Source organism: Lynx canadensis, chromosome D2, assembly GCF_007474595.2.
Source record: "Lynx canadensis isolate LIC74 chromosome D2, mLynCan4.pri.v2, whole genome shotgun sequence".
Classification (NCBI taxonomy): domain Eukaryota; kingdom Metazoa; phylum Chordata; class Mammalia; order Carnivora; family Felidae; genus Lynx; species Lynx canadensis.
This window is the reverse complement of record NC_044313.2, coordinates 78825916-78928478: the sequence shown is the minus strand read 5'-3', so window position 1 is coordinate 78928478 and position 102563 is coordinate 78825916. Positions and strand designations below refer to the sequence as shown.

General features: G+C 44.8%; 3 protein-coding genes and 1 non-coding gene across 6 annotated transcripts; 3 read left to right on the top strand and 1 right to left on the bottom strand.

The window, feature by feature from the left end:
• The first annotated feature begins 2686 nt into the window (after positions 1 to 2686).
• Positions 2687 to 20082, top strand: LIPN (lipase family member N). Of its 2 annotated transcripts, XM_030334449.1 has the most exons (11): positions 2687 to 2842; positions 3164 to 3241; positions 4096 to 4211; positions 4925 to 5042; positions 7068 to 7266; positions 8572 to 8681; positions 10972 to 11108; positions 11906 to 12052; positions 13684 to 13755; positions 14509 to 14580; positions 18773 to 20082. In XM_030334449.1, exons 3-11 carry the CDS (start codon positions 4107 to 4109, stop codon positions 19004 to 19006), a joined length of 1194 nt encoding a protein of 397 aa, XP_030190309.1. In that variant the 5' UTR covers positions 2687 to 2842; positions 3164 to 3241; positions 4096 to 4106; the 3' UTR covers positions 19007 to 20082. The 2 variants fall into 2 exon arrangements, with proteins under 2 accessions (XP_030190309.1, XP_030190310.1); XM_030334450.1 differs by lacking the exons at positions 2687 to 2842; positions 13684 to 13755 and having other exon boundaries at positions 2856 to 3241.
• Positions 20083 to 29630: 9548 nt separating this feature from the next.
• Positions 29631 to 29733, top strand: LOC115527844. The gene has a single exon (XR_003973076.1). It is a non-coding gene; the product is annotated as a U6 spliceosomal RNA (small nuclear RNA).
• A 16654-nt stretch (positions 29734 to 46387) lies between these two features.
• On the top strand, positions 46388 to 66403 carry LIPM (lipase family member M). The gene is made up of 9 exons (XM_030334985.1): positions 46388 to 46534; positions 49451 to 49568; positions 54249 to 54447; positions 55528 to 55637; positions 57902 to 58038; positions 58893 to 59039; positions 60304 to 60375; positions 61867 to 61938; positions 65575 to 66403. Exons 1-9 carry the CDS (start codon positions 46388 to 46390, stop codon positions 65842 to 65844), a joined length of 1272 nt encoding a protein of 423 aa, XP_030190845.1. The 3' UTR covers positions 65845 to 66403.
• Positions 66404 to 66753: 350 nt separating this feature from the next.
• Positions 66754 to 90115, bottom strand: ANKRD22 (ankyrin repeat domain 22). Of its 2 annotated transcripts, XM_030334151.2 has the most exons (6): positions 89766 to 90112; positions 76222 to 76413; positions 73824 to 73931; positions 71466 to 71543; positions 68824 to 68922; positions 66754 to 68546 (listed from the first exon to the last, which is right to left on the bottom strand). In XM_030334151.2, the coding sequence occupies exons 1-6, from the start codon at positions 89784 to 89786 to the stop codon at positions 68469 to 68471; spliced, it is 576 nt and encodes a 191-aa protein (XP_030190011.1). In that variant the 5' UTR covers positions 89787 to 90112; the 3' UTR covers positions 66754 to 68468. The 2 variants fall into 2 exon arrangements, with proteins under 2 accessions (XP_030190011.1, XP_030190012.1); XM_030334152.1 differs by lacking the exon at positions 71466 to 71543 and having other exon boundaries at positions 67773 to 68546; positions 89766 to 90115.
• Positions 90116 to 102563: the final 12448 nt, after the last annotated feature.

Sequence of the window (102563 nt, the reverse complement as noted above, 5' to 3'; positions counted from 1 at the left end):
GACATACCTCCTACAGGAATTCAAGTACAAAATGACCTGTAGAGAATACCATACATAAGTTCTGCACATTAAGTAAGCAGCTAGCTGGGCAGGTAAACCTACTTGGAGGATCAGATGCTATAAATCTCCTCCTATTAGATGGCATGGCCCCTCCTCTCCATTCTCACAAAGCTTTGACCTTTGCCACGAACACAGTCCTGATCCTGCCTCTCTGGGGACGGGGATGTCATCCCAGACCTGCGCTTTTGGTAATAATGTCTCTTTAAATGGAAGCGGTCTTTCCTTTGCGCATTTTAGATTTTATTTGCCTTTTCTCTCTTCTGTATCTTTACTGTCACCATGCGGTGTGTGAAGGTGGGTGTAGTCTAGTGGAGGTGACATGGAGATTCACGGACAGCAGCATTTACGACAACCTGCTTTAGTCTCACAGACGATCTCAGAAACAGCATTGTATCTTACAGATGTTTATGAGCATGGCCAACTTTGCTTTCTGGGTGAAGAAATAAAATTGCTACACGTAATTTAAAGTGCCTTTCCTAAAGCCAAAGTGTACTAATCAATCACACTGTGTGTGTGTGCAGCTTTATTGAGCCCTATTTGAATTTTAACATGTATAACGAGTTAGATAAATTATCCAGTGAGCAAGCAACAAATTCTGTGTTCCTGTTCATGAAAAGTCTTTTGGAAAAAAATTTTAAGTTTTTTTTGTTTTGTTTTGTTTTGTTTGAGAGAGAGAGAGAGAGAGAGAGCAATCGGGGTAGGGGCAGAGAGAGGGGAGAAAGAGAATCCCAAGCAGGTTCCACACCGTCAGTGCAGAGCCCTACGTGGGGCTCAGATTCACAAACCATGAGATCATGACCTGAGCTGAAACCAAAATTCAGAGGCTTAATCAACTGAGCCACCCAGGTGCCCCATGCAAAGTCTTTTATTCCAGGGCAAAAGTTTCAAATCATTTATTTTTCCAAAATTCTCATTAGCTTCTATTTTGTATCTTGTTAGTTACAACCTAATATTTTTGACCTCCAGTTGTTTTCAGGGGAAAGCTATCCCCCTTTGATACAAATTTATATATTATGAAAAACCAGTCTTGGGGGAGAAAGAAGCAAACAAACAAACAAAAAGATGTGATGTAATAGCAAATGTATTTTGAATGAGAACATTGGATGGAAAATAAGAATTATTTTCACAGATAGACACCAAGATTCCAGGACCTATGTTCTATGCTCAACCGCATATTTTTAGCTACCTGGATATTTGAACCGGCAGCCATCATTTAAAAAATTGCTCATGGGGCACCTGGATGTCTCAGTTGGTTAAGCGTCCGACTTTGGCTCAGGTCATGATCTCGTGGTTCGTGGATTCGAGCCCCGTGCTGGGCTCTGTGCCGACAGCTCAGAGCTTGGAGCCTGCTTTGGATTCTGGGCTCCCTCTCTCTCTGCCCCTCCTCCACTTGTGCTCTTTTTCTGTCTCTCTCTCTATATATCTCTCTCAAAAAATAAACATTAATTTTTTAATATATAAATAAACATTAAAAGAATTTTTTTTTAATTTGCTCAGACTGCGATGTGATCTTTGGATCAAGATATCAGAAATACCACAGAGCTTCAGAAAGTTGCCCCTCAATCTACATTTTGCCCAAGATCACGTTCTAGTTCTAATAGCATCTAAAATTATGGGCAAAAAAAAAAAAAGGCAGGGAAAATTTGAGCTTCTAGAGAGTAGGCACTATTATTTTGTATTTGTGCTGGGCTACAACCTGTAAAGGCCTGAGACGTTTCACTCCATCCATGCTATTTCCACATGGAGCCATGACCATGAATCAACACTAACAGTATGAACATTGTGCTTCCTAGAACTCTCCCGAGTCCACTAAAGTTCTGTTAGAAGCGCTTTTTCAAGTCAGAAGCCCTGAGCGTTTCCCAGCAAGCCCGCATGACTCTGCCATTGGGCCATCAAGAACCGGGAGGCGGGGGGGGGGGGTGTCCTTCCTCAAAGGCAGAAGGAGGTTGGAGGGTCCATAATCCTTCCACCTCTTCCAATAAACTGAGTGCTATCTTTGAATTTACACTCGTGTGATTGGCATGAAATTTCCCATTCCCGGGGAGCAGATCTTAGGGTTTGGATACACACAAATAATATCTTTGTTTCTGAGATAATTGGAGAATGAGTCCAAACTAAGAACTGAAATTACTGGATTGTGCCAGGGAGGAGGTAGCTTTCTTCCTGCTTCTTGTCCCCGAGAGATGCGGTGGCTGCTAGGGTCCTACAGGCGTACAGAAGACAGAGTGGGACAGAAAATTGATGCACATGGCCTCCACTGTTGTTCCAGGTGGGGTGTAGAGCTAAATTCCCCTCCTTCTCCTCTGGCCTCTGCTTCTACTTTTTTTATTTATAATTTTATAAAATTTTATTTGTGTATTTAGAGAGAGAGAGTGAACGGGGGAGGGGCAGAGAGAGAGAGGGAGAGAGAGAGAGAATCCCAAGCAGGCTCTGCAATGTCAGTGCGAGCCCAGTGTGGGGCTCGAACTCATGAACCAGAAGATCACGACCTCAGCGGAAGTCAAGAGTCAGACGCTCAACAGACTCAGCCACCGAGGTGCGCTTCCCCTTTGTTTTAAGTAAAGGGGCGTGGTCTATGGTTCAGCACCCACGATGGTCAGTTTCCTCTGGCACAATGCTAGTACTGGGTTCCGCCCGGGGTCCAGGGCCTGGAGTCTGGATGGTCTCACTGCCACAACTTAGCCACAATCAATCGCATCCCTCCACACTGCATGGTTGACATCAGTGCTCTTACATACATGGCTTCCCGTGACCCCGACAGAAACGCTACGGCATTTGAAAGGTAGGCCTTGTCATGCCTGGTTTTGGCCATTAGGATGATCAGTACATCCTACTTCCCCATCTCATGCAAGACTTTGAAACTGTTGCCGAACCCTCCCTACCGTGGCAGACACTCAGTGGAAACATGAAGGATTCAGTCAAACTGGTTATTTGGCATCGTGCAGACCACTATTTCCCAATCTACAAGCGAATCATGACATTTGGGGCGTGAGGAAGACGCCCTGGGTGGTGCCTTAGTGCAGGGTTTCCTCATTTCCATGGGCTTCCGGTCTCTCCTCTCTCCAGCTTCTAACTGTCACTGCAACTACATCTCATTCTTCAGCCTGATGTCACATGCAGAAGTCCGGAGGTTCCTAATCGGCACGGAGTCTTCGGGAGCAGGGGAAGCTTCCTTAAGTAGGTAAGATCAAGACGGATCACAACCGGGAGGTGGGTCGGGAATGGTTCTCAGATGTAAGGGTGCTACTGGGAGTTGGCCGGCCTTCCTGGTCCCCCTCTGTCACCTGTTGGCTCTGTGACCTTAGACAGATCTAAAATCTCTCTCTAAGCCTTGGTTTCCTTCATTGTTAAGGTGAGGATGATTGAACCTACTTCATGGAGTTTCTTTGAGATTTAAATGACATACACGAGGCATGTAGAGCTATTCTCCACACGAGCTCAGCGCTGAGTAGACATTAGCTACCACTAGGTTTAAAAACCTTTAAAATTACATAACGTTTGCAGGTAGAAGATTGTCTTCAACCGGACAGCAAATGTATGGAAAGCTATTAACTTCAGAAGGAAGCTCTCAATTTCTAGAAGTCAGTCATTAATTTGTTCCAGTAAAAGCTCTCTGATATTCCTTTCTGGCTCATGCTCAGATTAGGAAAAATAGTGAAAGGGCTTACACACACTCACTGCACGGTAAGTCACTTAATCCTTCCTGTAACCCTGTGAGGGACGTTACGTCGTTATCCTCATTTTGCCCACATGGAAACCAAGAGAGAAAGCTGTGAAATCAGTTGCCCAAAGGTCAGAAATCTTGTCCTCCATACTAAATTAAATTTCCTTCAAGAACTGGACGGGGTCATAGCAGTGTCCATGTGAGCAATGGATTCACATGCTCAGAGGTAGCTTACTGTGTTGGCTCCCTCCCACGCTTTCTCGGTGTTTCTAGGACGCTCGTCTTTTGGTTTTCACCAGGGCATTATTTTCATCCCTTCATCAACGTTGATGTATAAGATTAATCTGTGATTATTAAATGTCTTATGTCAGGCATTCGCACGATGTGGCTGTTTTTCACAACAACCTGTTTGCTCTGTGGAACTTTAAATGCTGGTAGCTTCTTTAATTTGGAAAATGAAGCGAATCCTGAAGTGTGGATGAATATTGTAAGTCATGCGAGGTTCCGAAAGACATCACATAAGGCTGATGCGTGGGTTGTGAGATTAGCAAAGGTCTTGTGATAGCAGAAAAATCTTAGAGAAGGAAACAGATGAAAAAAAGACGTAGGTGATTTTAACATTTCTCTGAGTCAAGCTAGGCTGATGTTTTCTTCTGACTGAATAAATAATACTCTCTAGTCACGTCAGGCGAACTCATGTTTGTAGGCGACCTCCTCTTTTGAAATTATATTTTTAAAACATTAGGAATTTATATTTTAAGCCATTTGGATGATAGATATGACAGCCTTCTAGTGGACTGTGGTTTTATTATCTTTAAACCAAGAGGTGTCTGGAGAATCGGCTTGAGAACATGGTTTTGTCGGAAGAATGAGGAGGGCACCTGTTGGGATGAGCACTGGTGTTATAAGGAAACCAATTTGACAATACATTTTATATTAAAAAAAAGAATTAGAATGGGTCGATACTAAATAATATCTCCACCCAACCACTAACCCCCAGATTTGCCAATAGTAGACCTTTTCTAATAGTCTGCTTATTCGTTATCAAGACTTTACATAGTAAATTAACCTTACAGTTACCTGGGGCTACAGATTTCAGATCACTCACTCCAATAAACACACACCAGATTCTTTGTTCTAGTTTCTTCTGATGACCTCTGGAGAAGATGTTGAGCTAATACCTGTATTTTCACTGGACAGAGCGAGATCATCACCTATAATGGCTACCCCAGTGAAGAGTATGAAGTCACCACTCAAGACGGGTACATCCTCAGCATCAATAGAATCCCCCACGGGCGAAGAGATGATAGAAGCACAGGTATGAGATGTGTCTCTCCCGCGAAGGAGGACAGCAAATGACTAACATTGAGTGCTGGCTTTCCTTTAAGGGAATGACTGGTTTGTCAAAACTGGATGAGTCTTGAAATAGTCAACAGGGAGCCTCATTCTTTTTCCCATTCTCTGAAGCCAGGCAAGAAGCTAAAAATACAAAGGGCAAGACTGATCTTGTTGGAGGCGGGTGGCTTGGCTTGCGGGTAGGGGTGTAAATGCAAAGGCAAAGCGTGCATTTCGCTGGTTCATTACTGATCTCTCATGCGGAAAATTGTTACATCCCAGGAAAGCAGATTTCCTGGCTGCTGGAAAGACGTTTGCTGGACTGTGTGAGGTTGACTGGGTTGTGTGCAGTCTCTCCTGCCCCTGCAAAGATCAACAGGCCTTTCTCTGTAGGCTACAGGGGGGGGAAAATCAAGTTAAATGATCGTGACATATCTGCAACTTTTTTTCCAGGAAGGAAAACTGGAACATTCACCTATGTTTTGATTTGAGGGACAGAAGTTTTGTGGAGTGAAAGAACATGGTGTTAGGAAGGTCTGAATTCTGGAATAAAGAGCCAGCCGTGCAAAAGCAGAGGAATTATTCTTTAAATAGGGACACATAACTGCAGATCTCGGGATGAGAAAGAGGGAAGACTGAGCAAAGTATCTGGGGAGGCTCCAGGGCAAAGTGGTTTACTCAGATTGCTGCACGGGCTCTCCTGCCAGTCACATTCAGGGGCAACTAACATCACGCTGTTTAACTTCCTCTGCCTCTAACAAAGAAATGTGTAATTCTAGGGTTTTGGAATGAAAACTGGGAGTGGGGCTAGGGTTACCAGATAAAATAGGACACACCCTGTGAAAGGTGAGTTTCAGATCAATGACAGATCGGTTTCTCATACAAGTTCCACTTTAGGATGTACTTATACAAAACGTTTTTTTATTGTTCATCTGAAATTCACATTAACACGGCATCCTGGGTCTTCTGTCCGATACCTGCCCAAGTTGGGTGGGGGGAGGCGAGGGGGGAGATGGCCAGGAAGCATAAAAGGAGAGGATTTCTCCAGGAAAGGTTTTACTTAAGGAGGGAGGATTTGGGGAAGATTTGGAATTAAGAACCATCTATTAAGTGTATTATTCTAAAAGCTTTACATTAATTTATATCAGATAAAGCTCTCAGCATCCGTATGAGGTCAGTACTATTCATGGTTATCATTTTACAGATGATAAGGCAAAGCAGGTTCTCGAGGTCACACAAATAGCAAGTGATGGAATCAGAATTCAAATCCAGCCTGGCTCCAGAGAGCATGTGCTCTTACCCATTGAATGATGGTGACTTTTTGGAACCTTCCACCCTGAAGACCCTCTCCCTCAGGAATTCGGTTGTTGTCAGAGGGGTGTTGAGCTGGTTGTATTGTATTTGGGTTTTCAAATGCTCTCCAGTGAGCAGAGGCGGGGGGGGTTTGGCTAGAAGCTTGGCAAGGAGCCAGATGCTGTCCATTTACCGTCACATCCCCCTCGTCCCTGGAAGAGGCACGGAACACCATCAAGCATGATCATTTTCACGTCTCTGCCAGCCAGACCCAGGAGATACGCAAAAGTGAGTTCATGGAGCAGTGAGCACCGTTACAAGCACCCACTTGGTTGTGAAACAGAACCGGGCTTGAGTCCTGGCTCTGCACCCCGTTAATTGGGTGGCCCCTTGAGAAAGTCACCTAACTACCTTCTAAAGCTGCGTCTCCTCTTCTGGGAAATGAGGATCCTTAAAATAGTAGCTACTTTATGGAGTTGTTATGAGAATTTAATAAGCTCATCCGTGGCCTTCTGTCAACATATCACTAGGTGCAATGCATGTGCTCAAGAAACTTACACCATGTTAACCAAATGCTCTATATGAAAGGGAAAGGTGAATGCTGATTAGGTTTTTGCTTTTTCTGGGCATGTGTGTGTTTCTATCATGTTCCTGAGATGGTCTACTTATCAGAAGTTATTCTCTCTCTCCTCTCTCTCTTCCTGCCTCCTTCCAGGTCCCCGGCCAGTTGTGTACCTGCAACACGCTTTGTTTGCAGACAATGCCTCTTGGCTTGAGAATTATGCCAATGGCAGCCTTGGATTCCTCCTAGCAGATGCAGGTTACGATGTCTGGATGGGAAACAGTCGGGGAAACACTTGGTCAAGAAGACACAAGACGCTCTCAGTGACTGAAGAAAAATTCTGGGCCTTTAGGTAAACGGTATCTAAGAAAAATCATGAAGAGACTTTGGGACCATTGCTTTGAATATAATAGTGTGGATGATATTAATAATAATCTATAACATTGGGAGTCACGTGGTTCCGTGTAGCTTCTACTAACATCTCAAAGCAGAGAAATAGCAAGGTGTTTGATTTCCACTGATTCTCCCACAAGCAAGTTACATCATTTTCCCAGGATCATTTTAACATCCAGTTCTGTCCAATACTGTACATTATAAACATGTCTCGAGGGGCAGCTCAGGACATTTCTAGGACCGGTGCACACACTCATTCAACCAATGTTTGCGGAGTGTCTCTGCATAGTTTGGGGCCCTGAGCGCTCAACGGTAAGCAAAGTACCGGCCCTCGAGAAGCTTATGTGCATTCCGACACTACGAATACAGGTCTTTCCCCTCGGACGGTCACTCAGTTTTGCAGAGACGATATGTACCAGTACCCGATTTTATTTACAGAAACTCTGGTTGAGACGGTATTCAATACCATTTTCAGGACAGACCCAATAGGAGGTCTTTAAAACCTTGCTAATGGACAATGGAGAACAATGGTCTAATACGCTGCCTGCTTGTTTTAGGGAAAGTGTTCTCTGTGGGCATCAGAGGACAGGCTGATGCCTGCAAGAGACTTCCCAGGCTGACCTCCCTGCTGGTTTGCCAGAACAGAAGGTGCATTCCTAGCACACGAATGAAATGGTCAGCACCCACTGTCAGGGGAAGAACAAAGGAAGGATAGAGTAAATTTGGGGCAGGGGCAAACATCAGGATAATATTTTGTGTCCGTGGCCCTTGGTCGGGAAGGTGGAGCTTGTTTACTACAAGACGACCTTTAGCAGCCTCGCTACATCCCTGGCATTATGTTGCTTTCCCAGACGAGGAACCTGAAGCTCAGAGCATTTAAGTAATTCACCAAAAGTTACTCAGCCAGAGTCGTGATTTGCAACCACTTCTGTTTCCAAAGCTGGGCATGAATCTTGCAAGCGCCCTGGGGATGTTTGAAGTAGAGGCAGAAAAACCAGATGGAAAAGGGAAGGGGATGAAGGGGAGAAAGGGTAGGACTGACCGTCAGACAGCACACACAAGTCTTGAAATCAGCCCCGTTAAAAGTAACGCATAGAAATGCAGCCAACAAGGCTCCAATAGCCTGCACGTGACCGGATAAATAATGAAATGCAAGGCAAATGAGTGAACAGCACAGAATTCTGAGTATAAAAACTAAGTGAGCAGGTGCTCTGCGTCTTAAACTTAGGAGCGAGTGTTTATAAGCCCCTGTTTTATTTTGCAGTTTTGATGAAATGGCCAAATACGATCTTCCAGGAATAATAGACTTCATTGTAAATAAAACTGGTCAGGAGAAGCTGTATTTCATTGGACACTCCCTTGGCACGACAATAGGTATGTTTACAAATGTCCGTGTTTTACAAGGTCGGAGCCTTGCGAGAGTTCGCCTTTAAACTGGAACAGAGGAACTGTCATTTATCATGCCCTTAATTCTCTGTCCTGTGCTGGACGTGTTAACCTAGTGCCCTAAGTGGTTGTGAATTTGCCCTTAATTCTCTGTCCTGTGCCGGACATGAAATCCTAGTGCCCTGTGTGGTTGTGAACTTGAATTTCAGAGACTGTGTGTAGGACAAATCTTTCCTCCATGTCTGGTCCCAACAGCACATTTGTAACCGCGATATAATTTCTATGTGCCCCAAATCTAAAGAAGTATTTCCGAAGAGTTAAGCGTCTAGGTCCCCTCTCAGCTGAAAAAGTAAAGCCTGATGCCTTGAAATAACCCTGAAGAATGATAAATATGTATCAATCATACCTGCCTCACAACCCATATGGGATTTTTAAAAAATAGTAAAAGGGTGAGGTTCTATCTCTATATGAATAAACTGAAAACATACAATCACTTTTTTTTTAGTTGAAACACAAAAGCATACGTCAACTGGGCCCATTTAGCATGTGACTTAATGTTTATGGCATCGCAATTAAATGTAAGCACTATGTAGAAAAATTTTGAAAAGCCCAAGATCCTACTCTCTGAAAATGTACTTCTTAATGATTTACTACATCTTTTAGAAAGAAATAAAAAATCCAGTTCCAAGTAAAAATTTAGAGGAAGCCATACTATTAATAATGCCAAGTTGTTAACGATCTTCCATTAATGTTTTCCATTTTAAGAGATTACGTGGAATGCAATATTTTAGCTGGGGTGAAACTATGCAAAAAAAAAATAAATAATCTTACAGTCTCCTTATCACCATTACCATCAACAGCAGATGTATATTTATTGGTGCTTTATATTGATGCGTTTGGAACAGCCAGTGAGCATCCCAGGACGTATTCTAAAAGGATATAAAAAATTTTAATGAGACAAAAACAAAACAAAACAAACAAACAAACAAAAAACCTGCCAAATAATTGCACTATCCTAGCGCACACTTAGCGAGCATTGACTATGTTTAGGGTCTTGTGCTGAGGACCCTTGGTCAGGGTGTCTTAGCAGAAAGAGCACAGATTCAAAGCAGGTCAGTCTGACAGCCCCCAGTGGGGTGTGGGACATGTGGAAGGACCGGAAGGAGAAGGAATGACTCGAGTGGGGTCTAGAAAACTGGGCAGGACGTAGGGATGCCCTTCCGTCTGACCTGCAAAGAAAACAAATGATCCCATCAGCAGGGCTCTGCATTGCATTTAGGGCGTGCTCTTTTCCAGGGAGCACTTGCAGCAGAGCAATTTTTGGCCTGTGAGAAGGGCCCGTCCCTGGCAAGGTGTTTAGCAAGCCAGGCTCCAGCTCAAGACTAGTGAGTGTGAGCGTGGAAAAACTCCTCTCCGCACATCTCCAAAGATCTGGGGAGAAGTATCCCCCTACCCGCATTCCCGTTTCAGTCTTTGTAGCAGCTGCTCAGCCCATCAATACGAAGTCAGTTCTTTTTTTGGCCAAGATGGTTTCAGTGTTTCAAGAAGAATTTCAGGGGAAAAAATTCTCTGCTACGGCTGTGTCCCCATGCGTTTGCGACACGCGTGCGCGCGCGCGTACACACACACACACACACACACACACACACACTGACAGGGTCCCGGGAGGACTAGAAACAGGTGCTATAGTGTTGCAGGAAAATCAGAGCAGGTGGAGACTGCTGGTCTCCCAGGACCACAGTGGACCGAGGGAAAGCAGGGAAGATTCTGGAGAGGCTGGTAAGCATCTAGTTAAGCACTGGGAGTAGTGAAATCTGGTTGCACTGTGAGAAAGACAAATTGTGGAATGACTGGATGATACAACATAAAGAACTGATTGTTCCACCTCCCATGAACCAATTATTTGCTCCTGGAAGCTCTGTGACTCATCCTGGCATCTCAGAGCTGGTGGTAAATTGACAGCATTGCCCGCACTTAGCCCATGCCTGTGAGCGAAGACGCCCCCGGCCCCTCGGCAGGGGCGGCTCCAACAGCTTATCCCCTCGCTCTCCCCGACCAATAGGTACATTGTTCAGAATCCGAGAAAAATGGACACTTGACAGCAGAGGGACTGAAGGCAGATTATCTTTGCAGAACATCTCAGAAGTTTCCCAATTCATCCGCAAGATTGTTGCAATAGAAAGACAACCCGTCAAAGCAGAGTCCTACTTTTGTTAGTACAGACGTTGCCTCGGTATTTCTAATTTTTACAAGATTGTCTTGTCTCCTGTTCTCTTAGGGTTTGTAGCCTTTTGCACCATGCCTGAACTGGCACAAAGAATCAAAATGAATTTTGCCTTGGGTCCTGTGGTCTCATTCAAATATCCCACGGGCATTTTTACCAGTTTTTTTCTACTTCCAAATTCCGTAATCAAGGTAGGCTCGTTTTCACCGAAATGTATCTGAGGATCCCATCTCGGATCGTGTGTTACATAAGCCTGAATAATACACCCTTTCTCATAGGGGAGGTTTGTTAAGATGCCCAAACCCAAATGTCCTACAGCCCGATTATTCATTCAGACATTTACTGGTTATTTTCCAAGGGCTGAAAAAACAGTTTGGTGCCCAATGTGGATTTGGGACTTTATCCATCCAAAGATTTTTTTTTTTCTGTTTGCTTTTTGATTCTCTAAAAAGTTCACGCCACAAAAAGCATCGCGTTTTGCCAAAATTGGGGTGTCGGCTAAAATGGATTTGGGCCAAAATGAAGTCAAGGAGACCAATTCAGGTTTCATAGTAATTTTTATATAAAATCAAGCCCTGGTTTAGGGCGAAGTGGTGGGAATGGAAAAAAACAATTGTGAACTAATACAAGGAAGAATCTCCATAGTCCCTAATGGCTGGTTTCATAGTGGTTTTATTGTGTTGTTTACTGTAAGCTCAAGTGATGTAAGTTCCCTTTTGTGTGGTTGACAGGTCTGTTGCAAAGGGTGTTGACCTCAGTTCAGTTGGGGACGTTTTCTACATTTGGGCAGAGTTGAGCAGACAGTCTTCCCTCGAGGGAGATGGATTCATGAGTCGTTTCTTTTCCCGGATGACTTGGTCTCCTTGGCGAAAACAGCAAATACAGACACAAACAGATCTCCCGAGAATCCTCATTCCTGGGGATGGAGGGGAACATCAAGGAGTCTGCAAATGGTTCTTGAAAGGATACTTCTTTTTTCTTTTCACAGCGTTTTTTTGGTACCAAAGGTTTCTTTTTAGAAGATAAGATGGGCAAGGCACCGTCTACCAAAATCTGCAACAATAAGATATTATGGGTGATATGTAGTGAAATTATGTCCTTATGGGCTGGAGCCAACAAGAAAAATATGAACGTGGTATGTATGATGATCAGGGGACCATTGGATGCTCTAAGAAATTCCAGCTTTTCTTTGGCTCTCATTGATGTATCTGTTAAACGGCCAAGGTTGATACGATATTTTAAAGCATAAGGGCAAAGTTTGGCTAAGCATAGACGAGGTATTCAATGGACCACGACTGTGAAGACCAGGGAAAAGAATAGGCAGTGTCATCCTTCCGTCCCTGGTCACATACAGGAAAATGATGATGTCCCACCATGAGTAGACGGTTCACCTGTTTACTCTCAACCGCCATTACTACCGTCCATTTCATTTTACAACCACTCCTGTGCCCTAAATAATAATAATAATAATAATAATAATCCCAGAAGAGAAAAGAAGTACATCCAAGCATTGAATTTATCTCTTGTGTGCCTTCATTTGCTGAGTGCCGTTGGCCTCAGATAAAACTCCTCACTTCGCTTGGAAAGCACAAGACACAATGGGATGGAGGTCGAATCCCTTTCCCAAAGAAAAGGAACAGTCCTGTTTCATCAACTCTTTGTTTCCTGGTCGGAGAATTCAAGGAGGAGGAGAAGGAGGAGTTTACATTTGCGGACTGATGTGGTTGAATTCCATACGGCGGCCAGTGAGGCTGTGACAGTGAGGCTAGTTCTCAAATAGCTGGTCTCTGCCAGCCCGCTCTACCCCTATTCAAGAGGCTAAGTTGTGCCCAACGGAAATACAATGGGAACCGTTGTTCAAAGCCTGCTTATTCAAAAGTAAATGTATTTTTTAACTTTTTTAAGTGTTTATTTTTGAGAGAGAGAGCGCGAGTGGGGGAGGGACAGAGAGAGAGAGAGGGAGACAGAGCATCCAAAGCAGGCTCCAGACTCCAAGGGGTCAGCACAGGGTCCGAGGTGGGGCTCCAACTCGGGAACTGTGAGATCATGACCTGAGCCAAAGTCGGGCGCTTAACCGACTGAGCCACCCAGGCGCCCCAAAAGTAAATATTTCTGATAGTTCCCTTGATCGCTTTCATTATACGGTATTCTAGGACATAGGATTACTATTACTATTATAGCTCTATAATTTTCATCTCTCTGTTGTTTTGCAAAGGCCAAAGTACAGCACCTAGGGAAGCGATTGTTTTTTGCTTTTCTTTTGCGATACTTTATTTTTATCCTCACAAAAGGCTGGCATGGTAGGATTGTTTAGTATGTTCACTTACTAGGTGAAAATACAGAAACTCGGAAATGTGAAATGACTTGCCCGAAGTCACAAAGCGCCTAATGAACAAAGTTACTTCCTGAAATCCAGGTTTTTTCGGCCTTGTGATCTGTGACCCCTGCACACGCACGCCACATCCCTACACTCGCACACAGCACCTTCCTAAAGCACACTGCCCCGTGATGACCATTGTTGCTTCTCCTACTTCAAAACCAGCCAGTTAACCCACGGCTTCCAAGCTGATGGCAGTTTGCTCCCAAGCAACGCGGGGTTTACTCACATTCAAGCGCCTGGCATGATTTATTTATCTTACCCGCTTGGTCATTTCCAAAACCCCAGCTTTCATTTGCTAATTCTTAGCACCATTGCTCTCGGCTTCTGGAAGGGGTAGTTTATTTCATTGGGTGAGTTTTGCTGTACCGTGTTTTATTTCCCTTCAGAGTCGAATGGACGTGTATATGTCACACGCTCCCACTGGATCATCAATACAGAACATCTTGCATATAAAACAGGTAGCGTCTTTTTCGTGGAAAACTATTCCAAGCTTATTTCACTACATCCGAAAGGACAAGGTTAGCCGGTCCACCCTAAGAAGCTTCAAAGCCGGTGTCTGCTTTGTCCTTGACACTGTCTTTGCTTTGATTTCCCCAGATTTTAAAAAAAAATTTTTTCGATGTTTATTTTTGAGAGGGAGCGAGAGACAAAGTGTGAGCGGGGGAGGGGCAGAGAGAGAGGGAGACGCAGAATCCGAAGCAGGCTCCAGGCTCCGAGTTGTCATCACAGAGCCTGACGCGGGGCCCAAACCCACAAACCGTGAGATCATGACCTGAGCCGAAGTCGGATGCTTAACCGACTGAGCCACCCACGTGCCCCTGAGTCCCCCGATTTTAAAGGACAGGGCAAGGTATGGTGGAGAGCAAGTAGGTGACATAAGTGAACTCTATCTTAGATCGGAGTTTGTAAAATAGACCCTGAGCTGAAGCGAGAGGTAACCAGGGAAAGCTTGAGGAGACTGAACCTTCCCCCAGAGATTTGACTGCCCCCCTGGGGGGTGTAGATTTTCCATGAGCTCTTCCTTCAAACCAAGGGAGATCCTTGCTTCCCTTTCTGTTGACCTTGTGCTTCTAGTAGTGAAAATGTATTTATATCCTTCTGGTGCTCCAGGAGCCTTTTTTTTCTAACCAGTGCCTAGTGGTTTCCCAAGACTTGCTGTTAACAGTTGTGGCTCTTACTCTAATTACTTTTCCAAAACACATTTATTTCAGCTTTACCGATCAGATGAATTCAGGGCGTATGACTGGGGAAGCGAAGCTGAGAACATGCATCACTACAATCAGGTGAGCTGCTCGGAACTGCCCCAGAAGCCAGCTTTTGAGAAATTATAATAAATTATCAGAGGGGCGCCCGGGGGGCTCAGTCGGTTAAACCTCCGACTTCAGCTCAGGTCATGATCTTGCGGTTGGTGAGTTGGAGCCCCGCGTTGGGCTCGCTGCTGTCAGCACGGAGCCACTTGGGATCCTCTGCCCCCTCTCTCTCTACCCCTCCTCCGCTCACGCTCTGTCTCTCCCTCTCTCTGCCCCTCCCCTGCTCATGCGCACAGGTACACTCACACATTCTCTCTCTCTCTCTCTCTCTCTCTCTCTCAAAAAGAAATAAACACTAAAAAAAAGAAAGAAATTATCAGAGAGTGAAAAGAATCTTCCCTGGCCATTGGTGGCATTCTCATCGATAGAGCTTTTTAAGAAACGTCTCATTTAAATATGCATTCATTGCAGAAAGTCTAGAAATAAAAAAAGCATATCTTAAGGAATTCAAATAATTTGTAATCCCTCCACCCAGAGAACACTAGACGTGTCAATATTTTACTGCATTTTTTCCAATCTTCTCACTACCGCTGCTTCTAGACATATTTTTTAAAGTTTTATTTATTTAAGTCATCTCTGCAGCGCACGTGGGGCTCGAATTCATGACCCCAAGATCAAAAGTCGGATGCTATTCCAACTGAGCCACCCAGGCACTCCCCCTGACACAATTTTTAACCTTACTTTTTCATTTACAGTAACGGCAAGATCTAGTCAATGTTACTGAGGTGTTTTCTTTAACATGATTTTGTTGACTGTATATTAATGGCAATTGTTTTATAAAAATCTATGAAAATGGACAGAGTAGATGAATACCCAGTTCCTGATACCAACAGGAAAAAAATAGGATCCCACAAGAACATTGAAGGAATGGGGCGCCTGGGTGGCGCAGTCGGTTAAGCGTCCGACTTCAGCCAGGTCACGATCTCGCGGTCCGTGAGTTCGAGCCCCGCGTCGGGCTCTGGGCTGATGGCTCGGAGCCTGGAGCCTGTTTCCGATTCTGTGTCTCCCTCTCTCTCTGCCCCTCCCCCGTTCATGCTCTGTCTCTCTCTGTCCCAAAAATAAATAAACGTTGAAAAAAAAAAATTAAAAAAAAAAAAAAAAAAAAGAACATTGAAGGAATATTATCTACCCATGAAGACTTGAGCCTTTGGTATCTTTTTTCCCTCTGACTTTTCACACTACGATTTGTAGACCCCCTTAACCCTCCGTACTTGGGATTAATCCTCTTGGCATCATTTCTTTCGCTAAATTAAATGTTTCCAATGTTTTCCCAGACTGATATATAGTTAAGGCTATTTATTAGACCAGTCAGTTTCTCACTAATGGATTGAACTGTTAGAGAAATTATTCTACCAGACCTTAAGACGACTAAGAGAGGTATGTATGTTTTTACTGTTTTTTAAGCTTGATTAAGGCGTGATTTACATTCAATAAGATTCGCTGATTTTCCAATTCAGTGAGTTTTGACAAATACATTCATTCATGTAACCATGCCACAATCAAGATACCAAACATTTCTGCTACCCCGGAAGTTTTCCCCTGCCCCTCAGAGCATGTATAGTCATAGATGCATATATTTGCAAATTCTTAGAATCGGGCCAGGAAAAAAAAAAAAAAAAAAACACCAACAAATGTTAAAGAGATTACCTTCACAGAGGAGAAGAAAGGTAGAATGAAGGGGAAGAATGTGAAGGAATAAAGGAGGCTCTCATTTGGGATTTTACATATTTCCACTTCCATTATTTTTAATGAGCATGTTATATTTATATATTGTTTCTGTTTATAAGAGAATGAAACAAAAATCTCACACACTCCCTTAAGACCATTGTTAGTCACAGTCCTTTCTTTTTCAGCTTTATTGAGGCAAAATTAACAAATAAAATTGTAAGATTGAAGGGTGCAGCGTGCTGACTTAAGTATGGGAGAGCGTCAACATACTTAGAATTTCTCAGCGGTTCGATAAATGGTCCTACCTTAGTTCAGGCCAATCCTGTTTTATGTGTGTCTGATTTTAGGCCATTTGAAATCAATTTTTATTATATTCTGGTCTCAACACTTTGCCCTCTTAAATTCCCAGCGCAGTCTCTGTGTGCACTGTGTTTGATAGAGAACAAGAGAATTAGCCCGTGTGAGCTCCGTGAGGGCAGAGATTCCCTTCTGTTTTGTTCACCAGTGTTTTCTCACCTGGCAAGATATTGGGCATGTCCTGGGCCCTTAAAACTTATTGGCTGCATACATGAAATTTCTTTTTTTTTTTTAATTTTTTTTTAAAATTAAAAAAAAATTTTAATGTTTATTTTTGAGAGGTGGGGGAGGGACAGAGAGAGAGAGAGAGAGAGAGAGAGAGAGAGACTCAGAAGCAGACTCCAGGTTCTGAGTTGTCATCACAGAACCCGATGTGGGGCTCAAACCCACGAACCGTGAGATCATGACCTGAGCCAAAGTCGGACGCTTAACCTACTGAGCCACCCAGGCGCCCCATAAATGAAATTTCTTAATGCCCCTCTTATCCACCTTAAAATGTCTCTGTCCCCTTGATTCTCTTCTTCCCTCCTCTCTCCCAAAATGGAGGCCCTCTTCTTTCCCGAGTCTGAGGGCTTGTGCCTTGACCCCATCTCTTCCCACCTCCTCTTCCTCCTGGCTCCTTCTATCGTCTTCAGTAAACTGCTATTCCTTTTGGAAAATAAACAAACAACCTTCTGTCAACCTACCAATTCTATCGCTCACTAATCCATCCCTCTGTTTGCAACCAACATTTTTTAATATTTAAAAAGGCTGAGTTTTTCCACTTCCTCCCCTCTTCCACTCGCTCCTGAACCCCGGGATATGTAGTTTGGGCCTTCATCTTTCTATACAGCTACTTTATGTAAAGTGGCCTGTGGCTTTTCAACGTTTATTTATTTTTGGGACAGAGAGAGACAGAGCATGAACGGGGGAGGGGCAGAGAGAGAGGGAGACACAGAATCGGAAACAGGCTCCAGGCTCTGAGCCATCAGCCCAGAGCCTGACGCGGGGCTCGAACTCACGGACCGCGAGATCGTGACCTGGCTGAAGTCGGACGCTTAACCGACTGCGCCACCCAGGCGCCCCGCCTGTGGCTTTTCATTACCAAATCCAATGGCCCGTTCTTGCCTTCAGGTAACATGGTCTGTCAGTCACCATGGCCTCCTTGCCATTCACTGCCCCAATGTAGACTTCAATGACGTAATGCTCTTGCGTTTTTCCTTCCCTTTTTAAAAATAAATTTATTTTGACAGACAGACTCCACACTATCAGCAAAGGGCCTGATGCGGGGCTCGAACCCACAAACCACGAGATCATGACCTGAGCCGAAGTCGGCTTCTTAACCGACTGAGCCACCCAGGCGCCCCTTCCTTCCTTTTTTGATTGTTGTCCTCCATCTACACTGGCTACTTGCCATTCCCCGCACTCGCAAACTGTCAACCTCTTCCAAGATTCTTCATACCCCTCTTCCTTTCTCCCTTGGAGAATCAAATCATCCCTGTGGCTTCCATTATCCCTTTCTCTGGACCATCCCTACTGCCTGTCTAGATGGCTTCAGGACCTACCTCCAGCCTATTCCTTCTTCAAGGTCATCCCATACGATGCCCATGCAGTCATCTTAAGACAGAGCTCTGAGAAGTGACGCTGCCTCACTTCCCCCGACTTCTGAAAGATGTCAAGATACCTTAGCCTGGAGTCTGGACCTTGACTGTCTGTCTCCTACCTCATCCACTCACGTATTTTCTTCCCGGGGTTCCCGGGACAGTTTACCATCCTTACCGTGGGGTACGCACTCTTGCCACTTGCTAGAAAGCCCTCCCGCCTTCAACCCTATCTGTCAAAATCCAACGCTCCCTCAAAAGTCATTTCAAATGACTCGTTTTTCTGTGAAACTCCCAGTCGGAAGTCATTTCTTCTTTACCTTCCCTGCCATTTTTTGGCTTTTGACATACCCTACTTTGTAGGCAAATGCTTATGTACCTATCTTGCCTTGTTCCTTCCCACTCCTTGAAGACAGGGATCACTGCAGGTGATCTTTCTACTTCCCAGAGCCTGAGAGAACTATGATCGTGGCAAATGCTCACTGAGCAGCCTGTCTGCTTATCTGAACCCAGTGGTGGCCATGAGGAGCTTTCTGTCACGAATGCTCTTTCTCTTCCAGAGCCGCCCCCCACTCTATGACTTGACCACCATGAGAGTGCCTACCGCTATTTGGGTTGGGGGCAATGACGTCCTTGTAACGCCCCAGGATGTGGCCAGGATACTCCCCCAGATCAGGAATCTCCGTTACTTCGACCTGTTGCCTGATTGGAACCACTTTGATTTCATCTGGGGCCTCGACGCTCCTCAGCGTGTGTATAGGAAAATCATAGACTTGATGAAGTCATACTCCTGACGCATGCATTTCTGGGCTCAAAGTTGCATGCAAGCCCGTGAGAGGCTCTGGAAAAGAGACTAATCATCAGGAAAGTCTTCTCTAGGCTCGTTCGCCTCGTTGCTGTTGCCGAGATGCTCCCCTTAGCTGACATCCAAGCAAGAATTATTTCAACTGTCCTGTTCTTTCTGTAAGAAATGTGCACACCCTCCAAATCCCTTCCCCTCCGTCAAGGGTAGGCCCGATTTTCCCTCTCTGCTAACTGTACACTTGGGAGAGTGGTTCAAAGAGGACTTTTTCTTTCCTAGTTAAAGTAAAATTTCCCGAAAGGAAAAGCTCTGTAAAGGCAGCCACTTGGGAATGTACTTGGGGTGACATAGGGCCATACGTTAGGGCCATAGTCATTATGGCTATCTGTAAACAAGCCACGAGATAAGGCCCAGCCCACATCAAGCATGAAAGAAAACAGCAGACTAAGAAAACTAACAAAATTTAAGTATTCTGGGAGCGCATTTTACCATTCCAAGCAAAGAATGAAAAGAGAGGGAGACAAAACTGGGAATGAGCAGGTGAGATAAGCTGAATTACTGATTACTCTTAAGTTAGAACCCATGAGAAAAATTCTCTCTTCTTTTGCTCTAAAGAGAAGCTAAACCGATCACTACTGGTGACTTCATTGTCGATGTGGACTTTACACTAATGCCTGCTAACAAGAGACATTTAAAGCATCTTCCGGAAAACCTATTTGAGAAGCCCCAAGGGAGGCACAGGAATATTCTAAGTCTTGCTCTCCTTCACTCTCTAAATGATGCCAGACATTGATTCTAGGATTAAGTACAGAGTTCCAACAGTAGCGTGAAGTTCAGTTGCAAAAGTTCTGGACCTTCTATGATAATGTCGTTAACGTAAAACTGTTTACGATCCTCAAGGAATCATAAATAAATGATACACATGCATACCTCCCACAGTTTATTTAAACTTAAAACAGGTAAATGTAGATTAGGTCACTGATATTTGCACGTAGGATCGGGGTTTTGGGGATGTCAAATGCCACATCATCATTCTTCAATAAATAATCCATAATTCATGATTTTTAACCTCAGTTTTAGTGTCTTTAAAAGGAATGACAATTTTAAAACACTTGGGAAGCAATATTATTTTATTTTATTTTATTTTATTTTAGAGTTTTTTAATGTTTGTTTATTTTTGAGAGAGAGAGAGAGAGACAGAGTGCGAGTGGGGGAGGAGAAGAGAGAGGGAGACACAGAATCCGAAGCAGGCTGTAGGCTCTGAGCTATCAGCACAGAGCCCCACGTGGGGCTTGAACTCGTGATCCATGCGATCATGACCTGAGCTGAAGTCAGACACTTAACTCACTGAGCCACCCAGGCACCCCACTTGGGAACCCCAAGGTTAAATGCAAATCCTTCCATATTTGTATGATTTTTATTTACCAAGAGTAGACTATTGAATTTTTATCAGTTTATAGTGACTTTTATTGAGGTCTTCCAAAGAGTAAAATGTAATCTTCATGCAAACAATACAGTCTTTTGAAGTCACACTTAACCAAATTAATCAAAATGCATTAAACAATTAAACTGTTATAACAAACAGAACAGGCATAAGTAAGTCTGAGAACAAATCTCCAACTCTCAGCAAGCATACAGTTCAACTGGAAAGAGTGGAAAGATGCTATAACAAATCAGCCTACTAGTTATGAGCATTTAGGAGTCATTGGATGTCAGTTCAGGTGTCTACGGGAGAAAAGAAGGCATCAGTTGATATAGTAATCTAGTTAAGCAGAGGTTAATTAAGTGAATTCCTATATGGGATTTATCTTATTTGGTTGTTGCTCTAATGGTGTGTAACGAATAATCGTGAATAGCTGTGGACATTTTTTTTTTTTTTTGAGACAGAGAGAGACAGAGCATGAGCAGGGGAGGGGCAGAGAGGGAGACACACAATCCGAAGCAGGCTCCAGGCTCTGAGCTGTCAGCACACAGCCCGACGCGGGGCTTGAACCATGAGCCGTGAGATCATGACCTCAGCCGAAGTCGGACGCTTAACCGACTGAGCCACCCAGGCGCCCCAACAGTGAACATTTATTTTCCGTGCTCACAGTCGTGCGGCCTGGCTGGGCTTTGAGCTGGGATCACTTGAGCTTGGCTCAACTCTGTGGGTTGGATCCTGGTGTGCTCCACAGGCCAGTTCATTCTGGAACTAGCAGCTAAGAACACGGGATCGTGTTCTTCACCTGATAGGTCCCAAGAGCACAAGGGGACCACCACCATCACACCGGCACGGTTCAACCTCCGCCTGCTGCCCGTCTGCTAACATACCTTTGGCAGCTGCAGATCACACGGCCAAGGCCGACCCCAGCAGGAGGGGTGGTCTGCTTCACCTACAAGGAGAGGCTGCAGATCACCTGACAAAGAAAGTGCACACATAATGCAATTAGGCGGGGGTGCAGAATTGGGACAGAATCCGTTGTATCACATGCAGGCACAAAACTCAAAAGGTGAAAATAGGGAATGCGATACAAAGTAAGTCTCTCCCCTCGCCCCAGCTCCTGGTCGCACGGTCTCGCCTTCAAAGACAACCGTCTCTCAGCGGTGGTTTTGACTACCTTCTATGGATCATACATGCCTATCCAAGTAGATCCGTAGATACTCATTTGTTTTTTTCACCTAAATGTACCACATGCTTCCCCATTTTGCTTTGATCGCTTAATATATGTTGGCACGTTATTACAGACAACTTGAAAATCCATTACCAACAGACATGAAGACGGAGTAGGATCTTTTGCAATTACCCACATTGCTCCAAAAAATATTGTACAGAAATCATTTCGAGTGTTGATACAAATACCCCTTTATACCTACAGGAAATGTCTTTGAACCATAGTTGCTCGTTCAAAGACCACGTAGAATTTTAATGTTGTATGAAAATATTTTTAACTTTGCTGAGTGATCTAAATGGTTTTATTTACTTATTTATTTATTTAAGAGAGAGAGAGTAAGGATGCAAGCTGGGAAGGGGCAGAGAGAGAGAATCCCAAGCAGGCTCGATGTTCAGCTTGGAGCCCGCTTTGGGGCTCAATCCCACAACCTGGAATCATGACTCGAGCCCAAGTCAAGAATTGGACACTCAACCAATTGGACACCCCCCAGGTGCTCCCTGCCGAGTGGTGGACAAACCCCGCCGCCCGGCAGTCTTCCGTCGGAAACACACAACCATCTTAGAAACTGAGCAGATTGATAAACACACTAATAACATGTCTGTTGATGTTCAAACCATACTAGTGACCAACGACAATAACAACTTTTGTGTAACATTAATCATTAGGTGTCCTAGCAGAAGGGGTCAAACAGAGTTTGCTGCTCTTTTTAAATCAGGCCACATGTCCACGAGGCCATGTGTCCTGTAGGAGTTGAAGAATGGAATGTTCCTGCTGTGTCCTTCCCCAAATGACAGAGAAGTGATCATTACTCTAGAGAATGCCAGGCAAATGCCTGGTAGTCCTTTATGACAGTCACCCTCCGGCCTTGGCCATGTGTAGTCAACAAGGAAGAACCTTCGGCTTCAGTGTATGTTGCAACCTGTTTTGGGTTTCTATCTGAAGGTCGTAAATATGTCTTTATCGATGTAACACCACCAGAAAGAGAACTCCCTTCATTCACGCTTGGAATCGTTAGACATGTATTACTCCTAGATTAAACTCTCAATAATTTTGCACTCTGATTTTCCAAGAAATCCCCCAATGCCATCATTTCTCATATTCCTCCTATCCCTCTTCCTCCAGTAGAGAAGCTCCCGGACCACGGCTATTATGTCTTAATATATTCTCAGCTCGCACAGAGCTCGTGCCCAGACATAATTTGTTAGAGTATAAAATTGTTGAGGAACAAAATTAGCTATTAAATACACGCCTCGTGGTAAAAAGTGTCTTGGCGTAGCAGTAAGAATGACTTGAGCGGCAGAAAAGCTACTATGTTCAACAACTGTTCCAAACACAGTGTCTCAAAGCAGACAGACTATGAAAGTTCGGAGAGAGGATAGTGGATTTTCTTTTCCAAGCTGATTGCTTTAGTCTTTTATTTATGTGGAGAGGCACCTATGCATGGGGCCATCTGCCCGTCTTTGTGCACAATGAGACAGACTGGGCAAAAAGTAAAGAAAGTTGTTACCCTACTTGATATTTCAGTCAAATTCAATGACAGCTTTTAGCGTATGGCAAGGTCTGAACCTTCAAAGCCCAGTTGAGATTCCTCTAAAGTCTGGACATTTCTCTTATCTTTTTAGTCACGTGGGTTTTCAGGGCGATGGAAAGGGTAGGGATTTGGGAGACAGACTTGCAATTTCTCCGTCAAAGTGTCTTGCCTTTGCTGGGCTTGTGCTAGACATTCCTACGCCTCTATTGCATCAGAGATCCAGGAAGTTCTCTGGGGCAACCTCTTCCTGTAATCCCACCCACGGCTACAGGTTAAGTGAGTCCTTGGACCCATAATAGAATACATGGATAAAACCACCCTCGCTGCAACATAAACGAGTTGTATGCCTCTACCAATCAGTTCCCTTTTATAATCAGAGGGAGGCTGCGTTGTTCAGCAAGCAGTGCCCCCTTTACAGGATTGGGGCTTGGTTTTTTGGGGTTTTTTTTTTTTAGTGTTTTAATAGTTCATAAACAACTGACAAACGGAAGCACAGTCAGAGATTGAACTGGGGATGGAAACAGAGGCTAGGCGAGGTAGCGTCTAAATGTTAAAGACTTTCATCCTAAGAGCCATGGCAAGCCACCTAAAGGTTCTACCTGAAGGACACTCAGTCCCTGTATTCTGAAAAGATCACTTGAGCTTCTGCATAAAGAATGGGTTAGAAGGGACCAACAAAAGATTCCGGGCAAATCCATACATCTGACCAAGTCTCCTGATGCAGGCTGCGCTTGGGTACGGTGTTCTCCAAAGCGGTGATTCCTGGATAATCTGGAGCCATTCTGCCCCCAAACTAACATTCATCAATCTGATGTATATGTCTCGATGGGGGACAGTGATCACCACGAAAGCCATGCAGTAGTGGGGAAAATATCTACCGTATAATGCTATGTGAAGAGAAGCAAAGTAAAAATGGTACAATTCTATGATGTTAAGTGTATACACATATTAATAAATATATATATAAATATATATATATTTATTAAACATAAAACTGAGGCAATACAATGTCAGGGTAGAAACTTGATGAGTGACTTATTCTTTTTAATTTTTTGTTGTAATGATATAATCGTTACAACTGAAAATCTGCTAAGAGGGTATATCTTGTGTTAAGTGCTCTCACCGCAATCAAAATTATCTAGCTCTATATTCGCAATGTGTGCACATTTTCTGTTATGTGTGTTATATTTCAATAAAAAGGTTTTTTTACTTTTTTAGTATTTTTTTTAATGTGAAATTTATTGTCACATTGGCTTCCATACAACAGCCAGTGCTCATCCCAACAGGTGCCCTCCTTAATGCCCGTCACCCACCCTCCCCTCCTTTCAACCCCCCATCAACTCTCAGTTTGTTTTCAGCCTTTAAGTGTCTCATATGGTTTGCCTTCCTCCCTCTCTAACCATTTTTTTTCCTTCCCCTCCCCCCTGGTCTTCTGTTAAATTTCTCAGGCTCCACATAAGAGTGAAACCATATGGTATCTGTCTTTCTCTGTATGGCTTATTTCACTTAGCATCACACTCTCCAGTTCCATCCACGTTGCTACAAAGGGCCATATTTCATTCTTTCTCATTGCCACGTAGTATTCCATTGTGTATATAAACCACAATTTCTTTATCCATTCATCAGTTGATGGACATTTAAGCTCTTTCCATAATTTGGCTATTGTTGAAAGTGCTGTTATAAACATAGGGGTCCATGTGCCCCTATGCATCAGCACTGCTGTATCCCTTGGGTAAATTCCTAGCAGTGCTATTGCTGGGTCATAGGGTAGATCTATTTTTAATTTTTTGAGGAACCTCCATACTGTTTTCCAGAGTGGCTGCACCAATTTGCATTCCCACCAACAGTATAAGAGGGTTCTCGTTTCTCCACATCCTCTCCAGCATCTATAGTCTCCTGATTTGTTTATTTTAGCCACTCCAACCAGCATGAGGTGGTATCTCAGTGTGTTTTTGATTTGTATTTTCCTAATGAGGAGCGACGTTGAGCATCTTTTCATGTGCCTGTTGGCCATCCAGATGTCTTCTTTAGAGAAGTGTCTATTCATGTTTGCTGACCATTTCTTCACTGGATTATTTGTTTTTCGGGTGTGGAGTTTGGTGAGTTCTTTATAGATTTTGGATACTAGCCCTTTGTTTAATATGTCATTTGCAAATATCTTTTCCCATTCCGCAGGTTGCCTAAAACGTATTTTTTAAAAACCCTAAGCTTTTCGGCTTTAAATCGACAAGCTAAAAAGTACAGAAGTATGCCTCACGCTTTTAATATTTTTATATAAATACTTTTTATAACTTAGCACTGCATATGGTAGCAAATATATTGACTATTGTAGTTCTGAGTAACAGTTTATTTTTTGCTAAGAGTTTTACATCAACTATCTCATTTAAAACTTATAAGCTTGTGGGAGAGTACCATGGTCATAATTGTTTTATAGGTGAGAAAATTGAGGCACAGAGCCATAAAAGCCAAATTTTCCTCAGATTGCATAAGTGAAAGAGTCATGATTTTAATCCAGGGAGTCTGACAGCACATATCTGTATAAATATGTTCAAATCATATATAAAAAATTTTAATGCTTATTATTCTTTTGAGAGAGAGAGAGTAGGGGGGAGGAAGGGGCAGAGAGAGACAGGGACAGAACCCGAAGCAGGCTCCAGGCTCTGAGCCATCAACACAGAGCCCCATGTGGGGCTCAAACTCATGAACCTTGAGATCACGACCTGAGCCGAAGTCACATGCTTAACCGACTGAGCCACCCAGGTGCCCCCGAAGTGGTATATAAATGACAATGGGACCCCATGGAGAAAACCACGTTTGTATTGCCCTAGACCAAAAAAACTTGAAAAATTAAGGCAGAAGAGGAGAAAATGTTTTGGGTTTCTTGTTTGTTTGTTTGTTTGTTTGTTTGTTTTGGCGGGGGGTGGATTGCTGTGTTTTTTGCGAACCCTAGCCACCAAATTGAGATGAAAAGATAGAACTACCATATGATCCAGCAAACCTACTTTGGAGTCTATATTCAAGGGAATGGAAATTACTCTCTAAAAAAGATATTCACCTGCGTGTTTGTGGTCTCATTATTCACAGGAGCCGAGACACAAACAACCCAAGTGTCCATTCACAGATGAAGGGATTAACAAAATGTGGTGCGCGCGCACACACACACACACACACACACACACCGGAGTAATATTCAGCCATAAAGAAAGAAGGAAATCCTGCCATTTGCAACAACATGGATGGACCTTGAGAGCATCATGCTAAGTGAAATAAGTCACACAGAGAAAGACAAATATTTCATGATCCCAATTATTTGTGGGACCTACGAACATCAAGCTCATAGAAACAGAGTAGAGTGGTGGTTTCTGGGGAGGGGATTGAGGTGGGGGGCAGGAGATGTCGTCAAAGGGTACGCACTTGTAACTAAGATGAGTAGGTTCTGGGGATTATGACAGCATGGTGACCATAGGTCACGATACTGTATTGTGTACTTAAAAGTTGTTGTGAGAGCTTTAATGTTCTCACCGTAACAACAAAATAGTCATTATGTGAGATTAAGGATGTATTAACCAACCTTATTTGCGGTAAGCATTTCACAATATACAAGTGTATCAAATCATCACGTTATATATCTTAAACTTACACAATGTTATATGTCAGTTATATCTCCATAAAGCTGGATGAAAAATTCAGATCAGTGGGAGATTGCCAATCAGGTCAATCATAACACATATGTCATTCCTTTGTCTGAAATACCAGGATCACTTCCAAGTAAGTGCAGAATCTAGCAATCCAGTAGAGTATAGACCTTGTAATGTAAAGTTATCGAAAATCTGACAATGTTTCTCCTTTTCTTTGTCTTACCCTTACATTTACACAAAGGAAGAAACTCATAACCCCCTAACAGGCTCACTAGGGTGCCACAGTTTCTCAAGCCTAAATATCGCATTAATGTTTTGTGTAGAACAAGGTAAATAATAACATTAATTTCTAATACGAATCCATGTCAAATGTAAAGCCTTTGGTGAATTTCTTTCAGGAAGTACAATTAGTTTCGGAGAGGTGAAACCAGACTAAAATAATGGCTTTCTGAGACTCATTAATCCAAGAGCAAGGAAGTTATCTGACCACCCAGGCCTTATTCAGCTCTGACCACTTCCCCATTCTCCTCCTGTGAAACTCACCCACTCCTTTCAGGGTCTGGCCCAAACACCACCATTTTTGACAAGATTTCCCTGAACCTCAGGCCCCCAAATTAATACTTCTTCCAAATCACTTTTTAAAATATCTTTTAATTTTATTTATTTGAGGGGGGGGGGGCAGAGGATCTGAAGTGGCTCTGCACTGACAGCAGAGAGCCCAAGGTGGGGCTCCAGCTCACAAACCATGAGATCATGAACTGAGCCAAAGTCGGACGCTTAACCGACGGAGCCACCCAGGTGCCCCAAATCACTTTTTATTATGCTTCTGAGTTATCTCTTTAGTCTATCTCCCTAATGCACTTTAAGTGGCTTGAGAATAGATTCTGTGCCTTTCTAACCTTTTAATCTTCTAAAATCTTTATTTTGCAATAATATAGACTGATGTGAAATTGCAAAAACAGTACAGAAAGTTCCCACGTACTCTTCAGTCAGCTTCCCCCAAAGGTAGTATCTTACATAACTCTACTGCACTCTCAAGACCATGAAATTGACCTTGGTACAGTCCACAGAGCTTATTCAGATCTCACAAGGTTTCCATGCACTCCTGTGTGCGTGTGCGTGCGTGCGTGCATTGCACGCAATGAAATGTTATCACCTGTGTAGATTGTGTAACCAGCACTACAATCAGCATCTAAAACTGTCCATCGTCACGGAAATTTCCTTCATACTTTCCCTGTATACATAAATACCACTGTTAGTGCTCCCCAACCTTCCTTGAACCTAACCAGTGACGACCAGGAATCAGTTCCTTCATCTCTGTGACTTTGTGTGAATGGAATCTGCAGTACGTGACCTTTTAGTCCTGGCTTATTTCACTCACTTGAGATCCATCCATACTGTTAACTGTTAACATGTATGAAATTTGTTCCCTTTTGTTGCCAAGTAGCACCCATGATATGGGCCCACCAGTTTATTTAACCATTTACCCACCGAAGGACGTCTGGGTTGTTTCCAAGTTCAGGCTTTTACCTGTTTTTTTTTTTTTTTTTCAACGTTTATTTATTTTTGAGACAGAGAGAGACAGAGCATGAACGGGGGAGGAGCAGAGAGAGAGGGAGACACAGAATCTGAAACAGGCTCCAGGCTCTGAGCCATCAGCCCAGAGCCCGACGCGGGGCTCGAACTCACGGACCGCGAGATCATGACCTGAGCCGACGTTGGACGCCCAACAGACCAAGCCACCCAGGCGCCCCGGGCTTTTACCTTTTAACTTGTCAGGGCTTAGCAAGGTGACTTGAAGGAAGAAAACGCTCAAGTTGGAGTCACTAATTTGAATTAATTGCTAGTCCTACCCAAAGCAGGATTCCATGCTGACACCTGCTGTATACGTTGCCCTAAGGAGAAGTGTCAGTTTCTCTGCGTTTCCATTGACTTGACTGCAGAGTCCTTCACGCCTGTCTTAATCTGATATTTAGAGATCGCAAAACATTGATGTGGTTCTCATTGCATTTTAGAGTTTGGATGGGATGTCAGGAATGCTCTGGGGGTGTAGTGAAAACAGATCGCTGGTGTTCACACCTTGACGGTTACGAAACACTCCCCCAGCCAGCGTCGGGGTGCGAGGGGACTTCGGTCTCCTCAAAATCTCCATCAGCATCATCCCGTCTCCCACAGAGCCAAGCCAAATGAAAAGAAGAATGGCAATACTACCTAGCAGTCATTAAAAATCTGTGCGAAGCATAAATAAAATACAAACACCGGTGGTTTTTTTTTTTTTTTTCAGCAACTTGCACCTTTGCCATTTCAAAAGAAGTGTTTTATTCAAGCATAGGTGGCACAGCGATCCATTCGTGTCAGCTGCACAACACAATGGTGGGACAACCCTTAGACAAGGGTCTAGACAACCCTAGACAACCCGTGCTCACAAGCATAGCCCCCATCTGTCTCCTCGCGACGCTATCGCAATACTGTTGACCCGATTCCCTGTGCCGCGTCTTTTGTTCTCGTGACTCATTCATCCTACTCCTGGAAGCCTGTGTCTCCTGCTCCCCGTCACCCATTTTCCCAACTTTCCACCCCCCTCCCCACGGCAAACTGTCAGCTTGTTCTCTGTATTCGTGGGCCCGTGGCTGGGTCCGTTGGTTCGTTTTTGGTTGGTTTGCTTTGGTTTTTCTTTGTCATTTTAATCTGTGCAGATGGCTTTCCTAACCAAACCTCAGTCCACTGGGCTGAGAAAGCTAACTTATTTGGGATTCGATGGGTCTTCATAAGCTTCATCAAAGTAAGCACTTTTAAGTGCTCGCGTGAACAGCCCATAAACTAAAGTTGGAATCAGAGAAGATTCGCGTCACTTCTGCACAAGGGTGACTTACAAATTCATGAAGCGTTCCATATTTGTTCGATGTTCCCATTGCTAATTTGTATTCTCCCTGAATGAAAGAAGATGTCTCTCCCGATTTCCTGGCCCACCCTCTGTCCATGTAGAGAACACACCGTGAATGAAGCAGAAAGTAAATTGTTTTGTTTTGTTTTTTAAAGATTTTTATTTCTTTTATTTGAAAAAAAAAATTTAATATTCTTACCTTTTTTTTTTAAAGTTTATTTATTTATTTTGAGTGGGAGAAGGGAGGGAAGGGAGAGGGAGACAGAGCGTTACTCCCCGTGTGGAGCCTGATGCAGGGCTCGAACTCACGAACCGTGAGATCATGACCTGAGCCGAAACCAAGAGCCGGCCACTTAACTGACTGAGTCACCCAGGCGCTCCCTGAAGATTTTTATTTTTAAGTAATTTCTACACCCAGTGTGGGGCTTGAATTTATAATCTTGAGAGCAAGAGTGATGTGCTCTACCAACCGAGGCAGCCAGATGCCCAGAAAGTGGAAAGAAATTCACTAGGGAGACCGTAGTAGGATGAATCATGGTCCCCAAACATGTCCTTGGCCTAATCCCAGAAACCTGTGAATGTGTTTGTTACCTTCTAAGGCAGAAGAGACTTGGTCCATGTCATTATGTTAGGACACTGGGTTACCTGGGTGGGCCCGATGTAATCACAAAGGTTCCTATAAGAAGGAAGCAAGTGGGGCGCCTGGATGGGTCAGTCAGTTAAGCCTCTCACTCTTGATTTCAGCTCAGGTCCTGATCCCACGGTGGTGGGATTGAGCCCCACATTGGGCTCCCAGCTGAGCATGAAGCCCGCTTGGGATTCTCTCTCTCCCTCTCTCTGCCCCTCTCTCCACTCTCTCTCTCTCTCTCAAAAAGAAGGAGGAGGAGGAGGGGAAGGAGAGGAAGAAGGAGAGAAGAAAAGGCAGCAGCAAGAAGGTCAAAGTCAGACAGAGTACCTTGGAACGACCAGAAGCGGTGCGAGGTTCTCAGAGTCAGGAAATGCAAGGGAAGCAGATTGTCCCCTGAAGTCTTCAGAAAGAGTGCAGCGATCAACACCTTGATCCTAGCTTTAGCTTTCTGACCCTCAGAACTGCAAGAGAATCAACTTATGTAATTTTATTTCCTTTTTTAATGGTCATTTGTTTTTGAGAGAGAGAGACAGAGCACAAGCAGGGGAGGGCACAGAGAGGGAGAGGGAGACACAGAATCCGAAGCAGGCTCCAGGCTCCGAGCTCTGGCACAGAGCCAGACGTGGGCCTCGAACCCACGAACTGTGAGATCATGAACTGGGCCAGAGTCGGACGCTTAACCCACCGAGCCACCCAGGTGCCCCTAAACTTACGTAATTTTAAACCACGAAATTTGTGGTTCTCGGTTACAGTGGCGATAGGAAACTAACATAGAGACGGACTCTCCCATCCTGTGGTTCAACACGACTTAACACCATTATTTATTTAGTAGCCTGTGCAGCAGCTAAAATCATCCATAGTCCCAGCGGAGGATGGCCTACCTTTGGGGAAACAGGGACCTCCACTGGGTCATCAGGGAGAAGGGTAGCCTTAGATTAAAGCAACTGCGGAAGAATTTACGCCTGAGGCAGCGAAGCTGGTCGCCGAGATGATGGCTGATTATAGGGGAGGCGCATGTGGTCAGTGCCCTGCTTCCTCCCCTCCTTCAGTATCTGAGCTGAGGCGACAGCATTCCTGAATTAGCCCTCCTTCAGCAAATGCATCCTGCCCTGAGGTAGGTCATCCTATGATTCTTTCTGTTCCTAAATTGCCCTGCCTTTCTCTGGTTTCAAGTAGGTTTGGGAATCGTCTCTTAAATTAAAAGAAAAAGGTTTATTTTGTTTGTGTTCAACCGCAAAAGTAAAATATACTCATCCTAGGTATCTTAGAGAACAGAGACACTAACAAAGAAAATAATAAATAACCAAAATTCTCACCACCCAGAGAAAAACTACTTGGTTAATATTTTGATAGATTTCTTTCTGGTCTTCTTTCTATTCGTGTCTGTTTATCACTTAAAAATATTCAGTAAAGATTATTTAGTAGCCTTCATCCTCCCCTTTGAAACTTATTATGGACACGTTAATACGCTGCTATAATGTATATGTAATGACTGGAGAGTATTGTTCTCAGGATGAACTAGAATTTATGTAACCATTTCCCTCACACGATACTTATGCCGTTTTTGCTCGCCTGGGATGGCTCCTAGAAATAAATTTCCAAACTAAGAATATTTAGTTTTGGAATTAATTGCAATATTGAATGAGTAAAAGAGAGGGTAATAAGTGGTGACTATCTGGGGGGAAAGAATGAGGAGAACCTTTTCACTTCATGTTATGCGTGTTGAATAAGAGACCATGCTTACCTTCCCCTTGACTTTCTTACTGGAGAAAGAAAAAGGACAGAAAGAGATGTTCTAGAAATGGAGCAATTCCTTAAAGAAAAAAAAAACAAGGGAGACTATTTTTCCCTAGAATATCTAGATGAGCTTATAGACGCGTCTCGTGTCGTGTTTTCCCATCACAGAAAGATATGGCGCATGGACAGTTCTCACTGCGGCAAATGGGGAAGTTCTTTTCAAAATCTTCGCCTTTATTAGAAAAGTCCTGTGGGAGGCACCCAGTTGATTTAATCAACGCAATCAGATCAGATCGTATAGCCTTAAAGTGAATTTCTGCTTCAGCTGCCTGTACAGGTTGTTAGACGGAAAACTCCCAGATTTCCTCCTTGCCAAGCGTTGTCGCGGCCAAGCCGGTGGTGAGCAGAGCCTCAGAGCCGGGGCCGGGCGGGCCCGCCTAAACCCGACCTTGCAAACGGGAGCCGCTTAAAAGAGCGCGGTCTGTTGTCAGGATCGCCGGCTTCCAACTCCTCAGATACTTTAACTGAAACGTGAAATAGCACATTTCCCAGTAGTCAGATTTATTTTCAGTCTTCTCCGCCTCAAGCCTACAAATGGTATTCATCCTAGAAGAATGGCAACAATAAATACCAACGACATATTAAGTGGCTTCTAGATGCCAGGCACCATGCTGTGCCCTTTGCCCATGATGGTGTTTCCTAGGCTTTACAGCAATCTTGCAAGGAAGGTGTCCTTATTCATTTATAGGTAAGAAAAGGGAAAATCAGAAGATCATCCAAGGGCCCGTAGTTGGCGGGAGCAGAGCCGGGATTTGAACCCAGGTCTATCACATTCCACCATTCTCCGTGTCTCTGATAGGTGGGAGTCCACACTAGGTGAGCCTGTGGCTTGAGCGTTCAGTTGGGATTTCCAGGCTCCACAGCTGAACGTGCACATCCCCGTGCTTACCCCTTAATGGCCCTGGGAGAAAATTTTGAAGCAACTCGGGGATACCTCGAGCCTTTCATGATCCCCAATTTTTCCATCCTTCGCTGGGTATATTACAGGTTTGAAAAAGCAGGAATAAAAATTATTTTGTCTTTATTTTTAAGGACATTTAAGAACTTATTTATAAAGCTTCTGGAGTTTCTGGGTTTTGTTGTTGTTCGTTTTGATCTATTTGGTGTTTATTGATGTGATTAAGGAGTCTGCGTATTCCCTGTTGGAAAGATAGACTAGGCTTATAACAGACAACCAAATAAACATCTCAAGGCAGGAACCCTTGGGGAGAATCTTCTAGAATGGAGAGATGTCAACATTAATGACAAGGCCAGGTAGGCTGCTACATCCTGGAAATGGAGAGAATCCCCAAGCAAGAATAAAGAGGGAGGAGAAGCAACTTTTGGACGCAGGGACATTTCCTATTTAGTCCCTTTATAGGGCAACAGGGGATGGTGCTAGGGTGTCCCCTGAAGGCCTGCAGTGTGCCAGGAGGGACCTGGCTCTAGCCTGTTTCCTCTCCCCTCCACCTGTCACCTTTGGTTCCCTGTGCGCCTTGCCTGCCTTAGCCCTTATCACGCTGAAGCTGGTCTTAACCATGTGGGCACGCTGTCTCCCTCTTCTGAGCTGATCTGCAAGGACTTTGTCAGCCTCGATATGTTGTATTCCCATAAAGGTGACCACTTTATTTAAAAAATGTTTTTAATGTTTCATTTTATTTTTGGGAGAGAGACAGAGTGCGAGCATGGGAGGGGCAGAGAGAGAGGGAGACCCAGAATCCCAAGCAGGCTCCAGGTTTGAGCCGTCGGCACAGAATCACACGTAATCACAAATGTGTATGTTGTATATCAACTGAGTTATTTAAATGAGTAAAATTATCCAAAAAAAAAGACTTTTAAAACATGTTATTTTTTCATCCATTTTGACAGGGACAGAGAGAGCAGGGGAGGGGCAGAGAGAATCCCAAGCAGGTTCCGCACTGTCGGCATGGAGCCCGCCGTGGGGCTCGAACTCTCAAACCTTGAAATCATGACCTGATCTGAAATCGAGAGTTGGGCTCTTAACCCACTGAACCACCCAGGTGCCCCCCAAAAATGGACTCAACCATAGAGAATACACTGATGGTCACCAGAGGGGAGGTGGGAGGTGGGGTGTGTAAGACAGATGGTGGAGGTTAAGGTGATGTGCACCAGGTGATGTATGGAAGTGTTGAATCACGATATTGTACACCTGAAACTAACATAACACTGTATGTTATGAATTTAAATGAAAACTAAGAATAAATAAATAAATGAGCAGAATTACATTTGAAAACAAAATTGAATGCTCATGTTGGCGGACTCCTTGCAGCCCTTCTACGGAAACCAGACTTCAGCAAACAGTTTGAAAACTGCCAATCTGGTTTCAACCTAATTTTTATAGACTCCAGGGCCTAGCTGGAGGAAGTGAATGCCCCAGGGTCACACAACTAGCGACCCGGCGACCCCAGACCTTGACTCCTACTCCAGTGCTCCGTCCCCTTCACTTGAGTGCCCCGCTAACCAAGTTCTTGTTTATTTTGGGACTTCAGGCCTTATGAAAAACAGAGTAATTTCTCATAATTAGGGGAGAAAGGATGTTTGGGGACAAAGGCACTGATTTAGATAGCTCCTGAATTACTTATCTGCCTTCTTGAGTGATTTAATCCCACGTCTGATTGCTACCGGGTTTATTTACCTGTGTAGATGTACTCACAAGTCTTAGGTAGTTTTAAGTTCAACATTTACACTTCTTCGTCTGCTGATTTCTTTTTAATTTCTTTTTAAGTTTAGTTACTTGTTTTGAGAGAGAGAGAGAGAGAGAGAGACAGAGGTGCAGGGAGAGGCAGAAAGAGAGGGAGAGAGAGAATCCCAAGCAGACTCTGCACTGTCAGCACGGAGCCCAGTTTGGGACTTGAACCCACAAACCGTGAGATCGTGACCTGAGCCAACATCAAGAGTCAGACGCTCAACCTACTGAGCCACCCAGGCGCCCGTTGCCTGCTGATTTATTACAGACGTGAAAATCCTAAGACCCTCCTTTTTTCGGATGTCATTCTCAAAGTGCCAGACCGCCTGTTCCAGTATCCACACACTCTAGATGTGGCTTCAGAGGGAGTCGTGAGTCAGTACTCAGATCAGGGCTATCGGATGCCCTAATTTTCTCGGTAGATGATGTACATGGGAAGAAATAGCCCTCTTTTGCCCACCATCCCGTCTTTAGCCAGATTTCATATCACCTGGATGACAGATTGACTGTGTATAGATGTCACCAAGTCCCTAGGATTAACAGGGACCTCAGACATGCTCTGGTTTCCACCCTTCACTTTCTTTTGCCAAAATGCTCTCCACCAGGGACCTGGGTCTAGCTAGCTCTCGGATCTTTTTTTAAAATAATTCTTCCACCACAGGTATCTTCCTTTATGAATTGGCAGGCATATATTCAATTTTTGTCAGTTCACTTCGAATTTTTCTTCCTTCTTTGACACACTCCGCAGGAAGCCAACTTGATGATAGATAGGATGGATGGGGAATGCTAACATCTAAGGACTTGAAGACAACCGTTGGCTGTTGTTGCTTTCTAACTGCTCAGTGTGCTTGAGAAAATGATTTGGCTCTCGCTGAAGCAATTTTGGAAGTTCAAGCCTTTCGCCGCTCTGCTCAGACCTCTTTTATCTCTGGGATTGAGTGGCCCCGGACGCTAAACATCTTGATAAACGTCAAAAGGTCCGTTTGTCAGAATATTTTGCAAAATGCCTCCGTGGGTGGCATTATGACTCACGGCACTTTCTTGGCATCGTGCGGACCAAATCCATGTGATCTCATTCTCTAGGCTTAGCTATATTTGTTTGTTAGACGCAACGCAGACTTGTGATACTTAATTAATGTTTCAATCCATTTTGAGATGAAAGAAAACTAAACCCACACAAACTATCATTAGCAGCCATAGAAAATGAACAACCTGCATACTTGTTTCTTTCAACCCCCTTGGTTTTCCCTTATGATATTTTGAAACCTCAAAGAGATCGTGGTTATTATGAGTCATCTTTTTACTACATCTCTTGATGCTGGTGGATACAGGGAAATCTTTAACCCTAAAAGCCCCGGTCCTACTTTATCCTCGGGGTTAAATTCCCTTCAGGGCAAAGAGCCATTCTGGAGCTTCTGTTCCCGCGGGCAGGATGTCTGTGAGCGTCGCATGCAGCGGTCCCCACACCCAGCTCGTCCTCACAACCATCCGGTTCACCTGATAAAAATACAAATCCCCGGGTCCCAAACCTCGACATGCTGCTTCCGTCAGTCCGGGGTGGAAACCCACATCAGCATCACCGCTCAGATGATCCTCCGTCTGGTTTTCATAAGGGGGTAAAGTCAGCTTTGAAAACTTGCGCCCCACCTGGTCTGCTCACAGCCAGTGCTTTGAAAAGAGCACACAATTGGTACATGCGTTTGTCATTCAAAGGAACAATGTTGGTGAGAATAAAATATTCCAGTTGTGGAGTGAAGATAGGGAGCATCTTGTAGGATGTCAGTGTGAGGGGCGCCTGGGTGGCTCAGCCGCTTAAGTATCCGACTTCGGCTCAGGTCATGATCTCACAGCTGGTGGGTTCGAGCCCCACATCGGGCTCTGGGCTGACAGCTCAGAGCCCAGAGCCTACTTCGGATTCTGTGTCTCCCTCTCTCTCCCTGCCCCTCCCCGGCTCACGCTCTACCTCTCTCTCCTTCAAAAAAAAACATTAAAAAAAAAAAGTAAAGAAAAAAAGAATGACAGTGTGAAAAGTCACATCATTCTCACCTGGAAAACAGCCAGCTCCTACGCATCACTACTTTGGGAGGATTTGTCAACAGATACGAAAAGCCAGCAATTGTAAATACTGATTTTAAAACATGTTCATGTACCTTTGCCAAGTAGAATTTTTTTTTTTCTCAGACCTGTAGTCATATGCCGTAATGGCTCTAAGACAAGATTTCACAACCTCGGCATCAATGACATTTTGAACGGGGAAATCCTTTGCAGGGGTGCGGTATGTGAGGGGTGGGGGGGGACAGCCTCGTGCCATGTTTATTTAGTGGCATCTCTGACCTCTACCACTAGATGCCAGTAGTATCTCCCCTTGCAGTGACAACCGAAAATGTCTCCAGACATTGCCAAAAGTGGAAACAAAATTGCTGTCAGTCGAGAAGCTTTGCTCTAGGAAAACCCTGTAAGTTCTCTGAGGCTTCGGAAGCTTATAATAGAAGATGATAAAGTAAAGGTCACATGCAGAGCAGTGGAATCTGACAAAAAAGACTACAGGGTAAGTTATACTTGTAAAATGAAATAACTGCTTATTTAAAAAAAAAAAATCCAGATTCGACACTCACCCATATAGAACAATGGTCTTCGGTCTTCGGTCTTCGGAATTTCAAATGGTCTGCGGTTCTAGATGAAAAGCATGGGGAAAATATTGAGAAACATATATAGAATGTATTTATAGAACTTTGGGGTAAAGAATATTTGTCTTGGAAAAAATCAGAAAACCTAGAAGCCCAAAATGAAAACCTCAAGAGACTTAACTCCGGAGCATGTTAATGCATCTGTAAAATGAGATAAGAACTAAAGAAAGGCACCATAAGCAACATTTTAAAAGGGGGAAAAGAGAAAGTATTTGTAGCACGTATAACCAACTAAAGATCAATGTTCAATAAAAATAAAAAGCCTAGAAAATCACTTTTTAAAAGGCAGAAAAAATAGGCTAATAATTTGAAAGGGCAATTCGTAAAGAAAAATCAGTTAGCCAAAGCACATGAAAATTTCCCAAGTCCATTGTAACTCAGGAAAACGCAAACAAAAATCACAATATCATCTTGATTTCATCAGACTGGAAAAATTAAAAAGACTTATGAAATGGGGCACCTGGGTGGCTTAGTCAGTTAAGCATCTGACTCTTGATTTCGGCCCAGGTGATGATCTCATGGTTTATGGGTTCAAGCCCCATGTTGGGCCCTACACCGGCAATGCGGATCCCGCTAGGGATTCTCTCTCTATTCCTCTCTCTCTCTGTCTCAAAACAATAAAAAAACAAATTTAGGGAATACAGAATGGATAAATGCAGATGCGAATCAAAAATCATGGTCATGCCTTATCATGAGAACTTACATTGGGTCTATCTCTTGGACAATTTAGCAGGAGCTATGACAATGTACAAACTGCATACACTTTGATCTAGTATTCCCCGTCTTCGGTCTGTCCTACAAAAATACTCTCATATGTGCACACACCATGCAGATAGGATGATACTCACGATGGTATTGTTTGTGATAAACACTGCAGACAGACGAGAGCCAGCCATCAGCATAGAATGATTGCTGCCTTTTCATATCCTGATCCCCACCATGTGACTTTTTGCAGTAGTGAAATCGAACGAGGTAGATTTAAAATATTGAAATAAAAAGGCCTTTTCTATGGCAGACATTTTCAAGGCTATATAGAAACATGGAAACATACACATATTTCTACAGATAAATGCATTTTTCATGTAAATAAAGCTGCATGTGTTTGTGTGTATGTATAATTATGCGTATGGAAACATATAAAAAGTATGTTGGAGGTGACATGTGGACCGATCAATGGGGATTATCTCCAGGAAGAAAAGTAGGATGAACATCTTATTCTGTGTGCTTCATGGTGTTTGAGGTTTTACTGCAAATACGTATTCTGCATAACATATAATTTTTGAATGCAAGTCAGGAAGTTGAGCTCATTGATTTCAGAAGTCTGTGATTTCAGCTCTAACAAATTGTGGCTTAATTAATCCCGGGTTGGAAATAAATCTGAGAACTTAAGCCACCAAGTTTGTGTCCGTATCACAGGATCCTTCGAGAAGAAAGAGTAACGGGGAGAGAGCTTACTGCTCCTTAAGCAGGCACATGCACTTGGCCCATTGTATACGTTTTCCCATTTATCGTCGTGACGCTGTATTTTCACCAAGGTGCTGAGACGACGAAGGTCACCGGGCCAGGAAGGGACAGAGTCAGGAGGAGTCAGGCTTGGACCAGCCTTCAGTGCATGTGACTGTGGCTCTCCACACTGGATGACTCCTAGTTTTACTGGTTGATAGACAAACTGGTTTATTTTTTTTAATGTTTATTTATTTCTGAGAGAGAGATGGAGCACGATCAGGGGAGGGGCAGAGAGAGAGGGGGACACAGAATCCGAAGCAGGCTCCAGGCTCCGAGCGGTCAGCACAGAGCTCGACGCGGGGCTCGAACCCACAAACTATGAGATCATGACCTGAGCCGAAGTCGGATGTTTAACCAACTGAGCCACCCAGGCGCCCCTCAAAAATTAACTTTTCATATCGAGGCATGTTAATATTTAATATTTAGAGATTTAAAATCGCCTTCAGGTATAGGTTCTTCGCTTATTCCCGTTGTATTTATTTATATATTTTTTTAATGTTTGTTTATTTTTGAGAGACAGAGTATGAGCAGGGGAGGGGCAGAGAGAGAGGGAGACACAGAATCCGAAGCGGGCTCCAGGCTCTGAGGCATCAGCACAGAGCCCGACACGGGGCTCGAACTCACGGACCGCGAGATCGTGACCTGAGCCGAAGTCAAAAGCTCAACCGACTGAGCCACCCAGGCAACCCCAAACCGATATATCTTATCAAGGTCAAGTCAGCCAGCAGGAGGCCATGGTGCAGAAGCCTGCCGAGCATGACCACCACCACGATCTGCATGACATAAAATTGCTGCGATGGGCTCGGTGCTCACTCTGAACCAAGCATTGCCTTCTTATCTCACACAGAAGTCGAGGAAGGAGGTGCCATTACTGTTCACGTGTCACAAGGGAGACCACCGAGGCTCAGCAAAGGTAAGAAAGTGGCAGAGAGTCAGACGTTCCACAAGCACGGGAGACCCCAGCCTCCAACCCCCCAGCACAAAACTCAACCAGTAGACAATTGCCCGCAAACAACAACAGCTCCGGGAGGGTTCTGGGGTCCACGTAAGGAACCTCAGTAACAAATAACCGGAGGACAACCACATGCGAGAATAAAGGAAGATATCTTGGCTTTGCCCGCATCGCCCCAGCCCCGAAGCCGGCATTGCCCAGGGTGAAGGGGGAGCCCCCCCAGCTAGAGAGAGTCCCCCTGCCTGAGAAAGAAAGAAGGAGCTAAGTGGTGAGCTTCCCCGGCCTTTCAGGACACCACGTGAAAGAACCTGCTTTGGTTTCACCCCACCCAGGCGGCAGAGCTGGGACACTGAGAGACAGGTGGGAACAAAGAAGAGAGCAGGGGCCACCCATACGGCCACGCAGCAGAAGCCATCCCGGTTCCCGGGCACCTGCTCTGCAGACAGACCTGGCAACTGTCCCCACGAGAGACACCAGCGGCCAGCACAGAGCTCTGCAGATTTCACCAGCTTTTCCTCTGTGGGTATTCACATCCCCTGGCGCAAGCCTCCCGAGTGCCTGGTCTCCTCCACCCCCCGCCTCGGCTGCAACGGCTGCCAGCCCGGACCCTGCAGCTGCATGAGAGCAAGACACCAGGTTAGACCCCCCCCGGCTGACCCCCTACTGCCACGCACACACTCAGGGCTAGTCTCTCAGCCGTCCTCTTGCACACCACCTGCCAGACGCCGGTCACTGACCTCCGCTGCTATGCACGTGCCCCACGGGACACAGTGCAGTCAGCAGAGAGCACACGACAGCCCGCAGCAGCCAGCGTGCCCAAAGTTGAGCCTGGTCCTTGCTGCCTGCCCTACCCCCCAACTACTACCCGTGCGTCTGCCGTCGGCCCCTGCCGCTGGCCCCCGCGGCCAAGTGCGCGAACAGCACCAGCCCCAGCCATGACTGTTGCCTACGCTGATCCCCAGCCCCTGGACCTACTGAGGACCCCAACTGCCCTTGCAACCCCTACGCACCCTCACAGCGCTCAACCGAGGACCGCACAGTTATCGATGCCATGGACCTCAGCAGCCTGAGCCAAAAGGACATCACTCCCTCCCAGACTCAGTGCTGACACATACCTCCCACGTTGGCACCCTGTGCCTCGTGGTCTGGTATCACAGCATGTTCCCCCCACAGGCGAAAGTTTCCCTCACCAACAGCAGTTCACGAAGTCTGAATGAGGTGACAGCTCCTTCAATGAACAGACACCTGTCCGAGGCTACGGCAATCATGAAGAATGAGAGAAACGTGACTCCAGCAAAGGAATATGGTGCCCCTCCAATAACTGGCCCCAACGAAATGGGGATCCAGGAACTGCCTGACAAAGAATTCAAAACTGCTTCTTGTAAAGATACCCAGAGGGCAAAAAGTGAACACACAGGTAACAATTTAATGGTATCAGGAGCTCAATGGGAAGTTCAACAGGTAGAAAACATAACAAAGAACCAAACGGAAATTTGGGTGCTAAAGAACACGATGGCTGTGCTGAATAATCCAACAAAGAATTCGAACAAAACTTGAACAACCGAAAGAAAAAAGAGGTGAGCTTGAAAACGGATGAATTGAAATTATCCACTCAGAGGAGCCAAAGCTGAAAAAATAAAAAATAAATAAATACAAAAGAAAGAAGAAAGCCTATAGGACCTTATAAGACACATGAATAGAAACAGCATATTCATCACTGGAATCCAGAAAGGAGAAGAAGGGAAGGAGCAGAATGCTTATTTAAAGAAACCCTGGTGGAGGGGGCGCCTGGGTGGCTCAGTCGGTTCAGCCTCCAACGTCAGCTCAGGTCATGATCTCATGGTTTCTGGGTTCAAGCCCCGTGTCGGGCTCTGTGCTGACAGCTCAGAGCCTGGAGCCTGTTTCGGATTCTGTGTCTCCCTCTCTCTGACCCTCCCCCGTTCATGCTCTGTCTCTCTCTGTCTCAAAAATAAATAAACGTTAAAAAAAAATTTTTTTTTAATAAAAAATAAAAAATAAAGAAACCCTGGTGGAGGGGGCGCCTGGGTGGCTCAGTTGGTTCAGCCTCCGACGTCAGCTCAGGTCATGATCTCATGGTTTCTGAGTTCAAGCCCCGTGTCAGGCTCTGTGCTGACAGCTCAGAGCCTGGAGCCTGCCTGGGATTCTGTGTTTCCTCTCTCTGCCCCTCCCCCACTCACACTCTGTCCCTGTCTCTGTCTCTCAAAAGTAAATAAACATTAAAAAAAAATTTTTTTTAAAGAAATCCTGGTGGAGGGGCAACTGGGTGGCTTGGTCGGTTAAGCATCCAACTCTTTATCTCAGCTCAGGTAGTGATCTCATGGTTTATGAGTTTGAGCCCCACATCAGGCTTTGTGCTGACAGCACAGAGCCTGCTTGGGATTCTGTCTCTCCCTCTCTCTGCCCCTCCCCTGTTTGCTCTCTCTCTCTGTCTCTCTCTCTCAAAATAAATAAACTTTAAAGAAATCCTGATGGAGAATTTCCCACATCTGGGGAGAGAGTTGGATGACTAGGTTCATGAAGCTCTTAGGTCACTCCAAAGTTTCAATTCAGAATGATCTTCCCCAAGATACGTTATAATAAAACTGCCTAAAATCTAAGGCAATTTTTAAAGCAGTGAGAGGAAAACAATGATCTGATATAAGGGAGCTCCCACAAAGCCATCAGTGGATGTCTTGGCAGAGGTCTTACAGACCAGGAGAGAGCTGGACGAGACATTCAATGCGCTAATGAAAGATACTGCAGACCATGAATGCTTTACCCACAAAGTCGTCCTTCAGAAAGGAAGGCAAGATAAATACTTTCCCGGACAAACAAAAGCTTAGGGAAATTTTTTTAGAGCTTGTATATTTGGTTTTAGAAATTAACCCACTATTTACCCAGCCACCACGATATTGTGCAATTGGTATTTTAAAACTCTGTAGTTTTCCTTGTGTCTCACATAAACCTAAATATATTCTGTTGTCTTGTTTTGCAATCATGTTTTAAATATTTTTCCCAAACTCTAAAAAAATTAATGTTTATTTATTTGTTTTGAGAGAGAGAGAGGCAGCGAGAGAGGGACAGACAGACCCCTAAACAGGCCCCACACTGTCAGCGCAGAGCCCGACTTGGGGCTCAAACTCACAAACCATGAGATCGTGACCTGAGCCGAAATCAAGAGTTGGTGCTTAACCAACTGTGCCACCCAGGTGCCCTGCAAACTCTAAATTTTTTAATTTAACTACAACCTATTTTAGATTTTAATAACTTTATTCTAACTTAAAATAATTTCTATTTTCTTAAAAAAAAAAAAAAGGAGCCAACCTATGCTGATTACTATAGCTGAGAGGTATTGGTTGATTTCAAAATGAGAAACATATTTTCGGGCATGTCTGACCCACTGGGAGAGTAGATAAGCCAAAAGGCCGTTTGCCTGAAGGCCTGGAGTGTCCTTGAAGATAACTCTTGGTGAGAGAGGAAGAGATCAGGCCTGAGTTCAAGGCCTGAGTTCGAAGTTCCGGATGTTTGAACACAGAGAGATTCTGATCAGAGCACAGACTCAGACTTCAGATAGATCCCACAGCCCAGCCTCCACCGGACTCAGGGCTTCAGCTTGTAAAACCCGAAGGAACTGTTGTAACAAGACTCAGTTCAACATTGGTGGAACACAGCTCTAAGTTGAGAGCCCTTTAACCCACAACTCAAACAGAAAAGAGGATTTCTCTTCCAGTTTGAGGGTTGCTTTTTTTTTTTCATCTTCCCTTTTTTTTTTTTTTTTTTTTCTCTTGTGTTCCTGTGTGTTTTCTGTTTTTTTGGGGGGGTTTTCTCCTGTTTTGTATAACTGTTTCCATTTTTACAGTTTTTACACACACGACATCTTCAGGGAAGGCTACATGTTGATTCCTTATTCACTTTTTACTGAATAAGACCCATTGCTGTTATGTAACTTTGATATTTAATTGATTTGCACGTAGTGTACATTGGGAGAGACCCATTTTCTTAGTTTCAAGATGGCAGAGTATTGCAGATGCTCTGTCTTTATGCACTGACACAATAAAAACCCATTTAAAGGATGAAAGGAGGATAGAAACCCTTGAAGATAGATCTCTTGGCATAAATAGTTCCAAGTTGGAGGTCACGTTGGAACAGCTGGACCCCCATCTCTCTTTCTAATGCTTCTGATGCTTTCCACGTTTAAAAGTTGCTCATGGGGTCAAAATTCTGGAATGGGGAAGAACTGAACTTATATCACATTTGTTCAAAATGTAGCTGTTTCAGCGGGATTTAGAATGTCATTTACCTGCTTCCAGAATGACAGTTGTAGGCTCCTAAAAGTCACCCAAGAATTTGGTAGCCAAATTGAACTGTATTTTCTCTGCCTTGTTCACACCCATGGAGGACACAGTGAATAAAGGCTGAAAACAAAACTACCCAAAACATAGGATTCATTCTGAACAGACATCAATTCTTTTATTAATAAATCTGTGTGATATTCACAAGTTAATTAATCCAGTGTGGGAGTTGATCTTACCCGAATATATTGGAGCAAATGGGAGTAGATTTCCCAACTTATAATGAAATCACAGAACAATTTTGAATCTCAAATCCGGGAGAGAATGTTTCAAAGAGACCAGTTACCAATTACCAGCGACTGATGTCATTCCTTCGGATGGTGGTGAGGCTTTGTCTCTGAATGGGCAAGAGGACACTGAAATATGGCACTTCTTTTTTTCTTTTTTTTTTCCCATGCATCAGGAACACTCACCAATAAATTAAAACGCCTGAATGTCAGTTCTGGTGTCACCACAACCCACCTGGGTAACGTTGGCCAATCATCTAATGCCTTCGCATTTCTAAAAACAAAAGATTTGCCTTTTTTTCTAGCTATGTGACATCGAGAAGTCCCAAGAGGGCAGCGATGGGAGAGCCAGAGTCTGGCTCTGCAGAACTGGAGAGTGAGTGCAGAAGGTACTGGAGACACGGGGATCCTCAGACCTAGACGGCTGTCCCTGCTGTCCTGAACTAGGTCAAAGGGCCCCTCCTTAGCGAGCATCTGATCGGCCTGGTGGGAATGTTGAGGTGGGTCTGAATAAGAGCCTCCGGCTTCCCCCACAGCACCTGTGCAGCCGGCCCAGCTTGGGTGAGGCCCAGACTGTGGGTGGTACTTTCTCACAGACCCATCAGTCCTGTTCTGGCCTGGGCTCCTTGGCCAGCCACATTCCAGAAGGCTGTAAGTTAGTCTGCTTCTCTGCTCCACTCTAAGGAGCTAATGTAGGGGTAAAGAAATATATGACTTTAAATAAGGTGTTTTTTCTGATATGTGAACACATTCTTTCTCAAAACGACAGCACGTCTATCCTCCTGGCCCGTTCAAACAATAGTGAGGTAAGGAGGGGTTTGCGTGACCACACAGTACCTCAAACTGGGACATTTAGCTCATGCAAATAACTAGGCTGCAACTCATTCTAGTTATTGCAGACGATTTAATTACCAGGTATCCATCTGATTAATCTCTCGGCAATTAGCCAGTGGTTATGACCCCACATGAAACTTTTTTCACGTGTCTATTTAATGGAGCCACATTAAAAAAGGGTCTAAACGTGGAAGATGCATTTTCTTCCAACCAATGATCTCACTCATCACTAAAAAAGAGGGAATGTCCTGTAATTTTCTGACATGTTAAATAGAACTCCTTATAAGCTACATTGATCTTCAATAAAAGGACTGATCATTGAAACCCTAGAAGGTGGCTATCGAAACTTGTAATACGTTCTGCAGACTGGATTCCACCCTTGGAAGAGAGATTGAAAACTAGGGGAGAAAGGGGGGGGGCAGCTGGGTGGCTCAGTCACTTAAGCGTCCAACTTTGGCTGGGGTCATGATCTCGCGGTTCGCGGGTTCGAGCCCCATGTCAGGCTCTGTGCTGACAGCTCAGAGCCTGGAGCCTGCTTCAGATTCTGTCTCTGTCTCTCTCTGCCCCTTCCCCCACCCCTCTCTCTCTCAAAAATAAATAAACATTAAAAAAAAAAACTAAGAATAAAAGAGAAATGATCTTCCCTATGGTTCTTATTTCCTGATGATGAAGAACAGGGGTTTTATGGGCTGTGTCACGTGCACATAATTCCAGGTTGCATCAAAGAAAGTTCCCCACACCTAGAAGGTGAGGATTGGTGAGTTTGAGCCGTGTGAGCGGTAGGAGGAGCCTGGTGGCATTGGGACATCCTCGGCCACGTTGCCAGTCTACTTGGTGTTCTTTCCTTCCTATCAACCAAGCTTGTTGAATCTGTCTCAGAATTTGGGGGAAGCGCCCTAGATGGGACACTCAGGAAACAGTGTTTAAACCTCCAGATCCTTCTGACATTAGAACCGGTTGTTCCATCGCCGGGAAAAAACACACACGCAGATGTTGGATCATGTCAAAACTCTTGTCAAGAGTGTGGATTGTCTCACACAGGACGGAGATGTGGCTTCTGATTGTGGTGGCATATTTGTTCCAAAGAAATGTGAATTCGGGAGGTATGCCGACTAAAGCAGCGGACCCAGAAGCATTCATGAACATTGTAAGTTGGGATTTTCCACGCTTGGGGGGAAATGACGTGGCTCCCACGTTAACTTCCGCACTGCGCGTTATCTGCATTATATATTATATTTGTGTGTGGTCGTGACTTTTGCTGGCGAAGCGTAGTCACAGATCAGCACACGGTCCTGGGAAGAAAGCCAGTGAGTGAGTAAGCCTGCATTCTCCTTGAACAAATTCAGTGAATTTGGGCGAGTGGCTTAATCCTTTTGCTTCGAGCACAACTCAACTCTTTCCTGGATTCTTAGGCTCATCCTAGGAGCGGAGAAACCACTGCGCTATCTTGAGCCACACCCAGACCCTTGATTGTTGCCATCTCGTGTGGATCAGAAGGGTCTCGCTTCTCACTCCTTACTGTCAGGACACCTGCTGCTCGTCACATCCTGTGCCCGTTCTGGTCTATTCTCCTTACCCTCTTTTGGATTGGTCACTCGGTTGGCTGGCCATAAGAGGGCCCGCAGGAAATCTAGAGAGGGGTAGAACTCATGAACGGCGTGACGACTTTTTAAGCATCCCAGAGAAGTTTTCAGCTCACTTTCGAGCTCGTAGTGGAGCTCAGCAGCGCCCCTCATCAAGTTGTGCGTATCCCGTCGCAGATACTGTCATGAAAACGGCAGAGGGGCCGTGTCCTCCTCACTGCCCCCCTGCAGTAGGTAGGATCATCCCCGTATTTCAAATCAAGAAACAGAATAAAGAGACTATGAGGAGCATCTGTTGGGCCACACCACTGGCAGGTAGCATAGCTTCAACTTCAGTCCAGGTCTGCCCGAACACAAGCCTCATCACTCTAACCACTGCACAGTGAACCCTCCCAGGTAAGGAGAGGCTCCCTCCTGCCTCCTGGCCCGGCGAAGGTCCCACACACATTCCTCTGAGTAATTAGAGGGAATCTCTCTAGCCAAAGACAGAGCCGGTCTCCCTGGCCTCACCCACTGGGTGTGCCCAGCGCCGGGCGCCCTTGGGACCTTAGGAGCCCTAATACTAAAATCCATTGAACCCGACTCTGCCATTGAGAGTTCATGCATGGAGAGGCAAAGTAAAGTAGGAAATTCATATAATTACTGGTTTCGATTCAAAGAAATGAAATATAAGCGGTTCGGAGTCTGAACAGATTTGATTCCGTATACTGATTTACACGGATATAATCTCTCCTATGTTTTTTGGTAGACAGCTGGCTTCATGCGTGTGGTTTTCTAGCTGGTGTTAACTGAGCACCTATTAGGCCCTTGATATGTGCTAATCACTAGGTTACAGAGATCTAAGGATACCAAAAGACCCTAGTTCATGGAGCTATACCGTCCAGCAGGGAAAATAGACACTCAATTGCTAATGACAAAAACAGTGAAATCAAAGAAGAAAACATAAAATAGGGGGACCCAATCCAGAGAATTCAGGAAGTTTTTTCTGAAAAAAAAGGTCTCTTAACCTCACGTCTGCAAAATGAATAGTAGTTACTTGAGAGGGTGGGCGTGATGTTTAGTTACAGTAGTCGCTAATGTGCATTAAACACCTACTATGTGCCAGGTAATCTAGTGAGTGTTATATGTGCATTATCTCTTCATATTCCTTGCAAGAACCCCATGGAGTATAAACCATGGGCATACCTCATTTATAGGTTTATAAATTGAGGAACAAGGACAAGTTAACTCATTTTCCCAAGATCGTACAGCTAGTTTGTGTATCAGTGTTCAAACCAGGATTAAAAGCCAAGCAGTGGGACCTCAGGGACTTTCTCTCCACTACTAGGCTTTTCCTCAGGTACTACGCTGGGCATTTCAGTCCCGGCTTTCTCCTCTATCGGTCCTTTTAACGTAGCAGCTGATAGAAATAATTCCCTCCTCTGGGTGATGACCGTGGGTAGGAATAGTGAAGATACGGAGGAGATTTCTGAAGCCTCGTATTTCACAAAGACCTTCTACGTGTGATAACTGTGTAGAGTAGGGGTCCTTAAACAGGGGTCCATACACAGGCAACAAGAAATCAGGAACTCCTGAAAGTATACACAAAAACGTGTTTGTGTGTCCCTGTGCGTATTCCTTTTTATAGTTCTCCTCGAATTCACCGAGGGATCCTTGACCTAAAAATGTTAAGAACTGCTGTTCTTGAGTCTGTGGTTTTTATTGTATTGTATTTATTGTATTGTATTTTAAAAAGCATGAGCAGGGGAGGGGCAGAGAGAGAGGGAGAGAGAATCTTAAGCAGTCTCGCACCCAGAGCAGAGCCCGACCCAGGTCTCAATCCCGTGACCCTGGGGTCATGACCTGAGCTGAAACCAAGAGTTAGATGCCCAACTGGATGAGCCACCTAGGTGTCCCGAGTCTGTGGTTTTTAGATCTGAAAAGAACCTTAGGAAATTCCACGGTCTAAGGGTTCTCATAAGCTCTCCTGGGACAGATGCCCGCATTGACTGCATTAGAATGACCTGATCCCTAACCTGAAGTGGGCCCAGATAGCTGTACATTTAAGTGCCCCAGATAATTCTGATGTCCACTCAGGCTTTGGAATCAGTATTCTGGTCCAGTGGTTCTTAAACATCAGGGTGAATCAGAATTTCCGAAGGAGCTCGTTAAACCACAAATCCCTCCCAGTTCCCAATTCAATAGTTGTGGAGGGAAACGGATCACTTGTAACTCTAACAAGTTCCCAAGTGAAGCTGATGCTTTGGGTCCAGGGCCCACATTGTGCGAACCATTGTTCTGGTCCGTTCTCCACATTAAAGGCAAAGAGAGCTGGCGTTAGTGTTGGTGGCTAGTTTTTCTAAGGTAACATGCTTAACTAGGGAACAGAAGGGACGTCTTGTCCACATCTTCCAGGTCAAGGAATCTACTTACTACTTTTGAACTATTGAGAGTATAGCCATACAGAACTGAGCTCAAAAGACACTGTGCTTTTTCCTTAGAGTGAAATCATCCAACATCAAGGCTATCCCTGGGAAGAGTATGAAGTCGTGACAGAAGATGGGTATATCCTTTCTGTTAACAGAATTCCTCAAGGCCTAACGAAACTTAAGAAGACAGGTATGGTTCACCCCATGCCCCTCCAATATGGCAGCCTTCCCTACAGTAATGACTTCCTTGTGATTTGGGTGTGTAGAGGGGAGTCTGTGTTCTTGTTACAGACTGGAGCCCATTGTTTGGGTCAAAAGATAGCTTCACTACCCCCCATAATCTCCATCACAACCACCCCATTAATCCAAATATCTCCAATTATCCCAAAGAAACATAGTGGTTGCTTAAAAAACAAAAACAAAAACAAAAAAACCTTCCAGGAAGGTCCATTTCTTGACCCCTTCTAGCATATAACCCATCCCCAAACTCCTTTTATATAGACGTTCTAGAATATTCACCGACAGTCTCTTGACCAGACCACACCAGGCCCTGCTCATGAAGAATGCAAATTTCAATATGGCATCTCACGCCCACCCCTGCACACTCTATTCCCCATCCGAACAGCACTTTAAGTATTTGAGATATTGCCCAACTTCTCACCAAAATTTTTTAAAAATCAGGCAACACGGGTACATTTAAAATTTGTTAGACCTTTCTACAATTCATATAATCCCATTCTTTGTATATGGGATTTTCAGCTCATGCTGGTTTTTAAAAAATTCGCGTTCCTTACCAATGAAAGTGTGCCCCCCCTCTATCTCCATTTGGCTCTGTTCCTTTGAATACTCTAGCTCTACGTGTATAACAGCAACTACATTATTTGTGATGAGTACAGATAATATAATTTCATATTGTGTTCTTTCTAAACGCCAGGTACAAGGCTACGTGTTTTATTTGCATTCGTCTCATTTAACTTTCACAATACTCCTAAGAAACTGCCACTCACAGAGGTTAAGTAACTTGTCCAGAAAGCCTGTGCTAGCACTTGCTAGAATGTTGCAAAACCCACACTCAAATCAAGATCCGTCTGCCGCTCTAGCCCACGTTCTTAACTAGAACCAGGGAAGGCTGGGTGAATGCTATTGTCTTTGGTGTGAACAGGCTTTAGGGTTCTGTTTTATTGCAACTTACACTCGTGCAGCTTTTTGAAAACCAACCTGTTTTATGCCAGCTGCACAACCCTGCCTGATATATCTTCAGCATGCCCCAACCTCGGTGCCTTTGAACTTAACCGTGCTCCCTCTGGACCGCTAATTCATCAGATAGCTACACAGTCTGCCCGGGCCTTCATTTAGGTCCTCTCAATCACCTTCTTTCCCTAACCACCCTTTTCAAAATAGCAGCCCTTTGCCACCTAGCAGGCTCTCGCCGCTTTATCCTGCTTCCTTTTCCCTATCGCACCTGTCACCTGGTGGGATAGATATTTACTTATTCACGATCTGTCTCCCCCAACCAGAATGTAAACTCACCGGGAACTGGGACTTTATTCTGTTGAAGGCTACACAGCCAGTGCCTAAAAGAGTGCCACACACGTTCTAGATGCCAATAAACATACGTGGACTGAGTGAATGGATTTTAATGAATTTTATACAAATAAACAAGTAGCCGGGAGTTGCAGAAAGAACTTCTCACCACGCCCCGCTAATCCCAGGACGTAAACCAGGCACAGCTCTTCTGAGCGATCGAGTGACTGTGGCAGTTCCTAAGCTCACGAATCACCTGCAGCCCCCATTCTTGAATGGAATTTGTTTCCTCACATCCCGTTTACTTAGACTGTTCACTCGTCACACGCGAGTTTGGAGTTCAGTGTATCTACCTGCCTTTTGGGTCCAGTTGACGCAGAATACTCCCCTCTCGTGGCCAGTGTTGTTTCTGCAGCTTCTATTGGCCTCTTCGAGGAGAAAATCCCCTGGGAGGCTAGGTGGTATCCTGATCGCCTTCACTAAAAATGTTCTTTTCTCTCATCACAGCACATTTCTCAAAAGGTAGGAAATTGAATGGTTGATGTTATTACCTACTGCATATCCCGTATTACAACTATGTAAGTTATACCAAAGTCCTTTATATTTGCTTTTATCCCTGGTCCGTAATCTAATCCAGGGTCGTATGCCACAGTTAGTTGTCGTGTTTTGTGGGGTTTTTTTTTGGGGGGGGGGGGGGGCGGTTCTCCTTTATAAACTGAACCAATTTCTCAGGTTTTGTCTCTTTGCCTTTGACATTTTTTAAAAGCGTTTTGGACAGTTATTACAGAACGCTCTCCAATTTGTTTTGTCTGGCGTTTCTTCATGATGGGATGCAGGTTATACATTTTGGCGGGAATGCCACAGAAGCAGAGGTGTGCCCTCAACGTGTCATATTTTGGAGCACATGATAACGGCTTGTCCCGATACTGGTGATACTCTCTTTACTAAAAAATATTCTTCTTTTCTCCCCAGCTTTATGGATGCATAATTGACAAATAAAATTGTATGTATTTAAAGTGCACACTGTGATGGTTTGCTCTGATACATTATGCACTGATCACCACAAGCAGGTTAATTAGCAAGCACATCCATCACCCCCAAGAGTTACCATTTTATTTTACTTATTTTTTTTTTGAGTGAGAATGCTTAAGATCTATTCTATTAGCAAATGCAATATTATTAGCTTGATATTACCTATTATTGATAATATTATTGATATAACCTATTACCTATTGATAATATTATTGACATTACCTGTTATTACCTTCATATTAATATTACTATTAATATTATAGCCACCCTGCTATACATTAGCTACCCAGGAATTGCTCGTTTTATAGATGAAGACTTGTACCCTTTAACCAATATTAGCCCATTTCCCCCACCCCTCAGTCCCTGGTAACCACTGTTGTATTCTTTGTTTCTAGGAGTTCAACTCTTTTTTTTTTTTTTAGATGCCACATATATGTGAGATTATACAGTATGTCTTTCCCTGCCTGACTTATTTTGCTTAGCATAATGTCCTCCAGTTTCATCCATGTTTGTCAAAAATGGCTAAATTATACACACACACACACACACACACACACACACACACACAGACACCACATCTTTATGCATTCCTCAGTCAACAGATACTTAGGTTGTTTCCAATCTTTTAATGCTGCAATGGACATGAAAATGTAGATATCTCTTTGAGATTGCGCTGGTTTTATCTCCTTTGAACACATGCCCAGAAGTGTAGTTGCTGGCTTATCTGGTAGTTCTATTTCTAATCTGTTGAGGAACCTCCATATTGTTTTCCCTAATGGCGGTAGCAATTTATGTTACCACCCAAGTGTACAAGGGTTCCCTTTTCCCCAATATTCTCAACGTCCTGGTTACTCCTTCTTTTCTATAACAGCCATTCGAACAGTTGTGAGGTGATAGCTCATTGTGGTTTTGATTTGCATTTCCCTGACGATGAGTGATGTTGAGCACCTTTTCATGTGCTTGTTGAACATTCGTATGTCGCCTTTGGCAAAATGCCCTTTCAGATCATTTGCCCATTTTTCAATCAGATTGACTTTTTTTTTGCTATTGAGTAGTACAAGTTCTTTTTATTCGGGAATATTAACCGCTTATCAGATACACGGTTTGCAAATATTAGCTCCCATTCTGTGAGTTATCTTTTCACTATGAGGGCGTTTCCTTTGCTCTGCAGGGGATTTTTAGTTTGACTCAGTCGCACTTGTTCATTTTTGGTTTTGTTGCTTGTGATTTTGGTGTCTTATCCAAAAACATCCGCGCCAAGACTAATGTCAAGGAGATTTTTCCCTATGTTTAGTTCTAGGCATTTTATGGTTTCAGGCTTCACGTTTAAGTCTTAATACATTTTGAGTTAATGTTTGTGAATGGCATAAATGACTGGTCCTGTTCCCTTTAGCGATATTAGCTTTCTAACAATTTTGTTAAGGTAGAGTCTGTCAGGTTTTCTACTCTGAATCCAACATTTTCCCCTTTGTAACCAACAAATAATTTTTGAGGAGATACTTTCAGATAATGTAAATATACTATATCTCTCTGAACTTTTACCCACTGATTTTAGCATCCCCTGATGATTTTATAAGGCCATCAATCTTTCCATATTTACTGATATTTTACCGTAAGTAAGAGCTTTTCTTTCCCTCTCTAATTATTTGTTTATTCTTTTATTGATGGGTATCAATATAGTCTTATGCATTCTTAATGTATTCACTGGGATATAACTTATTGCTATCATTATTTATTTTGAGTCTCAAATGTTCCCATATTTGAGAAGTGGGAACCTCTTCAAGCTGGCTAATGAATCCTTTTGACATGAAGGGCCCATAATCATTAAACCATTACATATATGGTATATGCGAAACATACATCTATATATAATTTTATAATAATACATTATATATACATTTAAAAGTAGGTGATAGATAATTATATTTGTCATTACATAATTATCTTAATCATGATACTATACTGCCTCCAGGACACTTCCAATGTCCTCTGTGGTGCCCAGACACATCTAGTGATAGTAAAAACTACACAAAGACCACAATGGACGCTGAGCTTTATTGATCTCTTCTCTGTGCCCGGCATGGCCCCATCTGCCCCTCGTGCACTATTTTACTTAATCGTAACAAAAATCCTGCTCTTCTGATGGGGAAATCAAAAAGCAGAGAGGTTGAGTGACCAACCAACACAATCCATCTAGCAAGCAGCTAAATCAAAATTTGAACACAGGTCCTTTGGCCTTGAAAGCCCTTGCACCCTAGAGGGTACCGAGAAAGGTGGAGAACATTTCACGCGGCTGAAATTCTCTCCCGTGTAGGTTCCAAGCCTGTGGTGTTCCTGCAGCACGGCCTGCTTGGAGACGCCAGCAACTGGATTTCCAACCTTCCCAACAACAGCCTGGGCTTCATTCTGGCCGATGCTGGTTTTGACGTGTGGCTGGGGAACAGCCGGGGAAACACCTGGTCTCGGAGACACAAGACCCTCTCCATTGACCAAGATGAGTTCTGGGCTTTCAGGTATACGACAGTGTTGAGAGTGGAGGCGGACATGGATGTCTTTGGGAGAACTGGATAAAGAATACGGCTTCTAGCATTTGGATAATTTACCTTGGTTGGCTCATCAATATCCTACCGTGATGTCCCTCGATTGTTTTAATTTCACGAGGGGTTCTTTGGGAGGAGGAGTGGGGAAGATCGGGTTTCCCAAGTAGAAGGTGGGTCTGGCTAAAAGTGGTGGTTGTTGTCAGGTGGTTGAGACTGGGGGGAGAGAAGATGTAGGTCCATTTCCTTGTAGATGCACATCCTGGGGCTAACTCCCCCCTGAGTAATGACAAAGACTGATACCCAGAAAGTGATGAGATCAGGCAACATTAAAGACATAAGGGAAACTCGGGGTGCCTGGGTGGCTCAGTCCGTTAAGTATCCAACTCTTTGTTTCAGTTCAGGTCATGATCTCACAGTTTGAGAGTTCGAGCCCCGCACTGGGTTCTGTGCTGACAGCACGGAGCCTGCTTGGGATTCTTTCTCTCCTTCTCTCTATGCTTCTCCCCACTCATGCTCTCTCGCTCTCTCACTCTCTCTCAAAGAAAAAAAAAAGATATGAGGGAAATCATGAAGTCTTAGGGACCATCAATTTAACTAATACATATCTCACACTCTTACGAAAGGTTTTTAATGTTTTTATTTAAAGTACCTATTGGCATTCAACCTGCTCTTTATCCATGTGATCAGAGAAGGGCCCCGCAGCATTTTCAATCCTTTCCATACAAATGAATCTGCACGGCCCCGTGCTGTTCTACTAACCGGGTAATAGGACACCTCCACTGGGAGGTAAGTCATGTGCTCAGTAAACATCCACGGAAGATGATTACCGCTCTGCGATCACATCTGGAGAAAACAGCAGTGTGCAAATAGCTGGTGGCCCCAGAGGCCCCCATGTGTCCCGGGTGTGAAACAAGTCCACTCTGAGGGTTGTGAGGGGCACAGTAACAGGCCGGTGGGGATGACGCCTCGGGGGCTTGTTTGTAAACCCCGGGGCTGCTTTTGTCGTTTCTGATTATAATTTTTCACGTAACTTTGTCTTTTCCCCCCTTATAGTTATGATGAGATGGCTAGGTTTGACCTTCCTGCAGTCATAAACTTTATTTTGCAGAAAACCGGCCAGGAAAAGATCTATTATGTCGGCTATTCACAGGGCACTACCATGGGTAGGTTCGAAGGAAAGCAGGTTTGTACAGTCAGAAATGCGGGCATGCGGTGCGCGTGGCTATGCCTGGGATCTGTCATCCGACATGCGTCTCAAAACTGACCCCATCCTCTTCCCACTCCGAGGGCTGTGGGAAACCAGGGATTGAGCCGAGAGAGAAGCTTGTGGTGTGGTAGAAGGAGCGAGGGCTTTCGAGGCGGACAGATGTGGAATTAGATGACATCTGGCTCTGGGGCCTCGTAGCTGAATGTCCTTGAGCCAATTATCCAGCCCCTCGGGTCTCGGTTTCCTCATCTGTAAGATGGTGATAATCACTCCTTCTTAGCAGAGTTAGAGGTAGTTTGGACTATTCAATGGTAATGTATACAAGGTCTGGGAAGGCAGGGATTTCGTCTCAGAGCCCAGAGCGTACCTGCAATTCAATACACAGCAAGCATTGTCGTCCCGCTACGGACAGCAGTGATGGGGGATTTTATCCAGGTCTTTTTCCTTTCCTTCGAAGGACAACGCCTGGAATTTTGTGCTGTTGTCCTTTTGCATTCGCTGCACTTGCGAGAGACCGTAACGCACGGCCCCTGCGGGATACAGGTCATCTACTGGGGAGACGGGAGTGCAGTCTGCGGCCTCCCGCCTCGTCTCAGACCGGAACCAGTAGGAAAAGTGTGTTTGGCTTAGATCAGGACAAGGGGAGAGCAGGAGGGGCCCAGCGCAGGCCATGAGGGGAAGGCTGTCCCGGGAGGGCTGAGAGAGCTCTGCCTTCACCCCGAGCCAAACCCGAAGGTGACGGCCAGGGTATGGGGCTCTGAGAAGGCAGGTAAGCGCACCTCCTGGAATTCGGGGCAGGCGTTCAGTGGGCTTCTTTTTATTTGGTGCTCTCTGGCCAATGAAGAGTCTGACTTCCACGTTTTCTCCTCTGGATTTTTCAACAACGTTAACCGGTTGCGGTGACGCTCCCGTCTCCCCACACACTTCTCAGAAAGGAAGTTGGGGTGTTAGTGCCTGCCTTTGCTCTAATGTCCAGAGGCCCTTGAGATTTTCTCTTCTCTACACGCAAATTGTCCAGCGTGACATTAAGACCAAGGTGCTACTGATGAGGCCAAACGCTATTTCGAGAAGAAAAAGGGGGCCAAAAAAGCACAGGACTCTTCCAGTGGTCAACCATGGAGCTGTTCCTACGGAAAACTTGTACTTGCTTTGCAGAAAGAGAAGTATCACTGGGGGAAGTTAGCGGGAGTTCTCAAACTTGACATTCGAGGGAGTTCAGAGAGGGTCACAGTGAAGCTGGACTACAGTTTAATGGCGTTCCAGCTCCGTCCTGCGATAGGACCTACAGCTGGGAGGGCAAAAGCTACGAGTGAGTTACTCTTGAACCTGCCTTGGCCTGTGGCTGGCAAACCTAATCACAGGGAGGGAGAAGTTGAGAAGGAAGTGCTCTTCGTGAATACTCACCTTCTGGGGACGGGAGGAAGTCACGTGATACTGGTTTCCGTCTGCCCTGCCCCCTACCGCTCAAGCTGCAAATATCTGAGTGCACAGAGTATTTCAAACTCAGTGACCTTGCCCTGGCTTTAAAAGCCCCCTTTTTCTCCCCAAGGCTCCACAGAGATCTCCCCTACACGGTGGTAATTTGGACTGTTTCATAGATACCGAAACCGAGGCACGGACTGGCTAGCCAGGGTCCCGGACCTAGTCTACGACAAAAATGAGAGTTGAAACCCAGCTCACGAGACAACTTAGATTACATTACAGTTTGGGCTCCAGAAGAGGTAGGAGTCAAGGAGACCAGCGTAAACCCTGCTCTCCCAACACCCATTATATTACGGAACATGCTCGTTACCAATAAACAAGGTGATTTCTCTAACGCTCAACCTCTTTCACCGTAAAGCAGAGATTTGCCTCAATACCTCCCTCGCAAGAGTCAGAATTAAATGAAGGAAGAGCTACAAAAGTCCCCTGAAAAGTGTCTAGCACACAGTTACTTCCCTCTACGTATATATGTTCTCGGAGTCCGTACTATTGGACTCAATAGGTCCATTTGGTAATGTAATGAGAACCTACTAGCTGGAAAGTGTTTGCAAGATGTCTTAGGGGACACAGAGGTGTTTTGGCGGCTGGCGTTTTCCCCTTTTAAGGAGCTTGTATTTCCCTGGGACGGTTAAGACACCGTGGCACGGAGTTCCTGAAATAGCTTGACCAGAGTGAAATCAGTATTTTACGGGTTTTAGGAGATTCAATATCCACGCTGACGTATCTCTTCTTTTGTAGGCTTTATTGCTTTTTCCACCATGCCAGAACTAGCTCAGAAAATCAAAATGTATTTTGCGTTAGCACCCATAGCCACTGTCAAACACGCCAAAAGTCCTGGCACCAAATTTTTGCTGCTGCCGGATGTGATGATCAAGGTACGTGAGTCCTCAGAGAACTTCCTGTCTGTGTAGAAGGGTCTCCGACCCGATTTGCCACGACACGCAGAATGTAAGATCGACATAATGATCTTTCGACTTTATGACGGTGCGAAAGCATTCACTAGAAACCATACTTTGAATTCTGAATGTTGATCTCTTCCTGGGCTAGTGACATTTGGTACGATCCTTTCTCGGCAGCCACAGCTCCTGGGCAACCACAGGGTCACGAGGGTCAACGAATGATACACTTACCACCCTTCTGTCCCCACACAGCCACAGTTTGTCACTTTCGGCGCTGTACCCAATAAATTACACTTTATTGTAAAATAGGTGTTGGGGCGCCTGGGTGGCTCAGTCAGTTAAGCGTCCGACTCTTGATTTCCACTCAGGTCTTGATCTCACGGTTCATGGGTTTGAGCCACACATTGGGCTCCATGTGGACAGTGCGGAGCCTGCTTGGGATTCTCTCTCTCTCTCTCTCTCTCTCTCTCTCCCCCTTCCCTGCTTGTGTGCACTCTCTCTCTCTCTCTCAAAATAAATACATAAATATTTTTAAATCTCCTTTAAAATAAATAGATAAATAAAATAGACTTTGTGTTAGGTGACTTTGCCCAACCGTAGGCTAATGTAGGCGTTCTGATCATGTTCAAGGTCTGCTGGGCTGAGCTATGATGTCAGTAGGTTAAGTGTATTAAGTGCATTGCTGACTTTGGATATTTTCAGCTTATGATGGGGTATTATTGGGGACATAACTCCATCGTAAGCTGAGGAAGATCTGTATGCTTTTAAATTAGACTCACTTCTTTTGAACTCTAATGTAATAACTACTACCCCATTTCATATTTTTACAGGGGCTGTTTGGCAAAAAAGAATTTCTGTACCAGACCAGATTCTTCAGACAGTTTGTTATTTACCTGTGTGGTCAGATGATTATTGATCAGATTTGTAGCAACGTCATGTTACTTCTGGGAGGATTTAACGCCAACAATATGAACATGGTAAGTGGGAGCCTAATAAATCCTGTTTCCACTAGGAGTGATCGGTCTCAGTCCCTGAAAGTGAGCTACTACAGGGCAGGCTTAGAGAAATGACATACACCAACTAATTTGGTTTGCTTCAAATCATACTAACACGCAGAAAATACTTCCACACGGGCTGAGTCAAGGTTGACGTGAGGGCATTGCTAGATATTAACTTCGTAGATTATGGGTGGAACAGGTGTGAGAGCAGCTCTACTGCGGTGAGTTAACTGCCAGACATCACACACCTCTTCTTTCTCCGTAGGTCCTTCCAGTTTGTAGTTTAAGGGGACGTCTCGGAATCTCAGTTCAGCTTAGGCATAGCCACCGTTGGTGGGGTCACTGGCGGGCTTCCTCAGAAAGCACCATCTGAGTTGGAGATTAGTGTGCAGAATGATTTGGAGTGAGACCCTTGGGATGGCACCCAGGGCAGGGAAGGAAGCAGGATTCAGTAGACTGAAAGCGTCAAGTCGCTATGGGGTCTCGGTGGGAACCTCGGTTGATGTAAATATCAGATGACCCTTCCAAGCTGTCCCAAGTCAGAGTGAAGGGGCTGGTCTTTATAATCCCGCTTCAACCCGTCACTTACTACAGATGTCACCGGGGGAGACGTTGGGCAGGACAGCTCTCTGCAACTGGGACCCCCCCCTCCCCCAACTCCAAGGAAGTCCGAAAGTCTGCCAGCCACGTTCCCAGCAGCCGGGAGCACACGTCTTTCACTCCTAAAGATTTTTTTCCCTTTTTTATTAATAATATGATTAATAGCTACCATGTATTATATGCCAGGCTAAGTGATTCCCTATAACAACCCTATGAGATAGGTATTATCAATACGTCCATTTATAGACTAGTATCCTGAGACTTAATGCATTAAATACCTAAAGAATTAATTAATCAAATATATAATGCATTAAAGAACTCCCAAATTGAATGACAGAGGTGGGATTTGAATACAGACCCAGTTCTAGAGCCCTCATGCTTAATTATCTTAGTCAAGCTTTTAGAAGAAGTCAGATGTCTAAAGAGAAGCTGTTCTCAGATGAAAAAATACAGGTGCCTGAGAATACATTTAGTGGCATTTTTAAAAGTTATGTGCATGTGTATATGTCTGTTTCGTAGATAATTGCTGCTAAACTAACGATATTCCCATGTCTCACTCTGACCCCCTGGAGATGTGGTCTTGTCAAGGTGCACATCTCGTGAGTTTTCCCACGCCCCACAAACCACTCGTGCTTTGTTACAGAGCCGAGCAAACGTGTATGTGGCGCATACGCCCGCCGGGACGTCTGTGCAAAATATCCTACACTGGAGCCAGGTAGGAACGTCGCCTTGGCTGAGGGTCTTTGTGCGTCTTGTCTGAAGTAGTCGAAGGATGTCCTTTTGACTGCGCAAGTGTTATTTCACATGTATTCCAACAGGAAACGTGATCCTGTCAATGCTGTTTCCACTGTGGGTTTAATCTAGAGCAGTGAATCTTTTCAGGAGATGGGAGGGAAGATGGGAGGGAGATGGCTCAAGGAATCTTGGGTGGACCTTAAGAACGTGACTTCAGGGACGCCAGCGTGGTTCAGTCGGTTAAGCATCCGACTTCAGCGCAGGTCGTGAGCTGTGAGTTCGAGCCTGCTTCAGATTCTGTCTCCCTCTCTCTGCCCCTCCCCTGCTCAAGCTCTCTCTCCCTCTCTCTCTCAAAAATAAATCGACACTAAAAAAATTTTTTTTTGAAGACTGTGACTTCAGATGGTCCAAGAGAGGCCTTTCTCTGTCCCTGGACACGTCACAGATGAGGCCGGAGATCACGTTTCCATTCTCTTTTTCGGCTCCTCCAGCAGCACGGTCAAGTGGTAATAAAAATGTGAAGGCAGGACCTAAATACCCCAAGAAGTTTTCACAGGAGTCCTTTGTGCTGCTGACTTCACCGACAGTCACAGACGGGAGGGTCCCGATCACCAGTCACATGTACTGTCTCTGGGGGCCGCGGGTGGATCTCGGATTGCTCAGAACTGATTCTCGGACCGTGTGGATGCTGATTAGCCTTTCACACGTGGAGAAGCACCACACCTAATATTGCTTGTTAGAGACGTACTGCAGAGTCTATGTAGACTGGCTGTCGGAGGAAGGACGGAGATAAAGACAGAAAGCTAGAGCGTGGTTAACCTTAGATTCTCATCTACTGCAACTACCACTTCGTGGAACACCTAAACAAATAAAACTACGACTTTGTTGAACAAAAAAATCCCAGAGGGATCCTACTGCAAGCAGAAAGTTTTAAGAATATGATGAGGACCTTTAAAAGCCATAAACATGGGTCCTGTTTCTCCAAGGATTTAGAGCCTAGTCAGATTGTTCTTCTAAGGTCATTGCTGTGTGTGTGTGTGTGTGTGTGTGTGTGTGTGTGTGTACGGGGCGGGGGCGGTAGCGGGGCGGGAGAGAGACTTTATAATCAAAAGCAAAGAAGAATTCTGACCTGGATTGTACCTCGGTCGCCTTCTCCCAGCACCACCCCACCGCGAGCGCTAGGGGGCGCTCTCCCGCCGCAGCCGGCTGGTCCTGCGGGACAGCCAACTGCACTTGGGCTGCTAGGGGCATGCACTTCCTGCAGTTGTAGGACAACGTGGCAAGTGCTTTCCGGGTACGTTTTTCTCCCCGAAAGGGCCTCACTCTTGCCTTTACGCTTTCCCGGAAAGCATCCTAGCCCCGAATGGAAGAGCAGCCTCAGCCTTGGTTCTCCAGTTCCCTCCTGACTACAGACGGTGGTAGCAGACGCGTCTGGTGCGTTTGAAGGCCATGTCCATTTGTCTCCTTTTAGGCAGTGAACTCTGGGGAACTCCGGGCGTTTGACTGGGGGAGCGAGACCAAAAATCTGGAGAAAGGCAATCAGGTAAGAAAATCAAATGCATCCTGTTTTGGCAATAAACGGGAGGGAAGTGATCGTGGCAGGGTTTCTGTTTTGTTTTGTTTGTTTTGGTTTTGTTTTTGTTTTTTGTCAAGGCGGGAATAAAATATGAGAATTTGGCCAGCAGCTAACAATTCGGGCCTGACTCCATTTGAAAAGAGAAGTTCAGGGGCACCTGGGTGGCTCGGTCAGTGAAGCATCAGACTCTTGCTCTCAGCTCAAGTCTTGGTCTCAGGGCCATGAGTGAACTCAAGCCCAGCGTTGTGCACCACTGGGTGTGAAGTCTACTTTAAAAAAAAAAAAGAAACTAGAGAAGTTCACGGCTTAGCCAAGAGGCCTCCTGCTTTCATGATGGAGTAGCAGAACTTTCTCGATGAGGCTGCCTCCAGGAAGAAGGCACTTGGGCTTCTAAGGAGCAAGACAGGGTAGATTTAGTGAAGGGAAGAGTGTCGTCGGTGGTGGTCAGTAGAAGGATCCTTTTAGGATCAAAAAATAAAAATAAAAAACAAAACCGTGAATGAAGGTGGCAGGGGTCAGGCTGCTTCATGGCCCATGAAAGAGCACTCAACGCCCATGGGTCCTTCTCTTGCATGACCCTCTGTGTGGTCCTGGGCGAGCTGCTTTTGATTCCGCAGACCCCCATGTCTCCGTCTTTAAAAGTTAGTGGACTCGATAACCCTTAAGAGTCCCGCTGGCCACACTTTTAACGAATCTGTAACTTGCAAGTGAAAAATACGAAAGGTTATTGCATTACCTAAGAAAATGCACAGTCGATGCTACAGGATAAAATTAACAGTTGTGGAAAGTCCGAAGGGACTAAGATACTCTTCTGAGCATGAAATCCCCACTGAAGATCACTGGTTGGCTTCTGTGTGAATGCAAACAAATACTGACCATGCAAACACAGAGCCAGAGGGAGCCCGATAGAGGCCAGCCTCTGAGGGTCTAGATGTAAAAAGCCGAGAAATGGGACAGACTGGGAGCGCCCTGACCAGCATATTCTCCATCACAGCCATCAGCTACCTTTTGTTAGGTCCTTCTTCGCTGTTTCCTAAAACATGCCTTTGGAGAAAGCAGTCTAGCTTCAAGATAGTTTTATCAACATAAATGTTTTACATTCTAGAGAAAGCAGCGTGTGCAACATAGGCCCTAGAAATGGTCAGGGAAAGGAAAGGAAGACACGCGTGCCAAAAAGGTGTCGTAGAATCACAGCACCTTGGAGTTGGACCCGAATTCAGTTCAGTGTTCTCACACGTAAAAGAGAAAAATGCATTAATGGCACCATAGACTGCTCCGACCTTTTGTGTCGAAGTTAGGCTATAGAAGGTAGTTCCGATCACTCAATTCCTCTGTGTGTGTGTGAGCGCGGGGAGATCCCTCACCACCAACGAGCAGTTCTCCGGGCACCAGCTGGGGTCCTACAATTTAACTTCATTCGGGGACTACCTGGAGACAGCGTCAGATCAAGGGCTCGATTTGCTGAGCGTGCCCTCCAGCTAGATGCCAATCTCAAGCCCAGGTTGTTCCTGTGCTTCTGACCGACTAGCCATAAAGTGAAGATCTAACAACCCTCCCCTTGGGTTCTGTTAATTTGCCGGATCGGCTAGCAGAAACCAGACAGACGTTTAACTTACTAGATCACCCATTTATTACAAAAGACGGTGACCCAGGAATAGCCAGATGGAAAAGCTGTATAGGGCAAGGTTGTGGGCGAGGGGCAAAGAGCCTCCAGCTCTCTCCTAGCATGCCACTTTCCCCAAATCTCCACGTGTTCGCCAGCTAGGAAGGTCCCCAACCATGTAGGATGTTTATAGAGGCTTCTTTACATAGGCAGGATGGATTCAATTATCGGCCACTGGCGATGGAACTCGTCTCCAGCCCCTCTCCCCTCCCTGGAGGTCTGGGGGCAGGACTGAAAGTTCCAGCCCTCACGTGCTTGTGTCCACTGGGGGGCCAGCCCCCATCTTTGGGTGAAGTCCAAAAGTCAGCTCACTAACTTCACAAAAGACACTTTGTTGGCTCTCATCACCTGGTAAACTCCAAGGGTTTCAGGAGCTCTGTGCCAGAAATGGGGATGGAAACCAAATATATATTTCTTATTCTAAAGCACAGTCTCAGGCCAGAACTGTCAATTCTCAGAAAGCCCCAGAGAGTCAACCAGGACTGCCTGGGTTGACACCTTGGCTCCACAGTGGATTTCCTGAGAAGAAATGAGCCTCAGCTTCACTGTGGAGAGTTCTAGGTGCTTGATCAACCTCAGGGCTCGGACAGCCAGTATGATCTGGAAGCACGTCTTGACAAAGGAAGAGTGTCAGTTAGGAATCCTGGATACTTTTCTTCGGGTGATAGAAGACCGGAGCCGGGCTCTAATTGTTACCTCGCTTGGTTCAGACTACCTGCGTTCCAGTGCCATTGACTTCCCCAGGTTTTGAGCTTGGGTCTGCCTCAAGGGCTTTCTGTTATTCCAGAAAGTCTCTGTGAAGATTCCAAGGACTTCTCAGTGAGGCTCCAATATCTTGCCTTTCTCTATAGAATCATGTATATATATATACATATATATTATATATATATAATATATATTATATATACATATTATTATGTGTATATTATATATGTGTGTATATATACATATATATGTATGTATGTACATATATGTGTGTACAATATGTATGTACATGTATGTACGTACATATGTGTGTACGTGTGTGTATATATGTATGTATATATACATATATATGTATATATACATACATATATACATATTATTGTGTACATTATATATGCACACACATACATTATGTGTATATTATATATACACATACATATATATACATACATACATATATTATACATATATAATATACATATAATAATATATAATATATAATATAATATATATTTATATTAAAATATTATATTATATTTAAATTTATATATAATTATATTGAAAATAATCATAATAAATAAATAAATATATATATATATATATATAAAATTTCCCTCTAGCCTTGTGAAATTTCTGAAATCATCCTTTAAAAGGACAGGAACATTATCTTCCAAAGATAATGTGTGTGTTAAGTATTCATTAATAGGAAGAAAAGTAATGGAAAATTAATGCTTAAAGTGGAAGCCAACTTACATGGTTTCTCCCTTAACCTCCTAAGTTATTACAGGTGTCATCCCCATTTCCCAGATGAAGAAACTGAGGCCCAGCAAGGTTAACCAACTGTGCCTTCAAGCAGGGGCTGAACAGAAATTCTTGATGAATTTCTGCTTGGCTGCGGGTGCCCGAGCACCTTTCTTCACAACACATGGCATATTTTTTTTTTTCAAAAGCTTATTTATTTACTTATTTTGAGAGAGAGAGGGAGAGCGTGCGGGAGGGGCAGAGAGAGAGGGAGAAAGAGAATCCCAAGCGGGCCCCTGAGCCATCAGCCCAGAACCCAACTCTGGACTCAGTCTCAGGAACCATGAGATCATGACCTGAGTCGAAATCAAGAGTCAGACGCTCAACCGACTGAGCCCCCCAGGCGCCCCACACGTGGCATATTTTTATCGTTTATTTGAAATATAAATTGTGAGCTTGAAAACCCAAATATTACCTACGTTCTTTTTTTCTAGCCAACTCCTGTAAGGTACAAAGTTAGAGACATGACGGTCCCCACGGCGATGTGGACGGGGGGTCAGGACTGGCTTTCAAACCCAGAGGATGTGAAGACACTGCTGGCCGAGGTGACCAATCTCATCTACCATAAGAACATTCCTGAATGGGCACATGTGGACTTCATCTGGGGCTTGGACGCTCCTCACCGTGTGTACAATGAAATCATACACCTGATGAAGCAGGAAGAAACCAGCTTTTCCCAGGGAGTGTGTGGCATCCGATTGTGAAACCGTGGACACTGACAAGTCTCAGAAAAGCCTCGGGGAAGAGGGAACCCTTAAAGGGAGGATTTTAAGGATTTCCAGAATTGAAAACCCACCATATGAGTAGGGGGGTGGAGAAGGGAGGACAGAGATATAGTACATATTCCTTGAGATTTCCTGTATTTGACACTAAAACTGACATTTAAATTTTTATCAGCTAATTAAAATATCGATTGGGTGAACATAGGTTTCATGTGTCATATTCTACCATCCTGAAGGGTAAATTTTACCTGACCACTAGAGGTTATCTAGGATTCTCTATGTCATTCAGAGAGAGCCCCTTAAAATGTTAATTTTCTTCTATAAGCCATCTATTTGGACCAGTCAAGTAAAATGACTGATCGGGACAGAGACAGAGGTCTTGAATCTCTGGATTGTTGTAACTTTGACAAAATAAGCTGGACATTTTCACCTTATTGCTGTAGAGACATAATACTACTCCAGGAAGCTGAACTGAAGAAAGAAAGAAAGAAAGAAAGAAAGAAAGAAAGAAAGAAAGAAAGAAAGAAGAAAGAGAAAGAAAAGGGAGGGAATGAAGGAGAGAAGGAAGGAAGGAAGGAAGGAAAGAAAGAGGAAGGGAGGGAGGGTGGGGACAATATGGATGAAATACATTTTAAGCCCCATTAGAAAGGGCCAGGGTTTTATAGTTAAGTCTCAGAGGAAATAATTTTGTGAGGAATTTAATGAGTTTTCCATAAGCACGTTACGCACTCCATGAAGCACGTATACGTATTTCAGTACTTAGCATCTAGCCCAGCTCGTTGGAGAGTTCATTGACTGACGCTAGAAGACCTAATGTCCACAAATGTCTGCCCCGGTTTTCTGCCTTCAAAAACGAAAAACTAGGAAGAAAGTATTAGAATGTCATGAGCATAGAGACAACAAACTGTCGCATATTTTATTCTTTGATCTTGATAACTGCCCAGAGTCAGTCACGAATAGAAGAAAATGCTCAATTTTCGCACCGTCTCAAAGATGACAGTTACGGTCACACATGAGTGATAGCGTAATTTTGCAAACCAAATTGAAGGTACACAGGTGCGTGTGGAAGGTACACTGGTGTGTGAAGTTCATTTGTTGATTCCGTCCCCCAGAGCCACCTGCTAACTCGATTCGGTGCCATGTATCTAAAATAATTTCAGAGACACGTAGGGGCTTCTGAATCTGTATCTACACACTACTATTTCCTTCACAAAACATACACCTTAAGGCTCTGTACATAGCTCAATAAATATTCCGGATTTGATTTTCATTAGCCCTTTGTTCTGTTCAAGGATGGTAAATCTTTTCTTCTTAGACTGTTCATTTGTGACCTCAATATAGTGTGTGATACGTCTACACTTTAGTCCATGTCTAAAGATATTAATGATTCAGTCCTGCTTGGCGAAATTTGATCATTTTTAAAATGTGTTTATTTCTACTCTGTGTCATTGACACAGGACTTGAGAAATGTATTTTGATATTCACTATCTCCCTTCTGGAAGTATAACGCAGATACCATCTTCTTCTGTTGCTCTATTTATTGTAAAGAAATCCTTCGTCCCACGTTAATAATAATATTTTGAATTTTAACAATGAAAATAAACAGAAAGAACAACCTTAGTAGCTGCCTGGCATTCACGAGAGAATCATAAAGGTATTTTTGAAGGAACATCTATTCTCTTAAATGTTTATTTCTGGGCCAGAGAGAGACAGAGCATGAGCGAGGGAGGGGCAGAGAGAGAGGGAGACACAGAATCGGAAGCAGGCTCCGGGCTCCGAGCTGTCAGCCCAGAGCCCGACGCAGGGCTCGAACTCACGGACCGTGAGATCGTGACCTGAGCCCAAGTCGGACGCTCAACCGACTGAGCCACCCAGGCGCCCCGTGAGGAAACATCTTGACAGTTGCCTGATTTTGTTCATAATTAAGACGGATTTTACTTATAAGCTGACAGCAAAACGTCTAGAGGTATTCTAGTTAAATTGGCTCTCGGGAAAGAAAAAGAAACAGCCCTGGCTTGTAGGATTTCCCAACATGACTGTGGCCTAAATACCCCCACCCCTGACGACTGATAGATGGTTTTATTGAAGTTGTTTCACCAAATGAATATTTACATATGAAGCTCTCCCCCCACCGCCCCCCTGACACATCATTCTATACAAATATATCTACTTCGAATCTTCCTCCTACCACTCAAAAGGATGGAGAGAAACAGTCGTTTTTTTGGGTGTGATATCGACAGGACCACCTCTTGGTCACAGTGGCACACCTGAGAAGAGAGGACCGAGCCAGCCAACTGCGATTCTCTTCTTCAGGACCAACCGGGGTGGAAATGTCACCTTTGTGTTGACCAAAGTGGAAACCCCCACGACTTCAGTGTTTCTCCTAGAAAGATTATGACCATGGTGAACTCCACTGGGAGAAAAAAAAAAATCGTCAGTACAAAGCTCTTCCACAAATGTCACCATGGCAACCGCCATTAGGGTTACCCATGGTAACCGTAAAATTGCAGCATCCAGGTTGAGCGGTCCACAGACCGATTGTCCAAAATGGAGAGAGAACACGGCGCTTTAGTTTCTTTCTACTTCTCCACGTGAGGCCTCTAGGATTACGAGGCTTTCCTTAGCATTGACTCAATCTGGGAAAACTTCAATCTCCGTGCAATGTCCAGTGAAGTCTCACCACGCTGAGGAGAAAAAGAAATTACGGTCCTTTGTCTCCAATGCAGTCCAAGGTCGATGCAAAAGGCCTAGTAAACAGTCTAGACCAACTGACTTACAGGCCCGGCAAGGGCTCTGAAGGTCATTTGGTTCTAACAGGAATAGGACAACGTAATTCCTTAGTGAGGACAATTAGCTTTGCTGTCAACAACATCGGAGGCAGTTAATTCACTTCAGCACACAGCCCAAGTTAGGAGATGCTGTTGCTGGAAGGACATCGGACCACCGCCCACAGATTCTTACCCGATTCTTGATCATGGGGTCTGCATGAGCTTCAAGGAGCAGAGGGATGAGATTCTGGTTTTTCATTTCGCAGGCGTAATGTAACGCGGTGCAGCCGTACTGAAACCGAAAGACCAACAGGGAGTTCATCGTGGGCTCTACGGACCCGGCAGGCGGCTCCTTCGGCAAGCACTTGTCACATCCTAGAGCGTCCCCCCCAAGCAGACCGGTCTGCAAATCATCCACGCACACCCACTTTTCTTGTATTTCAAAAGCCTTCCCTGCCCCCATGTGTATATGGTTAACGTCCTATAAGCCATTAATATCTTCCTTTCTCATTTTCTGTTCCAAACTTAACACAACCTGCAAGAAGTTAACGCTCAATTGTCTCAAGGTTTCTTGGTGGGATTCTATATGTCTGGGCAATCACCGCCTAGATCATCGTACCGTCTTTTCTCCTCAAGGGTCCCCACACGGGCTTTTTTGCAAATATCATCCCCCGTGGTTGTTGATCAAAATCCCCACAACCTGAAGACGGTGCTCATGTCGCTACAGCCCAGCTCCAGGATCGGTGCAGTTGGTTCTATGTAGAAACCTCTCATGCTTGGTTTGCTGTGGCTTATATTCTGCATTCTGAAATAGCGGATCTACTCTGCTGGTACTAACTTAAAACACCAACTACAAGTGAAAAGAGATGGATAGCTAGGGTGTCCAGATATTTGTGCCCCAGATATTGCCTTTCAAAAAGCAGCCCAACAACCATGGTTTGGGTATGTGCCGAATTAATGCCAGACCTTATTAACTCTTCCAAGAGCATAACGGATAATGCTGCAATTGCTGATTTTTCTTAAGTGATAACATCATGCACCAAAGAGCTGGCTTTGAACTTTTCCATGTGAAATAAAGTGAGTGTAATTACCTAGAAATACAATGCACCGCATTACTTAGAGTTGGAAAACCTATCTGAATATTCAGATAGTCTTAGAAAAATGGTGGCGCGCGCGCGTGTGTGTGTGTGTGTGTGTGGAACGTAACAGTCCAGCTAGAGATACATATCGAGAAGCAGAAAAATATCCTAGAGAAATTTTGATCACAGGCAAAGTTTCAAACCTTTTGAATTTCAATGAAAGGACCAAGAAAAACCTTCAGCGAACCATTCACCCAATCTTTAATAACGTCTTACTTAATACATCTTGAAGTTTTCTAAGGAATGACAGAGCACCATAGTCGTCTATCCAAATTAACCCAAAAATTCTATTTTCTTTTTTTTCATGTTTATTTATTTACTTTGAGAGAGGCAGAGAGAATCCCAAGTAGGCTCTGCACTGACAGTGACAGTGACACGGGGCTCAATCCTATGAACCGTGAGATCATGACCTGAGTCAAAATCAAGAGTCAGACGCCCAACAAACTGAACCACCCAGGTATCCCCCAAAATTCTATTTTAAATAAAAGGAAAAACATACATCTCAGTAACTTATTCTCCTGTGTTCTCTCTCTCTCAATCTCTCACACACACGCACACACACGTGCACACACACGTAGAGCTACCTCCGTTTAAACATATGATGATACCAATATAATCAAAACTAAAATGATGTAAATAATTAATAGAAACAGGGATGGGCACATTTTCTCTCTCATGGAAGAGTGGTAACACACACACACCCACAGAGATGCACACGCCATAAAACAAATCGAGGATCACAGAATATTGGTTCGTGTCTACTCAAATTTCAACTTGCCTCCTTTCTCAATAAACAGTTGGGAATCCAAAATTTCATCCAATCAATATAAGCAAATAAAACGTCATACAAATAAACATCGGGCCCATTTATGATCATTTAAGGGAGGAAGAGGGGCACAGGGTGTAAGGGTGAAAGGTGAGAACAAAACCTTATATTTAGTTAGAGACAGGAAGAAGTTCACTGCCGCTTGCTTATCACGCCCTCCGCGCCACTTGGGCTCTTTGACTTTGATCCTTATCCATGGAGTTTACAGGTGGGGACTTGCTTAAGGGTGGGTTGGGAGCTTGGCCACCGCAGCTGTTGTTCGTTGAGCACTTATTATGTGCCAGGCACTCTGCTGAGCACCCTACATGAGTCTGCCTCGCAAGGTAGGTTCGTGGCTACCCTCACGTTACAGGTGAGAAATTGAGAGTCCAATACGTGTATGACTTGTGAAAACGCCCACAGCAAAACATGAGAAGCTGGGGGCTGCCTGGGCGGCTCAGTCGGTTGAGCTTTTGACTTCGGCTCAGGTCATGATCTCACAGTCTGCGGGTTCGAGCCCCACGTCGGGCTCTGTGCTGACAGCTCGGAGCCTGGAGCCTGCTTCGGATTCTGTGTCTCCCTCTCTCTCTGCCCCTTTCCCACTCGTCTCCCTCTCTCTCTCTCTCTCAAAATAAAAACATTTTAAAAAGTTCTAAAACTGTCCTCCAGTCCATAAAGATCCCTGTGAGTTTAGTGGCAGCATCTAACCAACCCCCAGCTCGCCTGACTAGCAGTGAAAACAGAAAGAAAGAAAAATGAAACGTAAAGAAAGATGAGGAACATGTAGACGTGTCTAGGAAAACAAAGCGAGTAACTCTGTAGGTGACAAATACTCTGCCCGCAAATACCATTCTGAATATCGTTTCAAGGTGACTAAACGCACGAACTTACACAGTCCGTGGCGTTCACGTCGATGCCAGCGTCGAGCAGCATTCGAACGAGAGCCTCGTTCTGCTTGGTCTTTGACACCTGTTACAAACAACACGTCAAGAGGAGGTTCATTGACAAGCATTTTCTCCATCGTGTGCCTGGACTATTCTATTCCACAGGGTTTATTTTAATCCCAACACCTCTGTGCGTCTATGCATCTTTCTTAAAATCTCCCCGCCTCCTCACCCCATCCAGTACCAATCAGGTTTTCAGACTGTGGTCCTGAAGCAGCAGCGTGGGCACCTGTGAACTTAGAAATGCAAATTCGGGGGCCCCACGCCAGACCTGCCAAATCCTACTGAGGTTGGGGCCCAGGGACCGGTCTTTCCCTTCCTGGCTCAGAACCCACAGGCACTGTCCCATTGCTCTGAGGACAAAAGCAAACTTCCCAGACTGTCCTGCAAGGCCCAATTTATTTTGGCCTCTGGTCCCTGCCGGCTCACCCCGCCCTGAATGTTCCTTCTGCCTAGAAGCCTCTCCTCTCTTCTTCTATTTTCAAAAAACAATTTTTTAATTTTATTTTAGAGAGAGAGAGAGACAGAGAATCTAAGTGGGGAGAGGGGCAGAAGGGGAGAGAGAGAATCCCAAACAGGTTCCAAGCAGAGCCCAACGTGGGGCTCGATCCCACAACCCTGGGATCATGACCTGAGCCAGAATCAAGAGTCGGACGCTTAACCAACTGAGCCACCCAAGAGCCCTGTTTTAAATTTTTTTTTTTAATTTTATTTTTAAATCCATTTTTAGTATCCCAGCCCGAGCCCCTCTTCCTCCAGGAGGCTTTCCCTGACCTACCCGGTGAGGTGAAATCCCTCTCTGGGCTCTCGTGGCACTGATCACCTCCCTGTATTACCTACTTCAGAGTAATTTTACAGGCGTTTCTGCCGTACTTTATTACTGATGCGTTCTTCACTGCCCTCTAACGAACTCTTGCACGGACAGGACTCCATCTGTTTGGTTCATCCTGCATCCCTCACACCCAGTGCCTGCACGTAGTAGGGTCCCAGCAAGAGTGTGCCAGAAGGTTGAACAAAGAAACGAAGTGAACCAGACCCCTCAGAAATCCCTTTTCCTACCCAGTTCCCCGAGACCCTGACCACAGGACAGTTTGGGCGTCACCCCAACATCCCATTGCTAGGGGAGCATGGCAGTCCTGGCTGTCCCGGAGGTCAGCCCTTAGCCATACAGGAAGCCCCACCTACTTTTCTTCCCTGGTTATACTTCCCTCCTCTGTCAACATCTACACTGCCTTTCTCTGCAGTGACACAGTCCTTCCTGGTCCCTTCCTCTGAAATTTCCTCCCCGGTCGCTTATGCCGTACATATCTCAACTGCACAGATTCAAGCCCCATGAATAAGTAGGAAAATGTGCATTAAGAGGCGGTTATTCATTCCAATTGGTATTTTTGCCAGGGCCTCCGGCTTTTAAACATCTGACCGTCTTACAAAGCAGCGTTGTGAGTCAACAAATTCTGAACGAGTCTTTCTAATCCCCCTTGCGATCCTTTTGAAAATAAACGGAAGATCTCTCACCGGCCCTGAAACTGCAACTGCCATGTACTAAACACACAAGTAATTTTTCGAGAACTTTCCCGGGGTATAAACAGAGTATGTGTTTATCAGTGACTTACAGTTTTCTTTTTCCCATAAATCGAAGCATCAAAATCAACACTATCATATCTAATTCTGTAACACTTAAATACCCAAGGAGGTAACAATGACACTTCCAACTGGCAGATTTTGTCCCGGAGCCCATGTTAGCAAAGACAACTAACTAACATCCACGGTCTATTAGCTGCAAGGAGAAGGGAGCTTGGTCATTTAACGAGTAAGTGACACATGTGTTGAGTCATCTCTCAAAGGTGGAACCAGCCACTAGGGAACCAGATGGAAAATAGGGAATGAGTCAGCACAGAGCTGGTGTTCTTTGGGGGGTAAAAAGAGGGAGGCACCTGGGTGGCTCAGTCGGTTGAGCGTCCGACTTCAGCTCGGGTCACGATCTCACGGTTCGTGGGTTCGAGCCCCACGTCGGGCTCTGTGCTGACAGCAGGAAGCCTGCTTGGAATTCTCTCTCTCCCTCTCTCTGCCCTTCCCTGCTCTCACTCTCACTCTCTCTCTCCCCCTCTCAAAATAAATAAGTGAACATTGAAAGAAAGAAAGAAAGAGAGAAAGAGAAAGAAAGAAAGAAAGAACATTTTTAGAATGCAAACCGAGAGTTCATTTTTGTTACTATTTCTTTATACATGACCGGCCCAGCAAAACTTGATGATTCATGCTGCTGATCTCCACGTTTGCCCTTTGGTCACACACACGGTGTACTCACCATGAGGAAATACCCAATAAGCATAACAGGCATTAAGAGGATAATGAGTAGGTAATCAAAGAAGGTGAATTTTTTCTTCACAGCATAATGCAAGCAGTTTCTCTGTTTCTGAAAATTAAGAAAAGGATTCCTCATTAATATTTGTCTCCAATTTCATATTTTCAGATTACTGTGTCAAGAAGTTTAGTTTCTGGGGCGCCTGACTGGCTCGGTCGGTAGAGCGCGTGACTTCTGACGTCAGGGTTATGAGTCCGAGCCCCACATTGGGCAGTGGAACTTAATTAACCTTTAGAATATGTGCATTTTTCCATGCCTTTCAAAAATGGTAAACATAGGCCTATAACGGCTTCATGACTTTCTACTGAATGGAGCTATTCTAGTTTATTTAACCAAACCCTATCTGTTGGACATTTCAAGTTTTTAGCTTTCTGTTTTTATAAATTATACTGCCTGAACATCTCCATTCATAAGGCTTTGTCAACATTTCCAAATTTGTCTTTAGCCAAAGTTTCTCAAAGTGTAATTGCTAACATGAAATGTGTGAATGCTTTTCGTATTGCGCTAAACTGTGCTCGGGTACAATAACGATTTAAACTTCCTTCCTGAGGCACCCGCGTGGCTCAGTCGGTTGGGCGTCCGACTTCGGCTCAGGTCCTGATCTCTCAGTCTGAATTCCAGCCCCACGTCGGGCTCTGTGCCGACAGCTTGGAGCCTGGAGCCTGCTTCGGATTCTGTGTCTCCCTCCCTCTCTGCCCCTCCTCCACTCGTTCCCTCTCTCTCTCTTTCTCTCTCAAAAATAAACATTAAAAAAAATTTAAACTTACTTCCCGATCAACCCTTGATTTTCTTTTTTAATCCTGCTCAGTCTGACAAGCCAAAAAAAGAGCGTATTTATGTTTTAATTTAATGTGCTCTCCAGAGAATTGATGGTCTCTATTAGGTGCGTGCGTGTGAATTACCCACAGAGCTTTTTGTTTTATTTTCAGGCCTTTGTTTATAGGACGTCTGAAAATGACTCCTGAACATAGATTTAAGACACGAGAAGACACCGGTTAAGTTATTAACGTGCAAAGATTAGTGTTTGGGAAAGATTAAATATTTAAAAACCATGAAAACTGTTCTCAAGATAAAAAATGTAAACCGAACCCTCCTTCTGATAAAGTCTCTGTTTATCTAACATATCCCTAAAGTCCTTCCCAAGATGTTCCCGATGCCAAAGGATCCCTGCAGGCTGGCTGAGGTTCTCCGCCTTCTCGGCCCCGTCCCTGTGCTGTCCGACATCGCCTTCCCCCAGCTTCCAAATGAGCACGTCCCCCCGACAGAGGATGTGAACCCACAGACATCTGCCTTCGCCACTCCCACTCACCACAAGCCCACACACCTGGCCCTCCAGCTGTGTGCAAGGGAGACGGTGTCACGGTCCAGGAAGCTGCATCGCTGTCACATTCGGTGCAGGGATGCCTTGCTTTTAAGCCCAACCAAGCAAAAAATAGGAAGTACCAGCAAGAAGGCCCGGTAGCGATCCATTTGCTGATAATACGCGATTGCTCCAGAGGAGCTGGTGTTGATACTGACTCGGAAGGGAGTCAGCGGGGCCCCGACAGGCTGTGTTTTCCTCACTCCGTGTACGTGAGTGGAAACAGAGCACTCGTAAGTATGACAAATAATGAATTTTTATATTTACTGAGTGTGCTTTAAATGCCATCTTTGCTCGGATGCAGACACTGGCCGTTCCAAGGTGCTCCGAAAGAGATGTTTGCAGCAATACACTTGTGTTCTGCTCGTCCTTGATTCTTGAGGGTTCCGTCAGCTAACACTGCATCTTTAAGTACAATCTTTCTGCCTCTCTGTGTGGCTTCAAGGAGCCTCTGGTTCGTGACCTTGTTTGTCCTTGGCAAATACCTACCTGGCCTTCTTCAATCCTATGAGCGAACGGTAGGATCTCCCGGAGAACATTGACCCAGTAGGTAAAAACCTCATGAAATAGCACCACCAGGTCAGCATTTCTTTTCCAGGAAATCTTTCCCATTCCTTCTGGAATCATGAGGAGGAGGAGCAGGGAGAGGGAAGCAGGAAGGCAGGGAAAAGCATGAGGAGGAAGAGGAAAGGAAAAGGAGAGCTCTAACTAGTCAAATGAATGAATGAAGGAATGAATGAACCTTTCTTTTCAGAAGTACAAGGACATAATTAACCATAATTATCAACCTGCTGATTGAACTATGATTTATTTTGGCTCTTTAACCTGATAGAATAGTATGTGTTAGTCCCTTTAAAGTAAAGGAAAAAAAAATTGGTATCAGGAGCTACAAGCAACGAGAAAATGGCACATCCTCGACTGCTAGGAGGAGAAAGGATTACCACAGTCAATTGCTGTCTCCACTCATGTGTAATGGCCTACCTGGTTTTTGAGGTTCACATCAGCATTTCTTTTCAAGAGGAAGGAAACGATTCTCAGGTGCCCCCGGCGGCAAGCACAGATCAGGGGGGTGTCTCCATTAAAGCCATCTTGCACATTGATACAGTTGCGGTCCTCTCTCACCCAGCGCCACACTTGACCAAAGTCGTTCTGATAGGCCGCCTGGCAGATGGGCTAAGAGGGGAAAACCACAAGCAGGTCCTGAAATACCGGCATAATGAAGCCCCCGTAAGAGAGAAATCACCACCCGATAATTTAAAACTCCCGTCTTTCCCAATCGTGATACAGTAAAACCTTGGATTGCGAGTAACCCGTTCCGTGAGGGTTCCACAAGACGAGCAAGAATTTCTGACAACTTTTCACTTGATAAAAGGGCGATGTCTTGCAATACGAGTCGTACATGACGCCGAATGTCACGTGATCACAACTGAGCCAATGGTTCTTGAAGTTCACTTTGAGAGACAACCGCTTTGGATTACAAGCATGTTTCTGGAACGAATTATGCTCGCAAAGCAAGGTTTTACTGTGTATCGCTTCATACATGAGATTTTTGGTCTCCATTATGCCGAGCCTTAAATCTAGAACAAGCCCAAGTCCACGAGGAACCTCTCAACGATTTCCTGAATTGCTTGGCACACAGATGCGTTCATGGAATGAGTGAATAAGTGGAAGCAATATTGCAGATTTAACCCCGCGGGGAAGAGTGTGCTCACGGATGGATGACGCCTGTCAGAGAGGCAGGATTTCACTGAATATAGAGTAGGTGCATCGGAGGAATTTAGGGCAGCACTAGATGATCAAACAGAGACATATGGCGCCCTGTGCTCCAGGAAACCAGCCCAGTGGAAAAGACCCATTTTACACAGATAATACATAAATAACAAATGACATCATTGATTGGATCCGATGCTTTTTATTTAGAAAGTGTCCTAAGGGGCTTTGCAAAGCGTCATGGGAGCGTGACAGCAAGACCTAAGCTGACCTCCTCCCCTTGCCCACTTTCCCCCACCTCCTTCTGGACCTGTCTTCTGTTTTCAATGCTTCATGTTTGGTTTCTTCCATCTGGGCCCCGCCCTTACTGCTTCCTCTGCACAAAACACCTTTCCCCCTCTCTACTCACCTGGCCGCCTCTGGCCCATCCCTCATGTCATCACTTAAGTTTTACTTTACCCGGTCTTTCCTGACTCCAGCCCTGTTTCACAGCAACTGGCCTAACTGTCCACTCTTGTCTTAATTCTGTATAATCGCGCGCTGCAGGCCAGCACGAATCGGGAGGGGTTGAGGCAGCATTGAGTGCGGGAAGGCACTGGCTGCCAGCTTCGTGGGGATAGAGGCTATACTGTTCCACGTAATGTTTGAATTTATTCCATTCATACCCCCAGTATGTAACACAGCACTGGCACACGGAAGGCAAATACTAAATATTCTCAGACTGATTTTAATTAGAGAGTGTGAAAAAAAAAAAGGCACTTAGAATCACACCTGGCATGCTCAATTTATGGAAATTATTATTACTGCTTATTCAGTCGTCCTGTAATTTGGCGACAAGGTCAGACCTCTGCTGTGTCCCAGTCGCAGTTGCCGGGGACAGGTGTACAAAATACTCTCAACCATGCAAAATGTACTTACCGGTTGGGAATATAGCGTGAGCACACACACACACACACACACACGCACGTTCAACAATGAGAAAACAATGTTAAAGAAGCATAGATTGGGGGTAATGAGCACCAGTGAGAAAGCTGAGTGGTACGTACGTTTGCTAAGCAATTCATGTTTCTAACATAGCCAAATATCATAATCAGTGAGCTTTTAAAAGTAAGATTTTTTTAATGTTTATTTATTTTTGAGGGAGAGCATGTGCATGCAAGCAGAGGAGGGGCAGAGAGAGAGAGGGAGACAGAACCCCAAGCAGGCTTTGCACTGTGAGCACAGAGCCTGACGCGGGGCTCGAACTCACAGACCGCGAGATCATGACCTGAGCCGAAGTCGGACGCTCAACCGACTGAGCCACCCAGGCGCCCCAATAGTAAGATACTTTTAAACCCAAGGCCCTGCTCACGAAAGAAACACCCCAGAGGCAAGTCAGCTCAATGGCAGATAAGAGGCAAAGTTCTGTGTCCCCAAAAGAAATGGGCATGATACAGGGGTCCAAAATGCAGTAGAAATGCCCAACCACACAACCCCCCTTCCGCTACCCCGAGGTCATCCCGTGCCTAGGCCTCGTCACCAGCTGGGCTCAGCAGCGTCTCCAGGTTCTGTGGGGCTGACGTGCAAACGACCAGAGCATTCGAAAGGACGCGTTTGCTGTCAGCAAACTGGGTTATAGTCGTGATTGTGCAACTAGCCGCCTGGCGACCGTGGAAAATCTCTCCCCCTCGTGCATCTTGGTGTCCTCAGTCACGAGACAAAAGAATGAGGCGAAATTCCATTTCGTCGTCACACCCTGTGACTGCCACCCTCCAGTCTCTCCCCAGCCAACGCATCTGCCCCATCCACTTCGAGGTGGGGAAGTCCTTTCGAAGCGCAAATACTACCCCACGGCGTTCAGCCCTTATCTTAGCAGTGGCGCCCAGCCACTTAGATCTCAACAACGAACAAGACAGAACGAAACACAACAGGCGATGCTGAGTCGCCAACTCTTAATTTTGCCAAGTAAATCCGTGAGAAGCAACATCATCATTTAGTAAAATAAAAGGCGTTTTAGCATAAATGTAAGAGCAAAACTATTTTGACAAAATATACAAGGACAGTCACAGAAGAGGGAAAACAAAGCCATCCTTTATATGAGGCAGATTTCGCTGTATGGAAAACCCTGCTTCTTTGTCTGTTTTTCTTCTTCTAATTTCACCGTAAATCGGTGCGAATTTGCCACAGATTACGACTCATCCTTTATAGGACTAGCATTTGGTAACTGATAGACCACCATACTGAACTTGAAAGCAGGTGGCTATAGAGTTCATTTCTTTCTTCTTAAGATTTTAAATTACAACATTAAAAATCCTGGCACATTTCATGCACTCATCTGGCCTCCCAACTTCTCTTAAAACATTTAAAGCTTTGACAACGTTGGGCCCACATTCCCATAGGACACCAAATAAAGCCCCCCTTGCGTGGGCTCCGCAAAATCTTTACTGAGAGTCCTCATCAGAAAGGAGGAAGGGACAAGTAGACAGTTTGCCTTCAAGAGACACCCGGTACGGCTGAGTTCTTCCTTAATCCCATTCAAGCGACCGTCCTTAAAACACCACCCGATCTCATCTCTTAATCTTTCCTGAGCTTCCTATGTCCCGGGCACGGAGCTCCTGTATTTGAAAAGTAAAGTGCCATCCTGGTTCAGCTGGATCCCCAGGTGGCTGATGGAGGGAACCACAGGAAGGGTTGGGCGCTGTTGTAAACTCCCAGACTCCACCAGGGGGCAGCTCAGGGTCATGAAAGCACCGACGGGGACCCAAGGGAAGTCCAATACAAAAGCTAGGGCCCAGAAAGAGGAAGACGCTGTCCTTTTGCCTTGAGGGAAGAATTATCGTGAATTCTGTTGGCCTCCGAAGTTTCTGGAACTTGGGGGATTCTGGGGGAGGAGGAAACCAGTGGAGACCTCGGGAGATCGTCATGATACTTCCATCCCCTGGTGCCCTCCTGCCCATCCTCACTGGCAAAGCACTAGTTCAGATCTTCGTTGTTCTCACCAAGACTGTTGCAAAACCGGTGGTTAACTGACCTTGCTTCCTCCTGTCTCCCCCTTCCAGCCCCCAGTCCGACCGCCAAAACGGCAGCTTCCTGTCACTTCCTTCCCGAAACGTTTGGTCACTTAACGACCCGCTGGGTTAGGATGCTGTCCTCGAGCGGACACACGATTCTTCGGATGTCCCAAATCCTGTCTTTCCAACTTCATCTCTTACCACCGCCTTCTCTGTACCCTTGATCTAAGTGAAGAAAGGCACGAGTAACAGCTATCTCCCCAGCTAGACTGTAAGCTCCGTGAAAGTAGGTACTGTGTCTGTACTAGAACATTCTATCCCTGGCATCCAGCATATGCCTGGCACACAGTAGGCATCCAATGTCTATCTGGTGAACAAGTAAGGGAATGAATGAGTCGTAATGTGATCTCCCCTTTATTGAGTCCTTCAGCTGGTTCATTTAACCCTCACACAACCCTCCGAGCAAAACCGTACGCCCCTTTTGATTTGGTGAGACTGAGGGAAGTTGCCTTCCGTGCCCATGGTTACACAGCTCATAACTAGCAGTGCCAACAATGAAATCAAGGGGAATGACTACAGAATACATCCATTCTTCCGGCTCTAATTACTTCAGGCAGTTTGAAAAACAGCCTTCAGAATGTCTTTTGGCTGCAAGACTTTGCATTTGAGATTATTTTGTGTTCCACTTGCACCCCAATTAAGCTACAGTCTACACTCTCAGGAGGCTGGTCTGTCCCCTTTCTGCCCTGATCAGCTGGTGTCCAAGCCTTCCTGGTTATGTATCCAGATTCTTCTCCAAACTGACCTAGATTTAGCAATATCTGCCAAGAGGTAGAGGAGTAATGGTCAGAGAGGTTGCAGGAGAAACCAGAAAAAGATTTGGTCCAGATGCAAAGAAGGAAAAGTTCCAAAATGGACGTAAGGGTATGAAGTGTAAGGAGAGACTCTGGATTTGATCATGAATAAGTATCCAAAGATCAATGTTCATAGAGTGATGGGGCAGGAGGCAGAACACGGGGGCCTGAGCACATGGTCTACAAGGAATCAGAGGGTGTGACTGGAGAGGAATTGTCGTCACTTTGGCAGTAAAAGCCAAGACAGAGCTCCTGGAGCACAGAGGGAGGCAGCAGGGTCTCGTCCTCATTCCGCGCATCTGTAGGCAAAGTGCTATCGCATGGTCAGTAACGCGGGCTCTGGAAAGAAACTCTCTGGGTTCCAATCTCCACACTGCCACATAAGCGTACTGTTAGCTGGACAACTTACTTAGCTTCTTTGTGCTTTGTTCCCTTCTAGATTTAATAACCACATCTTCTTGGGGCACTTGGGTGGCTCAGTTGGTTAAGCATCCAACTCTCGATTTCGGCTCAGGTCATGATCTCATGGTCTGTGGGATCGAACCCCACATCAGGCTCTGTGCTGACAGCGTGGAGCCTCCCTTGGGATTCTCTGACTTCCTGTCTCTTTCTGCCCCCACCGCCCGCTTATGTGCACTCTTGCTCTCTCTCTCAAAATAAATAAATAGACGCTTTAAAAAATGATAACCAGATCTTCTTTATCAGGTCACAGGAACGTGACTGCATAGATGAAACACTTAGCTCAGATCAGACCCATAATAACAAGCCCTCGATTAAGGTAAAGTACTCTTGTAATTATTTAAAACATGAGGATCCAGGGAAGACGGGCAGAGGTGGTCATGAAAGGGAATGAACAGCAGTGGAAGCACTGGCCTTAAACAGGATGACAATCCGGGCTCTGAGCAAAGCACGGGAGGCAGCTCAGGTGGTTGGGATAGAAAGAACGTTTTAGGTCGGTCAAACTTTTCACCCAAAAGCCTGAAGTTTTTATCTCCGTGCTTTATGCCAATACGTATCTGTCGTAAATAAACAGACATAGACAGATAACTCAACAAGCCACCATTACGTTTAACTAGATGAGCAGGTTAGTAACACAGGAGACAAGACTGAGACAAGGATAGAAGAGGTTCTGGAACCTGGTGGGGAAAATTTGGGACAGCCATCATGAAACGCGCTGCATGAGAGGAACAAAAAACATGAAATCGCTTGAAGCGTCAGGTTATGTAGAAACGCGTTAGACTACCAGACAGGTTTGCAGTTCTCCTCAGCACATCTGTCGTCAGGGAGGGGTGGGGAAAGTGACAGGGGCAAAGAACGAAGGTTAGGAAACAGGTCTGTCAGGCAAGGGCTTGCGAGGAGCAGCTCACCCTGGGATACAGACTGAATGGACGACATATGGAAACCAGGTGGAGCCTGATGGACTTGGAAACAGAGACAAGCAGATAGAAACACGAAGGAGGATGAGAGCAGAGTCAGCACGTGTGATCTAGTGGGAAATGGGACCAGTTACGGAGTTGGGACAGGAGGCAGAGTCACCGAATCCTACCTGTCGCAGACTGGGCTTCGTCCCTAGAAGTCACGAGCAGTCATGTTGGGTGGTTGATTTGGAGCAGAGGCAGAGGTCCGGAGAAGAGAGGGAATGCTTGGGGGTGTGGAGGTCACTGCAGATGACCCCAGGGAACAGAAAGAACGGGGAAATTGTGCTCCGGAATCAAGGGAGGTAAGGGTGGGTCCTTGGAGGAGGGTGGGCAAAAGTGAGAAAATAGAGAAAAGGGCACAAGCAAAGACTTCAAGCCATTGTCATACAACAAAAATGGTGAACAAGAAAGAAAGAGATCGAAGGAGAAACTGCCACAAGAATTCAGTGGACATGCAGGGGGAGGTGGAAAGGAGGAGACGGAAGGGAAGGAAGAGAAGGGTATGTACCAAGAGTGTGTGTGAGTTCACAACCACTGACTTGTGGGGATGGCGTCCCCTGGAGTTGGGCTCCGTGCAACCTGGAAAACTGAGGCACAGCGTGAAGGGAGAACGCTAGTGAACGGACTTTTCTCTCCCATCTCATCCTTCCCAGCTAGTTCAGGAACATTCCACGTCCATTTCTGTATTCTGTCTGCACTTGGTTGTGAGTGTACGGCTGGCTCTCTTCCAGGATAAATCATGTCTCAGCCCACACATCACCTCTTCAGACAGGCTTCCCTGACCACTGGCCATCCGTCCCCCAGCCCAGGTATGGTCTATCACATCACCTTGTTTTAATTTGCGTCTATTTAATTTGCGTGATTTTTTTAAAATTTGCGTCCATTATTACGGAGATTGAGCTTAATGTTCCCCATTTCCCAAGAGAGTGAGGTGGCCATGATTTTTGCCCTATGTTCAAAGCCCCTCAATTGTTCTTCCCCCTATTCTGGCCTCTCTTTCAGTCCAATGGCCTCGCTCCCAGCTTAACTACCTGCTTGTCACCGTTGTGACTTCCCAGTTGCACTATGGGTCCCTCAAAGCCCACTTCATGACTCATGTCCAAGGAACCTCCTTGATCTGTCCTACCGAGAGCATGAACCACACAGCGCCTCACTCTGCTCACTGGCCTTTTTCCTGCGTGTTAAGTCCGGTCCCTCTAACCAGACTGTAGCCTTGATGTGAGAACCAGTGGTTCTCAACCCTGACTAAGCATTAGGGCCCTTTAAAAAAATTTTTTTTAACATTTATTTATTTTTGAGACAGAGAGAGACAGAGCATGAACGGGGGAGGGTCAGAGAGAGGGAGACACAGAATCTGAAACAGGCTCCAGGCTCTGAGCTGTCAGCACAGAGCCCGACGTGGGACTCGAACTCACAGACCGTGAGATCGTGACCTGAGCCGAAGTCGGACGCTTAACCGACTGAGCCACCCAGGCGCCCCTAGGGCCCTTTTAAAGTACAGGCCCGGGTCCCATCACTAGCCAACTGAATTAGAATCTAGGGAAGAGGGTATGGCAGTAAGGCGGGGGTATTAGTGTTATTTTAAAAAGTTCCCTGAGTGTTTCTAAGGCATAGAGAGGGTTGGGAACCACTGCAGAGGTGAAAGAAAGGAGCCCCATAATAAAGGTAACCCTTAATGAAACACTGCAACTCTTACACTGATGTTCGTTAAGGAGCATCAGAAACTCAGGAAACTTGACACGTCAGGGACCACTTTTTGTGAACTTTCGTCTCGCCATGTGCCTGGTTTTAAAAATACCCCAAGGGCACCTGGATGGCTCAGGGGGTTCAGTGTCCAACTCTTGATTTCTGCTCAGGTCATGATGTCAGGAGATCGAGCCCTGCGTTGGGCTCGGAGTTGGGTGTGGAGCCTGCTTAAGATTCTCTCTCTCCCTCTGCTCCTCCCCAGCTCATGCTTTCTCTCTCTAGTTCAAACTAACTAACTAGATAGATAGGTAGATAGATAGATAGGTAGATAGATAATAAAAAGACTCCCAAACTTGGTGCTAGAACCCCGCCCCTGCCCACTTTGTATCTCACTCTCCTAGGGCCTAAAATTTAAGGAGTGTCTCTGGGGAGCGCATGACACGTTCAGCAGGTAAATGATCCGCTAAAATATTCTATGTGTATCATTTACAGAATCATGTTGGACACCAATCCCAGTGGCGGAGACATCACAGCTGGGAAATACTTGGTGTTATTTTAACCACGTAGCAATACCTGAGCTGCGTGCACCATTACTAGTGTCTCTAAGAGCCACACGTGTCCCCAGCCCCACTTTCACCGTGGTGAAAATTCTCCTACAGAGTAATGGAACTTCGCTGGTTCCCAGTGTAGGGAAAGAGCTCGTGGAACTCTGCCTGCTCTCCGGAGGACTCGGTCAGTTGTTGATTAACCATCTCCGCGCTGAAGCTCCACACCATGTGAGAGGTTTCATAACAATTTCTAAGAAGGATTTGTGCTTTTTGAAGCAAAATGATTCAGGTAAGGAGCCTGGATGCACTGATGAAATGTCTTCTCAGGAAACAAAAGAAGATGGGGGCGCCTGGGTGAGTTAAGCATCTGACTTCCGCTCAGGTCACGATCTCGCGGTTCGTGAGTTCAAGTCCCGCTTCTGGGAACACGAGCCCCACTTTGGGTAAAACATGAGTCCCATTATTTTGGGGTGAGCCCTGTTTCTCTCTCTCTCTCTCTCTCTTTCTCTCTCCCTCCCTCACGGGATTTTCTCTCTCTCTCTCTCTGCCCCTCACTCACTTGTACTCCCCCTCCCCAAAAAGAAAAAAATGGGATGCCTAGGTGGCTCAGTCTGTTGGGCATCTGGCCCTTGATATAGGCTCAGGTTGTGATCTCGCAGTTGTGGGATCGAGCCCCACGTTGGGCTCTGCGCTGAGCATGGAGTCTGCTCGGAATTCTCTCTCTCTCTCTCTCTCTCTCTCCGTCCCTCCCCTGCTGGAGTGCTCTCTCTGTCTCTGTCTCTCTCAAAATAAATTAATTAGTTTTAAAAAAGAGAGAGAAAACAAGACAGTTTTTTTTTTCCTTTTCAGATTAACTAGTCTTAGGGAACAGTATTGAAGGGTCCATTTATTTGTACAATTAATCTCAAGCCTTTCTTTCTGATGGCTCATTTTGTCACATGCTGGAATTTGGAAATTTCTTAACAAATTCTGTCTGGAAGGCAAACAAAAAAAGCATAGGGTTGGTTTTTTTATTTTCAAGGTTGACCTAGGCCCATTTAGCTTTTATGTAACATGAAGGAAAGTTCCAGAAGTGGTTGAATTGTAAAGAAGACTAGCAATGAGGAGAAATGGAGGCAGAGCATAGTTCTCTGTTTTGCATTCTTTCTCCAACAAGGTCTCCTTGAGAGTATGTTGTCTTTACTGCTGGAAGACTAATGGGACCCCACCGCTGGGCATCAGACCTGAGAAGCTCTGAGGTCAGTGATGACAAGAAGGAGAGAGCAAGAAAGCCTTTTCCCCCAACGAGGAGGAGAAAAGGTGAGTTCTAGCTGCCGGGATCGAGCAGATCAGAAGCCCAGATACCTTCCTACCACCTCAGACCACCCAAGAGGTGAGTGCAGAGCCCAGAGGAAGCAGGAACATCACCCTTACAGCCTCCTGGGCGCTGGGACCTCCTGTCAAACAATGGCCACCCGAGGGTAAGGAGGACCATGCTGGAGTTACTGGCAGTAATATACAAATATACTGCAGCACATACAACTACGGAGGCATTACGCTACGCACCCGAAACTAATATAATGTTACGTCAATCATTCCTCAATAGACGTATACATATATGCAGTGTAGGCACCCCAAAATACACCCCTGGCATAACGATTATTCTGAGCTGAAGGCAACAGAGAAGAAGCAGATACAAGGAAAGTTCTCTGCCTTCCTCCCAGTTACTTAAAAGCATGATATAAATTTGTGAAGGGGTTCCCCCTCCCCTCTGCCAAGAAGGACAAAAGTTACCCTTGCCAGCCCAGAGAAGGCACCAAAGGAAGAGACATAATAACATTTACTCAGCAGCCCTTGCCTTCCATTAGCTCCCCCATATATCTGCCTTCCACAGTTTGCCACCCGAAGAAATCAAAGTCCTTCTGCTGTGTCTGACAGCTCGTCTGAAAATATGTGGTCCTTTTGTCGAGACGGTGTAAGTGTCCCAGTTCTGATCACCCCTTTGAGTTACTCATCACTGGGTGCTCCCGTGTGCTTTGATTAAGAGACACTTATCATGATGAGCACTGAATGAGGTATAGAATTATTGAGTCACTATATTGTACACCTGAAACTAATACGACACTGTGTGGTAACTACATTGGAATTTAAATGTTTTTAAAAAGTATAGGACCAGGGAATGAATGGGGAAAACTGGTCGGCTCTCGTCCTGTTCTCATTCGGTGGTTTGCATTCTTTACGCCTTAGGAAACGTAGAAGGAAACTGGCACAAGGCCAAAGCGACTGGCACCTACATGACAGATGAGGACATGGTGTCTACACATTTGAGGAATTACTTCAGAGCTTCTCACCCTCTCTAAAATCAGAGGTGGGGGAGTCTCGCAGAGAGACTGCCTCAGAACACCAGAGGATAAGACTAAGTTAGGTTGTTGTCTTTTCCATTCACCTGTAATTCCCACGTGCAACTACAGTTCCAGCTTCCGGAAAACAAGCTAAGCCTTCTTCTCATCTAAAAGCACCCACTTCTAGGGGCGCCTGGGTGGCTCAGTAGGTTGACCGTCGTCCAACTTCCGCTCAGGTCATGATCTCACGGTCCATGGGTTCGAACCCTGCATGGGGCTCTGCGCTGACAGCTCAGAGCCTGGAGCCTGCTTCGGATTCGGGGTCTCCCTCTCTCTCTCTCCCCCTCCGCCCTCTTTGTTTCTCTCTCTCTCAAAAATAAATACACATTGGGGCGCCTGGGTGGCGCAGTCGGTTAAGCGTCCGACTTCAGCCAGGTCACCATCTCGCGGTCCGTGAGTTCGAGCCCCGCGTCGGGCTCTGGGCTGATGGCTCAGAGCCTGGAGCCTGTTTCCGATTCTGTGTCTCCCTCTCTCTCTGCCCCTCCCCCGTTCATGCTCTGTCTCTCTCTGTCCCAAAAATAAATAAACGTTGAAAAAAAAAAATTAAAAAAATAAAAAATAAATAAATAAATAAATACACATTAAAAAATATTTCCAAGGACCCACTTCTCTTCAGGCTCTCTGACCCACTACTCTGGGGCATCGTCGCTCAGTCAACTGAAAATGCAAAGTGTCTAAAGCCAGCAGTCAAACCAGAGTCCCTTCAGCAGAGCTCAGTAAGAGCACCCTCACACCAGATGAGTACCTCCCAGGGTCGAGGCTGCTGGCGAGTAATGAGAAAGCAGAATACACACCTCTTTTCCGGAAACAGCATCCTTGGCACAGCGACACTATGGAAGATCTAACACTTACTCCTCATAGGAACCTGCTACTCAAGCTAGTTTTACCACTGCCTTTACTATCCTCGTGGTGGCTACGTTTACCTTAAAAACAAACCACAAAAACCAAGTCGGTATCAATGGGGAATCCTGCAAATTGAGAAACTCTTTGCCAAAAGGGTGGGCAACTCTCTTCTCTCCGAAAATGGTGAACCTCCCAGGTGCTCGTATGTTTCATACTGCTGTTACTAGAGTTAGTGAACAAGTGTGCGCAGTCAGACGGAAGGGCCTAGAACCTACGTCCACTTGTGATATGGAGTCGCATGGCCATCACGTCTATTTCAACACTACCTTAGACTATCTTGGATTCGATACTAATTATGAGCTTTGAATAATTACCTATGAGCGTCTAGGCATGTTAGGAATTTTTAGAGGTGCGTGTGTATGTGTGTGTTTGCACATGGGGTGTCGGATTTGTCTTTAAATATCATAGTACATCCCAAGTTGCTTTGTCCTCCATATATCTGAAAAGTGAAACATTTATTCCACTTCTGGGGATATTCTCATTGACCCTGAAGGGGCCCAGGGTAAGTCTCCCCAGAGTATGCCACTTTGGCACGTGAAGTCTTATTTTGAGCTAGAGGCAGTCAAGATCCAGTAGACTCAAGAGAAACAATATATGTAGTGTTCCCATACATACAAAATCAAATTTGATTTTCTCCTGTTAATTTGTCTCATGCCAATTTAGTTCTTAGGCCGACCAGAAGAAATTTAGTAGAGGAAAACCTTTTCCCCCAACAATGCTTATAAATAGTTCTTCATATCTTGCCTTGACTCAACTACTTGCCAGATCAACACCCGATAAACAAACAATATGCACCGCACGGGAAGAGACTTTTTTTTTAACGTACTTGGTCTCAGGACCATGATTACAACCTGGCTGCTTAAAGTGTGGTCCAGGGACCAACAATACAAGCATCAAGGAATTGAAATGCATAATCTTCACCCCCACCCAAACCTACAGAACCACAATCTGCATTGAAACCAGAGCTTGGGTGATCGGTCCTCACATTAAAATTTGAAAAGCACTAGCCTAGAGCAGTGTTTCTCCCAAGGGAGGTAAATTGCTCCTCCCCCTGAGAATCACTGGGTTGCCCCCCTAAAAAGTAAGTTTCTCCATTCTACCACAGTGAGTGAGCAATTTCTCAAACTTTAGATTGCCTAAATCTAAAGCTTAAACTAATCAATGAGTACATTTACTATAAAGACACACACACACACACACACACACACACACACGGCATTGGAAAAAGTTGCAAACGCAGAGAAACTGCCTTTAGTAGAAGAACCACCAGAGAAGGTTCTGTTGAGCATTTGTAATGAAATGCAGAACAACTGGTTAATTGTGTTAGAGAGGAAAGGGAGTAAATTGTGAATAATGACATCATTACTCTAGTTCATACATTACGTGTACTCCTTTGAAACATTATTTAAAAATTTATTTGATTCTAATAGGTTACTTTCAATACAGGGGAAAGAAAGCGTTTTTGTATCCATCAGATATGAAAAGAAAAAACTCAAAGTGCCAAAAAATATATATTCTGCATTTGTCCCTCTTTTATACAGGGATAATCTTTACTTATAGTCGCTGGTAGTGATTTTCTTTTCAAATACCAAGTTGAAAAATGTCAGTCCGTCCCTGCTTTTCCACAGAAGAGTCAGTCTACTCTTGTATGTTTAGAAAATCCAGTGGGGCGCAATTTTCACTTTTCCTCTGGATGTTTGACATCAGAAAACATGACTCTGTTAATTCCATTTTCCTAAGTCCCTGCAAGATCCAAATTACCCCCACAAACATCATCTAGACATCGGGACATATATATATATTGTATAACTCTCTACTTACACCTAGCTCGAGTTGTAGAATTACAAAATGATTTACCTCATAATATTAAATGTATTAAAAAGATTAACGCCCAAGACTTCGTTTTGACTTCGCACTCTCACGGAAAGCTATGCAGAAGAAAAGGAGACATTTTCACAGGAACGGGAAATTACATTTGAAAAGCAAGAGCAATTTTTAACACCTTTGGAATCTTACTTCCGGAAAGGTCACATACCTCAGAGTATAGGATTCCCATGCTGGCCCTCCACAGATCCGCGTCACCCCTACAGCTTCTTGAATCTTCCGGAGGTATTTCTGACTCACATAAAATCCGTCCCGGCCCTGAGAAAGGTCTCTAGAAGTCAAGGCTGGTGGCAAGTCCTTTCTTCCCACACTTGTGAACGTTCTTCTGGCAATGCAGTCAGCCGCACACCTTCTAGAGAACCCAGCCCAGGGAAACACAGGCATTGGTTTACAGCGTAATGACCCCAGTGTGTCTCATCTGATGTTACAACCCTGGGGAACCGGTTTCTGAGTCATATTTGCTCTTCCAGTACTGACATGTGGGAAGACGGGAGCAAAGTCAAGAGTCAAAGGGAAGTTCTCACCCCAACAGGAAGGACTCAGGGCTCAACGTGGGGTACTGTGGGAAAAAAGGAGGATACTGTGTTGAAGACATTAACTGAAATCTGGTTTTCAGTGGCTATTGAGAAAGGCTAGGGATGGCCAAACTCACTTGTTAGAACACATATGTCTACCACGGGCTTGACTTTGATGAAAAATAATCTTCAAGAACTGTCACCATGGATTATTTGCGATCTTTCAGCACAGATGAGGTTAATTTTTTTTCTTTGATGTTCCCGATTAATATAAACAAATTAAAATAATAAGTCAAGTGACAGATGAAGGTCAATTTTTAAGCCATATTATTTTACATACATGAATGTGTTCACTTCCTTTTTTTTAAATGTTTTTATATTTATTTATTTTTGAGAGACAGAGTGAGACAAAGTGAGACAAAGTGAGACTGGGGGAGGGGCAGAGAGAGAGGGAGACACAGGATTGGAAACAGGCTCCAGGCTCTGAGCTGTCAGCACAGAGCCCGACGCGGGGCTCGAACCCACAGACTGTGAGATCATGACCTGAGCCGAACTCGGACGCTCAACCGACTGAGCCACCCAGGAGCCCCGAATGTGTTCACTTTCAAAGGCAGCTTTGAGTAAAGCTTGAGCAACTCAAATTGAAAAAACTAACCTCTTTGAAGAATCAGTCCCATTTATATCCTAGTTAATTAAATTATCTCTAAATGTTTAAACTACACTTAGAGTATTACTCTATATATTTTTAATGTTTATTTATTTTTGAGAGACAGAGCATGAGTGGGGGAGGGGCAGAGAGAGAGGGAGACACAGAATCTGAAGCAGGCTCCAGGCTCTGAGCCGTCAGCACAGAGCCCGACGCGGGGCTCGAACCCACAGACTGTGAGATCATGACCTGAGCTGAAGTCGGACGCTCAACCGACTGAGCCACCCAGGCGGCCCAGTATCACTATATTTAATTTTCTTTTGTAAACACTTCAGTTCTGAACCTAACAATTAATACTTTCCCAGCTAAGTGGTCTTATAAATGTAATAAACTTACTGTCATAATAAGTATTAAGTTGTCTTAAATAGTCTAATACTGTTTGTATATTCAGCCAAATATTTTATAATATTCAATTTTAAAATTGTCTATTTTAAATGAGTCTAAAATCACTTGGCTTATTACATATTTTATTTTATTTTTTTAAGTTTATTTATTGTGAGAGAGAGCAAGAAGAGACACAGAGATAGAGAGAGAGAGAGAGAGAATGAGTGAGGGAAGGGTAGAGAGAGAGTTTCTCTCTCTTTGAGAGAGAAACGCAAGTAGGCTCCGTGTTGTCAGCACAGAGCCTCTACATGGGGATCTATCTCATGAACCGTGAGATCACAACCAGAGCCAAAATCAAGACTCGGATGCTCAAACAACTGAGGCACCCAGGCCCCCTATGCTGTTACGTATCTTAAATGGAATCACCAGGCGACTTGGCCAAACGTTCTAATATGCCGAATCTCTTTAACATTATACATTTTGTATACTAAATATCATACCAAATACTCACACACTATCTCTGAACACAATCAGAGCAAAGCGTGAAAATTTCCCAGAATTAGAACACTCACACACACCCATGGGAGAACTAGTTTCAACCATCCCGAGCAAACTGTTGGGATTCTTCCAATCATTGAAGTTTCTTCAGTGGCCAAGAACAGGGGCCAGGACCCAAGGCCTGAGCCTACATATATTCAGGGAACTTCTTCCTACACCACTGATGGACATGATGAGCTACTTTTATACGTGTTATTACAAGAATTACATCCTTTGCCTTGGACTTGGCATTAGGACCAATCTCCTGGGAGTTTAAGAATTAGCTAATTCTTTGGGCTCCTGGCTGGCTCAGTCCATAGAGCATGTGACTCTTAATCTGGAGACTGTAAATTCCATCCCCACATTGGGTGTAGGGGTTGCTTTAAAAAAATGTTTTTCTTAAACACAAAAGAATTAACTAATTTTTCTGTTGAAGGTGGAAGTGTGCAATAACCACTAAAATTGCGGCTGACTTCCCTTTTGGCTTGGTTCGATTTTGCATTTTTTTAAACGTCTTAAGACCTTTTCGGTGTCTTTCCTTTTGATGTAAGCATTAATGTTATTTCCACTGGGTACTTCACGCTCTTACGCAAATCTCCTGCAACCCCTTATAGCTTCTTTTGTAACCTCTTTTAACTAAGTGGTGTGGACAGACCTCTTCACTCTCACTACCTCTCTGCTAAGATTGTTTCCTTCTCCACGCTTCTTCCTCCCTGACTGACCTCGAGGGGCTTCTTTAATTTCCTGTCAGGACCCAAACTCATCTGATGGGATTCCGCATGTCTCTCTAGACTGCATCTCCAAGGAGAGCAGAATACACCACCCTAAAACACGCCTGTTTGGCATGAGGATTGTTTTGACTTGGTTGTTTCTGAAAGCCTACAGACACACAGGAGAATCTCTGAAAACAGAGCGGAATCTACCTTTCTGTAAAGGACAACTACCCTTAGCAAAGAAATCTCTATTTTTAAGGTGTCTCCCTCTGGAAGAGTAGACTGACTCTAAATCTCGTTTGGAGATTAATTCTCCAATTAATGGAGAAGACAATGGCTTAAATCTAGAGAACAAATGACGCTGTTTACTGTGTTTTTACCGGTAGCATCCCATAACTTTCCCCACCCTCAAACATCTTCTTTTTTCTTTAGCTGGAGATGGTGTTTAAGGCATTGGTTTGGGCTACTTCAAGGGATTTTACTCAGTTTTCCTGGGTCTCCCATATGTACACATGAGGTACGCATGTTACTGAACTTCAGTTTGTTTTCTTCTTCTTAATGCCTCTTTCATTATGCAGGGTTCTCAGCCACAGAACCTCGAAGGGAAGAGGAATGATTCTTTTTCCTCCCCTACAGCCTGGTTTTAAAGGCACAAAACTATTATAATTATGGAAGAGCGACTGCTTCCATGTAGGGTTGCCTCTTAAAAACAAGCCAATAAAAAAGCAATCGACTCATTGCCATTGTTAAGAACACTCTAGGCCAATGAGTCTCGACCAGCGATGACTTGGCCCCCAGGTAGGACTGCCAGATTTAGCAAATAAAAATACAGGATGTTTAGGGGCGCCTGGGTGACTCAGTTGGTTAAGTGGCCAACTTAAGCTCAGATCATGATCTCACAGTCTGTGAGTTTGAGCCCCACGTCGGGCAGCTCAGAGCCTGGAGCCTGCTTCGGATTCTGTGTCTCCCTCTCTCTCTGCCCCTCCCCTGCTCTCTCTCTTTCTCTCAAAAATAAATAAACATTAAAAAATTTTTTTTCAATACAGGATGTGTAGTTAAATTTGAATTTTAGATAAATTTCTGAAATACCGCACGGGGCATGCTTATACTAAACAATTGTGTTGTCTAACTGAAAATTAAAGGTATTTGACAATGTCTGGAGATATTTTTGGTTGTCACCACCAGGAGTGGGGGCAAGCTACTGGCATCTAAAGGGCAGAAGGCGGGGCGCCTGGGTGGCGCAGTCGGTTGAGCGTCCGACTTCAGCCAGGTCACGATCTCGCGGTCCATGAGTTCGAGCCCCGCGTCAGGCTCTGGGCTGACGGCTCAGAGCCTGGAGCCTGTTTCCCATTCTGTGTCTCCCTCTCTCTCTGCCCCTCCCCCGTTCATGCTCTGTCTCTGTCCCAAAAATAAATAAACGTTGATAAAGGGCAGAAGGCCAGGAATGCTGTTACACAAATTCCGGTGCTCGGAACGGCACGTCACAGCCAAGAATTACCCTGTTCAAAACAGTGCAAGGGTAGAGAAAACCTCATCGAGGCCAATGGGAGAATTTAATGTGAAAGAAGGGGACTTGATGAATTACAGTGTGGGAATGGAACATGGTTGCAGAGAGGGGAAAAAATCTTTTTCCTTCTACCCTTCTAGGTTCTTGGCTGGGGTTCTCTAACATAAGATAGGTTAACAAGAGAAAAATGAAGAGAAGTTTGTTATATCTCATATCTGTACAGAAGAAGCTCGGAGATGTGGAAGTCAAAGAGGTGTTTAGCATTTAGGTTATATACCAACTTAGGCTGATGGAAAAGAGGATCTGGGGAGGGGATGGAAGGAAAGGGGGAAGCGAGTTACGGACAGGTGACCAGGGAAGGTGCTGCAAACAAGGGATGTTCAGTAAGGTTTGTTAGGCAGATTTAAGTCAGTGTCTTCTCTATAGCTAAGAGGTAAGAGTGCACTACAAATTGAAATTTCCTTTATAGATGTAAATTTCCTTCATAAAAGGAAAACTTGTGCTCTGTTTTTCAAGCTTTTCTTGCACCTATTGGTTCTCAAAGGCCATTAGCTCAGAATAACCCATGTGCCAAAGAGGCATATTTTAGGGTGATAGATTCTGGTACTCCTCATGGTGAAACACTGTCATAATGGATAACTTTATGCATGATGGATACATTTTTCAATTTAAAAAAAATTTTTTTAAGTAGGCTCCATGCCCCAGATGGAACCCAACACGGGGCTTGAACTCACAACCCTACACCCTGAGATCAAGACCTGAGCTTAGACCAAGAAAGTGGATTTGAGGCAGACAAGAGAGAAAACAGCAAGATGAGATGAGTTAGGAGGCCACTGCATTAGGTCAGCAGAGAGATACTAGGACCTAAGGCAGGAGAGCAGCAGTGGGGGTGGAGAGAAGAGGAGGAAATCTGAAGGAGGTAGAAATAACGGGCTTTTTGTTGAAAATGCATCGGGAGGCTGTGTTGAAATAAATTTCTATGTCCAAGATGCTCAGAATGCCACATCAGCAAACCAAAACCGAAACAACTTTCTTATTCTTATAAATGATCCATCTGACCAGAAAGGCGGTATTTGCACCCAGTCAATCCCCAACTGCCAAGAATCAGTGCTGATACATAGTTCTAAGTAAGGTCAGTTATGCAACCCTGGCCAATTAGTTCACACCAAATACGTTTTCCTTATTCCCTGACTGACCTGCTAGCCTTAGAAGGAAATACCTGACCTCCTAGCCACGGATGCCCTGTTTCCGTGTTGTGCTGCTTCTAACGCTCTCTAGAACTCACTTCTGTGCAATCATCATCTCTTCGGGAGAGTGTCCCGGCACCGTGGGGCACTGACTCCCTCAAGCCACGGCTTCTTCTCCCTTGAATAAAGGACATCACATGAAATTGTTTTATTGTCGTCATTTGACAACTGTTGTCTCCTGGCACCAAATACGCGTCTGCATATGTTGCTGTGGGACGCTCACACTGGCTCTCCGTGAGCTATATTTCTCGTTTCCCCGCTGGCCTCCTGTTAGATATCCCCCATAGGGAGCACTGAGGGAGGACAGTAAGACTAAGGAGGCAGAAAAAGAGCTGCCCTTTCCTATGTGTTTGCTGATCCCATTAGCATAAACCCAGCCATAGCCCTTGATCTTGGAAACGGCCATTGGTCTGGCTTTTTCCCTGCCTTCCCTAAACCAGCCAGATCACACCCTTTAGAGGTACCCATACCAACCATCTCCCGCCTCCAGCTCAACCAGGTGTAACTCCTCCCCTGAGCTCTTGTAGTGGTAGCCGCAAGCAGATAGTAACCCCTTCTCAATGGCTAGGCCCCAAGAATTTCAGGGTCCTTCCCACAAGCTCCTAAGTGCTGGTAACCCCAACCTCTGTTCTCTGTTCCCCCAGTCCAAGAGATGGTAGCCCCTCCTGGGGCTCTCTGTCACCTCAATGTTCTCCTTTGGCCTTTTCAGACTTGCAATACCCACCGAACGGATTCCTTGTATTAAATTCTTTTGGTTAAAATAACTAGTGTGGTTTTCCTTACTGGGGTCTGACTGATAGAGTACTCTAGAGATGTGCAGAAGCTACAAATAGCAGGAATTCTCAAGCTGATAGAAGGGACACGGGGAATCCCAGATCAAGGACCGCACGCGTGTGTCCCGCTTGGCGCCTTTCGCCGAAATGCGAAATACTGGAAGGGAAGTAAGATGAGGGACAGACTGGGGAGACACAGTCGGTTCCAGTTTTGCACAAGTTGTGTTTCAGCACAAGTTGTGTTTAGCACGTCTAAGTGCAGATACACAATAGGAAGTTTGTTATGTGGTTGCAGAAGTTTACAGTCAGAGTTGAGGCAGAGATTTGCCGAGAATTATCAGCAAATAGACCCGTAGTTCCCAAAGTAAGAAATGAGAGGGGTTAGATACCTTATTAGAGTCTTTCCACTCATACACAACCTGTACAAATTCCTTGATTGGATAGGGTCATTCTCCTTAAATAACACAACATCTTTTTCTTGTCATTTTAGCACGTTTAAATGTTAACAATGGCTATCTAATCAAATAAGTACTTTTACTAATCAGAATGTTTGCATTTCCGAGTTTTATACGTCAGAGCTCTGCCATCTCCTCCCATAATTCTCTTGCTTGTGACACCTTTTTATATTTTTTGTTCGCTTAAAAGGAAGCCTAGGACTCTGAGGCCAAATTGCAATAATAATCATTGTTTTGTACCAATGTAGGGTTTTTACTCGAAGACTTAAAAAATCTTGTCAAATTTGAAATCACTTTTGAATTTTCCAGTAATTAAGAAACTGATGGTAATGGAAAAAGGAAATGGGGTCAGCCAGCCCTTAAAATAAAAACATACATTGGCATCGTAAGTTTAAATGTAAAACAGGTCACTTAGTTCTTTAGCACTTAGGCAACACTTAATTCTCCGTGTGTTCTATTTCTGTGTCATCCTCTGTCATGTACTCACAGAATTAGTAATTATCATGTGCTTTCATGGAAATGCAAAGAGTTGGGCGCCCGGATGGCTCAGTCGGTTAAGTATCAGACTCTTAAACTTGGCTCAGGTCATGATCTCACGGTTGGTAAGATTGAGCCCTACGTTGGGCTCCATTGTACTCACTGCAAGAAGCCTGCTTGGGATTCTCCCTCTTCCTCTCTGTCTCTGACCCTCCCCCACTTGTGTTCTCTCTCTCTCTCTCTCTCTCTCTCTCTTCCCCTATTCCCCTCTCTCCCTCTCCCTCTCTCCCAATGAATAAGTAAACTTAAAAAAACTGCAAAGAGTAAACTCATGCTCCTGGTCCCACAATCACTGGGATGCTATGATTTGTGTTGCTTAATTTTTTAGATAACTTCACGTATCTGAGACAAGAGCTTATTTTTATTTCTTGGTAAAAACAGAAAACCACTGACAAATGCTGTTACGGTGGATGACTGTTTCGGGATATAACCAACTACTTCTGCAAGCTGTCCACTCTTCCTCCAATGACTCAGGAATGTGTTGGATGAATTAAATTATAAGGCTCTTACAATTTTGCGGTAAAACCAGTTTCACAGTATGAGTGAGACAAGCTATACTCTTCAGGGTGTGGGTTTACTGCTCTGCCCCAGGACGGAGGATGTTGCCTACTTTATTTACACTTAGAACTACAATTTTCTCTCACTCCTGGTGCTTTGTGGGGCTTGAAAAAGAGGTGATTCATATCAACATTCTTGTGGGGCCTTAACGTTCGTTGCATTACATTCCCTTCTGAGGTTATGAAATGCAGTCTCAAGTTTTTATGGGGTTTCATTGGTTTTGTTCCATTTTATAATAAAGTGTTGCATTTGGATTTCGTTGTTTTGTTTCTTAAATTAAGCCATCGTTAAGGTCACGGCTGTCAGGCTTTGATGGGCCAGATTCTGATCCTTCCTCTTTAGAAATTGACCTATTTGGGGCACCTGGGTGGCTCAATTGGTTAAGCATCCGACTTCGGCTCAGGTCATGATCTCGCGGTCCGTGAGTTCGAGCCCCGCGTGGGACTCTGTGCTGACAGCCCAGATCCTGGAGCCCGCTTCGGATTCTGTGTCTCCCTCTCTCTGCCCCTAACCCCCTCACACTCCCTCTCTCTCTGTCCTTCAAACTCAGAATCCTGATCCTGAGATCAAGGGTCATGCGCTCTTCCAACCGAGCCAGTCACGTATCCCGCCCCCCACATCCTTATTTTTTAAGTCAAACTGTAAGTGGGTTGAACCTACTTTCCAACGCTTTGAAGACATCCAAGATCGCTCACATACTGGGTTTTCCCCCTTCCTTGGGACATATCAGAAGCCTTGGTTTCTTTCTTTTTTTTTTTTTTTGATCTTTCCGGTCTTTTTGATCTTCTTGGACAGGAGGCATTCATCTGGTTCCAAAGGCAGTTTTGGACCTGTATATAAATGCATTTGAGTATGAGATTCTAAAAATTCTTCACATAAAATTAATGAAGCTGGATAATGAATAATATTCCTGACCTTAATGCCTCTACTCTCTCAACAGCAATACTCATTTCTCGATAGGCCATTTTGGGGCCAGAACTGTCTGCTCATTTCTATTCTAGGCAGAAAACCTAAAAAAGACCTTATGGTAAATAACCCATGAAATAGGAACGGATTCATGCATGCGTCTGAACTGCTGGGGCCAAGGTTTGGACCTACTAAATTTCCTACACTAGATTTTTCTTCCTTGGCCATCAATATTTGTTTGTTTCTCTTATTTTAACTAATGTGTGCTCAGTGGGGATGATATCACTCCCCGCTCCAAGCAAAATTACTTCTTGGAGAGAGAAAGAAAAACTGATAATTTTCATGAATATAGCCCAGATATAAATATAGTACACAAATGGATATATAGTGTATCTGTGATGCTAAAATTTCACAGAGGAGGGTCAATTACAGAAGGACGTCTACAGAGTTTCCTTAAAAAGAAACATGAAGGACAGTTTGAGAAACACTGCTTCGACTGATTTCGATCTCAATTTTCTAGTTTGTAAAATAAACAACTTCTGAGGTTGGAAAATAAAGAAGAAACTGATTTCCGAGCATTCTGCTGCACAAGCAATCCACGCGCGTAGCATCACCAAGCACGTAGATGTCACTCACTGCTCCGTGGAGTAGTGAGCCCTTTACGTGTATTAACTCCTCTAAGATGGTCAACAGTCCTTGACCACATTAAACCCAACAATGATTTAACAGGTGGGGGATTGAACAGATGTGTCTCTGAGGCACAGAGACATTAAGTAACGCACCAGGGTCACACAACTAATAAATGGCAATATGAGGGTCAAAACCCGCGACACATAGTTTCAGAATCTGTCACTCTAGCCATTATCATCTATGGCCTCTCTTTCGGTACACAGCCTTCCCCTCATCCAACGGGTGTGTGTGCACCTAATTAATTAACTTGCAAAAAGTGATTTTTGTGTGCGTGCAATTATTCACATCCTACCTTTGCCCTGGGACAGTACCTAATGACACTCTTTCCTGTCACGAAATGGTCTTCAATGTCATGTTTCGTGATGACATTCACGTTTCCTTGGTATTGATGCTAACCGCTCTCATCAATTTAGCACTTACCATGGCCAACCCCTCTCTGCCAGGAGCTTCACGGATATCGTCTAGCTCAATGGTCAAAGTACTTCCTCGAGATGATAACACAAAAATACTAGCTGGATGTATTGAGTGCTTACTATTCCCTGGACACATCTCAGGGACCACATCCCCATTAGTGCTCTTTTGCAATAACCCGCTGAGGCTGACACTGTTACTGTCCCCGTTTGTGCTGATGAGAAAACTAAGACTCTGAGAAGCAAAATTGTCTGCTCCAAATCAGCAGGTGGCAAGTGGCAGGACGCAGCCGAAGGCCTTCGGCCGAACTACTGGACGCTCCTGCTACCTCCGAGACACCGTAATGAACTTGGTCTTAATGCACTTCAGTCCGTAGAGGCAGGTGGACTTCCTGCTGCCATGATGGCGTCTTGATTCCCAGAGCTTGGCTCATTTTTGGCTCCCCAGACACCACTAGACCTCTAATACTTCAGATTGCTGATTGCGGGCTTGTATTTCCTGACCTTCTTCCAAGTTCAACTTGCCCTGTTGCCTGACGACACGGGCATTATTAACTCTGACAAACACATGGCGCAGAAGATAAATCCATCATTCTTAGAATGTTCCCCGCTCGGAGAGGCTCGTCTTGACACCTGCCCAGAGGCACATGGCATCATTTGCAGCATTCTTTGCAGGTGGGCCAAACAGGAAGGCCAAATTAGCCAAGAGCTAGCGTCAGGTTTCCTGTGCGATTTTAAGAGGAAAAATATTAAACATATAGGAGCCAATTTTTTTTTTGTATTTTGTGTTTAAAAATATTAAGTAGGAAGAAAAGTAACAAAGTGTTCACATTTACTGTGGCTATTTTATATCTCCAAGGAGATGATGATAAAAAAATGCTATTTTCCAACTGTCATCCTCCATGTTTCAATGCGTGTCTTTGAAATTGTAAAAAAAGAGAGAAATATGCAAAACCATTCCCCGAGGGGGAAAAAATAAACTTTCCCGAAGGAAATTGATGGTGTGGCCAAGTTAGTGAGCTGAGCTCCCCGTGAGTTTTTGAACCTAGTTTGAACCAAATAGTGACACTCAGTTGGCAATTCTGACCCTTAGGGGACTATATTCAGGACTTTGGCAGTGATTCAGGAAGAAACAAAGTAAGGGAGAAGGAAAGAACAATCTGACAAAGAAAGATGTGACTTAGCTGGTGTTAAGAAATATGAGCCCTTCCTATACATACATTCAGCCCATAAATTCAGCATGGGGGCCAAGGGCAGGCAGACCCAAGATGGGCCCCTCGGGCGTGAAGGTCATTTTGAGTTAAATGCAATCAAAACCCAGCAAATTCAGAAAAAAGCTCTTTACCTCCCCACTGGACTGCCAAAAAGAATTCAGATAGAGGACTTGCTCCAGTAAGAGAGCGATCACTACGGGTAACTATGTTATGATATGAGGAGTAGAGAGGGAGGAGCCTAGCAAGGGCTGTGTGATCAAAGTCCTCTGTCCTACCGTTTCTGAAGGGCCCAGTATACATTCGTTTACAAACATTTGCTCTTTATCTTCCCGTGAAGTGCATTCCTTCCTTTGAAGTCCCAGACCCCTCGCCCCTTCTCCTCAGTTCAAACTCACACACATACCTCATTTTGCCTGACTGCCTTTGGAATTCCCACGTCTACGTGGATTCCACACACACACAAAGTTAAATTTGGTTTTCTCCTGTTAGTCTGTCTCATGTCAATGGCAACTGGCTTCTTAGTCCAGCCAGAAGGGTCTTGAAGGGCAGAGAGAATTCTTCCTCCTCAGCATCGGTTAAGCACACAAAGAAGCCTGATGATCCAAGGCGGAACATTCCATACATTTTCAGGTGTTTGATGTCCCGCAAGGTTTAACCCCAGGACAGATGGAATGTAAGACGTGACGGCCACTCTGGAAAGTTTTTTGGAAATATGTACTGCAGTTCTACACGTGAATATCCTAGGACCAGAAAATTCGTTTTAGAAACTTAAAATAAAATTTTTGTAATGTTTATTTATTTTTGAGAGACAGAGACAGAGTGCAAGCGGGCCAGGGGCAGAGAGAGAGGGAGACACAGAATCTGAAGCAGGCTCCAGGCTCCGAGCTGTCAGCAAAGAGCCTGATGCGGGGCTCGAACTCACGAACCATGAGATCACGACCTGAGCGGAAGTCAGACACTAAACCGACTGAGCCGCCCAGGCACCCCCAGAAAATTCTATTCTTAGTATACGCTTAACCCAAATGGAAATACCAAAGACATCAAAAAATGTTCAAGTGGCATTATTTGTCATAGACAAAGTTGGACTCCACCCAAATTCCATCAACTGTGGAAGAGATCAATAACTTTTGTTATGGCAATATAATGGAATACTATGTAACAGTACAAATGAACAGACCGTTGTCACATGCAAACATATGGGTGAATCCCACAAACGTTAACGTCGAGCAAAGAACCCAGACACAAAAGAGCACGTACATACAATTCCATTTTTTATGAAGTTCAAAAAAGCAAACTAATACAAGATATTAGAATCAGAGTAGTGGTTATCTTAGGCGAAGGGATGGAAATGGTCATTGGGAGGCACTTGAGAGAGTTTCTGGGTACTGCTAATGTTCTATTTCTTGACCTGGGGTAGGAATTCCCAGGTATCTTAACTTTAGGATAATTAATTGAGCTTATGATTTGCACGTGTCCCTACATGTATGCTACTCTTAAGCATCACACACACACACACACATCAAGGCTTCTACCCAATGAATAGACTTACACCTCCAACAAATACGATTTTCTAGGATCCTCTCTCCCCCAGTGCTGCCTCCCCACTCCCACCAGCCCACCATCCTCTTAGAGAATCCTCCCACCTCCAGTCCTGCCCTCCCCTTGTTGCCCCAGTGGTGCTGACTGAGTCACACTTGTGGTTGTGGTAGGCCTTGGACACCTGTTGCACCTGCCCCCTGCTACCCCAGCATCACCCATGGCCAAGTAAGAAGCCCATCTTGTTTGTGAAACATGATAGGAGAAACTGGAATCTGGCCACATCCCTCTTCTTTTCCTAGAAGGATCCTGCTGTGCCCT

Coding starts and splice junctions, on each gene's coding strand:
- LIPN (XM_030334449.1), top strand. CDS start 4,107: ATGTGGCTGTTTTTCACAACAACCTGTTTGCTCTGTGGAACTTTAAAT. Junction 5,043..7,067: donor AAGAGATGATAGAAGCACAG/GTATGAGATGTG, acceptor GCCTCCTTCCAG/GTCCCCGGCCAGTTGTGTAC. Junction 13,756..14,508: donor ACATCTTGCATATAAAACAG/GTAGCGTCTTTT, acceptor CATTTATTTCAG/CTTTACCGATCAGATGAATT.
- LIPM (XM_030334985.1), top strand. CDS start 46,388: ATGTCAAAACTCTTGTCAAGAGTGTGGATTGTCTCACACAGGACGGAG. Junction 49,569..54,248: donor AACGAAACTTAAGAAGACAG/GTATGGTTCACC, acceptor TCTCCCGTGTAG/GTTCCAAGCCTGTGGTGTTC. Junction 61,939..65,574: donor ATCTGGAGAAAGGCAATCAG/GTAAGAAAATCA, acceptor CTTTTTTTCTAG/CCAACTCCTGTAAGGTACAA.
- ANKRD22 (XM_030334151.2), bottom strand. CDS start 89,786: ATGGGAATCCTATACTCTGAG. Junction 71,544..73,823: donor TTATTGGGTATTTCCTCATG/GTGAGTACACCG, acceptor TGTTTGTAACAG/GTGTCAAAGACCAAGCAGAA. Junction 68,923..71,465: donor ACGTGAACGCCACGGACTGT/GTAAGTTCGTGC, acceptor TTTCGGTTTCAG/TACGGCTGCACCGCGTTACA.